General features: G+C 32.8%; 2 protein-coding genes and 3 non-coding genes across 6 annotated transcripts; 1 reads left to right on the top strand and 4 right to left on the bottom strand.

The window, feature by feature from the left end:
• Nucleotides 1-26,418: 26,418 nt before the first annotated feature.
• On the bottom strand, nt 26,419-28,088 carry LOC130444264 (THAP domain-containing protein 3-like). The gene is made up of 3 exons (XM_056779335.1): nt 27,786-28,088; nt 27,234-27,505; nt 26,419-27,098 (listed from the first exon to the last, which is right to left on the bottom strand). Exons 2-3 carry the CDS (start codon nt 27,475-27,477, stop codon nt 26,566-26,568), a joined length of 777 nt encoding a protein of 258 aa, XP_056635313.1. The 5' UTR covers nt 27,478-27,505; nt 27,786-28,088; the 3' UTR covers nt 26,419-26,565.
• A 25,179-nt stretch (nt 28,089-53,267) lies between these two features.
• On the bottom strand, nt 53,268-53,339 carry Trnap-ugg (transfer RNA proline (anticodon UGG)). Its single transcript has one exon. It is a non-coding gene; the product is annotated as a tRNA-Pro (tRNA).
• Nucleotides 53,340-53,466: 127 nt separating this feature from the next.
• Trnap-ugg (transfer RNA proline (anticodon UGG)) lies at nt 53,467-53,538 on the top strand. Its single transcript has one exon. It is a non-coding gene; the product is annotated as a tRNA-Pro (tRNA).
• Nucleotides 53,539-53,915: 377 nt separating this feature from the next.
• LOC130446480 (polycomb group protein Psc-like) lies at nt 53,916-133,926 on the bottom strand. Of its 2 annotated transcripts, XM_056782779.1 has the most exons (7): nt 133,314-133,926; nt 113,111-113,256; nt 111,950-112,040; nt 100,043-100,240; nt 58,945-59,119; nt 58,804-58,884; nt 53,916-58,734 (listed from the first exon to the last, which is right to left on the bottom strand). In XM_056782779.1, the coding sequence occupies exons 2-7, from the start codon at nt 113,238-113,240 to the stop codon at nt 56,545-56,547; spliced, it is 2,865 nt and encodes a 954-aa protein (XP_056638757.1). In that variant the 5' UTR covers nt 113,241-113,256; nt 133,314-133,926; the 3' UTR covers nt 53,916-56,544. The 2 variants fall into 2 exon arrangements, with proteins under 2 accessions (XP_056638757.1, XP_056638747.1); XM_056782769.1 differs by having other exon boundaries at nt 53,916-58,884; nt 133,314-133,923.
• Nucleotides 116,850-116,921, bottom strand: Trnap-ugg (transfer RNA proline (anticodon UGG)). Its single transcript has one exon. It is a non-coding gene; the product is annotated as a tRNA-Pro (tRNA).
• Nucleotides 133,927-144,179: the final 10,253 nt, after the last annotated feature.

Genomic DNA, 144,179 nt, shown 5'->3' with positions numbered 1-144,179 from the left:
GCATTGAACATATTTTTTAAGGTTACAAAGTGATAATTGAAAGGTACAAAGATAAACTTAAGGCTTTAGAGCATTAGATGAAGAAATATTCAGTTAGAACTCTGCACATTTGCTACAAAACCATATTTACCGCTTACCTAATGTAAGCACTGAAATATGGAAGAAAAAACAAACAAAACCACGTTTCCGGGAGGAAATTTCGCACTTCTTCAAATAGAAATTCTTCAAGAAGTAATATTGCATTGGAATAAGGTCTAAAATCCAACAAATAACATCACAAACTATACAGAAATTTATAGCAAAAGCGTTTGTTTACCCCACGGCGGCCATTTTCATATAAGCACCAGCATTAAACGTATTTTTTAAGGTTACAAAGTGATAATTGAAAGGTACAAAGACAAACTTAAGGCTTTAGAGCATTAGATGAAAAAATATTCAGTTAGAATTCCGCACATTTGCTACAAAACTATATTTACCGCTTACCTAATGTAAGCACTGAAATATGGAAGAAAAAACAAACAAAACCACGTTTCCGGGAGGAAATTTCGCACTTCTTCAAATAGAAATTCTTCAAGAAGCAATATCGCAATGAAATAAGGTCTAAAATGCAACAAATAACATCACAAACTATACAGAAATTTATAGCAAAAGCGTTTGTTTACCCCACGGCGGCCATTTTCATATAAGCACCAGCATTAAACGTATTTTTTAAGGTTGTAAAGTGATAATTGAAAGGTACAAAGATAAACTTAAGGCTTTAGAGCATTAGATGAAAAAATATTCAGTTAGAACTCTGCACATTTGCTACAAAACCATATTTACCGCTTACCTAATGTAAGCACTGAAATATGGAAGAAAAAACAAACAAAACCACGTTTCCGGGAGGAAATTTCGCACTTCTTCAAATAGAAATTCTTCAAGAAGTAATATTGCATTGGAATAAGGTCTAAAATCCAACAAATAACATCACAAACTATACAGAAATTTATAGCAAAAGCGTTTGTTTACCCCACGGCGGCCATTTTCATAAAAGCACCAGCATTAAACATATTTTTTAAGGTTACAAAGTGATAATTGAAAGGTACAAAGACAAACTTAAGACTTTAGAGCATTAGATGAAAAAATATTCAGTTAGAACTCTGCACATTTGCTACAAAACTATATTTACTGCTTACCTAATGGAAGCACCGAAATATGGAAGAAAAAACAAACAAAACCACGTTTCCGGGAGGAAATTTCGCACTTCTTCAAATAGAAATTCTTCAAGAAGTAATATTGCATTGGAATAAGGTCTAAAATCCAACAAATAACATCACAAACTATACAGAAATTTATAGCAAAAGCGTTTGTTTACCCCACGGCGGCCATTTTCATAAAAGCACCAGCATTAAACATATTTTTTAAGGTTACAAAGTGATAATTGAAAGGTACAAAGACAAACTTAAGACTTTAGAGCATTAGATGAAGAAATATTCAGTTAGAACTCTGCACATTTGCTACAAAACCATATTTACCGCTTACCTAATGTAAGCACTGAAATATGGAAGAAAAAACAAACAAAACCACGTTTCCGGGAGGAAATTTCGCACTTCTTCAAATAGAAATTCTTCAAGAAGTAATATTGCATTGGAATAAGGTCTAAAATCCAACAAATAACATCACAAACTATACAGAAATTTATAGCAAAAGCGTTTGTTTACCCCACGGCGGCCATTTTCATATAAGCACCAGCATTAAACGTATTTTTTAAGGTTACAAAGTGATAATTGAAAGGTACAAAGACAAACTTAAGGCTTTAGAGCATTAGATGAAAAAATATTCAGTTAGAATTCCGCACATTTGCTACAAAACTATATTTACCGCTTACCTAATGTAAGCACTGAAATATGGAAGAAAAAACAAACAAAACCACGTTTCCGGGAGGAAATTTCGCACTTCTTCAAATAGAAATTCTTCAAGAAGCAATATCGCAATGAAATAAGGTCTAAAATGCAACAAATAACATCACAAACTATACAGAAATTTATAGCAAAAGCGTTTGTTTACCCCACGGCGGCCATTTTCATAAAAGCACCAGCATTAAACATATTTTTTAAGGTTACAAAGTGATAATTGAAAGGTACAAAGACAAACTTAAGACTTTAGAGCATTAGATGAAAAAATATTCAGTTAGAACTCTGCACATTTGCTACAAAACTATATTTACTGCTTACCTAATGGAAGCACCGAAATATGGAAGAAAAAACAAACAAAACCACGTTTCCGGGAGGAAATTTCGCACTTCTTCAAATAGAAATTCTTCAAGAAGTAATATTGCATTGGAATAAGGTCTAAAATCCAACAAATAACATCACAAACTATACAGAAATTTATAGCAAAAGCGTTTGTTTACCCCACGGCGGCCATTTTCATATAAGCACCAGCATTAAACGTATTTTTTAAGGTTACAAAGTGATAATTGAAAGGTACAAAGACAAACTTAAGGCTTTAGAGCATTAGATGAAAAAATATTCAGTTAGAATTCCGCACATTTGCTACAAAACTATATTTACCGCTTACCTAATGTAAGCACTGAAATATGGAAGAAAAAACAAACAAAACCACGTTTCCGGGAGGAAATTTCGCACTTCTTCAAATAGAAATTCTTCAAGAAGCAATATCGCAATGAAATAAGGTCTAAAATGCAACAAATAACATCACAAACTATACAGAAATTTATAGCAAAAGCGTTTGTTTACCCCACGGCGGCCATTTTCATATAAGCACCAGCATTAAACGTATTTTTTAAGGTTGTAAAGTGATAATTGAAAGGTACAAAGATAAACTTAAGGCTTTAGAGCATTAGATGAAAAAATATTCAGTTAGAACTCTGCACATTTGCTACAAAACCATATTTACCGCTTACCTAATGTAAGCACTGAAATATGGAAGAAAAAACAAACAAAACCACGTTTCCGGGAGGAAATTTCGCACTTCTTCAAATAGAAATTCTTCAAGAAGTAATATTGCATTGGAATAAGGTCTAAAATCCAACAAATAACATCACAAACTATACAGAAATTTATAGCAAAAGCGTTTGTTTACCCCACGGCGGCCATTTTCATAAAAGCACCAGCATTAAACATATTTTTTAAGGTTACAAAGTGATAATTGAAAGGTACAAAGACAAACTTAAGACTTTAGAGCATTAGATGAAAAAATATTCAGTTAGAACTCTGCACATTTGCTACAAAACTATATTTACTGCTTACCTAATGGAAGCACCGAAATATGGAAGAAAAAACAAACAAAACCACGTTTCCGGGAGGAAATTTCGCACTTCTTCAAATAGAAATTCTTCAAGAAGTAATATTGCATTGGAATAAGGTCTAAAATCCAACAAATAACATCACAAACTATACAGAAATTTATAGCAAAAGCGTTTGTTTACCCCACGGCGGCCATTTTCATAAAAGCACCAGCATTAAACATATTTTTTAAGGTTACAAAGTGATAATTGAAAGGTACAAAGACAAACTTAAGACTTTAGAGCATTAGATGAAGAAATATTCAGTTAGAACTCTGCACATTTGCTACAAAACCATATTTACCGCTTACCTAATGTAAGCACTGAAATATGGAAGAAAAAACAAACAAAACCACGTTTCCGGGAGGAAATTTCGCACTTCTTCAAATAGAAATTCTTCAAGAAGTAATATTGCATTGGAATAAGGTCTAAAATCCAACAAATAACATCACAAACTATACAGAAATTTATAGCAAAAGCGTTTGTTTACCCCACGGCGGCCATTTTCATATAAGCACCAGCATTAAACGTATTTTTTAAGGTTGTAAAGTGATAATTGAAAGGTACAAAGATAAACTTAAGGCTTTAGAGCATTAGATGAAAAAATATTCAGTTAGAACTCTGCACATTTGCTACAAAACCATATTTACCGCTTACCTAATGTAAGCACTGAAATATGGAAGAAAAAACAAACAAAACCACGTTTCCGGGAGGAAATTTCGCACTTCTTCAAATAGAAATTCTTCAAGAAGTAATATTGCATTGGAATAAGGTCTAAAATCCAACAAATAACATCACAAACTATACAGAAATTTATAGCAAAAGCGTTTGTTTACCCCACGGCGGCCATTTTCATAAAAGCACCAGCATTAAACATATTTTTTAAGGTTACAAAGTGATAATTGAAAGGTACAAAGACAAACTTAAGACTTTAGAGCATTAGATGAAAAAATATTCAGTTAGAACTCTGCACATTTGCTACAAAACTATATTTACTGCTTACCTAATGGAAGCACCGAAATATGGAAGAAAAAACAAACAAAACCACGTTTCCGGGAGGAAATTTCGCACTTCTTCAAATAGAAATTCTTCAAGAAGTAATATTGCATTGGAATAAGGTCTAAAATCCAACAAATAACATCACAAACTATACAGAAATTTATAGCAAAAGCGTTTGTTTACCCCACGGCGGCCATTTTCATAAAAGCACCAGCATTAAACATATTTTTTAAGGTTACAAAGTGATAATTGAAAGGTACAAAGACAAACTTAAGACTTTAGAGCATTAGATGAAGAAATATTCAGTTAGAACTCTGCACATTTGCTACAAAACCATATTTACCGCTTACCTAATGTAAGCACTGAAATATGGAAGAAAAAACAAACAAAACCACGTTTCCGGGAGGAAATTTCGCACTTCTTCAAATAGAAATTCTTCAAGAAGTAATATTGCATTGGAATAAGGTCTAAAATCCAACAAATAACATCACAAACTATACAGAAATTTATAGCAAAAGCGTTTGTTTACCCCACGGCGGCCATTTTCATATAAGCACCAGCATTAAACGTATTTTTTAAGGTTACAAAGTGATAATTGAAAGGTACAAAGACAAACTTAAGGCTTTAGAGCATTAGATGAAAAAATATTCAGTTAGAATTCCGCACATTTGCTACAAAACTATATTTACCGCTTACCTAATGTAAGCACTGAAATATGGAAGAAAAAACAAACAAAACCACGTTTCCGGGAGGAAATTTCGCACTTCTTCAAATAGAAATTCTTCAAGAAGCAATATCGCAATGAAATAAGGTCTAAAATGCAACAAATAACATCACAAACTATACAGAAATTTATAGCAAAAGCGTTTGTTTACCCCACGGCGGCCATTTTCATATAAGCACCAGCATTAAACGTATTTTTTAAGGTTGTAAAGTGATAATTGAAAGGTACAAAGATAAACTTAAGGCTTTAGAGCATTAGATGAAAAAATATTCAGTTAGAACTCTGCACATTTGCTACAAAACCATATTTACCGCTTACCTAATGTAAGCACTGAAATATGGAAGAAAAAACAAACAAAACCACGTTTCCGGGAGGAAATTTCGCACTTCTTCAAATAGAAATTCTTCAAGAAGTAATATTGCATTGGAATAAGGTCTAAAATCCAACAAATAACATCACAAACTATACAGAAATTTATAGCAAAAGCGTTTGTTTACCCCACGGCGGCCATTTTCATAAAAGCACCAGCATTAAACATATTTTTTAAGGTTACAAAGTGATAATTGAAAGGTACAAAGACAAACTTAAGACTTTAGAGCATTAGATGAAAAAATATTCAGTTAGAACTCTGCACATTTGCTACAAAACTATATTTACTGCTTACCTAATGGAAGCACCGAAATATGGAAGAAAAAACAAACAAAACCACGTTTCCGGGAGGAAATTTCGCACTTCTTCAAATAGAAATTCTTCAAGAAGTAATATTGCATTGGAATAAGGTCTAAAATCCAACAAATAACATCACAAACTATACAGAAATTTATAGCAAAAGCGTTTGTTTACCCCACGGCGGCCATTTTCATATAAGCACAAGCTAATTTTGACAATTCATATTATACAAAATGTATAGTATTTCCGTCGCTCTAATGCCGTTCTGGCCACATGATTGGTAATCTAAAATTCGATGCACCTTTTTAGCCAACAACTTTTCTTGGATTTCTAATGGAAACACCCGCGCATCTGAATTTATAAGCATAGATCCATATAATTCGTGTGCAACAAATAACTGTTGATAAACCAGATAAACTTCTTATAAAATTTTGTCATTGAGGTTATGTTAACCACTGTATTTGGTATACTTACAAAAACAGTATTACCAAGTCTAAAAATATAAATAACTCCCCGCGTATTTAATGGATTTACTATGTAATCCGTTACTAAATTAGTTATAAAACATTCTCTTGTAAATTAGATCTGTACAGAGAGAAATGGACAATCGAGTCTTAAATCTCGGTAGCATTTAATTAATAATTGCTATCTCTGTTTTCTACTTGTAAGAACCGACTGATTTATATATGTTGTAGCCCTTTCGCTTGACCGTTCGGTTTTGTATTCTAATTGTTGAGATTTGATTTTCCTTCCCCTAGATTAAATTGTCTCGAGGCTGTTCCCTGATATACTTGGAATTAATGATTTCAGTACGATATCTGGTTTACAGAATTTAGTTTTTGCTGTTTGGTGAAAATTTACTGTCTCATTAATAATTTACAATATTTTTACGTAACTGAAAAATTGATTTAACGACTGGTATTCTAATCATTAAACAGTCTAAGCTAAATTAAAACAATCATAAGTTATTTCATTGGAAAATTTACCGAAGATAACGAAACGAAAGTCAAAAAAGTATACGGGGAAACGAAATAATAAAGTCACATCCTTTCAAAATCTATATAAAAAGAAACAAGAAATGGAAAATATACAAAATGAATATTGGGAAGATAAACAAAAACAGATGGAAAGTATCGTAGCAGCAAAACTACTTACAACAACAGAAGAGATGTACGCAGGAATTAAACAAAGAGATTCACAGGAAAAAACTGATAGAAACTCTTCCTAAAACATAGCAGGATTCAAAATGGAAAATTTCCAATTGAACTAAGGTTAAAATTGAAATTAAAATAATCATATTATACACTTTGGTATTGTGGTTAGGGAAGTTGTTAAAGAAATAACTATCTGCATCTGAATTTAGACAAGATATGAATCCAGTGGCGTTCTACTCAAATAATAAATTTTATTTTTAAAAATAATAGATGAATACAAGAAAATATGTAAAAATGAGGTTAGAATCTACAAATACGAAACGTTAAACTTCCCAAACAATACTTGACTGTTAATTTACACATACACAAGTCCGTTATTTTCAAAATCCAACTTTATAGAACTTCCTCACCACTAAACTAGTGGTCCAACTGTTGGTTTTACTGTGCCAAATTCTCTAAACCAATATGCGGTTCAGCTGCTTTGCACATGCCTCTTTGGTATCAGATCCTTTTCCTGGAAGTCCTCTAAACTCATGACGATATTCTGCTGGATCTGTAGCTTCTAATATAACCCTTTTTATAGTGTATCCTCACGCTCTAGATGATAAGAATGTATCTAATGAAGTAGATTTTGATTATTTCAATCCATCAGTAGACCCTTGAGCTTCAGTCTTTGATCCCGGATAATTCTAAAGCATTTCGATTGGTGCACCAGGTTTTATTACCTCCGACGATGTCCACGTGCTCGTACTCTACTTGAGGATTCTCCGCTATCCACATAATTTTATGAGTTATCAGAGAAATGTATATTAGATCTGGATTTAAGCTAAAATATAAACCAATTTGTGGTTCGTGGTCCAGCTGCTTTGCACATGCCTCTTTGTTATCAGATCCGTTTCCTGGAAGTCCTCTAACCTCATGACGATATTCTGCTGGATCTGTAGCTTATAATATAACTCTTTTTAGTGTATCCTCACGCTGTAGGTGCGTAAAAGGGATGGATGAATGTCTCTAATTGGCAAAAACAAGATTTAAAGCAAAACCTTCGAAGCTAACTTATTTAGAATATTCCATTTAATGATGCAGTGTGTTGGATGAAGTTAAGAGCTTTAATAACTATTTTGGTAGCTCTTTTTGATTGAATATCTATTCTACGCCTCTGTATTCTTATTACTACCGATATGTAAGGCATAAATTGATTTCGTGTAGAAAATAACGGAGATTGTAGCTAATCCCACTATCAGTCCATTCATGTAGCTAATGATCGAGTCAATACAGCATCACATCCGGTTTCCTCTCTTTATATTATTTATATTGATTATTGCGGGTTTATATCGATGGAGCTACAATTATATTTATCAAGAAGCATCAATTACTTACCAAGTTTAAATGTAGTGGATATTTGTTTCGAGAAAAAATTATAAACGATTAACATATCTTCACGTCAATGTAAAGAATAATATTTCTACATAAATCGATCTGGAAAGCGCTTACAAAGATAAAAAAACAAACGTATATGAATGTTAGAATAGAAAATAGATTTGGAAATTTTCATAAGTTCCTGAAAATGTTTCTATTAAAACGACTGTTGAAAAAAGAAAAAAATATGTAACAATGTTTTGATCCACCCTGTATTTAGTGAATATTAATCTAATTAATCTTTATTCAGAATTTTTATTACTTGTCGAATACTTTGGCAGCAACACATTTTTAATCTTGAATTTTTCTTAGATTATACAGGGTATTGAATTTTATTAATTAAAAATTGGTTTTACTTTTTAAATACCTCGTACATCACATTACAACTCTATATTATTGTAATAGGGAAGTTTAAAGAATTTTAAAACGGTTATACTTCCTCAAATTTTCAAATTAATATCGCAAAGGACAAAGGATGTACTGAATTTTATCGTACTAATCATCCACCCCGTATAGTAGCCCGGGTTATGTTTTTATATGAAAAATTTCCATCAAGATAAAGAACAAACGTATATGAATGTTAGAATAGAAGAAAGATTTTGAAATATTCATAAATTCCTGAAACGACTTTTGAAAAACTGAAAAAAACATGTATCAATATTTTGATTCACCCTGTATTTAATGAATATTAATCTAATTAATCTTTATTCAGAATTTTTATTACTTGTCGAATACTTTGGCAGCAACACATTTTTAATCTTGAATTTTTCTTAGATTATACAGGGTATTGAATTTTATTAATTAAAAATTGGTTTTAACCTTTTAAATACCTCGTAGATCGCATTACAAATCTATATTATCGTAATAGGGAAGTTTAAAGAATTTTAAAACGGTTATAATCCCTCAAATTTTCAAATTAATATCGCAAAGGACAAAGGATGTACTGAATTTTATCGTACTAATCATCCACCCCGTATAGTAGCCCGGGTTATATTTTTACATAAATCGATATGAAAAATTTCTATTAAGATAAAGAACAAACGTATATGAATGTTAGAATAGAAAAAAGATTTTGAAATATTTATAAATTCCTGAAACGACTTTTGAAAAACTAAAAAAAAAACATGTATCAATATTTTGATTCGCCCTGTATTTAATGAATATTAATCTAATTAATCTTTATTCAGAATTTTTATTACTTGTCGAATACTTTGGCAGCAACACATTTTTAATCTTGAATTTTTCTTAGATTATACAGGGTATTGAATTTTATTAATTAAAAATTGATTTTAACTTTTTGGATACCTCATAGATCGCATTACAAATCTATATTATTGTAATAGGGAAGTCTAAAGAATTTTAAAACGGTTATAATCCCTCAAATTTTCAAATTAATATCGCAAAGGACAAAGGATGTACTGAATTTTATCGTACTAATCATCCACCCCGTATAGTAGCCCGGGTTATGTTTTTATATGAAAAATTTCCATCAAGATAAAGAACAAACGTATATGAATGTTAGAATAGAAGAAAGATTTTGAAATATTCATAAATTCCTGAAACGACTTTTGAAAAACTGAAAAAAACATGTATCAATATTTTGATTCACCCTGTATTTAATGAATATTAATCTAATTAATCTTTATTCAGAATTTTTATTACTTGTCGAATACTTTGGCAGCAACACATTTTTAATCTTGAATTTTTCTTAGATTATACAGGGTATTGAATTTTATTAATTAAAAATTGGTTTTAACCTTTTAAATACCTCGTAGATCGCATTACAAATCTATATTATCGTAATAGGGAAGTTTAAAGAATTTTAAAACGGTTATAATCCCTCAAATTTTCAAATTAATATCGCAAAGGACAAAGGATGTACTGAATTTTATCGTACTAATCATCCACCCCGTATAGTAGCCCGGGTTATATTTTTACATAAATCGATATGAAAAATTTCTATTAAGATAAAGAACAAACGTATATGAATGTTAGAATAGAAAAAAGATTTTGAAATATTTATAAATTCCTGAAACGACTTTTGAAAAACTAAAAAAAAAACATGTATCAATATTTTGATTCGCCCTGTATTTAGTGAATATTAATCTAATTAATCTTTATTCAGAATTTTTATTACTTGTCGAATACTTTGGCAGCAACACATTTTTAATCTTGAATTTTTCTTAGATTATACAGGGTATTGAATTTTATTAATTAAAAATTGATTTTAACTTTTTGGATACCTCATAGATCGCATTACAAATCTATATTATTGTAATAGGGAAGTCTAAAGAATTTTAAAACGGTTATAATCCCTCAAATTTTCAAATTAATATCGCAAAGGACAAAGGATGTACTGAATTTTATCGTACTAATCATCCACCCCGTATAGTAGCCCGGGTTATATTTTTACATAAATCGATATGAAAAATTTCTATTAAGATAAAGAACAAACGTATATGAATGTTAGAATAGAAAAAAGATTTTGAAATATTTATAAATTCCTGAAACGACTTTTGAAAAACTAAAAAAAAAAATATGTATCAATATTTTGATTCGCCCTGTATTTAGTGAATATTAATCTAATTAATCTTTATTCAGAATTTTTATTACTTGTCGAATATTTTGGCAGCAACACATTTTTAATCTTGAATTTTTCTTAGATTATACAGGGTATTGAATTTTATTAATTAAAAATTGGTTTTAACTTTTTAAATACCTCGTACATCACATTACAACTCTATATTATTGTAATAGGGAAGTTTAAAGAATTTTAAAACGGTTATAATCCCTCAAATTTTCAAATTAATATCGCAAAGGACAAAGGATGTACTGAATTTTATTGTACTAATCATCCACCCCGTATAGTAGCCCGGGTTATATTTTTATATGAAAAATTTCCATCAAGATAAAGAACAAACGTATATGAATGTTAGAATAGAAGAAAGATTTTGAAATATTCATAAATTCCTGAAACGACTTTTGAAAAACTGAAAAAAACATGTATCAATATTTTGATTCACCCTGTATTTAATGAATATTAATCTAATTAATCTTTATTCAGAATTTTTATTACTTGTCGAATATTTTGGCAGCAACACATTTTTAATCTTGAATTTTTCTTAGATTATACAGGGTATTGAATTTTATTAATTAAAAATTGGTTTTAACTTTTTAAATACCTCGTAGATCGCATTACAAATCTATATTATTGTAATAGGGAAGTTTAAAGAATTTTAAAACGGTTATAATCCCTCAAATTTTCAAATTAATATCGCAAAGGACAAAGGATGTACTGAATTTTATTGTACTAATCATCCACCCCGTATAGTAGCCCAAGTTATATTTTTATATGAAAAATTTCCATCAAGATAAAGAACAAACGTATATGAATGTTAGAATAGAAGAAAGATTTTGAAATATTCATAAATTCCTGAAACGACTTTTGAAAAACTGAAAAAAACATGTATCAATATTTTGATTCACCCTGTATTTAATGAATATTAATCTAATTAATCTTTATTCAGAATTTTTATTACTTGTCGAATACTTTGGCAGCAACACATTTTTAATCTTGAATTTTTCTTAGATTATACAGGGTATTGAATTTTATTAATTAAAAATTGGTTTTAACTTTTTAAATACCTCGTAGATCGCATTACAAATCTATATTATTGTAATAGGGAAGTTTAAAGAATTTTAAAACGGTTATAATCCCTCAAATTTTCAAATTAATATCGCAAAGGACAAAGGATGTACTGAATTTTATTGTACTAATCATCCACCCCGTATAGTAGCCCGGATTATATTTCTAAAGAACCTCCAAGTGAAAAAAGTTTTTGGAATGTTTTAAGATGTTGTTATTCTTCTCTTATTAATTTTGAATTAAATCTAAACTATACAGGATGTCCCAAAAGTACTTACATACATTTTTGAAATCTATATGGAAAATTAGTTTTTTGACGTTAATTATTTTAGAAATAACGCAAACATATATTTCATTTTGTCACATATATCAACGAGAGGAGTGCCGCGAGATAACACGAATGGAATTTTCACTATTTCCAAGACGTTATCAGTCGAGGGGACATCTTATTTCAAGGGTTGCTGTGTAATGAGGTGTCATATATTTTATAGCCGGCGGTTTGGAATGAAACGTAGAAAAGTTGAAAACAAGGAATGTGTGGATGTAGTTCAGTAGGATTAGAACTCAGTTTCGAATTATTCTTATAGTTTCCCGAGGGAAATATACATTTATATAAGCGATAAAATCTTTTATTTTATATTAATTATACTTTTAAATATTGAAATTCCATTAATTTACAGTAAAATACCACTAATATGAAATATAAATTTTAAATAAATGTGTTTTTTTGGTTAAATTTCTCATTAATTATTATTTCAACAATTTCAAACAAATTTACAATTGACATTTCCTTCAGATATCGTCTCCACGAGAAAGAATATTTAGATTTTAACATAAAGCCGATAAATAAATCCATTAAAGTTCATCACTCTCCATCCCACTTTCCACAATACCCCATGAAAAGTCGGAATTCTCTCCCTAAATCTCCATATCCTTCCGGAGGACTATATCTTCCTTTCTACTGCACCATCAATTTTTCCTACAAACCCACTTAACGACGTACTGCTTTTATGATATCTGCCGAAAGAAATAAAAGAAAATAAAGCAAAACGAATAATTATCATAATGACCGTTTGGTTTTTAATACTTATCGGTATAAACCAGATATTGAAGTATTAATATTGTAGAAATAAAAATTTATTTACTAGTATCAAAAGCTTAAACTTGAATAATCAATCTAGCATATTATGCGCGCTCTTTCCATAATCTATAATAACGCTCGTCATAGTACATATGAAGAAAAGACATTACAAGGAAAAATTACAAATTTCAGTAGTTGAGGTTAATCTGGCTCCTTCCAGAGGATTAAAAGTAAAGTGAATATCTGCGTTGAGGTGTGCTTTAATTAGTGTACAAACGCGTGGAAATAGGACACTTCTTTCTGACACTGTAGCGGCCTAATCATGATAACTTTACCAGAAAATACTTTTCATCAAGTACAACTTTTATAAATTTAGTTTTCAAGTATAATTTTTCACTTAATTACGCGCATAATAATACAGTTTTAACCATTATGGTACTCATCAGCATCGTGTACTAGACCATAACGTTGATTAGATACTGTAGATTCTATTAGATATATATATATATACATGTCGAGCTAATAAAGGGTGGTTAAAAAATATCCTGAATGCAGCATCGCATTGCATGTTTCCCCCGACTTCTATCGCGAGCTGAACAAAAGGATTTCTTCCCGATAAGACCACTTGCTACTTAAAACTCATTAGAGCCGCCATAATTACAGACAAAAGCAGCAAGTCACCACCATACTTGATGTCATTAATTATCCAGATACAGTTATAATAAACCATTGTTATGAAGTCATTGTCGACGTGTCTCCAAGGATATGTATATTCTGTAGGATAATTAATATTATAGCCAGGAATATCACTGCCAGGTCCAAGAATATAAACAGGTCCTGCTATATTTCAAAAGGCTTTTCTAGACAAGGGCGCGGGCGGTTAGAACGACGAGGGAGAATGTCCTTAATGTTTTTTCGTCGAAAAAACAATGTTGTTTGCGTAATGTGGCGTTTTTACGGGGGTTGGATAAAGATAAAGAGAGGAAAATGGGTCAGACATTAATTATACCAATGTTAGAATTGCTAAAAAAAATATGTTCTTTGAAAAAAGTGTAAAAATTCATTGGAAAAGTTTTTAGATGAATAAAATAAAATCAATTTCAACAACTTCCATCTATTTTATTAATAAAGTAGAGCTCAATTAACCATTAATTCAAGTTTTTTTGAAGCTTGACAATTCTTAATATACAAAGGTTGTCGAACTTATTAATAATTTATTTTTCATCAGATCTTTTTGGTCATGTTTATACAAGGAATATCTCAGGTTTATCTTATCGGTTTACTTATTTATTTGGCTGTTTTTTTTTTTTTTATTTAAAATTAACGTGCTCGGCTACTATGGCCACTTGCACGGGAGCGGTTATAATACATTAAATATGAAATGGTTCATTGATACAAGTATACAATATGAATACACAGTAACACAATTGTTCTATAGTTGGTGGTACATCTTTGAGAAACTGAAGTAGAGAGGTAATTTGTTCCGAGTTGTTAAGGACTTCATTGTAGTTCTGGCTAAGCCGAAACTGTTGTCTTTCGACGGTATATTTGCGACACTCGGTCAAAATATGCTTCATGGTTAGGTACGAGTTGCAGCTGGAGCAAAATGGTCTGGCAGTAGTAGTCATAAGATATCCATGAGTAAGTCTTGAATGGCCAATTCTTACTCTTCTAATCGCAGTTAAGTCTTGCCTTGAGAGACCAGCGAAGATAATAGGTTGGTTACCAATTGAACGCTGTATTTGACGTAGGGATGTGTTAATAGTGTCCCAATGCTGCTGCCATGTAACTCTGGATTTTCTTTTGAACTGTGATTTTAAATCCTTTCCAATAATTACATTGTCGGTGACGGTATATGTAGCTGCAATTTTTGCCTGTTTGTCTGCTAGTTCGTTGCCTTCGATGCCAATGTGGGAAGGTATCCAAATTAAAGTAACTGCTATTCCTTGGGATGAGATAAGCTGGTAGGAGTCATGTATTGATTGGACAATAGGATGTTCGGTAAATATATTTTGGATGGATAAAATAGAGGCAAGTGAGTCTGTACATATGGCGACGAGCTTATAAGGTGGAGAGATTGAATTGATGGCCTGTAGAATGCTGAATAGTTCACCTGTGTGAACGTTACAGGTTGATGGGATAAGGGAAGATTTTATTGCAATTTGTGACGTTGTAACAGAGCAGCCTACTCCTGTTTCATTTTTGGATGCATCTGTGTATAACACTAAATCAAAGTGGTTATTCATTATTATGTCATTAAAATCATTTATAATTAATTGTTTGGGTGTTGCATGCTTATTGTATCTCATAAGGGATGTGTTGAATTTAGGAATGTTGATAGTCCATGGGGGAGTAGAGGGGATAGGAAGGGGGCTAGTTTGTTTGAGGTTGACGCCGTCAAGCAGCTGGGATAAAATTAAAGGGATAGGTTTTAATAATGGCAAGGCTGAGGAGTTGTGTAACGTGTTAGAATTTGATGTGAAAAGCGAGTAGACAGGATTGAGGGGGTTAGCCGATACGGAGGCTGCGTAAGAAAGCAGAATTTGCTGCCGTCTGATCCAAAGAGGGGGCTCATTAGCTTCGCAGTAAATGCTTTCTGCAGGACTAGATCGAAAAGCACCTAAACAGAGGCGTAAAGCTGTATTATGCACCGAGTTCAGGAGATCGAGATCAGATTTTGTGGCCGAGATATATATGTGACAGCCATAATCTAATTTCGAGCGAATGATGGCCCTATAAATTTTGATAAGGGAGTTTTCGTCTGCTCCCCAGTGGTAATGCGAAAGGATTTTAATAAGGTTTAATCTTTTGCCGCATTCGCCTTTGATTTCTCGAATATGTTGTTTCCAGGTGAGCCGAGAGTCGAATGTTAGACCAAGTATTTTACAGTGATCAACAACAGGAAGGCGGTCATTGTTAATGAGGATAGTAGGAGATAATGTAGATGGTCGTCTACTAAATTTAATAATTCTGGATTTTGTTTGTGAAAAAGTTAATCCTAAGCGAGTTATATTTTTACTTAGGGTGTTTACTGCTGACTGAATTAGATTAGTTGTAGTAGGAGTAGACGTGCCAGGACAGTAAATAAACAAGTCGTCTGCATATAAAGCATACTTGATGGGAGGCAGGAGATCAGAGCAAATATCGTTTATTGCTAGATTGAATAAAGTGGGGCTTATAACCGATCCTTGGGGAACACCATCAGTCTGGGCACAGGTTGACGAGAAAATTCCATTAGCAAAGACTTTGAATGTCCTTGAAGTTAAGAAATTCCGAATAAAATGAAATATATGTCCGGAGATATTTAGTGAAGTTAGTTTATTTAGAATTGACTGTCTACTGACAGAATCAAAAGCACCGTCGATATCAAATATAGCTGCAATGACCTCTTGTTTTTTATTAAGGGCAACAGAAATATGGGATTGGAGAAGAACCAGATTGTCTTGGGTCGATCTATGTTTTCGGAATCCCGACTGTTCTTTTGAGAATAAATTATGTTTATCGAGGAACCATAGAAGCCGCTTATTAACCATCTTTTCTAATAATTTGCACATGGTACAAGTAAGTGATATGGGCCGGAAAGAGTTCGGGGAGGTAACATTTTGCTCAGGCTTTTTAATAGGAATTATCGTAGAAGTACGCCATTGGCTAGGGAATTGATTGGTGATCCATATAAAATTGTAAATTTCTAGAAGCTTGCGTAAACCTGTATTGGAGAGTTTTTTAAGAAATATGTACGGGATGTCATCGGGACCGGAGGCAGTATTTTTGCAGCTACTGAGGGCTGAGGTAAGCTCTAAGAAGGAGAATGCGCAGTTAAGAGAGGTGATATCTTGCGTTATAGTCGTAGAGCATGGGTAGGTAGTTTTGTCTATAGAGGGTGGTGTGATGTTAACTTTACATTTAAATTTTGATTCAAAGGTTTTGGCCAGAATGTTGCTGATTTCTTCATTTTCACTCACTATTTTATTGTTATATAAGAGAGTCGGATTTTTTAAATTGGAATTGTTACCTTGAATTTGTCTTATTTTAATCCAAAGTTGGGTGGGACTTGTATTAACATTTATGGAAGACACATAGTTTCTCCAGGAACATTTTTTACTTTGCTTTATAATATATCTAGCCTTGGCTCTGGTTCTCTTCAGATTGATAAGGTTCTCTTGTGTTTTATGACTACGATAAAAATTAAGTGCTATTTTTTGTTGTTTTATAGCACTTTCACATCTGGAGTTCCACCAAGGGACAGTTTTTTGTTTAGGACAGATATTATTTTTACCAATGTGCTGATGAGCAGCTGAAAGTATAGCATCTGTAATCCTCAGTATGTTATTGTTTATATCATCTGTGAGAGATAATTCCGATAGGTTGGACTTCGTTTGAGACGTATAACTAGTCCAGTCGGCAGAGTTTAAGCGCCAATACCTTCTGGATAAAGTATCACTTTGGTTAGGGATACTGGAGGATATGATAATAGGATAATGATTGCTATCATATAGATCATTAGCGGTATGCCAATTTAGTGAAGGGGCAAGTTTGGGGTCACTAAAGCTAAGATCAATACATGAGAAGGTGCCAGATGAGAAATTCAAGTGTGTATTTGATCCAGTATTTAGCAAGCATGAGCCAGTACAATTGATCACGTTTTCGATGGTTTTTCCCTTTCCCATGGTAATATTGGATCCCCACATTGTATTATGGGCGTTAAAGTCACCTACAATAATGTATGGTTGGGGGAGTTGAGAGATTAGGTTGAAAAGTTCTATTTCTTTTAAAGGGTAATTAGGAGGAATATATAAGTTGCAAATAGTAAGATTATTTGGGCACCAGGTGGAAACTGCAATAGCCTCAAGATCTGTAGCGATTTGGAGAGGGGAGGAAAATAGTTCACTAGAAATGAAAATAGAGGTGCCACCGCTAGCTCTCGCGCAGTTGGTGCGAACATAATGATATCCTTCATAGTTTTTTAATTTAGGGAGTTTATCTATTTTAGAGTTGGTTTCTTGTAAACACAAGATTTCAGGGCGCATATCTGATATTAATTGTTGGATTCTTTCCAGGCGAGGAAAAAACCCATCACAATTCCATTGAATAATTTTGAATGGGGACTTAGGGAGTTAATAGTTTAGGGTGTACATCATCTGTTTGATTATCCGAAGAAACGCTTTTGTTATCAGATAGATCCTCAGGATTAAGTTGTCTCTTAAGTTTTTTCTGGAGTCGAGTGAGACGGTTTTTCAGAGATCGCTCTTTTGTTTCGGCATAAAGAAGTGATAAATCATTTAACAGTCCTTGGATATTAGGAGTAAATTCTAAAGCATCGTTGAGAGGATCAGAACTACCGTACGAGTTTTCTAAAAATGCCGTTAACTGGATTTCAGAGAGCGTGAGATTGGACGGATTGTTCTTATAAAGGTTCTGAATAGAGATTTGAGAATTGAGAGTGAGTTTAGGATTTTCGGTGACTAGCGTTTTAGGTTTTTTCTTACAAGGCTTAGTTGTGTTGTGTGATGTTTTATATGATGGGGGGGGGGGCATTTGGTTGTCTGTTGGTAATGGAGATTCTGTGGGGGATAGCTGGCTGGGGGTGTCAACATTACTGTCAGAGGATATAGCTCTTTTTTGGCCATGAGATGAGTGAGGAAGTGTAGGGTTAGATGGTGATTCAGCATTAGTTTGATCAGATATTGATAAGTTATTCGAGAGAGGTTCAGAAGATAACAGGGGGGAAGAAGAGGTACCGCTGAGTGAAGTAGAAGCTGGTAATTGTGGTAGTGAAGGAGAGTGGCAGGATATGTCATTTTGAGGTTCAGATGGTGTGGGATTGGTGCAAGAGTCAGCAGTATGTCCACTCTGTTTACAGAGAAAACACACCAATTTATCAGTAGAGACAAATGAAACAGGAGAAGCTATTTGCAGTCCGATGTCCTTGAGAGCATTTTCGATAACAGAGTGTGGGATAGTAGGGGATACATTCGATATTAAAATGCGTTTAGCTGGTGAAATTAGTCTTCGAATAGGAATTATTGTAGAGTTGATGCAAATGTTCTGGTGACTTTTGAGAAGATCATCTAAAATTGCTATTGAGGAGAGATATATGCAAATACGGTTGTTAGAAATTCTTGATGCGAATGTAATGTTTTTTGGGGAAACGATATCTCCTATAGATTTTATGTATTCGAATAAAACGGTGTTGGGGATAGAATGCATAATAATTGCTTGCTCGCGTTTAGGAAAAGTAAGGGGAGGAGGCTTTGTTAACGTTGCATCAACATATGATTTTGGACCATGAGATGAGTTTAGATAAGATAAAGATGATTGGGTTATTTTATTCAATGTAGTCATTTTTGCTAGTAGCTCTGGATACCAAAGCTACAAGTTTCAGGTTCAGAAAGGAATAGGCGTCCGAGAAGGACCCTGTGGAATAAATAGTAGGAAAATAACAGTTACCTTTTGCACTCCTACGATACTGGTGGATTTCTTGTTTTATTTGCAGTCAATAGTTTCACAAAATAAAATAAATAAACGGTCGCAAATTGAATTTTAATGATCACATGTTGATATTTGGTTTTTAATGGATTTCAGTAGAATAAAAACGTTAATATGAAATTAGCACGAAGGTAACAATATTTATCCAGATACAACAATATGCGTGTGCACTCGTCGGCTACCCGAATGAGAATGATTTGGCTGTTTAATTGGATATCAAACTAGGTTTAGGTATAGGAAACTACATGAATTTGCTTTATTTTTCAAAAAATAGAAAAAACCGGGTGTATCTATTTAAAAAAATAAAAGAAATTTGATATTTATGAAGTTAAAGTTTGAACACTTTTTATACGCACCCTGTATAAAATGAAAAAATTTTCAACGTAGATTCAAATACGTCTGACCTTTTTAAAAGTAACCGAATAGGAACCATTTTCATATCTTTAGGGGTATCTTCATAAAAAAATAATTTATAAGGGTTTGCAACAGTCAAAATTTTTACAAAAAAAATTAATAACTGAAAGATTATGCATTTTTCAGGAAAAGTTTTTAGACAAAAGTATACTAAAATTTTATGTACATTTAAAAAATTTATAATATACAGTGTGTTCTATTTAAAATAACAAAGTTGCAATCGATTTCCGATAGAACCGGAAGTCAAATATCTTTGAAAATATTTTAGTTAATAAGATCGTATCCGAAAATCCAAACGTAGACATTTTCATGATTCTACTACAAGTATTTTGCCATATATAGATAGTTTTAACTCATCGTGGGACACCCTGTATATCGCTTCTACTAGTGTTTATTGGTCCATCATTTCACACCCGAAACATAAGAAAAATCAAAACTTTGAACTGAAAAGGGATAATGAGCTCCAAAGAAGGCAACGATCATTCCATCTGTAGGCAAGGTCATGGTGTCGGTTTTTTGGGATAATTTCTATTGACTTATTGCAACGTTTGAGCAAAGAAATCATGCAAAAACGACCGCATTTTGGCCAAGGATAAAGTGTTGTTTCATCAAACAATGGACCAGATCACACATCTGTTATTTAAATAGCCAAAATCAATGAAATAAAGTTCATTCACCCCATTTGCCAGATTTAGTCCCCTGGGATAGTTTTCTGTTCCTAGACTTCAAAAAATGGCTCAGTCTTCAATAATAGTACATTGAAAACAGTTCAGGTGATATTTAGACCACAATGAGAGGCCTCAAAGCCTCATAGCTTTCCTATTTTTCTCAAAAATGTCAATCTGTCATTTGCAAATGCGACTCTAACCATTCTGATATAAACCGCGTTGACATCACTTTCTAAAACAATCTTCAACGGAATATATGTCATTGTTGCTTTTGAACAAATCTTTTTGGTCGCTACGAAACATAAAGCTGCGACTTGAATTTTTCTGTATCAGGTAGATATCAAACCATAAACGGAATTTTTGAAAATTCAACTCTATCTAGTCTTTTATTACTTTTAATTCTCCACCTTTATCTCTATCAAACCACTTAACATCATCATCATCATCAAGCCTTTCAATCCTTTGGATTATGGCTAGCGCTTTTAGCGCTTTAAAATCCTTTGTTTGAGATGGATTACTCCTCGTTTTCTAATTTTGTTTTCTTTATAGTTTATCGTTTGTTTTGGCTGCTTTTGTTATTATTTTCCATTCCTTTCGGTTCCGTAATTTTGCCCTCTACATCGAGTGTTCTTATGTTTTCTTCTATTTCGTTTCTTCTTCTTTTCCTTGACCACAATGGGGTCCATTGCGTTATCGTTTTGATCATTTCATTTGATTTTCTTCTCATTATATGCCCAGCTCAGTTACTATATTTTCTTTCCTCAATTCTTTCTCTATTTCTTCGTTTTTTTTTATTCTCCTTTTTTTCTTCTGTGTTTTGTTGTAGTTCTCATTATTTTCTTCGATTTTTTCAAGTTCTTCTTCTTTTCTTTTGTTAATTACTGTTGTTTCCATCTCGTACGTGATTGCCGGTCTTATTAGGGTTTTGTACATTTTTAATTCGTTTTGTTTGGTTATGTTGTTTTTTTATAGGTTTTTATTCCCTCCATAGATTTAATACCTGCAAGGATATTTTCTAGAATCTGATTATTGACGACGTATATACGGTCCTGCGTAACATTTCCTGGCTCCGGGCTAGATCCGACCGATCGTCTCATTTTTCACTCGTTCCTCAACAAAAAACATCAGTACGCCTCCCCGGTTTTTTTCTGGCGGAGTGCCGTCATTTTTTCCTCCTTTCTCCTTCCTCTTTCTCCAATATTTTTGCTTCCTAGTCGTCCGATGTGCCGGTGCCGACGTTCAGCAACATTAACGCCATATAAAATAATATAATCTAATATGATTAACTATCGGGAAATACTGGATATTAGTCTAAGACATTCCAAATGAAAAATTAGATTTTTACTCAATATTATTGATGATGGAATAGTTAAACGAAAAACAAGGGTTCAGATTAATTTTTTATTACGTGTTTTGACTCTTCTACTATTTATTAATTACTAAAAAAAAAATCATAGCTTTGATGTAACGTACAAATGAACCCTGACAATCTCCTTTAGAATTTTAATGCAAACCAAAAAGGACACGTAACAAGGACCGAAAACAGGACGTGTACAAACCGTAGCTTGACCGCAGGGTATTAAGGAACATTCCCATATGTAAATACAGAAACATAAGAGGGTTTCAAAACTAACCAGATTACAGTGACATTGGTTTAATCGCTGCTGTTATATAAAAGCGAACTCGTAGAGTTGGTATTAACGTATCTGTCTGTCAAATTTAATCTCGTGTACAAACGGCAATTTGGAAAAATGATCTCGTATATTCATTATGAAAATATCCTAGTTGTAAATCGTAGTTAAGTAATTACATCACATATGATTAACATACCAGTTTCTAATGATACATCCTAAAACACATGAAAATATTACATCCATCTTGGATCGCTTATCAAAGAGAACAAGACGATTATATAAAAAGAAGAAGATAATATGATATGAGGAAGCAGAAGGAGATTTTATGGAGGGTACAGAGGGTAGAGGTAAGGAGAACCTTTTCTGTGCTACAGAAAGTGTCCAGCAAATTATTTACGTACTATGTGAATAGTTTTGATTGTATATACCAATATTTAATGAACGATTCTGGTCATTAAAATTTTTTAACACTTTACTTTATTTGAGAGAGGGCATTCAAATAAGACGGACGGAAGACTGAACTGAACGATCATATGATATCTTGTGCGACAGGTGCGCCATTCTGGTGAAATTTTCAATTATAATTTACCGTCTACAAGCGGACAGTTTTTAAGTTAAACTCCCATATGAGATGGTATTCCTTACCTCTACCGTCCATAATGGAGGGATGAGTTCTTCAGATCTAGATTTTCCGTACTTAAAACTAAACTACTTCCAACAGAGACGTAACTAACCAAATTACGAGAAACAATTAACATTCTCAGACAACGCCTACTTTATTTGTTAAATTTTTTAAATTTTGTATCCCCGCACCCTTAAATACTAATATTCTAAATGATTATTTTATGAATTAAATTAGAATATTGAAATATGGCGGATTTAATATTTCGAAACGTCTGAAACAAACGGGGAGTAACAAATCAAAATTTGAAATATAACATCGATTAGTTTATCATATTAAACATTAGGGCCGGCCAAGATAAGAAATGGCCATGAGATAACTAACCCCTTACCCTTACGTTGACCGATGGACGCCGTGGACAAAAGGGTGAATTTTCTCCACTTACATATATGAATATCTGATAAATTGCTACTCTTAACGCACAGTTAACTCAGTTAGGACAAGATTAAGGTTTCGAAAGTGCACACACGATTTATTATCCCTTTTTTATTTAATGTTAGTCGTAAAAAATTCCATTATTGAATATGTAACATAGGCTAAACTAGATGTATTTTGAAAATGGGTTATAATAGCTTCGATATCACATCAAACTTTGAAAACTTCTTTAGATATCGAAAAAATGTTGTTTAAAATTTTTTCTTTATTACATACGCCTGTGCGTGCAAGAATATGTGTGTGCATGGTAGCTAATGACGTGGTCATTCATCCGCTGAGTAACATGATTGTGGAACTGGAATAGAGATGGTAACTAATTTTTAGTTCGTAATATTAAAAATATGAATAATAATAGTTTTTTAAAACAAACAGACATAATTGGAATTTCGTTATTTTATTTTAGTTGATAATTTGATTCAATTTCCTGCTTATAACTATATTAACTTTCAATTTCCAAAAATGACAAATGACAGCTTCCTCTAGCGTGTTTGTTTTTCATTAAATTATTTCGAAATTTTCACCGACATATTAAATGAAATGAGCAGCTTCAAAAGAAGCTTATTGGCGTTTTTTTTTTAAACAAAAAGTGTTGTTAGAGTACAGTAGACGTACAAATTCTGGTTTTTGCCTCATTTCGCTTGAAGAAATGCTTAAAATTACCAAAAAACAATGTTAATAACGTCAATAATCAGTTTTACCCACAGATACTGTTTTTAAAAAGGTTTCTGCATGTATGGGAGTTTAAAAAGCAAACAAAAATATTTTTAATAAAAAAAAATGAAAACTTGATACAGTAAAAGATTTTTTAATAGAAAAACTTTAAAAAAGTCATCATTACAATTTCATTTTATTTATTATTTTCCAAGTTTTATTTTCAGTGTAGTTTTCTTTTCTTTTCTCAAAGTTTCACCCTGATTAGTTTTTCACAATAAGGCAATTACATCTTCTTTAAAACTTGAAGATTTAATGGAAGAATTCAATAGAATTTGTTGGGAAATGCTTTTCTCGCCACAATCAAGTGTCTTTGATCCCACTTTTGGACAATTATTGTCTTTTTCCCTTCGAGACCGTTAGGACACTCTCACAGTGTTGCCAAAGTTATATGAAAAACAAAGTTCGCGACATTGCGTCTGGGGAAAGTTCTGAAATTTTACGGTATACGCAGAATTTTTGGTATAAAACAGAAACAAACCGTTTTCTACTAGCAAATGATCAACCCCACGTAACCTCTAAAACTCCAGCTCTGCAGAGGAGCAGCTCCTATATCAAGGCCAACTCCAACAAACCTCTTTCCTATAAAAAAATTTCCATTACACATTATTTATAAGACACCCTGTAAAATTTTAACTGTGCTTACACAAAAACACTGAATGTTATTAAAATTTAGTATTGTATGTAAATAAATTTGTGATTTGAAAAATGTATTTTTTGGAACGGAAATTATTTGAATCCCATCTCTATTATGGCGAACGCGGACAGAACACCGCCAGCATCATTGGACCTTCGTTGTAACCAGGCTAATCTGCTCTTCACTCATGAGGACCGGCAAAAACTCCTATTAGAAGCGGCCTTAATTAACGCAAAAAATTGAAACGTCGGCGAATGGCCCGGCTACTGAAGGGAAAATGTGTTAACGAACATTGTGTAATATAGCAAATAAGAAAACCATAGAAGTAGATTTATTTTTGTCTTTAATAATTACAAAAAAATCATAACATATAAAGATCGTTCGCGAAATTATTCTAACCTAACCTAACTTTTGTCATCACTACATCGAATTTAAATTCCCCTAGAAATTCCTCGTACACAGAATGAGGAATGGGAACATTCACAGGTAGCTAATTTACTTGGCGTGCGGTTAAAGGAGTTGCAAACGATCTGGCTCATTTTCTTTGAACCCCTCGAGTCGCCGCATTCCTCACCCTTATAAATCACTTACTTTTCCAACGACGTCAACAAAGATTAATATTTCTTCTACCATACGCGAGAGTCTTTATAAGCTTATTGTCAACTGTCTTATTATTTTCATCTTAAAATTTTACAAAGAACATGATGGGGAGAAGACGGGAGCGACTATGCTACCATAACTACAAATCTACGAATTAAATTAAGTTTGGTCAAAAATGGCGTCACTTTCACTACATTTTCGTTTTAAGAATTAGGGTCACATCAATCAACATCGTATATTTTAAAAATACCGACCCCAGCGTAAATTCACAAAAATTTCGTGGATAAACTAGTAGGAACAATTAAAAACAATGAAATTTACTCTAAACTATAAAAAAACAAAATCTTGCAATAAAAGTTTTTGGATTGTGTCGTCACGTGATAACAAACCATTATTCTAGTTGCTCATCATGCCAATTTAGTTCTAGAAGTTATTTTTTTAACCTAACCTAACCTAACCTAACTTAACCAATTCCAAAACTTTCCAATATAAACGTTATTTTTATTAATACTGAAGTTATTATAACAAAATATGAGTCGACTAAAGGCGAAACAAAGTTAACAACCCCCGTAGAACTCAAAGTTCATCGTGAAATAAAAGATTCAATCAGATTATTTTAAGATTTTAATTTCAAGTCCTACCAAATTATATTCTTATTACTTTCAATTATGTTTTGAAACACAATAAGAATCAATAGATTTTCGTGATAAAATATGTTTTATACACCTTCTGTAGGATGTTGTCGTCTATACAATGGAACACGAAGTAATACTTTCCCCTGAACGTAGCATAGCCTCGACTTCACGACTTCTATAGAAAGCAAGTGTTTGAACGCTCTAACCTAACTTCACATCACTGAATCTCTCATAGTCTTAGACCAAGAATAGTTCACCAATAGGATTGCTCAATAAACTGAATGTGTCTGCCATGTGCGTGCGAAAAATCGCCATACGTGACGTCACCTGCAGACCTCGACCGGTCTTAACTCTTTGTTGAGCTAGACTATTTGATGAGTTTAAAGGCCAATTTTAACAAAAATACAGTTATTTTTTTAAGTTTTATTCATTATTATGAATTAATATTAATTTAAAATCCAATTTCCAATTATTCAGTTAATTTTAAGTTCCATTTATAATAGGTATACAATGAAGAAAAGAAATTAAAGAAAATGAATTATTTTTTAAAATGATCTGTATTTTATAATTAGTAAAACAGAAGCCATTAACAAACTTTAAACTAAAAATTAAAAAGTAAAAACAAATGAAATGATTTAAACTGATTTATGAAAAATATTTCTAATAATAATCTAAATTATTAAATTTAAGAAAAATAATAAAATATCAGATATATATAAAATAAAGAGATAGGTAGAAATCTGTCAATGAGTAATTTTGAACATTTTTTTTCCAGTTTTTCTGCCGTCATCTTCATCCCCCCATTAAGTTTTTTGATATTTGTGCTTTTTATATTACTTCTGGATTTTAAAAGAGCATACTGTCTTTCTAACTTTTCATATTTCTCTACAGACTCATTGTACAAAGCCTTATAATCATAGTTTTCTGGGACAAAGTTGGGGGTTGATGAAGTGGAAGGCTCTGGTACATGCTCTTCAAACTGAATACTTCCAAAAGATTTAGGATTATGGTCTTCGGTATCATCAGAAAAAGTATTAATAGGAGCTGTTAACGTGGCTACTTTTAAAAGTTTGTTCACTTCCTCCTTTGCATTTCGTTTGGCCAGTCTTTCTTCTCTGGAACTGATGCTTGAACTACTAGCTTCACTTGTTGATTTTTTTGAATACAATCCCAAAGTAGGAACAGCGGTTTTTTTCAATATTTTTCGTAGTGGTAAACCTAAAATACATATACATATTATATATATTTATGAACAAATTGAGTTACTAAATTTCATTACCAAAATCATTTTGGGACAGTATAGACTTTGAAAGCTATAAACTATTACACTAAACAATTAAATAATTCACCAACCTAATAATTCATTCTGTAAGTCTCTTTCATAATCCTTTTCTGTGAAATGAACTGAGCAGATGTAGCTAGTATCAGGGTTAAATTTATCTTCCCGTTTGCATCGTAATATCCATTCTTTTCTCATAGTTTGGGAAACAAGATCTTTAGCTTTGGGAAACCGATGAAATATAAAATATTCATGTTCTTGCTGCCTTGTTTTATAGGTATTACCACAACCATACACAGCACAACGTGTACCAGGCATTTTGATTTTTGGACATATACTACATGCACTAAAATCAAACAAACAAAGTATCATTTAGCAAAAAAAAGTAAAATAAAAATCTAGATTAGTTGCTGGACAAATGCAAACCAACCGACCAAAAACGCTGTTATGATTCGCCCATTTTTTTAATTTTTTATTGTGGTGTATAAAGAATAGAAATTTAAATAAGCCAATTAAATTGTCATTTCTGCTCAGCTGGTTTTCTTTCAGCCAGTAACTGACTTGGATTTTAATTTTTATTTTGCTATTTAAATCCAGCTTTAATATAACAAAACATTTTTACCTACCCTTGAAAGTCTCACAAGATTATTTTGCCTTAAACAATAATATTGTCTTTGTTCACTATTCTCCACATATATAATACACACAAATAATAGTTTTTAAAACGTAGAACTAAGTAAAAAACGAATTTCCAACTCTTCAATCACTTGTACGACCTTTTCGAATTAACAAAAACACAAGCAATACCGCACAGCGTAAATGGTAAACAAGCCGTCGAGGTCTGCAGGTGACGTAAGCATCACTTGACCTTGGCTCAAGAATTGGCGTATGTACGTCTTATGGGATTGATCAATCCTATTGGTGAACTATTCATGGTCTTAGACCTCACAATTTGTTATAGACATTTGATTTCTAATCAACATAAACTAATATTGCATAGACTGTTTACAGTATCACTACACCAACACTTACAATCACACTGTTTGACGTGAGCTTCGATAACTAAGTTATCGAAATGCGTGTTCGACAGTGTGATTATGAGTGTAGGTGTAGTGTAAACAGTGTGTTCCAGAAACTACTGAAATTTCCAAAAAATCAACGAATATACTTCGTATTTTATCAAATTAATTTCTATTTCGTACTTTTTTTCCTTATTTCGGTTTAGTAGACACGGCTATAGAAGAAAGAGAGCTAATTAATCCCATTAGATCGAGTAATTTATGTGACCACATTGCAGGGAAAAGAAAACGCTTCCAAGTTATCAGTTAATTAATTTCAAGTAGTTGCTTGTAATTTAATGTTTTGTCTAATTGAACGAAAGTGTACAGAGATGTTGCTATTTATTATATTTATTTACTTTATGACATTTTCGCTTTTAAACATCTTACGAAATGATATTGCAAGTACCAATTTTATTCAATTTGTTAAGTGAAATTTGAGGTTAGGATTTTTGATAACTATATCTACACTTTACTTTGACATGTATTTCAATAAGAAATTATATTTTTGGCGCGATTCAGACACTAAATAACGTTGAAGATGCCGCTGTAGAAATTAAAACAAAATTAATTGACAGCTATTAAATATTGTGGTCGTGTGTATCAGTTTTAATGCAATTATGTTTACTCGTAAATCAAAGTTATTATATTGAACTAATAATACAAATGTTAGAATGTAAATTCGATAATAGTTTTCATAATAATGATTTATATGTAATAAATCTTCCGATCTGATGTAATTGTCTCATATATTATACAGGTTTTATCAACTCTACAAGCTAAAAATGACGAAATCACAATTAAAAAAATTCTAAACAGGCAATATTGGTTTTCATTGAATTCCTTTTTTAAAAGTTGTTGAATTTTTTAATACCGGCAAAAATACTTCTACTTACTAAATAAAAAAAATTGTCTAAGCTGCACGTTCGATAAAAAACTACAAGGTTCAAATCAAAATGAAACGTTGTAGTTGTGAATGAAGATATTGACTTAACTATAGGTTAAATCTTTCTCTAACAGTATATAATAGACGAAATCAACAATGACGTAATCAATTAAAATTACGTTATTGACAATAACGTCGCTTATCAATTATCTCGATCGCGGATTGAAATTTTGAGTGTGATATTTCTAATGCAGTCAGGATGATCCGCAATTTTTTTTTTTTCGAAACAAATCCACTACAACTTTGCAAATATCAGTCAAGAAAATGACTTATTCAATTATCCCCGAAATTACTCGTAATTTCCCATTGATTATGAACTGTTTTTCGAACGTATAATAACGCTCCACAACCATCGACATTAACATCCACGTTGTACGGAATAAAAACATCACGATCACAGATATATATCTATATACGAAAAACCATAGAATTAATCGAGAATTGATAACCTTCAAATAGTCAATTATCATAAGATTGACGGAAAAAGAAGAAATAATACAGTATTTGTATCTGTGATAATCTTTAGCAAAGCTTGGATTGGATACAATTGAATTAAAAACGTTATATATAATACGTAACGTCTATGATTGGTGAATTTCCTTTTCCTTTGGACCCGCAAAGTTATACTTCGATGAAAATATGAGTCACTCTCCAAATTTTTGGTATCTTACTAAAGTTATTTTCAAGAATTCAAACAACTCAATGTTCGCCGTAACATTTACTTTGAAAGAATAACGAAATACGAAATTTGAAAAATAAATTCAAATTAATGCAAATAACTAGACTGATAAAAAGCCGCTCGCGAAGTGCTAATGACATAATAATAATGGTTGTTCACAATTAATATCTCATAATGCTAAACGGGCCTAGCGGGAAGCTCGACATTTAATGGCCTATCATTTGCATTAATCAACATACCAATTTTCATAAAAGTAGTCAACCCCCGTTAATTAAAATTTTGATTTAACTTACTCAAAGGAAATATGATTGATCTATAAATTATAAAGTAGCTACGAGGGTTCGACGACAGCGTGTTTCGCTGGTTTTCCGAAGTCTATAAGATCGTGATAGTCGACGAATCATGGATCCAAGCATATGAACCGGACAAAAATCGATCGTGTGGATCTTTCGAGCGAATCAAATCCCACAAAAGCTACTTTTGAATAGTACACCAGCAGTTATTTATCAGGGAAACCAATCGCACAAAACTAATCATTCCCCACCATGACAAGACTTTCAGTTGATGGGTTATCTACCGTACTTTCCTGGTTTGGTATCCTAGAGGATCCTGAAGAAGCGATATATGCGTTCAAATCACATATTTTGGAGGTATCTCAATCGACAATTGGTTTTGAAAAACAATCAATCCATATCAAATTATAAATATTTATATTTATTTATTAATATTGTTATTGTCAAATTGTTCTATTTTAATTACACCATAACAGATCTAACGGTACACCCGATAGAATCCTTCGTCACCCTTGATTACTCCTAAAGGCAAAACTTATTTAATTGAATTATTTTTTCCCGAGAATTTTTTCAAACCACTTTAGCGAGTGATTCGATCCTGATACGCCCAAATGACTCCCGCTGATTAAATCTATAATCTATGCCACCCCCGATGCGGATACGAGTTTGCCGGAATTAAATTCAACCGGAAATTACCGATCGAGAAATAATTGAGAAACAATTTGGATAGTAAGAGACAGAATAACGATTTTAAAAGAAAAAGCCAAAAAGTTAATTATATAATTTGTTGGTTGGTTTATCTTCTTGGCATACTCAAAATTGATCCTATAGTATAAATGACAGTTGATCTAGATCTTCAACTGGATGCTGTAAAGCTTTCAATTACTAGATTATTTGTTCCATAACGGTTTGAGATCAAGATTGAGTACTGGTTAATCGTACTACGTATGGACGTGATTTAGTACCACTCGTGAAAGACCAGTAGGACAGTTTGTTGGATATATGTGAATGTTTATTAATTTTTAAGCTTATTAACTTTTCTTCTAAGTGTTTTATCATCACGTAACTTTACAAATTCGTATCATTTCATTAGAGAATATGACGTTATATAGAGTGCATTCAGCAAGCTTTTTGGCATCATTCTTTGGGCTTATATGCAAAAATTGTCATACTAAATGCTGAATTTGGTGTAAGTTCAATACCACATTCATATTTGCATTAATAACTCCATTATCTGGGCGGATTTCGAACACTCGTTGCAACGGTTTCTGGTAAATGTTTCATCTTTAGATTGTTTAAATAGATCCGTGTTTCATAGCAAATAAACTCGGTTAAAACGTCAAAGTATGATTAATTGTTAAATAAAGTTTGTTAATCATCGTCCCCAGAATATCGTTGATCGGGATATATTTTCGACGTTAGTGACACGTCCGTCCATTCTACGACATACTGTATTTTAGTTTTCCATTCTGTATCCAGGTTTTGTCTATTGATGCCGAGCATTGCACTGAAGATCGTGGTCAAGCCCTACCAGCATATTATTTAAACTTGTAGAATATTCATGAATACATTGCATCAGCACTTTCGTCAAGTGTAAGATTTTTAACCTTTTATTTAATTACATCACTGTCAATAATAAACTGTCATTATTTAACCTTAATTTCACTTGTCAATGAATTTGTGGACACATCATTCGTCCAAAATGTTGTTGAGTATACTATTTCGAAGCTATTTATTATCGCATTCAAGTAAGTTTTTCCATTTTATGTTTTCTATCACAAAATGTACATTTCTTACCTTGATTCGAGGAGCAGCCTTCCAAGAAATGTCACGTAAGCTAGACATCTGTTTCTTAAGACACTGAATAGTAGAAGAAAGAAGACTAAGTCTTAAGAAAAAAGAAGAAGAAAAGTAACCTATTGATTTGATAAATCGTATCAAGAATCCCGTTTTTCTGATATCAAATCTTTGTTAACGTTAACAGGAAATGATAGAATAGTAGGAATAATTTATAATTCAGTTGTATGTATCATGAAAAATATATTTTAATTTTCCCTAATTCTTAGATTTCTATTTATAACCGCATGTCAAATATACGATTTCAATCTCAAAGTTTATCGCTTTCTACGTCTTTCCCCTAAAGTTTTTCTGTATTTCGACGTAAACTACCAAAATTTTTTGTTTTAAAATCTTTATTAAGCATTTTTGAATTAATCGATGATTTTAATCGGCTGGTGTCGATCATTATTTTCGTATTTATTTGGTCTTGAATACAGATAGGAAATTCTTGGTTATTTACTACTTATTCCACTAGAATTCGTCTTGATCTGATCCTAATTCCGAATCATGCGAAACAAATACGTTCCATTGATGCGATTCCTAATTAAAACACTTTACAAAACTCAATTATCCACTTGATAAATCGCGTTACGTGGGCGGAGAAATATCGGGGACGTAAACAACCAAAAAGTTATTTTATAATAAAGTAAAATCGAGGAATTATATAAGACAAATAAAACTAAAGTTATATTTGTGCAGATTCATCACCAATATCGTAATGACACTCCCATTATTCCCTCGGGTATTTTTCTTACAAGTTCCATTCATTACTAGTGCTAATTCATCAAAGAAGATTGCCACGTTAATTTCAGTTGGATCATTAGGTAAGCCCCGTTGTCATCGGTTCGGGAGTTCCCGACTCACTTTGGGGAAGATTGCTTCAAGGGTGGTCCCCGATCCTAGATCTTAGTTCCGGAAATTAGAGACAACATTAGTAAGAAAATCTATTAAGGAAAACTTTTACTCATATTAGATTTATTTATATACATAATTTGTTTAAGAATAAATGATTTTTAGATACTAATATCGAAATTTGAAGATTATAGTTTATTTTTATATGGGGTATAAAAACCTACTAACTAATCCAACATTTAGTACCATCATTTTAAATATCGTTACACAGAATAATCTAAATATTTAATGAAATTTTGATTAATATACATAAGAAAAATCCTCAAAAATGCCAAGTTTATTTAATAGATGTAAAGAAATAGTATTTCTTTAGTTTTAATACGGTTTACTTTATTTACCTGTAGGTTATGATGTCTATGATAGATCTGTCATGGATGTCACAAATGTCACTGTCACAAGTGTCAATTTTGATTGATTACAATAAGATAATAGAGGTTAATTAATGTAGGTCAAGAAATATCGCTTATTCAAGAAAGAGTTGAAGTAATAAACATTAAATGTCGTTTTGTAAGATGATTTTCAAATTAATTGAAATAAACACATGTGTTGTTGCTCTAAAAACATTATATTACATAATTAAATCTCACCTAAATAACAAAAAAACGACATTTAATGTTTATTTCTTCAATTCTTCCTTAAATAAGCGAGATTTCTTGACCTACATTAATTAACCTCTATTATCTTATTCTGTCAATCAAAATTGACACTTGTGACGGTGACATTTATGACATCCATGACAGATCTATCATAGACATCATAACCTACAGGTAAATAAAGTAAACCGTATTAAAACTAAAGAAATACTATTTCTTCACATAGATATACACATAAAACAAAAACAGAATATATAGTAAATTTTTATCTAAAATACCAAACACCAAATCGTCAATTATTATCTTAATGGTGATGCTAATATAAGACAAACATCTCAATATTAAGGAAATAGATTGAAAGATCACAAAACAACATTTATTATATAGATGAAAATGTTTCAAACCTTTCCAGGATATCGATGTTCTAATTTAACATTAATTGAATCAATCTAATAGTTAAGTCGTAATAATATAAATAAGGTCTTTCTATCAATCCTTCACTTCATTTAAATTTAAAAAAAAAATGGGGATACAGTAGAAAAAAATGAATGACGTATTCTCCATAGATCATTTTTTGTTTTAATTCGGTTCTGAACATGTTTGAATACAATTTCACATCGGAATTATATTTTTTTTTTCAAATTTTTGTTAGATTAGTCATTCATATATATTAGTTGGGGAGAAAGTAATTTCGATTTTGTATTTCAAAACTGAATACTTTTTATTAACCAAGAATAGTTTTTAATCAATTATAAATCTTTCATTTCGTTCAATGACCTTTTGAGATCAATTTCAGCTTCATGATTACGCGCTCATAAAATTTCTAGTCTTTATCAGCAAAAAACTGAACCAAGTGCGATTGAAGGTCATCGTTAATTATGAAAGTTTGGCCATTCAAAGAATTATGCAAAATTCGAAATAATTGGTAATCAGATGATGCCAGATCAAGGTTATATGGGAGATGTGGCATCACTTCCCAGCCAAGCTCCAATAGTTTCCCACGAGTTGTTGAAGATGTGTGAGGCTTTGCATTATTAATAAACCTTTCCGATTCGACAATTCTGGTCGTTTTTCATTGATTGCTTCATCCAGTTTCATTAATTGTTGATAGTAAACATCAGAATTGATCGTTTGGTTACTTGGAAGTAGCTTAAAAACCACAGCCAAGCTCCAATAGTTTCCCACGAGTTGTTAAAGATGTGTGAGGATTTGCATTATCACTAAACCTTTCCGATTCGACAATTCTGGTCGTTTTTCATTGATTCCTTCATTCAGTTTCATTAATTGTTAATAGTAAACATCAGAATTGATCGTTTGGTTACTTGGAAGTAGCTTAAAAACCACAGCCAAGCTCCAATAGTTTCCCACGAGTTGTTAAAGATGTGTGAGGCTTTGCATTATCACTAAACCTTTCCGATTCGACAATTCTGGTCGTTTTTCATTGATTCCTTCATCCAGTTTCATTAATTGTTGATAGTAAACATCAGAATTGATCGTTTGGTTACTTGGAAGTAGCTTAAAAACCACAGCCAAGCTCCAATAGTTTCCCACGAGTTGTTAAAGATGTGTGAGGATTTGCATTATCACTAAACCTTTCCGATTCGACAATTCTGGTCGTTTTTCATTGATTCCTTCATTCAGTTTCATTAATTGTTAATAGTAAACATCAGAATTGATCGTTTGGTTACTTGGAAGTAGCTTAAAAACCACAGCCAAGCTCCAATAGTTTCCCACGAGTTGTTAAAGATGTGTGAGGCTTTGCATTATCACTAAACCTTTCCGATTCGACAATTCTGGTCGTTTTTCATTGATTCCTTCATCCAGTTTCATTAATTGTTGATAGTAAACATCAGAATTGATCGTTTGGTTACTTGGAAGTAGCTTAAAAACCACAGCCAAGCTCCAATAGTTTCCCACGAGTTGTTAAAGATGTGTGAGGATTTGCATTATCACTAAACCTTTCCGATTTGACAATTCTGGTCGTTTTTCATTGATTCCTTCATCCAGTTTCATTAATTGTTGATAGTAAACATCAGAATTGATCGTTTGGTTACTTGGAAGTAGCTTAAAAACCACAGTCAAGGTGCAATAGTTTCCCACGAGTTGTTAAAGATGTGTGAGGCTTTGCATTATCACTAAACCTTTCCGATTCGACAATTCTGGTCGTTTTTAATTGATTCCTTCATCCAGTTTCATTAATTGTTGATAGTAAACATCAGAATTGATCGTTTGGTTACTTGGAAGTAGCTTAAAAACCACAGCCAAGCTCCAATAGTTTCCCACGAGTTGTTAAAGATGTGTGAGGCTTTGCATTATCACTAAACCTTTCCGATTTGACAATTCTGGTCGTTTTTCATTGATTGCTTCATCCAGTTTCATTAATTGTTGATAGTAAACATCAGAATTGATCGTTTGGTTACTTGGAAGTAGCTTAAAAACCACAGTCAAGGTGCAATAGTTTCCCACGAGTTGTTAAAGATGTGTGAGGCTCTGCATTATCACTAAACCTTTCCGATTCGACAATTCTGGTCGTTTTTCATTGATTCCTTCATCCAGTTTCATTAATTGTTGATAGTAAACATCAGAATTGATCGTTTGGTTACTTGGAAGTAGCTTAAAAACCACAGTCAAGGTGCAATAGTTTCCCACGAGTTGTTAAAGATGTGTGAGGCTTTGCATTATCACTAAACCTTTCCGATTCGACAATTCTGGTCGTTTTTCATTGATTCCTTCATCCAGTTTCATTAATTGTTGATAGTAAACATCAGAATTGATCGTTTGGCTACTTGGAAGTAGCTTAAAAACCACAGTCAAGGTGCAATAGTTTCCCACGAGTTGTTAAAGATGTGTGAGGCTTTGCATTATCACTAAACCTTTCTGATTCGACAATTCTGGTCGTTTTTAATTGATTCCTTCATCCAGTTTCATTAATTGTTGATAGTAAACATCAGAATTGATCGTTTGGTTACTTGGAAGTAGCTTAAAAACCACAGCCAAGCTCCAATAGTTTCCCACGAGTTGTTAAAGATGTGTGAGGCTTTGCATTATCACTAAACCTTTCCGATTCGACAATTCTGGTCGTTTTTCATTGATTCCTTCATCCAGTTTCATTAATTGTTGATAGTAAACATCAGAATTGATCGTTTGGTTACTTGGAAGTAGCTTAAAAACCACAGCCAAGCTCCAATAGTTTCCCACGAGTTGTTAAAGATGTGTGAGGATTTGCATTATCACTAAACCTTTCCGATTTGACAATTCTGGTCGTTTTTCATTGATTCCTTCATCCAGTTTCATTAATTGTTGATAGTAAACATCAGAATTGATCGTTTGGTTACTTGGAAGTAGCTTAAAAACCACAGCCAAGCTCCAATAGTTTCCCACGAGTTGTTAAAGATGTGTGAGGATTTGCATTATCACTAAACCTTTTCGATTCGACAATTCTGGTCGTTTTTCATTGATTCCTTCATCCAGTTTCATTAATTGTTGATAGTAAACATCAGAATTGATCGTTTGGTTACTTGGAAGTAGCTTAAAAACCAGAGCCAAGCTCCAATAGTTTCCCACGAGTTGTTAAAGATGTGTGAGGATTTGCATTATCACTAAACCTTTTCGATTCGACAATTCTGGTCGTTTTTCATTGATTGCTTCATCCAGTTTCATTAATTGTTGATAGTAAACATCAGAATTGATCGTTTGGTTACTTGGAAGTAGCTTAAAAACCACAGTCAAGGTGCAATAGTTTCCCACGAGTTGTTAAAGATGTGTGAGGCTCTGCATTATCACTAAACCTTTCCGATTCGACAATTCTGGTCGTTTTTCATTGATTCCTTCATCCAGTTTCATTAATTGTTGATAGTAAACATCAGAATTGATCGTTTGGTTACTTGGAAGTAGCTTAAAAACCACAGTCAAGGTGCAATAGTTTCCCACGAGTTGTTAAAGATGTGTGAGGCTTTGCATTATCACTAAACCTTTCCGATTCGACAATTCTGGTCGTTTTTCATTGATTCCTTCATCCAGTTTCATTAATTGTTGATAGTAAACATCAGAATTGATCGTTTGGCTACTTGGAAGTAGCTTAAAAACCACAGTCAAGGTGCAATAGTTTCCCACGAGTTGTTAAAGATGTGTGAGGCTTTGCATTATCACTAAACCTTTCTGATTCGACAATTCTGGTCGTTTTTAATTGATTCCTTCATCCAGTTTCATTAATTGTTGATAGTAAACATCAGAATTGATCGTTTGGCTACTTGGAAGTAGCTTAAAAACCACAGTCAAGGTGCAATAGTTTCCCACGAGTTGTTAAAGATGTGTGAGGCTTTGCATTATCACTAAACCTTTCCGATTCGACAATTCTGGTCGTTTTTAATTGATTCCTTCATCCAGTTTCATTAATTGTTGATAGTAAACATCAGAATTGATCGTTTGGTTACTTGGAAGTAGCTTAAAAACCACAGCCAAGCTCCAATAGTTTCCCACGAGTTGTTAAAGATGTGTGAGGCTTTGCATTATCACTAAACCTTTCCGATTTGACAATTCTGGTCGTTTTTCATTGATTGCTTCATCCAGTTTCATTAATTGTTGATAGTAAACATCAGAATTGATCGTTTGGTTACTTGGAAGTAGCTTAAAAACCACAGTCAAGGTGCAATAGTTTCCCACGAGTTGTTAAAGATGTGTGAGGCTCTGCATTATCACTAAACCTTTCCGATTCGACAATTCTGGTCGTTTTTCATTGATTCCTTCATCCAGTTTCATTAATTGTTGATAGTAAACATCAGAATTGATCGTTTGGTTACTTGGAAGTAGCTTAAAAACCACAGTCAAGGTGCAATAGTTTCCCACGAGTTGTTAAAGATGTGTGAGGCTTTGCATTATCACTAAACCTTTCCGGTTCGACAATTCTGGTCGTTTTTCATTGATTCCTTCATCCAGTTTCATTAATTGTTGATAGTAAACATCAGAATTGATCGTTTGGCTACTTGGAAGTAGCTTAAAAACCACAGTCAAGGTGCAATAGTTTCCCACGAGTTGTTAAAGATGTGTGAGGCTTTGCATTATCACTAAACCTTTCTGATTCGACAATTCTGGTCGTTTTTAATTGATTCCTTCATCCAGTTTCATTAATTGTTGATAGTAAACATCAGAATTGATCGTTTGGCTACTTGGAAGTAGCTTAAAAACCACAGTCAAGCTCCAATAGTTTCCCACGAGTTGTTAAAGATGTGTGAGGCTTTGCATTATCACTAAACCTTTCCGATTCGACAATTCTGGTCGTTTTTAATTGATTCCTTCATCCAGTTTCATTAATTGTTGATAGTAAACATCAGAATTGATCGTTTGGTTACTTGGAAGTAGCTTAAAAACCAGAGCCAAGCTCCAATAGTTTCCCACGAGTTGTTAAAGATGTGTGAGGCTTTGCATTATCACTAAACCTTTCCGATTCGACAATTCTGGTCGTTTTTAATTGATTCCTTCATCCAGTTTCATTAATTGTTGATAGTAAACATCAGAATTGATCGTTTGGTTACTTGGAAGTAGCTTAAAAACCACAGTCAAGGTGCAATAGTTTCCCACGAGTTGTTAAAGATGTGTGAGGCTCTGCATTATCACTAAACCTTTCCGATTCGACAATTCTGGTCGTTTTTCATTGATTCCTTCATCCAGTTTCATTAATTGTTGATAGTAAACATCAGAATTGATCGTTTGGCTACTTGGAAGTAGCTTAAAAACCACAGTCAAGGTGCAATAGTTTCCCACGAGTTGTTAAAGATGTGTGAGGCTTTGCATTATCACTAAACCTTTCTGATTCGACAATTCTGGTCGTTTTTAATTGATTCCTTCATCCAGTTTCATTAATTGTTGATAGTAAACATCAGAATTGATCGTTTGGTTACTTGGAAGTAGCTTAAAAACCACAGCCAAGCTCCAATAGTTTCCCACGAGTTGTTAAAGATGTGTGAGGCTTTGCATTATCACTAAACCTTTCCGGTTCGACAATTCTGGTCGTTTTTCATTGATTCCTTCATCCAGTTTCATTAATTGTTGATAGTAAACATCAGAATTGATCGTTTGGTTACTTGGAAGTAGCTTAAAAACCAGAGCCAAGCTCCAATAGTTTCCCACGAGTTGTTAAAGATGTGTGAGGCTTTGCATTATCACTAAACCTTTCCGATTCGACAATTCTGGTCGTTTTTCATTGATTCCTTCATCCAGTTTCATTAATTGTTGATAGTAAACATCAGAATTGATCGTTTGGCTACTTGGAAGTAGCTTAAAAACCACAGTCAAGGTGCAATAGTTTCCCACGAGTTGTTAAAGATGTGTGAGGCTTTGCATTATCACTAAACCTTTCTGATTCGACAATTCTGGTCGTTTTTAATTGATTCCTTCATCCAGTTTCATTAATTGTTGATAGTAAACATCAGAATTGATCGTTTGGCTACTTGGAAGTAGCTTAAAAACCACAGTCAAGGTGCAATAGTTTCCCACGAGTTGTTAAAGATGTGTGAGGCTTTGCATTATCACTAAACCTTTCCGATTCGACAATTCTGGTCGTTTTTAATTGATTCCTTCATCCAGTTTCATTAATTGTTGATAGTAAACATCAGAATTGATCGTTTGGTTACTTGGAAGTAGCTTAAAAACCACAGCCAAGCTCCAATAGTTTCCCACGAGTTGTTAAAGATGTGTGAGGCTTTGCATTATCACTAAACCTTTCCGGTTCGACAATTCTGGTCGTTTTTCATTGATTGCTTCATCCAGTTTCATTAATTGTTGATAGTAAACATCAGAATTGATCGTTTGGTTACTTGGAAGTAGCTTAAAAACCACAGTCAAGGTGCAATAGTTTCCCACGAGTTGTTAAAGATGTGTGAGGCTCTGCATTATCACTAAACCTTTCCGATTCGACAATTCTGGTCGTTTTTCATTGATTCCTTCATCCAGTTTCATTAATTGTTGATAGTAAACATCAGAATTGATCGTTTGGTTACTTGGAAGTAGCTTAAAAACCACAGTCAAGGTGCAATAGTTTCCCACGAGTTGTTAAAGATGTGTGAGGCTTTGCATTATCACTAAACCTTTCCGGTTCGACAATTCTGGTCGTTTTTCATTGATTCCTTCATCCAGTTTCATTAATTGTTGATAGTAAACATCAGAATTGATCGTTTGGTTACTTGGAAGTAGCTTAAAAACCAGAGCCAAGCTCCAATAGTTTCCCACGAGTTGTTAAAGATGTGTGAGGATTTGCATTATCACTAAACCTTTTCGATTCGACAATTCTGGTCGTTTTTCATTGATTGCTTCATCCAGTTTCATTAATTGTTGATAGTAAACATCAGAATTGATCGTTTGGTTACTTGGAAGTAGCTTAAAAACCACAGTCAAGGTGCAATAGTTTCCCACGAGTTGTTAAAGATGTGTGAGGCTCTGCATTATCACTAAACCTTTCCGATTCGACAATTCTGGTCGTTTTTCATTGATTCCTTCATCCAGTTTCATTAATTGTTGATAGTAAACATCAGAATTGATCGTTTGGTTACTTGGAAGTAGCTTAAAAACCACAGTCAAGGTGCAATAGTTTCCCACGAGTTGTTAAAGATGTGTGAGGCTTTGCATTATCACTAAACCTTTCCGATTCGACAATTCTGGTCGTTTTTCATTGATTCCTTCATCCAGTTTCATTAATTGTTGATAGTAAACATCAGAATTGATCGTTTGGTTACTTGGAAGTAGCTTAAAAACCAGAGCCAAGCTCCAATAGTTTCCCACGAGTTGTTAAAGATGTGTGAGGATTTGCATTATCACTAAACCTTTCCGATTCGACAATTCTGGTCGTTTTTAATTGATTCCTTCATCCAGTTTCATCAATTGTTGATAGTAAACATCAGAATTGATCGTTTGGCTACTTGGAAGTAGCTTAAAAACCACAGTCAAGGTGCAATAGTTTCCCACGAGTTGTTAAAGATGTGTGAGGCTTTGCATTATCACTAAACCTTTCTGATTCGACAATTCTGGTCGTTTTTAATTGATTCCTTCATCCAGTTTCATTAATTGTTGATAGTAAACATCAGAATTGATCGTTTGGTTACTTGGAAGTAGCTTAAAAACCACAGCCAAGCTCCAATAGTTTCCCACGAGTTGTTAAAGATGTGTGAGGCTTTGCATTATCACTAAACCTTTCCGGTTCGACAATTCTGGTCGTTTTTCATTGATTGCTTCATCCAGTTTCATTAATTGTTGATAGTAAACATCAGAATTGATCGTTTGGTTTCTTGGAAGCAGCTCAAAAACCACAACATCTTTGTAATCCCACCAAACTAATAGTACGAACTTTTTTTGTTGTATTTCAGCTTTCCATGTGGTTTTTGCTGGTTAATCGTGTTTGCTCCATGATTGTTTTCGAACTATGTTACTTTGTGATTTGTGATCTAAATATCAAGCTTCTTAACTAGCCCAAGACGTTTAAAATTAACCCACAACTAATAGTATAGGTCTCTATCAGTAAAAAGCGAAAGTTTTTGCGGCTAACCATATATATATCGAAATATATAATACTCAGTGACATTTTCTAATTTAAAATTGGAAATTCCTTAGTATCTACATATATCGAAAGCCAAAAACAGGAAGTCGACTACTCGTATCGTCCTTTTGGTCCTTTGTAGTAAGCTTAATGTCATACCCGATAATGTATCGGCATAACACACGCGGGGCCCTTCTTATATGTTATCCTGCGACAACGACCGACTACGGAAACCAAATCCTGGCATAGATACAAGGATTCAGAGTGAAATTTTTATTTAATATAAGGTTACGTAAAAACATGATTTATCGATATTATTGATATGAATAAGCGAGAAACAACAAATTGATAGGCTTAATCAACGTTCACTGTTCATGTACCAGAGCTGAAACGGTGTACTCTAGTGTAGCACAGGAACTGATTAATAATTGCTGAATAATCCAGCTCTTTCGTTGGTGTAGTGTAGTGTAGACGTAGACAAAGACATGGACGGAACCACCTGACACAAAACAACTTTCTATTTCCATTTATATATGTGATTGCCTTGCAATTGAACAAGTATTAAGCTGGGATAAAGTTGGGACAGAGGCTGATGATTCAACGTGAGTCGGTTGATGAGGTGAAGTGAGGCTCCAATAAACTGCGTAGATTTGTGTTCATGCCACAAATTCTCAAGTGGCTTCGGCCTGCATGAGTAAACAGTTCTGCTTCATCTTGGGTGCTCAACTTGTTATTAAATTCTTCCAGTTATCGATTCCCTTTTACCAAAATGAAAATATTTTATTTATAAATAAAACTGCCTACTTTTTATTTTATATTTTTAAATTTCTCTTGTACGAATGAATTTTTTAATTAGTTGCATTTTAATTCGGCGGTACCTTTCGATTTTAACTGAAAAAAAATAACCTAGGATCAAGTAGCCTAGGCAGTGCCAGTGGCGGCATCATAGTCGCATAAATCATTCGCCAGATGGAATATTTTAGAATTTCTAATGCGCCGTACTGTCAACTAAGATATATCGATAAAATATGCACTTCAAATCGGGAGTTGTTGGGACTTGAAAATGCACAAATAATCATCGGAAAGCTAGGCGCGTTTTGTTGAGTTCTGTCGCCATTGACGTACGTTAAGGTTAAGGTTAGGACTAACAGTGGGATATTATACATCGATGGTATCGGTATCGATAATCGATTTTTTAGGTATCGATATCGAGAATCGTAAAATGTTGATACCGCGACACATCTCTAGTATTAATAATAAATAACTTTTGGCTGTCAAAAAGATTTGTTCGCGTTTGATACCCCGTTAATTTGACAAACAAAAACTCGTGTCGTTTGGGGAAAAGAAACATGGAACGTAGATTTGAATGGTGCGCCAACAATTGACAGAAATGTTTGAAAAAATCGTAGAAAACGACAATATGAAATCAGTTCAAACAAAAACATTTTTGAACAGTCAAAACATCGAAATTTTTTCATCCACTTTTCCCAATATCCTCGCGATAAATTCGAGTATGTTCCATCCATGTTTCGATACTTATTATAAATATACATAAGGGTCCCTTCGAGATTCAGATAATTACAAATTGAAAATAGTTTAATGTATTGTTTTAAATTATTTTGCGTGGGAATAGCGAAGCGGCCAAATGAGGGCTGTTTGTATTAATGATATTTAAAAAAAAAATTGATGGTATGTATAAGTCAATCGGCGCCGTATATTTTGATAAAAAAAACACGAAATGAGAGATTTATTTTCATATAAATCAGTTTTAATTTCATTTTCTCTCGTTCACTTCAATGCTATACGATATACAGTTAGATATAGAATATGGTTCTTTTTAATGAAAAAAAATTCATTCAGGGACGTTATTTCAAGTCCATAGAGTGCTACCAAGGTCTCATAAAGAGGCCTTGATACAGGATTTCAAATTTTACGTTTTTTTTGTTAAAAAAAGTGTAATATTATGAACGCTGCTTTTTCAAAATTCAGCAGATATTACGAGATTTTTTATAAACCGTAGATGGTAAATAGCGGTTGTTACTACTTCTTTGTCTTCCCGGAACCGATTAAGCGTCTTCTAAATGACATTTCGGCATTCATTTAGTCGATTTCAAGAAATAATTTCAAATAAAACTTTCAGGTCTCAATAAATTTTTGACTATTGAAAATGTTATTACAAATACTCTTGTAAAACAAAAATCGGTTTAGAAACGTAAATAAAGAGCCCGTCGTATCAATTACAGAGCTGTACTTAATATAACAAGCGAATATAATTTCAGTAAAATTAAATACGAACATGAATTTTCATCTTTGACAAAAACTGTTATCAAAAAAATCACTATCAATTCCACAACGGTTTAGATCTTGTCTGTATTTTTAATTTTAATATTTTTTCTATAATCATGTATAATACCCCATTTAGTAATTCCAAGGGATTAATTTTTTGTATATTGTTGTTGTTTATCTATACTTTCAAATGTTTCACTGATTTTCAAAATTAAATATTGTAATGCGAACCTGGACAAATTGTTTACTATTCATTTCGTTGATCGTCTCTTATGTCTATTAAAAAAAATGATTTTTTTTTCATGAAATCATCGTTTTTTTTTCATTCATAATATTCGTATCTTAACAAACTAATAAGGTGATGGACCGTAACGCATCATTGTTGTTTCGAAAGAATATCGTTGTTTTTTTTTGTTGTTTCTTCTTTTTCGGTTCAGGTATAGGTGGTTCACCGCATCGAACGCATTGTGAACGAGCCACACACTTCCCGCCAGTAATGAGGTACGTGCGTTCAAATGAACAAAAACAATGGTTCCGCTTCACTTGTCGATAATATACCATCTCATCATCATCTTCCTAAACTTGTTTCGTCTATCGATATCGACACGTGAAAGCGTGAAGTTGATAGAATAACGATTATTTGAATATTTGAGTCAATCAAAAAAAATATTGCATTCGATTTGTTATATTTAAAGAATATAGTCCGGACAAATTGGACCAAAAAATAAAAGTGAAGTTACATCAATTCGCAATAAGTTGAAAATCGGTGAAATCGTTCAAAATATGATTATAAATAAAATCAGAAAGTTACTCATCCCTTCCTTTTTTGCAAAAAAATTTATTCGAGGTCAAAGGTCGAAAAAATGAGTTTTTTGCAGTTTTCAGCAAAACGGTCAGTTTTATCATAAAAATACCTCAGACAAAAATTGTAGATCATAAAATTATCTATAAAAAACGTATCGACACTTTTTTTTCTACGAGCCACCGTTTCTGAGATATAACGATTCAAATAGTTGTAAAAGTTGTAATATATGTCAAAATATTTTTCTATCGATCATTATAACTTACACTTCAAATATAAAATATACATAAGTTATAACTTTAAGAATATCAGGTAAAAAGGAACCCAGTCTGCATTTTACAGGGGGGTAAAATGATTGAAAAACAAAATTTAGTTCAATGTGCTGTTTTTGAAAACAGTTATTCAACTCGACAAGAAATTACCACTAACGGCATTCGCTTTCTTCTTTCTATGTACGGAGCTCCTAAAAAAACGACCCGCTTAGATAAATATAGAAGATATGGAAGTTTCGTTAAACATAAGTACCAAAAGTAAAAAAGCAAGTTCAATTAGCTTGTCTTCCTCCAACCTCAGTTGCTGCTCATCAACATCTTTTTCGGGTATACAATTACCAACTAGACCAGGGATGGGGAATCTACGGCCCGCGGGCCATCTCCGACCCGCAAAGCGTTGAAATCCGGCTCGCGACCAGCAAACAAAAATTAAGTACAATTACATTCTCACGAATTGGCAGTAAAAGCAGTACACATCGGGCATAAAACCCGTAAGTCCAACTGTCGTCGAATGCACTACTCATTTGAACCAACTATTTTTGAACACCAGCAAATTGGAATTTTGTAAGTCCTTATCTAGGACACAATACCCAAATTAGTTTCCCTCGCCCAGAAAATAATGGCTATGTTTAGTACAAGCTATTTGTGCGAACAAACGTTTTCAATAATGAAAAACGAAAAAATGAAATAATGAAAAAACACCAGCGCCCCTCAATCTTCTAGTTTATAGCTAATTAATGTTAAAAAATTAATTGAATGTTATTAAAAGTACATACCATAACCACCGACGAAACCGTCAACGCCTAAAAAGTTTCGTTAGTTATTTGTCAAAATTTCGGAGGTAAATTATGAGAAATGTAAAGTTTCAATAAAATCGATAACAAAAAACTTATTTAATAGATATACGCAAAAAAGAAAATCAGAATATATCGTAGATTTTCCCCAAAATAATCATTATTCTGTTACTTATATAAGACAGACATCCCAATATCGGGAAAATGGATTGAAAGATCACAATAAAAACATTTGTTGTATACGTAAAAAGTTTCAATTCCTTCTAGCATATCGATGGTCTAATTGAACCACGTGATGTACCATATAAATTTTGGTAAAATACTGGTTTATGTCAACCATTGGGAAAGGGACAACGGCGGTTAAAACGGGACCAGTGACTTGTACCGATGACTTCCACGAGAAAATGAATGTCGACGTCTTTAAATATCTATATATATACGTAGTAATATTCCTGGGATTCAATATTTTAATATTATGTCTTGATTGATTACCACGTAAGATCAAAGAACTTGATGTAACTTTCGCATCCAGCATTTAGTCCAGACCTTGCACCGTCAGATTACTATTTATTCAAATCCATGGTGATACATATAATACGATGGGGTATATTTAGAATATTAAGATTTTCTTTTCGTATGATAATTTAATGGATAAACATTTGACATTATATATGAGACACTCTTTATAATACGGTAAAAAAATTGTGACATGTGCTTATCGTCTCAATAAAGAACTTCATTAGTTTCTTCACATTTATGAAAATCCATCTTGTTGCGTATCTGAAACCGCGCTACGAGAACAAATTATTTTTTTTTCTCAGTTCATTCTTTTGTTATAAACCGTATGAAAAAAAAAACTACCACACTTTTTTTTTCCACAATGACCGGCAATTATTTTCTATATGAAAATAACTCTCGAGAAAATGAAAAAGAATAACTAACCAAAAAACCGCAATTGGTAATGGATTCAGATATTTTTACAAAGCTCATCTTAGAACAAAACAACAGGAACGGACTAGCGTCAAATGTATGTAAAACGTGATGAAATAAAATGAAGAATTTAAATATATAAAACGAGTAGCACTAAATGAAAATTCCGACGCGAAAGGCTGCAAATTCATACTTCATCCCTTATAGTGTAATTCGTGCGTATACTAGGGAGTAAATGTTAAATTTCCGTCCCTGTAACTAGAGACCAAGGTATGAAAATAAAGATTACTAGATAATCCACAAAAAAAATAACTTTCATCTTATACATATTATAAATAACGATCCCTTACGAAATAGTACAGCGTTTAGTTCCCAGTGGTGTTCCCAAAGTGGTCTAAGTGCACCCCCAGGGGTCCACGGGAAACTCTCCAAGAGAAGCATCTTGAATTTCGATAGGTAAATCCGGTTTTATTGACGAGTTAGTAATATTGTTTAAATGTATCAACTAAAACTAGGAATAAGTATTTTGAAAGTGGTTTACGAGTAAAAAAATTTAGAATCTTCTATTATATAGAATAATAATTTAAAAAAAAACTATTCATTCAATTAAATTTGGTTAATAATTTTTTTAATTCAAGTCGTTACGGCTCTGTACCATCGAGACTAATTTTAAAATGAATTTGACTAAGTTTTCGATGAATTTCAAGCTTATTTAATACACGAGGATGACACGGTTTTTATTATACTTGATCCTATCTTTTACGTATTAATTTTAAATAACCTCAAATTTTTTTTTCGTCGCGATATCAAAACCGCAATAAAAATCTCCGTATCACTTTTGATTTTAAACTATCCGTGAGCACCATCTTCACATATTTTCAATTTTAATAATTATAACTTATTTCTTTGAAACGCAGATGGCGCAGCTAAATCGTTTTCGAAAGAAATATAAACAAATCTATATGTATCAAAATTGACACTCAATATCAAATATACAATTTTTAAAAAATATAAATATTACTTTGTTTTAACTTTTTTTTATTATTTTTCGATTATAAGATATAATTATATACTACTACAGACATCTATTGCTGATTGACGAAACTATACGACTAAATAACATTTAAAATTATGAATACCGACTTTACCGATATAGTAGTTTGCGTTTAAATGTAGTAGATGTCGCTACTGTCATAATTAAGTAGGAAATTGTTAGTTAAACTGATGTTTTGATACTAGATGGCACGCTATATTCTTGAAGCGTGGCCTACTAAATAAGCGAATGAATATAAAATCATATTTCGACGTTGTCATGTTTAGAAAAATGTATATATGCTAAGACAATTGACTTTTTTTTTTAACTCGCTGATATAAAATATTTTACGTATTATATAATGTATGAATATTGATTTATTCGTTATAATTGGTTGTTCTAAATAAATATTTTAAATTTTATTATTGACCTTTTTACAAATGTTTATTGTACATTTTCGATTTAAATAATATAGAAAAGAATTTGTGAATAGTCTCCATTTTTATTGAATGTGAGGAAACGAAAAAAAAAATTCGAAAAACTGTTGTTTCATGTAATCAACGATTCGTTTTATTTATTTTTTATATAAATATGAAAGATTTGTTAATAATATAAATATTAAGAATTAATAACAAGTTAAAACTCATAAAAAGCCTTTTTTATTCGTGCTTCAACAAAGTTCAGTATTTTGTAGATTTAAATCCGGCAACGCTGTGTTATAAAGTTTTTATTGTGGACGTGAAATCAATACTTTCATTTTAACGTTATGTAACCGAATTAGCGCCAAGAAACTGGAACCGGTCGGTCTTTTTTTTAAGATTTAATCAAGTAGCTTAGATTTGTTATTTTTTTTTCAATTCAGAACGAGTAAATGATTCGTAAAAATGTTTTAGAAATATCAGGTATTTAAATTTTGTATAAAAGAGCTCGAAAAAGTTGAAAGAAAAGAAAATATGAATAAAAAATATATTTAGAATCATAGTTTTGAAAATATTGCAGAAATTGTGGATATTTGTCTCTTCGTGATAAATAATGCGACTTAACAGTAATTGCATGGTCATGAATGTGAAAATATGGCATTTGCACTTTTCTAACGAATCTTTTTTCCTTATTACGTTCGAAAAAGTATCTTTGATTACTATAATAGTCAGAAAAAGACTTTTCCCATAAACTCACACAAAATACGTTGTAATTCATTCTATCATTTACGTATTATAATATAGTCTCAATTAAATTCATTAGAATAATGAATTTTCAACCATTAACAACCATCTATACCTTCCCACTTTTATTTATTGATCTAAATCCCATAAACTAACCCTTTTCCTATTATGGATACTTCTGTACGTTCTCCCTCCTACAATATAAAAAAAAATTAACGACAACCATCAACCATCGTATTATTGTACCCCATTTTAATGACCCCCATGGAAAACGCCATAAAAATCCGGCCAGATGTTCCCATTTATAACCTCACCTCTTCTATCAAATACTCTAGAACAAATTTCGCATCTGCGACTGGTGGAAACGATAACAAATCGGAGTGTGAGGGACGGCGCGGCTCCGCCTTCTGCGTCTGTCCTCTTTGCACTCATTGGTTTATTTCATCGATCTTTTTCGGGTGGGGTATTACCTTTGTTGGTTAAATCCCAGATTAATTTCCATGTCGTTTAAATAGGAAAATTGTTGTTATTTTTGGATTTTGACAAAAGATTTAAGAAGCTGTCAAAAAGGACGGTTTATTTTGTTTTAGTGCTTAGCTCTAAATATTACGGTTCAAACGATATAACAATTTTTATATTTCTTTGCTTGGACAGTCGTTGTATCATATTTTCTACATTTCAGAAAGTTTTTTGAAAAATCTGTTTTCATAATAAAAGAAACTCGATGTAGTTAAATATGTAAGAGTTGTACAAAACAGAAATTAAGAAATATCCATACAGAATAGATTAAAATTTTTATAAATTTGTTTTGTTATCAAAAACTATTAATTTTTAATAATTAAATCGACAAAAGGTTATGGGTTATACATATTATAACCGTTATTTCGTCTCTATCGTTACATTTCAATTCCCATGGAAATATTATATTTCTAAGGCAAGTAACAATCAAAAAAATCATAAATTTCAGTAGTTACACAAAATGGATGATAATTTGTTCGATTTGTTCAATGTTCAATGACAGTTTGAACGTTGTACGCACTGATATACTTAATTAACATACTATTTATTTATTTTATTATAGATAAACCAATTATGTAATCTCTAATAAAATCAAATCCCTTTTATTGTAACAAATCGCACGCCGCTGTAAGCGTATATCTAAACAGTAAACCGATACCCCAAAGTAGAATAAAGAAAGACAACTACAATGCGATTTAATACTTGAAGTTTTTATGAAGCATCAAAAGTGGAACGAAGAGAAAGCGACAACGGCAACCTTATAAACGGAGAGAGAGATAAACGGTCTAAAAATAAACGGCAACGTCGCCGGTTTACGATAACAGCAATGTTTGCTGTTCGTCGAATGTTCGCGTAAACTCGTACAACCTCGTCTAGTTTATATAATTACTTTTGAATCATAGACAAGCCGGCTGATAAAGTGTTCAGGACCGGCTTTAAAAAATTTTCATTAAATAATATATCAATTATTTTGATAAATATATAAGGGAACGCAAATGTGGAAAAAATGACTAAGTAGATGTTTTAATGCATATATTTGTACAAGAAATTAATTGTTCGGTACGTAGATGAGGAAAAATCATTTAAGTTTGAATGTATGTCAGTGAATTTCATTCTATATCGTTATAACCTAACTACATAGTCAGTATTTTTGAAAATAATGATGATTTGAGAAGACGCATAATAGATATTTCTGTTTTTATCTTCTTTAGTTTCAAACATTTTTGCTAATGTTTTCACTTCCTTTTGTGAAAGTTTTCATTCGGAATTTTCATTTTTTTTAGATTGTCACATCCAAGATATATTTTTCTGCATATTCTGTAAATTGGATTTTCTTCATATGTCAAAATTTCTACACCTCAATTGACGAGTACAATTGATGGAATTGCACTGGAATGACCACTGTATAATTACGAAGTAAACCAGATTGGACTGGTTTTGGCACAGATAAAAGGAGTATTAAAATATAAGTGTACATCCGAAAATACTTTAATTATTTATTATATATTATTAGTGCTTCAACATTTTATTACGCTTTTATCCATATAAATAAACTATAGATGATTTTGTAACTCATTTTCTCCAAATTTAGTTCGTAATATTTATTGGTGTGGAAATTTAAACGGATACGTCTCTGGATATGTGCATATGTTTCAACTAGTAGTACAAGTCACAAATCTCAATCTAATTTCACATTCAACATAAATATTCAAGGGTTTAAAGTTCGACGGTCACCGAAACCAGCCAGCCGTCTACGACCTTTCTGATTAAACACTTGAGTACATGTTTTATCTCTTTTTACATGTCTTCTTTATTGGTATTAAAAAAAGATAAGTATACAATTTTTATCAATTTAGGAAGCACAAAAAATGTAAATAGCTGAATCGTTGAAGATTATTGAGGATTTTCCTTAAAAATCACGTATTTATATGTACAAGGAAAGTCGTTTTTCAACGTAATTTAAGCTCCATAGATTATTCCCGCCGATGTTCAATAAGTTCGTAAAAATAACCATCAACTGCAGATATCACCTCTTCTTTTCCAGAAAATCTTTGACTACGAAGCCATTTTGTCAAGTCTGGGAACAGAAAATAATCCGAAAATAATTTTATTTGTCCCATTATGAGCAAGCGTGGTTTTTCTTGTCAGATACAAGGATGTTTGCGATCTAACCACACTTTTGGTGCGATCAGTAATGCTCGGGAGCATAGAGCAATTATCTTGTATGAATTTTGGTCGTCCACCACCGTTTTCGCTTTTTATTTAATTTCTTTCGAATTTGTAATAAAAATAGGTCAACCTGAAAGCAAGAACTGCCACAAGCTCGTCGTCCGCCATGTTTGCATTATGGACGTTCGCCAAGTATGTGGATGGGTGTTTATGTACTTCTGGGACCTTCCTCGTATAAAAAAGAAATTTGTTGAGTTCTGTTATTTTGAAATTAAACAAATAAATTATGTTGAATTAAAATACTGTAATTTTTACCAGAATTGATATATTTTAATGAATGAAAAGACGAGGTAACGTCTAATTTTTCGTAAATATTCTCGTCGGCGTACGATTCATTCCACAGGGTGTTCTGTGTAGAAGCTCAGTTTTTATTCTTTTTATTATTCACTGTACATAACAAAAAAAGATGTAACTGATGACGGAATCTGAATAAAATGTTTCCGAAGATTAAAGCAACAATTTACGAAAGAAATATTAAGAGAACTCAATTATTTATCTTAGAAATACTATATTATTATTATTTTAAATAATTCAAATCGTATATGTAAGAATGAACCTTGTTCAATAGCTTATTAGGTGATTTGTAGAAAAGTTCGTGAAAGAAATCTTGTACTCAACCGTTCAATTTAAAAACTTTCCTAATAACGAGACATTTCCAAGATTTATTCACCGTTTTATTAAAATTTGAATTATAAGTTTCCGTCATCCATTTCAGTATTTGAAAATTTGTTTTTTCGTATTAAATTCAGTCTAATAGAACGATTAGGGTGATTTGACATTTTTAAGCAAATATTTGGTAGACATTTTAGGGGAAGAAGAAGGCGTTGAGACAAATACCTAATCCGATCCTGTTGGGGTTATGTATAAATATAAGGTTAGGTTCTTTTTACTATTTACTATCAAATATTATAATAAGTTGTATTTGAATCTTACTTACATTAAAATGATCCAGGCAATGAAAACAATTACATCTCGCAGAATAACCGAGAGATTAACTGTCGTATTTATTTAGTACCATATGTTTGGTGTTTTATGACGTCATGCAATACGGCGGCCTTACTAAATGTTTAAACTACTTACAAAACTTTAAAATTTTCAATAATTTTTTTCTCTATAAATATTGATCATGGAATTAGAAAAATATATATTAAAAATTGTACATAAAGTATCTAAAATTATTTTTTTTCAAACCTTGAAAGTACCTACTCCATACTGTATTTGTTATTAACAAAAAATGGGCTCAACCGGGATTTGAACCCGGGACCTCTCGCACCCAAAGCGAGAATCATACCCCTAGACCATTGAGCCGGAATAATTATTATATTTTTTATGTAAGTTTTAAATACTTTCATTTTTTATATAAAAGTGGGTTATTTATATTAAAAACTAGTTTTTTGGATTGTAGTCAAGTATTATGAGAATTTGTAAATATCGCGGCTCAATGGTCTAGGGGTATGATTCTCGCTTTGGGTGCGAGAGGTCCCGGGTTCAAATCCCGGTTGAGCCCATTTTTTATCTTATTTTATTAATTTTAATAATATTAATTTGATTTTTAAATATAATTTTCATTTTTTTAATAATTGTAAATTTCGTGGTTGAAATTTCTTTTTAATATAAAAATTCCACGACACTGTTTACTAATAACCAGTTGAGTACCTCTGGTGTCAGTAAACAAATACCTACTCTATTGAAGTGGCGTCTGCTTGTTGTCTCTTTTTAATCGGATTGTAGTGAATGTATGCGAGAGAGATGAGAAGTGTACTAAAGTTTAGTTTCGTTACTTCTTAGAAATAGCACATAATTGAGAGCGAGGTAAATTTTATCTTTTCAGATGTGTTAAATTCCTTAAAAATACGGGGAAAGGTGAAAAAAAAAACGATAAATAAACTATGAGTTTTTTTAATGAAAATTGTAAAATGATATTTTACATTTTTCTTAGAACTAACTAATTTACATTATTATAATACACCTTGGTTGCATTCAAATTAAATACATTTAACAATACTTTAAATACAGAAACGTTAACAAATTTTTCTTTAAATAAAAACAAAATATAATGTACAACAAATAATTTTGATTTTGAAACTGAAAGAGAATTTGAAAAATATTTATTATCCTTGGTAATTATGTTATATTGATTAGAAAAAAAATATACGGGGAATGATTAAAAAGTCAGTATGAACGATGTATTTAAAAGTGAATTGATTTATCATTTTTTAAAATTAACTCAATTTTACCGAAATGTTTTTTAAAATCAAAGTTTTTGATTAAATTTTTGTTTTACATAAAGAAATTATTTTTAGATAATCGAAAATTGTAGCTTCTTTTTTCAATTATTCACCAAATTATGAAGAAAAAAAATAATTTACTACATTTTTTGAGGTTATAAATACTAAATGTCAAATGTCCACGTTAAATACAAATAGAGGTGGCCGCATTCTTAAACGTCAAGCTGTCAAAACTGACGTTTTATAAAATCTAATTCATCTAGCAAGCAAAAAATAGTCAACTACATGGAAAGTAATTTTAGAAACACAAAATGACCGATTGGAAATTTAAAAATCTGTATTTTAACAAGAAAATTTTCGGGGATATATAATTTTTTTAATTTTTTATTGCGATAACTGAAAAACTTATATATGGAAAATACTGGGAGCGATTGGGAAAAAGAAAAAAAAATACAAGAAACCAGCTAGGAACTAAAAATGAATAACAAGAATGACGAAAAAGTAGACGTTAGAAAAAAGGTAGAAAAAAGAAGATAGATTCATCAAATGTAATAAATAGAAACAATTATTTATTGCAAAGGAGCAGAAAAACAAAAGGAAAATGAAAATGGGGAGAATTGACAACAAGATCGAAAGACATATTAACAGAAAGAAAAACATCTTTAAAATGTTGAATATATGATAGAAAGAACATAATTCCAATCATAATAATAAGAAAATTGAATGTTTGATGGTCGAAATGTGAAGATGAAGATGAGGTTTTAAACTGAATTCGTGAAAAAAATTTACGTGAATAGGCCAAATAGTGGAAGAAGTACGATAATGAAGGAGTCGCGGATAGAAAAGGTTGCTACGAAGAACGGAAAGCGGTTCAACAGATGGAAGAAGCATTTGCTAAAAAACAAAAACAAATCGATGAATAAATACGAGATTGAAAAAAAAAATATTCGAGACTGAAAAACGTGAGAAATTTTCAAACATTTCTCAAAATTTGACGAGATAAGAAACGATTTTGACTAATTTGGAAAAAAAAAAACGAGAAGAAACATAGGAAATGCAAAAAAGAGAAAATGGGAACTTAAAAACGTGAACAAATCTCGTAGCAAATAAGACAAAGCGAAAATTGCAAAAATCATCATAATAAAAATTCGAATGGATTTATAAGAAAAGTTGAAGGAAATAGAACAAAAACAAACAAATTAATGAATACGAAATTGGAGTACAAGATTAGAGAATTGAAAACGAGAGAAATTTTATTTTAATTTATTTTAAAGATTACTCAGAATTAGACGAGATACGAAACGATTTTGACAAATTTTGAGAAAAAAACGAGGAAAACCATAGAAAAGTCAAAAAAGAGAAATAAACATGAACAAATCTCGTAAAAACCGAAAGAACGAAACGGAAATTGTAAAAAACAAGTGAATTATTAGAAAAAAATCATCATAATAAAAATCGGTCTGATTTTATGAGGAAAATTAAAGAAAATAGAAAAAAAAAACAAACAAATTAATGATTACGAGATTTATGTAAACGATTCGAGAATGAAAAACTCGAGAAATTTTTAGACTTTAATGAGAATGAGCAACGATTTTGACTAATTTTGAGAAAAAAACGAGGAGAAAGAAAGAAAAAGTAAAAAAAGGGAAAATGAGAACTTAAGAACGTGAACAAATCTCGTAGAAAAGAAGACGAAGGAAATTTGCAAAAAGAAAAACAAATAAATTGTTAAAAAAATTAACATTTTAAAAATTCGAATGGATTTATAAGAAAAGTATCAAGAAAATGGAACAAAAACAAATAAATTAATGAATACGAGATTGATGTAAAAGATTCGAGACTGGAAAACGAGAAATATTTTCAAACATTACTCAGAATTCGACGAGATAGGAAACGATTTTGATTAATTTTGAGAAAAAAAAAACGTAGAAAAAACATAGAAAAAGCAAAAAAGAGGAATAAACAAGAACAAATCTCGTAAAAATCGAAAAGATGAAGCAAAAATTGCAAAAAAAGAAAAAAGAAGAAAAGTTAAGTTAAAGAAAATGGAACAAAAACCATCAAATTAAAAGTAAAAGATTCGAGACTGGAAAACGGGAGAAATTTCTAGACTTTTATGAGAATTGTATGAGAAACGATTTTGTCTAATTTTGAAAAAAGAAAACGCGGATACAAGACATTTAGTTAAATTTTCTAAACATGGAATGGAAACACAAAAAAAAAATAATAATAAATTAAAATAAACGAACGAGACTAACGAACGAACGAACTAGAACGGAACCGCTTCAATTTTCCTTAGTCAACAAATGATTCTGCGAAGTTTTCTGCAAATTTTGCAAATACTTTTCGTACTGCATCAACGAACCCTGATTCATATTCAACCAATTCTGTCTATTTTGTATTTCGAAATGTTTCAAAAACATCGCGTGCTGTATAGCCGCCAATTGATTACCGGGATGATTCAAACCGTAATTCAAATTAGCCGTCAATTGCGCCAAATTCTGGATACTGTATCTCTCCAATATCTGATTAGGACTGAGAGGAGTCGTCTGCGAAGTACTACTACTACTACTACTCGACGACGGTTTCGGCGGCGAGACGCTCGAAGTCGCTAAATGCCCCGACGGGGGTTTATTCGACTTTGGGGAGTAAGTGTTGACTTTCAATTGTTCCATCATCGGGGCGTACATGTGTTTTATCATCGGCGACGATTTCGGCGACGGCGACGACGACGACGCTTCGTCTTTTTTGGTAACAGCGCCGCCTTTACTCGGACCAACGGATATCGTGTAATTCAATCCTAGAGCGTTCGAATGTAAATTGTTCAAAGTAGTTTGACATTTCCGTTTATCCACCGCGTCCGATGTCGAATTTTTACTATTCGATAATCTCGGTATCGGTATTTTTGGTGTAGTCGTCGTCGACAACGTCGTCGTCATCGTCGTCGTCGTCGTCGAATCTATTTGATTCTTCTCCATTTCCATTTTCGTTTTTTTATACAACTTCGTCGTTATCTCCATCAAATTCCTCTTGTTATTATTATTATTATTATTATTATTATTATTATTATTAGAAGTGCTTGTAACTTCGTTGTTAGATTCTTTTTCCGGCGACGAAATATCCGGTTTTTTAATGGATTCTTCGAATATTTTTTGAAATGATTGCGGCGATCTGGGATTCAATTTATTTTCTTTCGGTACGTTGAGGAGTTTGTTGGTTAATTCAGGTACTGGTGACGGTTGTATATTGAATTTAGTCGGTTTCGTAGGAATGGAAAATTCTTGTTTCGGTCCGATTATTTGGGAAACCGTCGTCGATATCGGAATTTTTTCGGTTAAACTTTTCGCTATTTCCGCCAAATCTTCGTCGACTTTTTGTTCGCTATCCGCGTTTATGCGGAAATTCGTATCTCCTTTAATCGGTTTAGTTTCGTCGGGTAATTTTAATATTTCGATGTAATTCTTCACCGGCGGTATCATCGGGGTGGGTTTATTAGTTTCCGTACCGTTTTTTATTGTTATAGATAGAGAAGATGGTATTTTGCAATTTTCTATTAAAGATTGTAAACCGGGCGTTGATAATTTCGGTTTGTTTTGTAATATTATTCTCGTTACCGGTTTCTTTTCCGTTTTTGATTTTTTTATAGGAGATTCTCGTTTAGGGGGACTCGAAGTTTTTCTTTTTGTCGTTTCTTCTTTATTTTTTAATTTCGGACTAGTTTTTGCGGTTAATTCGAACGTTTTCAAAAATTTTATTTTTTCTTCGTTTTCCGTACTATCGTTTTCTGTTTCGAGTTTTTTATTATTATCGTTGCTTTTAACTGTTTGTTTTATTATATTAAAACCGAGAGATTGTCCGTCTTTATTGGAAAGTTTTTGAATTTTCGTGATTATTTCCATGTTATTACTTCTATTCAGCGTTATATTCGTATAAACGGAATTCTTTTGATTTTGTACGTTATTTTTTAAATGTCCCGATACTTCCGGTTTCACTACACTATTTTTTATTTCGTTTGTATTGGTAACACTTATATCATCTTTTATCGCTTTATCCTTTTCGGGATCCTTCTTTATTTTCAAAACGAAACGTTTCGTACTTTCTTCTGTATTCTCTTGATAATTATCACTGTTTATTTTAGTTTCTTCTTTCACTTTAACATTTTCTTTGTTACTATTTAATTGTTGCTCGCCGATTTTGTCGCTATTAATTTCACAATCACTTGTTTCCGCTTTAATTTTTGTGTTTATTTTATCACAACCGTTGCTTTGCACTTTGTTGTCTTGTTGTTTGATCGCTTTCGAATTTTTCTTGTTCAAAACGTGTTCCTTTCTTCTAGAAGCCGCTCCATTGTTTCTGGAAGATCTCAAAGGTAATTGTACCAACGTTTCGTTGGTATTTTTGGAATCGAAATAATCGAATCGTTCGGAGACTTTATTCAAATCGGTTATGCGGAAAAAGAATTTCATCGGTTCGTTCTGTAACAAATTAAAGTTTCTAAATATATTATACGAAAAAAAAAAAATAAAAATTAATAATTCCCTTACCCTTTTCCACGAATAGATATAAGCGATATCTATCAAAGTATAATGGTCGGGAAGAGGTACTCTTTTATATAAAATATCAATCTGAAACAAAAATACGAAACGTGAGTAAAAAAAAAAGAGAAAACACCGTTTAAAACTTACGTAAAACAAACTGGTATCTACATTATATTTATTTCTAACAAATTTCTTCAATACGTCTACTCGACACATCCCTGGACACTGCAAATACCGTTTCATGTGAGTTTGGTTGTCTTCTATAGATATTTCGTCGTTTTTTATGCCAGGTAGTTTTATAGCTCCTGGTGAAGAATCCGAACTGCAACAACGAAAAACTATTTCATACAACAACTTCATACTAAATCAATGTTTATTTTCCTAATCCTTTTCATTCAAATTGATTAATTTCATATTTTTTTCGCACATATTACATAGTCATCAAGATACGGGTGACGTACCTACTGAGCTCCGATACGAATTTGAAGTTTTAATGTTGGCAATGACAACCTGTCACTGTCAAACAAAAAAAAAACAAAATTTTGACAGAAATAGGTATTTTGTGAATAGTACAAGCGACAAACAAATATCGAAAACTATAAACATAACCTCAAAATTTTAACTGTTATTACGTATTTTTTCGTACGCGTATGATCAATTATTGCAAATTTCAAACTAGAAATATACGAGGGTTGCTACTGAAGTTATATAGACAAATAAAAACAAATATTTATAATTGGATATAGTTTTTTCGTTTTTAAAAATATTCTCCATGAAGATTAATCACTTTTGCACGATTTTCATCGCATCAACTGCTTCTTCAGGTATAGAAAAACGTCGAACTCACAATTTATTTATTTTTGTGCCAAATGACTCAAGAATTCGATGTTTCGACTATTCAAAAAGGTTTTTGTTTGTACCGATATGTAAGAACTCGAATTATTGTTGTGCATCGTTACAACGACCGATTTTGGACGACCTTCACGAAATTTATTCTGTAGCAAAGCGCGACCACGATTGAATTCCGAAAATCAGCAAAATACGGTGGCTGGTGATGATTCTTCATCACCAAAAGTCGATACGAGTTGATCGGCACGCGACAATGTTCGTGATTTATCAAAAATAAACTACTCAAATAGCCCTCGTATGAGTACGTTGACCATTAAAAATGTCAAATTTGACATTTCTACATCAGTGTTGCCATATCTCAAAATTTAAGTAGCAACCTCTGTAAGAAATTCAATTAAATGAAAAAAATATTTGAACTACAACCATTTTTATTATTGTGAACCACAAGATGGGTGATTTTTTAACTTTACTCAGCATTTCAAAATTAGCAAGCGTCATAATTTCATTTATTATGGGCATAATCGAAATTTTTGAAACAAATTATTTGTGGCCTCTTTTGCTACTTTACGTAATTCTAGACGTGTGCAAATTAATTCTGCACCCATTTTCTTGTATTTTTTGAGTAAACTTTAAATTATTTTTCATTTGACGTGTGCGCTAGTCGCTTGCGACAAAATATTGGTAGATTTTATACTCATAGAAGTTTTCTCGCATCTTTAAAACAATGGGCAATTATTCCATACCCAATGGGAGTGAGCACGAGATAGTTGTGAGGTTTCGACATCACACCATTTAAGACAACGACTTTGAATCCTTAAACGGTTCCAGTAACGGCGTAATACGTAGAAGAAAAGAAAAATTATAGTACGCCGACAATTACACAGACTTTAACGCTGTGCACAAGTTAATTGATTAATTACGTGTAAGTGTAAAAAAAATGCAACCAGCAAATGTATAAATTACGAAATCCCATCTTTCTTTTTGGAAATTAAATATTAAAAATTTAAAAATCGAAGAAAAATGATAGATTAACGATGGGATGTTCCTTGATACTAGGTTTAATAGATATCTAAGATTGTCCAACATTTTTTTTTCGCGTTAATGAACTTCTTGATACTTAAATACATTATTTAAGCTAGTCTACATTCTTAAAAGTAAATTAGCAACGAAAAAAAAATGATTCTCATCATGAAATAAAACTTAAAAGTTAAATATGAGCTAGTGACCTATTGATTTACATCATTTTACAATTAAGTTTTAAACATTTGACGTTTGTGGCGAGCACTCCCATTAAAGAACATTCGATTGCTTCAACATTTAACTTAGTACGTCAAATTTCTGTATAAATAAATCTAAACACACTTTAACGAAATTTTTCTTTCATGTTGTCAACCGAAAGTCGAAACGGCGTCTTACAAACCATAAATAATAGTAACCATTATTTGTTTACCTTAAACTCAAAACTTGCAATTACTGTGAATTATTTCTTCGTCGTTTATGATTTTAATTTAGTCCCATTTGTGATTTACACTTTTTCGACCAAAAAATAGATGAAACTCGTGCTTCAGTGATCAATGCCGCCCGGGCAGCTCAGAACAAATCTAGGGATGTGTTTTTGACTAGTTATACAGCAGAAAAAGAGTATTGAGTGAAACTGAACTTTTTGGAAGGGTGGAAAAGCGTCTTTTAAGGCGTCAAAATAAAATTAAGTCAGCAAGCAATATCTTAGTTCCACTTTACGTCTTTGGAATGAGAATGGAACCAAATAGACGACGATTTTTTGTCTAAATTGTACAACGAAATAATAAAATTAAAAGAAGATAGTACATCTTGTTTTTTGTTTGAACAATATCCGCAAAAACACATCGTTATTAATACTTGTCATGCTTACACTTGTCTTCTCAACTAGTAACAATTGGACTCGCTTAAAAACGTATATATCTCTTTCCAACCCCTTGGATACGGACGAAAATCCATTAGAGTGAAACGAATTAACGTATAGAAAGAGAACGAATGAGTTGGTTGTGCAGATGCTTTCGGTTAACATAATGAGAGCCGGAAACCAAGGGCGTGCTATTGACATGTGGGCCACCAGTTATTATTATATTTCGATGTCTCTCCTTCATAGAAACACCAACGCTAGTTTCGGGGCTTCTCACTCGTGACAAGCAGTACCGTATTCGAAGATTCAATAAAAATACAAAAATTTTTTTATATTGTATTGTTTTATGTCATATTTAAATCTAGAATCGTTTAAATGCCTTTTTTGGAAACGCTTTTACTGAGTTGATGATTTCGGGAGTTATCAACGTCAAAGGACGTCCCACATAGGGTCATCTCCCATTAGTTTTCATCCCTAGCTAAACAATTTTCAATCGATGAATATGATTGACACAAATCACCGTAAACAGCCTTCATTCAGTGTTAGTTTTAAGTGAAAAATTTAATTTGAGACATTTTTTAAAACAACTTGATCGAGTGGTCGTTCGAGCTAGCGAAACTCAAATTTAATAAACGCCTCATCGTTGGTGGTGACGTCAAATGACACGTCTTGTATTATTAAGGTCCAAACAAAATATTGGTTGAGTTTGAAACAAAAATCCAGTTTAATTTTGTATTTTCGAAGCGTTTTTAGATTATAATTATTTTGACATCGTGTAATCAATATTTTACATTGGCTGAGGTCAAAGGAATAAAATTATTTAAATGAAAATTTCATTCTTGTTTTTTCACGTCTCTGAACTTTATCGGGTTTCCTTCTAATAGAGTTTCAGGTACATGATACCTGTAGACAGATTTTTTCAAGTTTTTCCATGACTTTTATCGATATTATAACCTATAAAGTAACTAAATAATGGACGTGGCGATTGACGTCATTCGAAGCCCGTGAAAAATAACGGCGTTCAAAACAAGCCAAATCTAATCGACACTTTTCGATATTATTCTAAAAATTTTTTGACAGAATGTATATTTTTTTTTTAATTATAGCTATCTAATGAATGAATTACGTATCTGAAGCCTCTTATGATTACGTTCAATAGAGACAACGAAGATAAATGTGTTGAATATGTAATGGTAGATATGGCAGCAGCGCTCGAGTTAATTATTTGTAATTGTAGAATTCGAACGGTATCCGTGGCGACATTCCGAAACAAACCTCGCTTTAGGCGAAGTTAAAAAACAAAAGAAATTCCCTTGTAACTAATCCAAGCAAAAAGAAGAAACAAAACACACACACAGCAGATTGTTTTCCGCTACCATTTTTTTTTTTTTTCGAAGAGAGATTTTGCCTTTTGACAAGTTGAAAAGGGCGACTTATTGATTGGGAAGGGAATATCGGTTCGAGAATAAATAAAACATTGTCGTGAATCCTACGACGTTCGAAAATAGTAGATTTCAAAGTGGAAAATTGTGAGATTTATAGCGAGATTTACGATTGCTTAAAGATTTTGATCGGGCGTGTAAACCGAAGCTCGACTGATTGACAATATTTACAATTTATAGAATATTTGTTAAATTGAAAATTTGTTTGTTATTAAATTAAAAATTGAAGGTATTAGAATGCGTTAAAAAAATTATAACATCACTCAATAAGTCGTGTGATTGACACACAGATGGCGCTGTCATTGTCAAATCCATATGACGTTTATGAAGTACCAACTTTGAAAACACTATGTTCAAATTTAATAACATTTCGGTTAGTCACAAAAAAGTGACAGCCATTTAAGTGAAGTTACTTTTGTTATTTTCATAATTTTCTGTGTTAATTTATCATTTCTTTTTGATTAAAAAAATACTGTGCAAGCTCAGCAATGGCTTCAGAAGTGTTATCTGAAGTCTGCCCCATCGAAGGGAACCATTTGTTATTTATTTGCTGAATTTAAACATGGTCGTACAGGCACCGATGGTAGTGGACGTTTTGGTCGTCCAATTTGACATTTGACTAAGAGAAAGCTTTTTTCACCAAGACAATGCAATTGTCTAACCAAGTACGTAACCTAACCTAACCAAGACAATGCAAATGCTTTCTCATCCACCGTGTAGTCCAGATCTGGCCCCTCGGTGACTACTGATTTCAAAAAAAAAAAATGCTAGCCGATAAGAAATTCAGCTGAAATGAAAAACAAACGACGAATTTGGAACCTATTATGAGGCAAAAGACAAATTCTTCTACAAGTACGGTATCGAGAAGTTAGAGAAGCGTTGGAAAGATTGTTTTGCTCTTGAAGGAGATTACGTTGATAATGGCAAAAAATGTTAGTTAGTCCTTTGAGTGTATGAAGACATATTCCTGTTAATTGCCTTTTATCTGAATGAAATTTCACATAAATACGTACATAAGGAAGAACCACAACTTTATTTTCAAGTTAGTAAATTTCAACCCCCAGGGGGTTAAAGATCAACAACATTAACACCCCGATATTTTACTGGCTTTTCAGTATAAATGAAACGATAAAAACGTTGTCCATATATCAGTTTCTAACGAGAAGATAGCTGGATAGATCGCAATAAGATGAGTAGTTGTCGGTAATAGAGATGGCGAAAGCTGCATTGAGTTTTTTAAAAATAATAAACTGAAACTAGGGAGAGGATTAGAAACAAAACTACTGACGATTGGATCTAAATATTTCATTAAGAATCTTAGAGAAAAGTATCCCTATTAAAGTATTGAATGCTTTGGAATAATCAAATTTTTGACGATGTTGAGTTGAAGTTAGAGGAAATGGCATTAGCCCGATCAAGGGATCTTTTTATGATCAGTAAACCCTTGGCCCAAACCATCATGAAAGAGACCACACCAAAAGCGAATTAAAAATCTCTTTGTTCAAACTGAATTACCATTATTTGAAGCCTGCGAAGAAAGTCTTGGTGTAAAACATATAATTAATTATAAAGAATATAATAGGTTTTTTAAAAAAACAAACAAGAGGAATAAAAATATTGAGAATTAGTCACATTATAAACCCATTCTTTCTAGATAATGTAGAAAGTAGTAAGTTATCAGTTAATGACAAAAGGAAAGATGGTTTAAAGGTATTGATGTCCAAAAAAGCTTTCAAAATGTAAGCCGAAACTTTTTGTTAAACGCTTCTCGCCCATTTTTGTACAAATACCTGTCCATCTATGGAACCAGTCCATAGATTCTAAAATATCCCAATTTGTACCTTCATCTCGTAACTTTTATCTTTATATTATAAATTTTGGTTTTCTTTTGGTTTATTCTCGGTTCTCGTAAAGTTTAATCATCACTTTCGTTCTTTGTTTATAGTATTTTTCGTCTTTAAATCGTAGCAGAAAACAGAGGTGATAAACCCCTTTAAACAATATTTTGACTTGAAATTGACGAATATTTAAATGATCTCAGCTTAGTTCGGTTAATGGGAGGTTTGAATCATTAATATCTAGCGACCTTAAGATCCGTCCAACGCTAGCTGTTAATTGGACGAAGGCTGGAACCTTACCTAAGCTCACCTAAAGAAAAACGTTGCAAAAAAGTGATGAAAAACATACAACACATATAAATTCTTTTAAAATAAAGTGGATGATACTGGAAACTTTGGTTTTTCATACAAAACACGTAGTTTTCTCAAGCAAGAGGATAAGGAGTGTCCGTTGGTTCCAGCTTCGTTCCAATCGCACCAGTTTCCAGCGATGGAACACCATTCGAATGCTAGGATGAATATATTTCTTGGGGTTGTATCGAATGTTTTTAATCTTGATAATAAAAAAAAAGGAATTCGTGAATAACGAATTGATCCCGCCCACCTCTATATGTTTCCCGATCGTACATATACACAATATAACGATTTGATATATTATAATGCGCAGCCGTAGGGGGTATTCGAACGAAAGAGACGGTCGAGACGAAGAAGTAACATGCAATTCAAGAGACCGCCAGCTTTCCGGTAAAGCGTTGACGCGTGATATAAATCAAAGGTGCTTTGGATGATAGAGGAAAGGTATATATAGAGAAGAGAGACCCGTAATTTAAAAATAAAACCCACTTATTTTATCTGATTTTTTACATATACCTACCTACCACCACTATTCGTTAATGGAGTAGATCGGTAGAAAGTTCTTTTTGATTTAAAATTCAACGATCCAAAATCAATCTTTTTATTACGAAGAAAATTGATACCGTTAGATTGAATCGTCCAGGAACGTTTCACAGTCTTTTTTCTGCAAATGGTATTCCAAAAACAAGTTTGTTTGATATACAATTATTAGCAAAAAAAGCGAAGAAATCAAACGATCCAAGTACCTCTTCCAAAATATTCATTTTCATCTCATTATCACATTTTGCTTTGCAATTTTGTAGAGTGTAGTCTTTTCTAGCCATTCATCAAAAACAAACTCTAGTAGGACGTTTACCAAATCTGCAAATCGACTTACATACTATAATTTGAACTTTAATATCAACATTCATTATTTTCTATTTATCTATACTTTTGAATGATTCACTGATTCTGAGAATTAAATATTATAATGCGAACCTGGATGCTCAAACAATAGATTTTTAACAACCGAAAATTTCGAAATCGTAACGAAACAATCCAGATTTTTGCTTTCACTGTTTTTGTGATTGAATCTAGATAAAAACTTTTTAAAGCTTTGATTTTATAAATGTTCTAAGGAGGATCAAAGTATGAAATACGTAGAGCCTTGAATGTTGTAGCGAAGGATTATAATTAACAATGTTTCATCAGGTTCGATAATGTCAATTGTCACTTGTCATTAATTTTTCACAGAATAAATCAAATCATGACTATCCAACCATAAAACACAGAGCTGTCTTATTTTGATCTGTCATCTTGTGTTTATGCGTGTTTGGTGTTTATTACATGGTGGATTTCTACAGCATGTCCTAATTTCCATGAAGTGGAGAAGGCTTGATTGTCTTTTATCGGAACCCTCGTTACGACAATACCTTTTTTTAATGAGTCCAAAAAGTTCAGTTTTTGACAAAATTGGACATCAAAATGTCACCAAGACATTTTAAAACGATCTGTTTCAACAGGTTTTCTGTTACATTTATTTTTGATTCTACTATAAAATTATTATAAAATAATGACATTGTTTGATTATAGTAGTATAAATTAAAAAAAATTCTGTCCAACCTCAACCCTTTCGCGGATCCAAAACTATGCTTTTATTAAGAGTCAGACCTATATATTCCCTTTCCTGTTCTTCCGCCAGACGAAGGGGTGGTAACGGGCGTGAGTAGCAGTGTGGGGGTGTTTTTCCCCGTGTTTAATGGAAAAGAGTCGTCGCAAGGGTGGGAAAATCACTGTTGTTTTAGTGGCGATTAAATTCCATTCTGTTTTTGCCTTCGGCAGGCTCAATACTTGTTTTAAAACCACTTTCGTTTTTGTTTCATCATCGTTGAAATATTAATTAGAACAATTTGAATAAATAGAGACCAATTGGTTCACTTCAAACATTTATTGAAAGCGCAAAAAAATATAATACGCAGAATTAGGGGATGAAAACATCAACGACGTGAATAAGTCATTTTTCTTTGAACCGTTTGGTCAATTCTAGCAATTTTTTCCTGAAATGTAGTTCAATTCCTTGGGAGTATTATTGTTTAGGTTCCGCCTTCCACAACATAGTTTTTTTTGTTATATACAGGGGTGAAAAAAAGACGAATTGATCTTCGTAACTCAAAATTTCTTGACTAATCTTTGAGTCTATAATCTATGACGTCTAAGTGTAATCAGTAATTTAGAGAAAAAAAAATTCATCGTCGAAATCTCAACTAAACTACGCCAATTGTTATCAAAATATTTTAAATTTAGAACTGCTGATTTTACGCATTCTTGAAGCGCACTTATTAGAAATTTAATCTGTTCTGAAAACATTTCTGGAATGTTCTTTATCATCACTCGGGTAAATGTCTTGATAAAATTAAGAATAATGGCAGCGGTTGTCGTCGTATTAACATGATCAGTTCATACCGGGAAATATAAAAATCGACCTCAACATTTCACGTAAGTAAATTTCAATTTTGTCAGAAATATTAAGGGTAAATTAAACTTGACCGAGCATTTCCCTGAGTACAATGATCCGGTTTGCTACTTTGCGGTAATCATTTATAAACATTCGAATTTTTCTACTTATTTTTTGTTTTTAATAGATTCGAAAGCTCCGTTGATCTACAGCAAGATAAAGGTATGTGTGTACCAGCTTATAGTCATCAATTTTTGTCCTTTCGTGATTATTTCAATACCAGGTTTATTGGCACTTTATTTTGAAACAAAACATGAGAATTAATCATTAAATTCTAGTTTAAACAAAGAACGGGTCACAGTTAAAAAAAACATTTTTCCAAAAACAAAGAACAAAACCGATCATTCAAGTTGTTTTATGATGTGGTGAACAAATTTGCGATGATTTGGGAGGAACGGAAAAAGAGATTAAAAGTATGTAATGGCGATAAATTTGAATTAATTGTTGCAGGAGAGTCGTAAACCTTTTTTTTTTTTTCGATAAGTCGTCCCTTTTCTATGAAAATCAGTTTAAAATAATTGACGTTTCGATATATATCAAAATATGAGTTGAAATTCATAATTTGCACTATAAAAATCTGTTTAAATGATTTTTCATCGGTTATTACATTTTAGAAATATGTAAGAACTATTAAATATAACACTGTGTATATATGTCAGACATCGCAGTATCAAGAAAATAGATGAAAAGGTCATCAATACGATAAAAAAATCAAATTAACCGAAAAAACATATGAAAAAAGGATCAAGGACAAAAACGAAGATCTACATTTTGTAAAACAGATTTTTATTTTGATATTTATGTTGTAGGTGGTGATCCACTGATTAATGTGAATATGCGAATTGTTAATTTCAATTTATATGTTGATAAAGACCGAAATAAGGGCGAAACTTCAATGTTGACCTATTTTCTTAATCTAATTTTCTATTAAAAGTGATTTTCGTAACCAAATTAAGGCAGATCTACTCAAGTTTCAAGGTATCTAACATTTTTGTGAATATGTCAAATCTGACATTACCATCATGAAGTATGACATTCTTCGTGGTGAACGTGTTGTTTACATGATACTTGAAACATTCAACTTTTGACGTGGATTAAACCAACAACCGATTAACTTTTGCTGTCGCACTGGGCGTGAGATTGAGGCCCACTTGGGCATTGGCTGTCATAAAGATTTGCTTGCATCGGTGCAAAGAAATGCCTGAAAAAAATTCAGTCGCGGTGCTCCAAAACAACCCAAAAATATATGTCAATTGACTGTATGGGATCCACCACCACCACCACCACCACCGTGGTGAATCAGTATTTGTGTGCCAAAAGGGAAACTAATCGCATCGGTACAAAGAAAAACGTTTTTAAACAGTTAAAACCACCCCCAGATTATCAGTAACATTTAAACTGAAGTTCGTCGGTGTCCGTGGTTTAAATTAACGTTCTAAGTTCGAATTTCAATTTTTCTCTAAAGCAGTTATAGTATCAAACTGAGATGAACCATTCAGTCGTCTCATTCCTATAATTTTCAAATTGTTTTTGTATCCCTAAATGATTTTTCTATAAATTATTTTAATTTTTTCGTGAAATATCGTTTTAATGAGGATCGTTAGTATCTGTGCTGGCATCTGCACCGAGTCAATTGAGTGAGAACTAATTACACCGTATATATATTCAAATTTCGGTAAGGGACGCCAACGATATTACTGTAATATCCCTCCGGACCGAATTTAAATTCATCCCCCATACTACCGCCGAGCAGATTTTGTCGGCGGTCTCTTTTATGTTTGTTTAAATTCTCTGCAGTCTAATCATAAATTTTGATAAACATAAGTTTTGATTTGTGAAAATTTTATCGAAAAACCAAATTTTTAATTCAACTTTCGTATACATGGAAACAAAAAAAATTGATTTATGCAAAAAAGCAAATGACGGTTCCCCTACACATCCTGAACAAAGGGTAAATAATTTTGGTGGAAAATGGTTTGGGAGAAAGAGAAAATTATCAAAATATATGATTTAAGTGAAAAAATCGTATTTTTCCTATGTTTTTTGGCCATAACTATATTAAACTAAACTAAATACCCATAAGGATTTACAACTTGCGAATATGAACCCATATCGTAGAGCATTCGGGGTATCTCGCTTAGGGGAAAACTTTCCAACTTTCCGTATGAGTTTCTGCTTAAAATACAAACGCTACGAGGAGGACTTCTATAGATTGCAAGCGCAAAATTATAGAGATAAGTCATCGAATGTGGATTTCCAAACCGAGAATTTTCATTTCCAAGAACCGGAGAGGGAAACTTTTGAATAAAATTATATTTGGTTGTAAAAATATAATAAAACCTTAACAATACAATGTTTTGGTCATTGTTTTTGACTCAAATTCATAGATACGTGGATCAGATTTGACATATTCACATCGATGTTGTCATATCTCGAAACTTAAGTAGCAACCCCCGTATATCTTTAATAATAAGTATAAACATATCGAAAATAAACGGAAACGATTCTTTCGAATAAAAAATCGTCCGTAATCGATTCAAAATTTGATTTTTACGTTTACTGACCTTTGTATAAACCGATGACAGATTCAAGGCTAGATATAAATATTTTAACAGAGGTTAATAACTTTTCTAAACTATTACGTTGTTTTCATTTGTTAAAATCCATTTATAATACGTTTGACTTTTTATTACATGGTATCATTTCTGTTTATATAACATTTGTGCAATGGTATTATCTAATCTTCCTAGCACGACAGACAATATAGTAAGGATATTCGTTGTAACGTCGCGGTTGGGGATATCTGTCATCTTCTAAGTGTATCTCTATATCTAAAATAAGTTGGAAAGGTACGGCGCGCCGTACGTACGTCGCAACTTAACTACCACTAACCGCAATGTTGACTGCACAGCTGTTACGAATTACATGGGTTCGCAATCGCCGACGTTGACAAGATTTTCTCCGAATTTCCCCGAAACAAGGAAAAAATATTCGGTAGATTATTATTTATGATTAAAACGGAAATGAATGACCGAAAACGATTACAACAAACTGAAAATCAGTCAAAACGTTCAAAATATAATTTTTAAACTCTTATATATCTCAGAAACGGTGGCTCGTAAGAAAAAATTGTTAAAATACATTTTAATAGATAATTTTATGATCTACAATTTTGATCTGGGGTATTTTTATGATAAAACTTACCCTTTAGCTGAAAATCGCGAAAAACTCATTAGTTGATTTTCGATTTCGAGTAAAATTTTTTTCATACATGGGAATGGTGGGGAATTCAAAAATTTTATATAAAATTATATTTTGAACAATCACTGATTGGACTAATATACATTTGAAAAGTATTTGTGTCCGAATCCAAAGAAAAAACAGACAAATATACAGTGAAACGACAAAAACTAATAATAATAAAAAATATTTGACGATTTGCAATTAGTCAACGTCATAAGGCTTATTTAGCAATTAAATCAAATGATATTTCTAATCTCCCAAGGCTTTATCATTTATTTACTACATTAATTCTGCTTCCGTTAGTTGTTTTATTTGAATACGTGATAAGATAAAGTTGCTTTTATACCAAGAATGCCAACACAAATAAACTTTCTTAATAATAAATGATAAATCGTTATTGGGAAACAATTTTTTTAAACGAGTCTTATTGATAATATAACAATACGTACGGAGAGGTTAACAAAAAAACTCTAAACTTTAAACTCAATTTAAATATATAGGGTGTCTTATAAATAATGTCGGTTTCCAATAACAACCCATTGTAAACTATGCTTTTAAAACAACGTTCAGCAAGACCCAAATTAACAGTAATTTGCTGCTATAGAAATTTTGGATATTTCTGAAGTTTTGTACGAAATTAATCGACAGTTATCTATAGTTTAGGGCAGGGATCGGCTCGCTTAAAGCTCGCGAGCCACATGAAGTTCTTTTGATGTGAAATGGCGGCAATTTCATACGAAAATATTGATTTGGGCACCGATTTTATCCCTCAGCGACTTGCACTTGATATTTTTTACCTTCTGCCCCGTGAATCACGTCAAGGATTTCTTCATAACTGCATCTGTAGAGCTGCTTCGTGATTCCAAACATAAACAAGAGAAGATCAAAGATTTACCATTATACCCTAGATCAGTATAAGATAGAATTTCTAAAATCTCTCGATGAATCGTACGATAAGTTAGATATATGTCTACCCAAGGTCTAAAGGAAGAACTACCGCAACGAAAGATATAGCGATTGGTGTGTAAAAATCCCTTGAAGACAATGGGATCAATTCAAATAAATAACAACTTATAGGGCCAGGAAAAAATCAATGGGCAACAAGGATTCTTCAGAGGAAAATAAACCACGAATTTCTGAGGTTTCACTTTGTGCCCATACTTCTTCGACCCAAATAGTTGAGGTTATGAGTTAATAGCATCAAAACAATTGTAAGTTTTAAGAATTTCACTTTATGGTAGATATCACACGGAAATTAAATGAAATGAATATGAAATTGCAAGGAAGGGGAAACGAAGCTTATGTTTTGGAAGATGAATTGGTGTGTTTTAATGAAAAATTAATTCTTTTTGCTTTTGCAAAATTAAAGATGAATTTTCTAATAGATTTAAGCAAATCCAAACCACTCTAGCATCCTTGGTAAATCATCTCAACACAAAAAGTAACGAAATCTACATTTGGACTGGATCTTTAGACATACATTTGATCAATTTAAAAAATGAAACTTTGTAAATGGAAAATTTAGCTTGTCGAAAAGCAAGTTAGAAGAATTGGAGGTCCAGAAATTTGTATACGTAGAGCAAAATAAGTGGACAGCTCTGAAATAAACGTCGAGAAGCCAATTTACAAATGAATATTAAGAGTTATGTTACAACTTGAAATAATTTATCCAAAGTTTCTAAAACCATGCAAAGCCAACGAACGCTCCCGTTGGATTTGTTTGCCCAATTTTTTCTTATTGAAGTACAAGTTAGGCTTGTGGGTAAAGTACTTTGAAATTGCTTATCGACCCCTGGTTTAGGGGATCTCGGTGACCATTTCATACAATACCAGCTCAAACATCACAAGTTCTGAGCATTGGATATGGTTTTCCCTCATCCAACAACATTTTGTCGAATCAACATCAACTTTTATAATTAATGTAAATTCATTATAGTTGATCCAAACTGCAGGATCTTCTCGAGTGATTTGGATCGAAAATCGTATGCATTTCCACTAAATCACACCGAATCATTGAAGGAAATGGATATTTTCTACGTTTTTTACTTCCTTTTGTTTCTCAATTCTCAAATATTTCTTAAACTTAAAATAGATTCGTATTTCGATTAGAAAAGCTCGCATTAATTGATTGAAATAAAAGCAATATAATTTCCACGTGGTTTGATATTGAACCGTTCAATTCATTTCCTTTTAACTGCGTTAAAAAAAATATATTTAGGCCGAAAATCGAATAATTCGTCCACGGATGTATTTGAATCAAACTCGAAATATATCACATGTTGTGTATTAAAAAAAAAAATAACAGATAAATAATATAATATAGTCGGTGTTTCGGATCTGATGTGTCTGTCGATTCGGAATTGATTACAACCAAATTACATAATAAATAAGCAGGTAGCGACTGCGTCCAACCGTGTTACGTCCATGAACAGTCTGCGGCCGTGAAGGACACGCCCTTTGCTCTTAATAATTCGTATATCAGAGTCGAACTAATCAATTCACACATACGACACAAAGAAAAACGAAAAATATCGACTACATAAAATATTTTCCATATACGGTAATTAGATAACGTAACATCGTTTAATCACCTACGAGGGAACTAAGTTTGTGCCACCCTGAAATTGGGGGTTTATCAAATATAAGCATCAATGCTCCGGGCATAAAACCCCTCATGATACAGGATCGTCTTTACAGTATATTGCCATTGCCAGAGTGTTTAGCTGGTTTTCCAAATTTCATCGTGGTTGCACTTCGATACAGAATGAATTTCGTGAAGGTCGTCGAAAATCAGCTGAAGATTGTCACGTGACATACCGTGAGATTTTGCGTCAACATTTAGTTGTCTAAAATATTTGCTCGTTCAAATAAAGCTCGTGTAGATTGTGCAGATTATTTTGAAAAACAATAAATCGATATAAAATTTGTTTTATATATGTACCTCAAAAACTTAAGTAACAACACTCGTATAAATAAAAATATCTAGATTAAGTGAAACAAAAAGATATAGAAAAATATCCGAATAAAACAGAAAAAACCTTATCTATCACTGTTTATAGTTTAAGTTTAAAGTTTTCTTTTACAATCTGGAAAAGTATTTAACGTGTATATTTACTTTTAGGGCTGATTACGTACCTGATACAAAAGGAAACTAATTATAACTTTAATTAAAACCCACATTTATTTGTTTAAAACATTAGAAATAATTTTTTATTCGAATTTAACAGCAGTAGTAATTTGAAATGATGTCATAAATAGTTGGATACCTGGACAATTAATTTTTTGCATCGGTTTTACGGCGACCAGATGCTGCGGGAAAAAAATTAAAATCGCCGTTTAATTTGCATAATATCATGATTATGACACCAACGGTTTCATAAAATTTGATAAACGTAAGTTGATATGAAAATTTCAATAGATGTATTTTGACGGTAAAAAGTCCGCAAATACGGAAAAGCATTTTATGTTTTTCGTTTTGTTCTTTCGATATTAGTAGCATTTGGTCAGGTTTTCCGTTGATACCAAAGGTCGAAAGAACAGAATAAGTTATACAAATCGAAATCAAAGAAAGATAAATATATGTTGTAAATTGAATTTATTCCATATTATAGACTCGGTGGGACAAAATTTGTTATTCAGAAGCCCGCACCACCTAATGAAAATAACCCACATAATACTAGGAAAGATAATTGAATAAATAAATGAGCGAGCTAGTACCTAATATTTATAAATCCTTCAATTATTATAATAAATTAAAACGTTGTAAAAAAATATGTTTAAGGCCAAATGATAAATCAAAGAATTTAATAAAAAAAAAGAAATGATGTTGTTGTGGATTTACTTGTAGAATTATTAACAAAAACCGTTTCAGTCTGTTTGGAAATATTTAGATACGATATTTTGAGTACGAAGTTGTTCCAGAAGTACCTGGCCTGACCTAGAGATGGCGGTAGTTGCTTGAAAAATATGCGTCAAGTTTGAAGACGCCATGTTGTTTAGTATTTGTTTGGCAGCCATTAATAATGAACAGTTTTCAGTGGATTGTGATAAACCCACTCCAAAGAGTGCAAAATTGGGTGTCTCACGAAAATCGTGGATTACAAAATTGGGCTTCGAATTGCTCTGTGGACAAAAATTTGCGCCGATAAACAAACTGAAATATAATTTGAGGCCAAAGTCTTATTCAATTCTCGATAAAATCGATTAGAGTTTTAACTGTCGATATCTCGATTGACATGAACGACGAGATTTTTGTTTTCATTTCAAAATGGACGGTACAAATGGTAAACGTTGAAATTGATATGATCACGTTCATTTACATTCGTCATTATGTCGCAAACGAAATCGTTGACATGAACCTATTCAAAACGGGAGACCGGTTGACTTGTTTTATTAGGTTCGAAACGTTTCGAATATCTTTTTGTTTTAATATACAAATTTATTCCTATTGATAAGATCGGGTTTCAACTTTCTACATAAAAGATGAAGTTTGCATTTGAATAAGATTAAGGTACAATCGGTGAAAAGACTTTTTAGAATTGGGTACATTCTTCAATAACAGACGAAATTTTCCAAAATTTGAAGGTATGATCAAGTACCCACGAAAAAATTGAAGGAAAAACTAAGGTGGATAGAATAAGAAATGAAATTATAACAAATTAGCAAAGAAATAACGAAAAAGAAAATCTTGGTTTTGACATTTAACAAAAATGAAACAAAATAGATTAACAAAACGATTGTGGAAAGCAAGAGATATAAGAAGGAGGTAGACCAAGAAAAACATGGAACAGCAAATGGGAAAATAGAAAAATAAAGCAACAGACAATAAAAATGATACTAAACACAGGATACGAGAAGATAGAGGAAATAGGTAAATGGATAATTTTTGAAATTTCTGATGACTTAGAGAGGGCAAAAGGAAAAAGGATTTTTTTTTACATTTCCACAAGTTTAAATTATGATGAAACAAAGAAATATCTACAAGAGGTAATCTGGAAAAATAATTCGCAGCGTATATGGGGTCGTCAATAACTTTTTTAATGTCGATTATCTAAAAACTTTAAATAGACCTAAAGAAAATGAAACGATGGGGTTGAATTTTTGGTCGAAATTTTTTCTAAATAATGAATTGTAGCGTGCGCTATATCTTTTTGGAACCACACCAGTTTCAGCTGAATGGGGTAAGAAAATAATTTGACATTAACATATGGACCAACGACTTCACCAGCCCATGAAGCGTTTCATTGGAGAACCAAATATTGAATGGAAATTTTATTCAATTTCTATTTGTGTCACAGTTTATTGGTCGAATTGATGGTAGATGCGATGATAGTTTGGATTTACTTTTATTACTTCTTCAGAAAGAGGATTTTTCAAACGAGGAGTTCGAGAAAGATATCAGTTGTACGAGAAAAAAACAATAGTATAGGCGGAAAATACAGGAACATTCAAGGTATTTAAATTTTCCGGAAAACCATACATTTGCTCAGGAAACTAACATGATTTTTGGATTTTTCTGAGAAAAATACGTCATAACCCATGGATTTTTCCATATTTTCGCTCTAAAGGCGTATTTTCAACTGTAATGTCAAAAAACCCGGAAAATTTCAAATACATTTGACATGCTCGTATAAATAATTCCATATTTTCGAAACCAATCGAGACATCGTTTTATTTTTGACATGAATCAATTAACAAAACGTGTGTCTAAGTGAGATTTTATATTGGATTCAATCAGTTTCATATTCGTGTCAAATATACAGGGTTGAAATAATTTTTTTTTTGAAAAACTACACTATATAAATTCATAGTACCTACAGTTGTGGATTGGCAACATTGCAAATCAAATAAATCGGAAAAGCAACGTTGATACTAAGATAAAAAATACAACAGCCCTTTCGTGATCATACAAAGAAAGTTATACAATATAAAGTTATATGAACCAAAAGCTCAAATTTCAAAGGGGAGAAAAGATTTTTTTTCCAGATTCTACAAAATTCTTGTTTCTTGTGTATTCGAAAAGTTCGAAAAAGATATTAGCTGCCCAGAAAAAGCTTATTATATGCGGAAAATTAATAAAAGTTGGATTTTTCGAAAAAATATCAACTCAATCTGAAAACAAAGATAATTTTTGGATTTTTTAGAAAAGTATACATAATGTTTCACGATTTTTCGTATATTTTCGCTATTTTCAACTATTTTGTCAAAACATCTAGATATATAAACAAAAATTTGAAATGCTCGTATAAATAATTCCATATTTCCGAAACCAATCGAGACATCGTTTTATTTTTGACAAGAATCAATTAACAAAACGTGTGTCTAAGTGAGATTTTATATTGGATTCAATCAGTTTCATATTTGTTTGAAGTATTGGGGGTTAAAGTTGAAAAGTATACGTAATATTTCATGATTTTTCGAATATTTAAACAAAAATTTGACATGCTTGTTTGAAAAATTCTATATCTCCAAAAACCGATCGAGATATCGATTTGTTTTCGACACGAATTATTTAACGAAACATTTATTTTTTATATCGGATATCTTTATATCCGTGAGAAATATACAGGGTAAAACTTGAAGTAAATTTTGTACAAAGGGTAATCAGAAAATTTTGTATTCGCTACCAAGTTGGTTTTACACGTTTTTATAATTAATAATAAAAGCCGTAGCCTCTTATAATCACATAAACATACAGTCATACGCTAGGGTAAATGACGAAGGGGAAAGAGAAGGGTAGCACACGCGCGGGCGGGCGGGTCTCTGAAACGACCCTCGATGCATTATTTATGGTATTATCGATTTTCGAACAACCTACTCTCCATCTCCTTCACTCCATTTTATCCGTCTCTCTTTTTTACTAAACGTTCTAGCCGAAGCTGGGAAGAGACACTCGAAAAATAATAAAGATAACCACAAATCGTACAGTTTCAACTATTTGTTTCGCATTTTTTTTTTTTTTTTAATAAACGGAACGCCTAAATTAAATTCATTCGTGTTTCATCATTAACCAATCTCGTGTATATGATTAACTAATTCCTAAATTCCTGACCTTTGCATTTCAACAACAAAACTCAACATTAACATTTTTTTTTTGTAATCGGTCGCGCGATCATATATCACTGTCAATGAATTATGAATGAGTTTAAAATTCTCTATCCTTCGCCAATTCACCGTAATAGAAAGAGACAAATACATAAAATATAAATAAACAACTTTATACCTACTGAATGCGACGTTGCCAAGTAAAACTTAAACAACAGTACAAGGTTTTATTTTACATCTACGTTAACCCATATGTTGGAATTTAATATTTCATGAGGGTTGGTGATTATTTAAACCCTAACCTTGCAATCCGTCAATTAAATATACAAGGTGTCTCATTTATTTTTTAAACGACATAAGTCCCAGGGAAAATATAAAAAATCGCATCAGGAGGGCAACTTAGATTTATTCTTGATGTTCTCGTAATAATATTATTATTGCCGCTAGATGGCGTGGTGAGGTGTTCGTCCATCTAGCGCACACTATCTGTGTCGAATCCGAAAGATCGTTCGACTAGCGCCCAAGAAAATTTGATCTGTAGAAGTGAATCCTAGAGTTGGACAAACATACAAACTTTTGAATAATTATTATCGTTAAGACAAAACGAAAAAACAATCAGGAGTATCTAGGATTTTCCAAAATGAGCAAATGTTCAATATTATATAAAATATTGAACAAAAATTGATTTTTTTTAAGCATTTTTGGTGGTATATGGTTCAAAATAATTAGAAAATTGCGTATTTCGAGTTAACCACAAAAAAGCCTTTTAATTTAAGAACGGTTAAGTTAGGTTAGGAGATTGTTGTAATAAACATTTCAGACTAAATACAGGGATTGAAGATACCGTCTTTATATCTGCAAATATGCGCGAATTCGAAGGCGTTATCTGAATAGAAAGTTAATCAATACTAACAATGATAACAAATCATTAAATAAACCGTGTAACAAATCTAACAATTAACAACTCAAGCTACCATTATACTAGGATGCTAGCATTCCACTTTGAGTCGAATTTGTGTCGGGATGCTAGCTACTATTTTATTTTAATTTTTTGCCAGTCGTCAATATGGCCACAACGAATGAAGAGATGTTGATGCTGATGTTACTAATTAAGAAAAGAAGGCGTCGTGTAAAAAGTAAGTTTAGTATGGACCCCTTTTTAGCTGTCCGTCGTGTTAAAAGCCTGCATTTTACATTGTTTGATGAACTGTGCAATAGTGAAACAAGATTTTTTAATTACTATAGAATGTCACTTCCTTCTTTCAAAGAGCTTCTAGGCTACATCCAAAGATACAAGATACAAGATTCCTCAGACCAATTTCACCCGAAGAGAAACTAGTCATAACTCTGATCAAACTGCTCTATGTCAAATAGAGCGCCTGCTCGAATGCTAGCAGCCTAGTATAATGCGCCGTATTTGAACCATTGCCCCACAACCGGATTTGTGCATCCCGGGATGCAAAAAGCGACCGGCTGCTCGCATTTCAGCATCCCAGCCGGCATGCCCAAAATCGAGCCTTCGGGTGGCTGTTTTAGCATCCGATGCTGACATCCCTAGTCTAATCGCTCCCATTTGATTTAATGCTCCGCTAACCTGCCAGATACCAGCATCCCGGATGCTAGCTGTGTAATTATTGGACCTTAGGTGTTCAAAATGTGTACCATCATTTTGTATACACGAAATTAGTTACCGTAGTTTGAATTTCCGCCATTTAAATACTTCGTATTACCTGTCTTATGCTTTCTATGTTATCATTTCTTGTGATTTTGGAGTGAACGAGATCTTTGATTCGGCCCCACAAATAAAAATCCAAACACGTTTCATCCATCTATTAGAGTATGTTTGATATAAAAAATTTGGAACTTGCAATTTGAACAAAAAATGCGACTATAAATTGTGCAAATAACTTGTTCGATGTAAGACAGTACAAATCGATATTTGAATGTCCAAGTATTTAGAAGGACGAATAAGAAATCAGGTAGCGATTGTTTAATGAAATTAAAACTAAAATTTTGAAAGTTCGGACGAGTTACTGCGTGAAAAGTCACAATGAATCACGAGTCACCCGATTAAGCTCATATATTTTCATCTTCACCGCTTTCCACTATTCTAAACGTGGACTTCACGTTATAGTCGAATGATTTGTAGTAGAACTTGTTGTTGCCGGATATACCGGACTGTTCCGGTCGGAAACCAATCGAGTATATAAGAGCGGTGTTCTTTTTCTTTCACGCCCAAATTTAAATGAGATTGTTTTTTCACTTACAAGGAGAAATCGGTGTGTTTCCGTGGCACGAGATTGATTAATGAAGTAAACAACAAAATTTGGTTTCTTTCTCCTTGTTATTATCTCTTAAGTATAAGCTACTCAATCTAGGCACAAAAACCTTTGGAAAATCCAATTATTTAGTTCCAAGGGTTAAAAGAAGATTGGAATAGATGAAAATTGATCGTTAGGAGCACTTGTGCTTTCCAATCACAAGTACAAATCGAGGCAATCCGCAAAACGACTATTGCTTCGTGGAAAAACACCCGTTTAAAGTCATTTTCCAGCAAACACTCAAAAATGATTGTTTCTAAATGTCCCAACTGAAAAATTATTGTTTCTAAATAACCTCATTGACATTATCGAAGAACGAGGAATCAAGATACTTGTTTATATATATGCACCTGGATTACCAGAGCACAATTTAAGACTTGATTTAAGTTGATTTCGTAGTCACTATGCATCGAAACGCAAGCCAACCAACATTATGCAACAGAACGCGTTTGATGATAAGTTTCTGGTCTAAATCTAGAAAATTTTTGGTCAATTATTTATGAAAACATATCAGCTGAATCCAGGCTATTCTCATAATTGAGCAATAAGAAAATGCGGTTAAGTTGATGAATTTTTTAACGGTTATATCTATTTCAATGTTATAACACGAAACGTGTTTTCAAAATGATCGCATGTTATATGGTCGTTCGACTAAATTAATGGGCCAAACGAAATTTTTGGGAAAATTGAAATTCATCGAATTCAATTAGAAGTGTTTTGAATTGGTAAATGTGATGAAAAAATGCCTTTAAAAGCTTCAGAAATATAACATTCATATAAATAATAATATAGTCCATTCATTTTCTGATTTTAGTTTCTCGAAAGTCTTCAGTCCAAGCTTTAGTTTTGAGGTCCGTTTTCATGGCTGGTATAGACACTTTTCCCTTAAGTTCACTTCATAAATGCTCGATAGGATTCAAGTCCGGGCTACACGCTGGCCAATCCGTAGCGGTAATTTCGATATCTTGTAAATAATACCACACCGAACCTGCAGTACATGGACGGGCATTGTCCTGGATTAAAATGGAGTTTTCGCGCACGAAAACGGCGTAGGTAGATTGAAATGTCTTCTATGTATCGGTTCGCCGTAAATTCCCCCGCTAAACCACCAGTTTCATTACAAACCAACACCTCATAAATCCACTTCCAAATTCGTTCTCTTCTATTGATATGGATCCCCATTTTCCGTCAGTCCAATTAACGTATTCTCTGGAGGGTTGATTTGGGGTCATTTGCTGACCTTTTTTGTTCAAGATTAGCTGCCCTAAGTCTTCTTCTAAGTGGCAAACCACACCCCGCGTTTCTCTCTGTTCTTGAACACCAATGCGATGTATTTGATCTTTTGGATGTACAATTTTCTCTCCCGGAACCGCGTCTTGAATTAAAGTTACCAATCTTTTGGAAACTTGAGTAAATTTTGGAAACAACAGAATGACTCATTTTCAACGCACTGGCTGCTACTTCTGGCTAATTATGGTCTTATCGTAATAAAGTGACCGTTTGAGCAGCTTTATAACTTGTCGTGTCCATTTTCAGGTAGAATTCTTGGTTGTTTTTAACAGAGTGGACTTTTGATGGCTAACTGATAATTGTGGATCAGATAGATAACCTTTTATAAGGATCAATTACCCCCAATTAGCACCATAATATTGAAGTTAATATTAAATTAATATGGATGATAAAGGTAGAAACATAAAGAAATTCTTACAACAAAGAATTTGGATCCTTTCTTCAGGATAAGCGTTTATTAACAAATTCGATTCGAGGATAAATTCATAACGCCCTAGGGTATAAAAGGATAGCGATAAATTAGATGATATACACCCGTTTATAATAATTAATTGTTTGACGGTATCTGTAATCTACAAACAATTAGAAATTCTGAAAGTAAAGCGATTCATGTAACGATAAAGTGATAAAGCAAAAAGCCATGTATCTTTCCGGAGTGTCTAAAGAACGTGTAAATTGGGACGTTATAAATTCCGTTGACAGCTAAGAAATGGTGAAAAATCGACTATAGTACAGGAAATATCGCAGGTGCGAGAGATGGGGCACGTGTAATTCATAGAAAGAAGTTCATGGAAGATTATTAGGTTTTTGGTCGAAACGTTGGTGGTCTGATTTGGTGATTGGTCAGTATTTTAGAAATTTGAACTAAGAAAAGACAATTTTTGACCGAAATGAAACTAGGAACAGCAATTTTTTGACAAAATTGAAATCAGTGAAGAAATTCTTCGGTAGAATTGATCTTGGGAGTCATTTGTGACAAATCTAAACATGGAATGATGCTTTTTGACAAATTTGAATGAATTTTTTTACGAAATTCAACTCACAGAAGTAAGGATTATTTAGAAAAACGAGTTTCGATAGATTCAAACTTGGGAAACCTATTTTTTGACAGGAGCTAAATCATAGAAATCGTTTTTTGGATAGAATTAACAAGAAAAAGTAAGTTTCGACAAAATTAAACCAAAAATGGCCCCTTTTCTTGACCAATTAAATTGAAAGATAAAATTTTTGTGCAAATTTAATTTGGAAAAGCCATTTTCTATCGCATCAAATAAATTACAGCTTATTTGACCAAACTAGAACTTGGAATGGTCTTTTTTGACAAAATTAAAATTGGAATTGAACGAAATGATCATTAAACAAAATTTAACCAAAAGAAAAACATTCAATGATTGAATTTAACTTGCAAAAAGAGTTTTTGTTACCCAGCTAAGCCCAGAAAAACCAAATTAAAATGATAGAAGACTCCACATTAAGATTTCCAACCAACTAAAGCAATAAAAACCATAAAGTTAAACTGGAAAAACCGTCTTCCCACCAGATTAAACAAAGGAAACCCATGTTATGGATCAAATTATACTGAAAGACGACATTTTTGTCTAAATTAAATTTGGAAAAGCATTTTTCCACCTAACCAAGACAAAAATAGGTCATTTTTTGATACGATTAAGCCGCGAAAAAGTTTTTCCATCTAAATAAACCTAGGCAAGCCATTCTAGGGACCAAATTGAAATGAAAAAAGACTTTTTTGGACAAAATAAATTTGGGAAATTTATTTTTTCCCCTAATTTAACCAAAAGAGGCATTTCATGATAAAAGTAAACTCGAAAAAACGTTTTCCTACCAAATTAAACAAGGAAAATCCATATTATGGGTCAAATTATTCCGAGAAACGACTTTTTTATCCAGAGGAAATTTGGAAAAGCATTTTTCCACCTAACTAAAGCCGAAACAGCCATTTCATTATACGATTAAACCTCTTAAAACGTTTTTTAACCTAAATAAACTTCCAAAAGGCATTCTAGGGACCAAATTGAAATGAAAAAAGACTTTTTTGGACCAAATAAATTTGGGAAATTTATTTTTTCCCCTAATTTAACCAAAAGAGGCATTTCATGATAAAAGTAAACTCGAAAAAACGTTTTCCTACCAAATTAAACAAGGAAAATCCATATTATGGGTCAAATTATTCCGAGAAACGACTTTTTTATCCAGAGGAAATTTGGAAAAGCATTTTTCCACCTAACTAAAGCCGAAACAGCCATTTCATTATACGATTAAACCTCTTAAAACGTTTTTTAACCTAAATAAACTTCCAAAAGGCATTCTAGGGACCAAATTGAAATGAAAAAAGACTTTTTTGGACAAAATAAATTTGGGAAATTTATTTTTTCCCCTAATTTAACCAAAAGAGGCATTTCATGATAAAAGTAAACTCGAAAAAACGTTTTCCTACCAAATTAAACAAGGAAAATCCATATTATGGGTCAAATTATTCCGAGAAACGACTTTTTTATCCAGAGGAAATTTGGAAAAGCATTTTTCCACCTAACTAAAGCCGAAACAGCCATTTCATTATACGATTAAACCTCTTAAAACGTTTTTTAACCTAAATAAACTTCCAAAAGGCATTCTAGGGACCAAATTGAAATGAAAAAAGACTTTTTTGGACCAAATAAATTTGGGAAATTTATTTTTTCCCCTAATTTAACCAAAAGAGGCATTTCATGATAAAAGTAAACTCGAAAAAACGTTTTCCTACCAAATTAAACAAGGAAAATCCATATTATGGGTCAAATTATTCCGAGAAACGACTTTTTTATCCAGAGGAAATTTGGAAAAGCATTTTTCCACCTAACTAAAGCCGAAACAGCCATTTCATTATACGATTAAACCTCTTAAAACGTTTTTTAACCTAAATAAACTTCCAAAAGGCATTCTAGGGACCAAATTGAAATGAAAAAAGACTTTTTTGGACCAAATAAATTTGGGAAATTTATTTTTTCCCCTAATTTAACCAAAAGAGGCATTTCATGATAAAAGTAAACTCGAAAAAACGTTTTCCTACCAAATTAAACAAGGAAAATCCATGTTATGGGTCAAATTATTCCGAGAGATGACTTTTTTGTCCAGAGGAAATTTGGAAAAGCATTTTTCCACCTAACTAAAGCCGAAACAGCCATTTCATTATACGATTAAACCTCTTAAAACGTTTTTTAACCTAAATAAACTTCCAAAAGGCATTCTAGGGACCAAATTGAAATGAAAAAAGACTTTTTTGGACAAAATAAATTTGGGAAATTTATTTTTTCCCCTAATTTAACCAAAAGAGGCATTTCATGATAAAAGTAAACTCGAAAAAACGTTTTCCTACCAAATTAAACAAGGAAAATCCATATTATGGGTCAAATTATTCCGAGAAACGACTTTTTTATCCAGAGGAAATTTGGAAAAGCATTTTTCCACCTAACTAAAGCCGAAACAGCCATTTCATTATACGATTAAACCTCTTAAAACGTTTTTTAACCTAAATAAACTTCCAAAAGGCATTCTAGGGACCAAATTGAAATGAAAAAAGACTTTTTTGGACCAAATAAATTTGGGAAATTTATTTTTTCCCCTAATTTAACCAAAAGAGGCATTTCATGATAAAAGTAAACTCGAAAAAACGTTTTCCTACCAAATTAAACAAGGAAAATCCATGTTATGGGTCAAATTATTCCGAGAGATGACTTTTTTGTCCAGAGGAAATTTGGAAAAGCATTTTTCCACCTAACTAAAGCCGAAACAGCCATTTCATTATACGATTAAACCTCTTAAAACGTTTTTTAACCTAAATAAACTTCCAAAAGGCATTCTAGGGACCAAATTGAAATGAAAAAAGACTTTTTTGGACAAAATAAATTTGGGAAATTTATTTTTTCCCCTAATTTAACCAAAAGAGGCATTTCATGATAAAAGTAAACTCGAAAAAACGTTTTCCTACCAAATTAAACAAGGAAAATCCATATTATGGGTCAAATTATTCCGAGAAACGACTTTTTTATCCAGAGGAAATTTGGAAAAGCATTTTTCCACCTAACTAAAGCCGAAACAGCCATTTCATTATACGATTAAACCTCTTAAAACGTTTTTTAACCTAAATAAACTTCCAAAAGGCATTCTAGGGACCAAATTGAAATGAAAAAAGACTTTTTTGGACCAAATAAATTTGGGAAATTTATTTTTTCCCCTAATTTAACCAAAAGAGGCATTTCATGATAAAAGTAAACTCGAAAAAACGTTTTCCTACCAAATTAAACAAGGAAAATCCATATTATGGGTCAAATTATTCCGAGAAACGACTTTTTTATCCAGAGGAAATTTGGAAAAGCATTTTTCCACCTAACTAAAGCCGAAACAGCCATTTCATTATACGATTAAACCTCTTAAAACGTTTTTTAACCTAAATAAACTTCCAAAAGGCATTCTAGGGACCAAATTGAAATGAAAAAAGACTTTTTTGGACCAAATAAATTTGGGAAATTTATTTTTTCCCCTAATTTAACCAAAAGAGGCATTTCATGATAAAAGTAAACTCGAAAAAACGTTTTCCTACCAAATTAAACAAGGAAAATCCATGTTATGGGTCAAATTATTCCGAGAGATGACTTTTTTGTCCAGAGGAAATTTGGAAAAGCATTTTTCCACCTAACTAAAGCCGAAACAGCCATTTCATTATACGATTAAACCTCTTAAAACGTTTTTTAACCTAAATAAACTTCCAAAAGGCATTCTAGGGACCAAATTGAAATGAAAAAAGACTTTTTTGGACCAAATAAATTTGGGAAATTTATTTTTTCCCCTAATTTAACCAAAAGAGGCATTTCATGATAAAAGTAAACTCGAAAAAACGTTTTCCTACCAAATTAAACAAGGAAAATCCATATTATGGGTCAAATTATTCCGAGAAACGACTTTTTTATCCAGAGGAAATTTGGAAAAGCATTTTTCCACCTAACTAAAGCCGAAACAGCCATTTCATTATACGATTAAACCTCTTAAAACGTTTTTTAACCTAAATAAACTTCCAAAAGGCATTCTTGGGACCAAATTGAAATGAAAAAAGACTTTTTTGGACCAAATAAATTTGGGAAATTTATTTTTTCCCCTAATTTAACCAAAAGAGGCATTTCATGATAAAAGTAAACTCGAAAAAACGTTTTCCTACCAAATTAAACAAGGAAAATCCATATTATGGGTCAAATTATTCCGAGAAACGACTTTTTTATCCAGAGGAAATTTGGAAAAGCATTTTTCCACCTAACTAAAGCCGAAACAGCCATTTCATTATACGATTAAACCTCTTAAAACGTTTTTTAACCTAAATAAACTTCCAAAAGGCATTCTTGGGACCAAATTGAAATGAAAAAAGACTTTTTTGGACCAAATAAATTTGGGAAATTTATTTTTTCCCCTAATTTAACCAAAAGAGGCATTTCATGATAAAAGTAAACTCGAAAAAACGTTTTCCTACCAAATTAAACAAGGAAAATCCATGTTATGGGTCAAATTATTCCGAGAGATGACTTTTTTGTCCAGAGGAAATTTGGAAAAGCATTTTTCCACCTAACTAAAGCCGAAACAGCCATTTCATTATACGATTAAACCTCTTAAAACGTTTTTTAACCTAAATAAACTTCCAAAAGGCATTCTAGGGACCAAATTGAAATGAAAAAAGACTTTTTTGGACAAAATAAATTTGGGAAATTTATTTTTTCCCCTAATTTAACCAAAAGAGGCATTTCATGATAAAAGTAAACTCGAAAAAACGTTTTCCTACCAAATTAAACAAGGAAAATCCATATTATGGGTCAAATTATTCCGAGAAACGACTTTTTTGTCCAGAGGAAATTTGGAAAAGCATTTTTCCACCTAACTAAAGCCGAAACAGCCATTTCATTATACGATTAAACCTCTTAAAACGTTTTTTAACCTAAATAAACTTCCAAAAGGCATTCTAGGGACCAAATTGAAATGAAAAAAGACTTTTTTGAACCAAATAAATTTGGGAAATTTATTTTTTCCCCTAATTTAACCAAAAGAGACATTTCATGATAAAAGTAAACTCGAAAAAACGTTTTCCTACCAAATTAAACAAGGAAAATCCATGTTATGGGTCAAATTATTCCGAGAGATGACTTTTTTGTCCAGAGGAAATTTGGAAAAGCATTTTTCCACCTAACTAAAGCCGAAACAGCCATTTCATTATACGATTAAACCTCTTAAAACGTTTTTTAACCTAAATAAACTTCCAAAAGGCATTCTAGGGACCAAATTGAAATGAAAAAAGACTTTTTTGGACAAAATAAATTTGGGAAATTTATTTTTTCCCCTAATTTAACCAAAAGAGGCATTTCATGATAAAAGTAAACTCGAAAAAACGTTTTCCTACCAAATTAAACAAGGAAAATCCATATTATGGGTCAAATTATTCCGAGAAACGACTTTTTTATCCAGAGGAAATTTGGAAAAGCATTTTTCCACCTAACTAAAGCCGAAACAGCCATTTCATTATACGATTAAACCTCTTAAAACGTTTTTTAACCTAAATAAACTTCCAAAAGGCATTCTAGGGACCAAATTGAAATGAAAAAAGACTTTTTTGGACCAAATAAATTTGGGAAATTTATTTTTTCCCCTAATTTAACCAAAAGAGGCATTTCATGATAAAAGTAAACTCGAAAAAACGTTTTCCTACCAAATTAAACAAGGAAAATCCATGTTATGGGTCAAATTATTCCGAGAGATGACTTTTTTGTCCAGAGGAAATTTGGAAAAGCATTTTTCCACCTAACTAAAGCCGAAACAGCCATTTCATTATACGATTAAACCTCTTAAAACGTTTTTTAACCTAAATAAACTTCCAAAAGGCATTCTAGGGACCAAATTGAAATGAAAAAAGACTTTTTTGGACAAAATAAATTTGGGAAATTTATTTTTTCCCCTAATTTAACCAAAAGAGGCATTTCATGATAAAAGTAAACTCGAAAAAACGTTTTCCTACCAAATTAAACAAGGAAAATCCATGTTATGGGTCAAATTATTCCGAGAGATGACTTTTTTGTCCAGAGGAAATTTGGAAAAGCATTTTTCCACCTAACTAAAGCCGAAACAGCCATTTCATTATACGATTAAACCTCTTAAAACGTTTTTTAACCTAAATAAACTTCCAAAAGGCATTCTAGGGACCAAATTGAAATGAAAAAAGACTTTTTTGAACCAAATAAATTTGGGAAATTTATTTTTTCCCCTAATTTAACCAAAAGAGACATTTCATGATAAAAGTAAACTCGAAAAAACGTTTTCCTACCAAATTAAACAAGGAAAATCCATATTATGGGTCAAATTATTCCGAGAAACGACTTTTTTGTCCAGAGGAAATTTTGAAAAGCATTTTTCCACCTAACTAAAGCCGAAACAGCCATTTCATTATACGATTAAACCTCTTAAAACGTTTTTTAACCTAAATAAACTTCCAAAAGGCATTCTAGGGACCAAATTGAAATGAAAAAAGACTTTTTTGGACCAAATAAATTTGGGAAATTTATTTTTTCCCCTAATTTAACCAAAAGAGACATTTCATGATAAAAGTAAACTCGAAAAAACGTTTTCCTACCAAATTAAACAAGGAAAATCCATATTATGGGTCAAATTATTCCGAGAAACGACTTTTTTGTCCAGAGGAAATTTTGAAAAGCATTTTTCCACCTAACTAAAGCCGAAACAGCCATTTCATTATACGATTAAACCTCTTAAAACGTTTTTTAACCTAAATAAACTTCCAAAAGGCATTCTAGGGACCAAATTGAAATGAAAAAAGACTTTTTTGGACCAAATAAATTTGGGAAATTTATTTTTTCCCCTAATTTAACCAAAAGAGACATTTCATGATAAAAGTAAACTCGAAAAAACGTTTTCCTACCAAATTAAACAAGGAAAATCCATATTATGGGTCAAATTATTCCGAGAAACGACTTTTTTGTCCAGAGGAAATTTTGAAAAGCATTTTTCCACCTAACTAAAGCCGAAACAGCCATTTCATTATACGATTAAACCTCTTAAAACGTTTTTTAACCTAAATAAACTTCCAAAAGGCATTCTAGGGACCAAATTGAAATGAAAAAAGACTTTTTTGGACCAAATAAATTTGGGAAATTTATTTTTTCCCCTAATTTAACCAAAAGAGACATTTCATGATAAAAGTAAACTCGAAAAAACGTTTTCCTACCAAATTAAACAAGGAAAATCCATATTATGGGTCAAATTATTCCGAGAAACGACTTTTTTGTCCAGAGGAAATTTGGAAAAGCATTTTTCCACCTAACTAAAGCCGAAACAGCCATTTCATTATACGATTAAACCTCTTAAAACGTTTTTTAACCTAAATAAACTTCCAAAAGGCATTCTAGGGACCAAATTGAAATGAAAAAAGACTTTTTTGGACAAAATAAATTTGGGAAATTTATTTTTTCCCCTAATTTAACCAAAAGAGGCATTTCATGATAAAAGTAAACTCGAAAAAACGTTTTCCTACCAAATTAAACAAGGAAAATCCATATTATGGGTCAAATTATTCCGAGAAACGACTTTTTTGTCCAGAGGAAATTTGGAAAAGCATTTTTCCACCTAACTAAAGCCGAAACAGTCATTTCATGATACGATTAAGCCGCGAAAAAGTTTTTCCATCTAAACAAACCTAGAACAACCATTGTAAGGACCAAATTGAAATGGACTTTTTCTACCGAACCAAAGCAAAAAAACTTACTACTTTCTACTTATGATAATATTAAACAAAACCAAAATTTCTCCACCTAGAACATTCATTTTTCGTGCCAAATTAAAATAGAGACGAGATGAAAGATGACTTTTTGGTAAAGTCAAGTTTCGAAAAACTATTTTTTTTTACAAAACTAAACCAACAAAGCATTATTAAGCCATTTTTTTCGTGTATCCATGACAAATTTACATAAATTCATGTGGGAGAAGGTAGCAAGTAAATAAAAAATTCAGTAGTTTGAGTGGTCGAATAAAAATTCATCCAACAACCCCATCAAGAGAGAACGAAACTTATTGAATTTCATTACTAAATTATCCAAGTGATTGAACATTATATATAATATATTTTTTTTACAAATGGCCGGAACGGAAATCGAATTTTACCGTACTAAAAAACAAATTTATTTGCGAAAGGGAGCCAGCGCGGTGCATAGGGTTATATACATATCTGTATGTACCTTATTAGAATACATTTTAGTGTTACAAAACGGTCTCCCCTATTTCGAAAGATGCCTTTTCATTTACATATATACATACGTATCAGGTGCATACTTTTCATACTCACTACGGGGGATTTGTCACATTTCCTTGTGTCGTACAAAGTAGGCGTATTAATATATTTTTTATTTTCGACTCCAAATATGAATTTACATGTTTTTACGTTGAAATTTCGTCACAATTCGAAAACTCGAATTTCCGAGAAAATGATAAGTAACAACTTCAAGTTCAGCAACAATAAATTAAATTAAGACAAACCTAATTAGAAAGTGAATGGGAGAAAGGGGAGAGAAAGAAACTTGGTTCAATAATTCCAATTTCGCGATAGTTGAATCGCTCGAAAGTGGATTACGTAAAGATTTACACGAATCTCGAGGTATTTAGAAGTTTATTCCAAATGGAAACCAAATTATACGGTGAACACGTGTGATAATTATTAACAGGAAACTGTTCCATTAATGATAATTATTTTAGAAGATTTCGTAGAAAACGGGGACAAAATTATTGAAAGTTGGGTAAAAAGTTGTTTCTTCTATCAATTCCAAACGTTTAAAATATTTCACTTGGTCATCCCCATAACACTCATGAGAATCCAAACGTAATTGGTCATATTTGACCCTTCGTCGGAAGAACATTTTCCAAAAACAGTTAGACCCTCTTTTTCGGGTCCAGTAGCCTACAAAACCCGAGCGCGGCAAGCTACTAGCTTTTGGAGGATATTGGTAAATAGATAAATTAAAGTATGTGCCATCAGCGTTCGGTACACTTAAAACAAAATTCAATAAAGACTTCACTAAATCAAATTTTTACTGGTGATCCCCTTGACACCCATGAGAATTCATATTTGGTAGAATATTTTCCGGTCTAGTAGCCGAAAAAACCCGAATGCGGATAGCTGCTTGGAGGATATCAATTAAAAACTTAACAAAACCACCCCTTTTACATAGTCGATCGTTTAACAAGATTCACTTGGAAGTTTCTTTTTGATTGGAGGAATTTGGGAGTGATATACTTTAACTGAATGTTTTTTTTTTATGAAAGCGACTATAACTATCCTAAGTTATATCGAAAAGTGATTGTTCAATCGTCTGTTACCCCATTACACGATGAACGAGGGAGATAACACAGAGGTAATACTTTTTTCCATTTGAATTATTTCCTCTTATACTAGAGTGACTAACTTCCGCGAAGATATAAGTCGCTGTTAAATATTTTACCCCTTAATTGGGTTTTAACCTTTGCGAACAAAAAATAGCCGGACAATCCACATTCGTGTACAATATTCTTGGAAAACTAAGCAATTTGGTTCGGAGGATTTTTCGAATAATTTTTGTACATTATTCCTTAAAGTTAATCAAAAGTATTTCTTCGTAGTCCCAAAATATTTTGTTGCTTTCCGATGGATAGTTTCTTCATTAAATTTGATCTATTTTCTTGGTCCAAGCTCCAAATATCGTTATCAACATTCTATTGCGTTGAGAATTGAAGGTATTCCTTTCACCGGATTTCCATCCAGCGGGCAGGACACAACAAAACATGAACTGTACATTTGAGCAGAAATTTCGAAAGATTTTTTTTTCAACAACAGTCACAATCGGAGATCATGTTCTGTTCAAGTTTTATTCGGCGTAGAGACACCGAACATGGAGTTGTGAAAATGTGAAGCTCTGGAAATTTGAGCAACCAAAATGAGGAGGATTTATAGTTGCCACGAGTTACAATTTCGTGATAACTGATGGTTTTTACAGAGAAGAAATGCGGATATAATGACAGAATTTTTTGAAAAACAGCCGTTGTATTGATCAGAATTTCGGATGGAACTCAACGCTACCAGTAATGGATAAGAAAATTCCTCGTCTGGAACAAACTGTAACATGTTCTCAAGTTAAGAAACCATAGATACGTGAGCCCGTAAGAACGCAGTTACGAGGGAGGTTCAACATGTTGTTTCGATTGGATGATGCGATTTACGAAATCAATCGGAAAGCTTTTGAACTCTACCAACACCACCTGGTTGGCTTGCTCAACGTTATAGGAACATCTAGTCTTTTTCCCGGTTTTTTTCGTTTTCCAGGTCGTCCTTTTTCTTAATTCTGTATTCGTAGTCTGCGTATTTCGCATAAAGAATTCCTAATAGCCCTCAATTGGATTAGAGGTTTCTTCCGTTGGTCAATGATTGTAAGTGTGTTTTGATATAATAAAATAAATTATCTACATGAGACATTTCGACTTGTTTCCTCCACGGATTAAATAAGATTACCACTAAATCAAAGCAACGAAATAAAAAAAAAATGATTCTAATTTCAAGGCTGATAAACGTGGACTTTTTGAAACTCTATTCGCGGACTAACACGTTTAGAAAACAGAAATTTCGATTTGGGATGTGTTGTTTTCAGACGTCAGTTACTAATTCAATGTTTTCTGGAGCAGTCACCAGCACAGGATCTCCCGTACGTGGGTCATCTTTTAATGAATTATTTTTAATTGTGGAAAATGATGGATAAAAGTCACCGTAAACAACCTTCATTTTTTAAAACAAGTTTACCGAGTGGTTCTCAAGCTCTATTTTGTGTAAAGCTCGGATGAAGCTCTATATGAGGCCAAGAACTTATGGACCGCACTACGTTTATATATAGAAATATATTTATTGCCACCGAAGAAAAACAGCTGCGATATTTCAATGTCATCAGTGTTTATCAACTGGATGCTTTTTGTAAATTATACTCGGCAGATTGTTGACATCGAACGTACATAGAAACCTTTCAGAAATTCTACGAAACCCAAGAAAGGGTAGATAACACACGTTCCATGTTCTTTAGAAACGAAAATAAGATACGGAAATAGAGATGAGAGAGTTATTTTTTAAAAATCGGTATTAAATTTTGCATAATAATATTCACATATACGTAAATATGAAACATCCCTCTCATTTTCATCCCTACCTCTCTGGCGTCCCGTACAAACCCTCTCGGGTATACAAATATGGCAATTAATAATGAAAACATGACTGTTAATGCGGATGGTGGAAAAACAGCTGTGGATCCGTTTTTCGTTTGAAATTGGCGACGTTTCGATCGTTCGTTGGCGTTAATCAAAACGTTTAGTCAACTATGTTATCAACATTCGCGTCAGGTTAAATCGGTTGGATTTATGGAAGGGACAATCATTTTAATTTGATTCAAACATGCCACAACGAAAAATATCAAACGGTAATTTGTTATATGTGAATGGTAATCACCTAAATAATGACCAAACCTGGGATATGGGACAGGATGATCCATCGAAAAGAGAAAATTTACCTCAATTCTAAGTGGGGTAAGCAGCAGACACAACTGGAATATGAGTGTTCGGATCTAAGACACACCAAGCATTTTTAAAGCAGAAACCTACAAGTTATTGAGTCGGGAAAAGAATCTTCTGGGAAACTAGAACCAGAGAAGATCTGCTGGATCAAGTAACAACAATCTACGAAAACTAATAGTTGTCTTATCGGGGCAACGTCGCCTCAATAGACATCTAAAGACGCGTGCAGATTTTGTTGTACAGAGGATGAAACCTCTAACCACTTTTCTCGAAGTGTTAGATACTATGGAAGTCCAGGGTTTAGGAAATAGAAGAAGAAGATCTCTTGTAACTACAGCCGTCACATAATAGATTCTTTGGGTCGCAGTGTATACGATACATACCATACAAACAGTTTATACGAATAAAGTCTGTTCGATTTGGCTATAAAATGTGGTACCTGGATAAAAATGGTTTTAGAGCTACTCGAAAAATTGAGATATTTGCCGTATAAATTCTATTTTGACAATCTTTTACCTTTAGTCTCTGAAGACGATAACTTGGTTATCGAAACGCGCGTCAGACAGTGTAATTGTGAGTGTTGGTGCAGTGGTGATGTAAACAGTGTGTTCAGTATAATATTTAACGAGTGCCAATCTATCAGATTATTTCAAACTAACGGATATACGGGAACGGGTACCATATACAAGAATCGGTTGCTCAGAAACTGTTTAATGTCAAGAAAAATGAAGTACGAAGTACCAACTGTCGATGGCAACGATGGTTGAATTGAACAAATTACATTTCGAATTGTTTCCTTGTCCACCGTATAGTCTAGGTCTGGCACCCAGTGATTTTACTTTTTTGCAAAAATACGCTTTGATGAAATAAGAAAGTTTTTTTTTTTTTCATTTTGTTTTAAAGAGACATTATAATAAACTTTCTCGAGATTTCAGCATAAATTCCACTGACAATTAACCAGGTGGCCAGATTTATTCAAGCATTACAGGTGACTTCCTTTGGGTATGTTCGCCGGCTAGTGTCTTAATCGCCAAAGGCAGAAATAATTGCAATTATTGATATCTGAATAAGTTAATCGAACAATTTATCTAATTCAACATCTGGTTTAAACATCAACATCGTTTTTTGTTAATAGAAAACGTATACTTTTTGCGGCACGATGTAAATTCAAATTTTTTATATGAAAATATACGAGGGTTTGTTTACACCTACGATTTTCAAACAAAAACTAATCGTCGAAATTGAAATTTCAGAGGAAATATCAACAAAAGTATAGAATGTTTAGATTGGGGTCGAAAAACTTTTTATACAACCCTCGTAAACGAAAACTGTTACGTTTATAATGATAATTATACCGACTGTTGCTATCTTTGGATTGAAAGTGATAAAAAATGCCAATTAATAAATCTTAATAAAAATAAATGACGTTTCAACCCTCACCCTTTGAAGGAACCAGGCGTCTATAAAGATAAATTTAGACCAATCTCGAACATTTTATATTATCATATACAATGTATAATAAAATTACGAAAAACGACAATTGAAACATTTTATAGATATAATAATTAATACGAGGGTGGTTCAATCATAAACATGTCACCGCACTCGATGTTAGATTTTTACGAAAATGGCAACCGGAAAATTCCTGAGAGATGGTTGAGAATGTGACGAAACTATTCCAATTTCAATTAATCTAGGTACTATCTGGCAAAAATTCGTTGTATATCAAATTTATACTGGTCTATATCTAAATTCGAAACACCGACGTCAACCCATAAAGCATCGTAATCAGATGACGCCGTTGACGTGCTGCACGCGTGGGAGAAGCTGATAGACGCGACCATATGACGTTTCGGGCAGTGAGACGTAAGAGCAGAAGCCACCCGAACATCTCCTACCCGACAACGAACCTACCGAAGGCGATCACAACAGGTTGCCGCCGAACGGCACGTACTACTGACAGCGTTGCCGTATCTTTCGAAAAAGATACCAATTCTAATGGAATTTTTACAAGTCGAACAAAAATTTTCGATGGCGTCAATATTTTTTATCTTCTTCATTACTACGACTACAAACAAATCAGTATATATCCACTTTACGTGGAATTTAGAAAACCAAAACTGAAATTTATAATTTTTCGAGTGTATGGCCGCTAAATTAATAAGAATTCGTAGCTCGTAAAAATGTTGAAATTCATTGAAAAACAGTATATTTTGTAAGTGATTGAGTGTTTGGAAAAGAGAAATGGATAAGACAAGAGACGTTTTAAAGATATCATTTCGTCAAACTTGTTATATTTACGAGTCACTAATAATTTCTTAGTTTTCAATCTGGCAACAATGTTTAGAATTATAGCCGTCGGCTGAACGTTTGTACATAAGGCGATACGTACATGGGCGTCCTTTCTATAGTTGGACCCCCTCTGAGGAGATTTATTTCTGCTTTGGGAGCAGCTTTAATTGTCCCATTTACTTTTGACGGTGGAATTTCGTAACTTTATGCCCCTGTTGGTGTACATTGGTGTAAAAACGTCAGGTTTAAGAGGTCTCCAAGGTATGGTACACATTTAATTCAAATTTACATTAAATATATTACAAAATTTTATTTTTTATCACGTTTTCGTGGTTAATAATGTTCACTTTTGACTTGGTTTTGTCAAATTATTTTCTGGAGTCCTCTTATCACCTTAGTAAGTAACTAGCGACACCTACCAAGCGGTAGATTAAACGACTAGAATTTATTTTCTCCTAGATACGAAAATTTAAACATCGTCACGATAAAATAAATCTTCATATGTATCAAATTTTGAATTGAATTTGAATCATTGTTCAAGGACTCCTCACAAGCCACATATTCACGTGAATCATCATTTATTCTACTGTTTGTCCTTTTTACAATTTCCATTCACATATTATTGTTTGGTAGCTTTGGTACATTCAAAATTTGGTACGTAATCAAAAAAAAGTTGAAAGGAATTGATCCCCCATCGAAACTAAAGTATCATCTACTTCGTTATTGACGCCTTCCGAAGCATCTAGCCAAAGAAAATTAGCGAAAGCAAAGAAAAAAAAAACTCAAACAATAAAAGGTAGCATTTTCGTCTTTATTTATTTGCTTTGTTGTGGTATTACCTTTCGCTGTTTATTTCTTTACTTTATTATAAAATAGAAATGGATTAAAACATTTTTAGAAATATCGCTACACGTAGATCGATTCTGTTCATGGTATTTCACTATCTTCAGATACTCAGATACCATATGGACTAGTACCCGATTTTCTGATCGATTTGGAGACTTTGGCACAGCCATTTCGGTACTATATAGCATGAGAACTCTTGGATGAAAACAAGTTTGGTTAATTGATAGTATGTTTGAGTCAAACATAAATATGTCTGGGTTTTTGGTTAATTAGCCCAACCGAGATGTAAATATTGATTCTTCACACACGTACCAAAAACTGTTGGGGGTTATTAGAGCTTTGTCGTGGTATGATTCCGATGTAACAAACGTAGATTAATCAGTTAAATGAAATAATCTAGATGAAGTTATTCAAAGAAATACACATGCCTCAAAATAGTCTTCAGCTTCAGCAATTGCTTCATCATTCGAGCTGATTTTCTTACCGGCGAACATTTTTTTTGGAATCAAAGAATAGCCAGTAGTTACTGGAGGCTAGATCTGGATTATACGGTGGATGAGGAAGCAATTCGAATTGTAAATCGTGCAATTTAATCATCGTTGCCATCGACTTGTGAATTGGTGGTACTTTCGTCGACATATAAGGCCGTTCTTCCTTGATATTTGCATTAAAACTATCCAACAACACTATGAAGATCTTCGAAGAACAATATTCCATTCGTATCCTAAAATACTGAAGCCATAACCTTCCCAGCTGACTGTTTTGCCTCCGGACGTGGTTCACCCGCCGCAGTCCACTCAGATGATGATCGTTTTGATTCCGGACTGAAGTGTTGGATCCATGTTTCATCTATTGTTAAATGTCGACTCAAAAAATCTGATTTATTACGTGTAAACATGGCCAAAAACTGTTCTGAATCATCGACACGTCGTTGTTTCCGATCGAATTTGAGTAAACGCGGTACCCACTTTGAAAAAAACTTTCTCGTAATCAAATGTTCATGCTTAATTGTAAAGATAATGCCTTCTGATATATTCAGGGCCTTTGCTGGCTCACGCAATTTCAATTTACGACTAGATATAACCAATTTGTGGATATTTTTGATATTTTCTGGATAAACCACATCAAGTTGAAGACCAGAACGTTTACCATCATCGGTGTTTGTTTGACAGCGTTTAAATTCAACAAACCAATAACAAATGGTTCTTTCAGATGAAGCAAAGTCCCGATAACACTCTTGAAATCATTGCTGGGCTTGTACAGTATTCTGACTAATCGAAATGTTACGAAATTTTAATCATAGTTGATACTGCACAAACGTCATAAGAATTTGACAATGGCAGCGCCATCTGTGCGTCGATCACACGATTTATTGAGCGATATTATATATGAGATCAGAAATAATTGATTAGAAACAACAATAAATATTCTCGTATAAAAATTTCCGTATCAATTTTTAATGATAACAGATGTTTTGATTGGTATAAATACCTATTGAAACCAATTTTGCATCCGCTCGTGTATATAAACAATTACGATTATCGTAAAGTATTTGATTATGTAATTATGTCGAACTTTGATCGTATTTCATGATTTACCGCAAGCGGCAATTCATTCCGTACTTAAAAGATGATACTTTATCTCTCGACAACGATATTTACGCGATGCCATACCGTTTACGAAGGTGTAGGTGTTACATAATCCGCTGGATACTATTTAGAAATGCTCTCAACTACCTACCGTACCTACTAAATCATCAAACGCCCATAAATAAATAAATTTATTACGTTCAAATTTGCAATAAAACAGAAATGGAGATATTTAAATTGTAAATTTTGAATCGAAAACTAGAATTATTATTGAATATTGGGCATTGAACAACCTTTCATAGTTCATAGTTATATTATGGATCGTTGAGTACATAGGCCCTCAGATAGATCCATCGTTCCTCATTTGACATTACCGTGTCCTTTGAGGGCGCTTTGGAATGAACCCTTTGATGTCATTAGCCAAACTATACGGCTCGTGTGAGTTCTAGACAGTCACAGATGACGTTATCTGCTGTTTTATCTTCTTTCATGTACCAGCGGCACTCCGGATCGTTCTTAACGCCCATGGTGTCTTAGGTGACAGTGTCCGATAACTAATCGGAGCAGTTGTTTGGTGTTCATTCATCTATATGTATTTTCGCTTATCTGATGCCAAGGTGTCTTTATTCATCTCTACCGAGCACGTCTTGTACGTAGATTGTTGGGAGACGCGAGAACAAAACTTTTAACTACGCCAAAGATGAGTTATGAATCCGTCGCTCATAATCTGGCGAGTTAATCCGCCTCGTCGTTGCCCCAAACGAACCGGATCTTGCAGTCATCAGATTTTGTAAGATTTCCTGTGGGATCGATTGAATATCGCGAGTCCGCATTCCATCACAGCGACTACCCCGGCTTGGAAGACGATAGGGTGTTTCCCAAGCGAAAAAGATTTGGGGCAAAATCCTGCTTCGCCCCAAGCTATCCCTCCTGGAGCCGTCTGTGTACCATTATTCAGTATAGCGGACTTGGAGTCACGGATCCACTGCCCACTCTCGGTGATCTATGCCTCCCATCCCTTATTGTTAACGTTTAAACAACCCTTAACCAAAAGTATAAATTGAACTACATTAGTAGTCGTTTTTAAGGCTGTCACACACATAACGAAAAAAATCGAATTAATACATGAAACGTATTACTCACCTCACGTACTCCATGGATAAACTTATGCAATCTTGTGGGTTGAAAATGGTCCTTTCCGTATCTTCACCACGTTCTTCTGGGGAAACTCTTGCTGCTATTTGCGGGTATTGCTGATAATATTGTTTTCGGCGCGTCATCTCCTTCAAAAACAGTTCTGGTACTAATTTGTACACGATGTCCTGAAGAGTTTTGTCCAATCTGTTGAAAGACATAAGGACTTTTTACTATAATTACATGAGACGTGCGTTAAATGTTGTAAATAACGGGGACAAACTTTTGGGGGAGGAATACAATCTTATTTAAAGATATATCAATAACATTTGTTAAAATATTAACTCATTCTTTTATCTAGATGTATAAGATAAAAATCCTGTCGGACGTATCAAGACGCCAATGGTTGATCCGCCACGTGGGATTCACGCCGCCACGCTACAACGATTCCCTCAATTGTCTATATCTATCTCGTTCTCGATCGTTTAAATCGACGGGCCACCCTCGGTTCGACGACTATCTCTTTCTAAGCTTCCGGCGGAATGCCGTCACGTTGATAACGGGCCTGCGCCATAACGACACATCAATAACGACGGCTATTTCATGAACCGAGTACTTTGTTTTGATAACATAGACTCGATCACGAGTCTCGAGAAGTTTTTTACGAGGTATTTCCAAAGGGCGAAGCCCGTTTTCATTTTTAAAAAATTATTCTATGAACTTTGAAGGGATATTTCCACTTATAACGAAAACTTTGATTTTGACACCAGATTTATTATTAGAATGAAAGAATCAGCAATTTCAGCAATAATTTCGGTCCTGAACAGTGCGATTTAAAAATGATACCACCCCAATCGCGTATGTTTTTCAACCACGAATGTTGTCTACAACGAGGTCCACGTTTTCCTTTAATTTTTCCTTCTATTATTAATTTCAGCATATCATACTTGTTATATGTGGCCCAAATAAGCGGTCTTTGTTCTTTTTATTGTTGTAAGTAACTCCATGTCATTTCCCATACGTTTAACCCCTCTCAGTTAGATATATTTTGAGTCTATGGTATTCTTAGTAGATCCACATTTCAAAAACCTCGAGTCTGTTCATGGTATCCACTTTTAATGTCCATGTTTCTGCTCCATACAAGAGAACATAAATTTTCTTCATAATCCTCGTACTTTTCACCAGGTCTCCAATCGCATTTCCTCCATACCTTTGACCTGCGACTTAAACCCAAAAATCTCAAACTTTGACTCATCACTACATAAAACTCTTTCCCATTTTTCATGCATTCGATTTTCGTGTTTCAAAGATTTCCTTTTCTCTGTAGAAGTACTCAAAGGCAGATTCCTAACTTCATTGCTATATAATAAAAATCCGTATTCTCTAAAGAGTCGATCTGTCAATTGATTTAGATTTTATTGAAGCGTTGAGGCATTCGCTCAACAAAAATATTAGGAAATGCGTTCTTAAAATATCGTGGATGTGATGCGAAAATGCTTTTCACATGGTTCGATTATGAAACATCACTTAAGAATGATGAATAGCAAGATGGAAATTGCTTTTATCCACAATCGACCACAAATGAAAGATTAGTTGAATTGTTCAATGCATAAATTCATTATCAAAAAGAGTTTTTGTGGATATAGAGGGCACAAAAACGGATCCCATTCCAGTGACTATCATTTGATTGTAAACGAATATTATGAAAAAACAAATCCTCTATAAATTTTGTTTTCGAACGATTAAAAATGAAGTGACCTTGAAAAAATCAACTCCAAATTGTTCAAATCTTATTGATTCACCCTCGTAGAACAGCTACGCATTATTTGTATAGTGTGTTTTAGAATTTCAATGCCTCTGAGAATGAAAACATTTTGCTGAATTAAAAAAAAAACGTTGAACTTTAAAAATGGCAATGACCTTACAATATTTGATTACTTAAACATTGACTAAGAGTATGAATTTCTAGAAAAAATATTAACAGCGGTAATTGAACGATTTTAACGGCAAATAAAGAAAAATCTCGTCCACGGATGTCTAATGAATTAAATTACAAGTTTTGAAATTGTCTTATACTACCAATGAAAAATTTTTGCCCTTTCCATAATCTACTTTGGTTAGGTTAGTTTGGTGTTTATGATTGTAGTTTAGTCCCTGTGAGACGCAAAATATGATAAGTAAAAATCAAAAATATTAATATTAACCCTATACTCACACTGAATGGAAAACGATTAGACTAGATGCAAAAATACAAGTATTTTGGTTCAATCATAAACGCTCAAATGGATCCAGACAAAGAAATCAAGATCGTAATTGAAAACTAAACCTCCACGCCACAATAGGATTCATGGGATGTTATGCGTGGTTAGTACTGCTGGAAACTTGGACCTTGAAGGCTCAAATGATCAAAAAACTTGAGGTATTCGAGATGTGGCTCTATGGACGCATCCTGTAGATACCCTGGACTGATAGAGTCACCAAGGACGAAGTACTAAGACGCATTGGTCGCAAAAAAAGCTGTTGACAATTATTAAACAGAAATCTAAACCTCCACGTCAGAATAGGATTCATGGGATGTTATGTGTGGTTAGTACTGCTGGAAACTTGGACCTTGAAGGCTCAAATTATCAAAAAACTTGAGGTATTTGAGATGTGGCTCTATGGACGCATCCTGTAGATACCCTGGACTGATAGAGTCACCAAGGACGAAGTACTAAGAAGCATTGGTCGCAAAAAAAGCTGTTGACAATTATTAAACAGAAATCTAAACCTCCACGCCACAATAGGATTCATGGGATGTTCTGCGTGGTTAGTACTGCTGGAAACTTGGACCTTGAAGGCTCAAATGATCAAAAAACTTGAGGTATTCGAGATGTGGCTCTATGGACGCATCCTGTAGATACCCTGGACTGATAGAGTCACCAAGGACGAAGTACTAAGACGCATTGGTCGCAAAAAAAGCTATTGACAATTATTAAACAGAAATCTAAACCTCCACGTCAGAATAGGATTCATGGGATGTTATGCGTGGTTAGTACTGCTGGAAACTTGGACCTTGAAGGCTCAAATGATCAAAAAACTTGAGGTATTCGAGATGTGGCTCTATGGACGCATCCTGTAGATACCCTGGACTGATAGAGTCACCAAGGACGAAGTACTAAGAAGCATTGGTCGCAAAAAAAGCTGTTGACAATTATTAAACAGAAATCTAAACCTCCACGCCACAATAGGATTCATGGGATGTTATGTGTGGTTAGTACTGCTGGAAACTTGGACCTTGAAGGCTCAAATGATCAAAAAACTTGAGGTATTCGAGATGTGGCTCTATGGACGCATCCTGTAGATACCCTGGACTGATAGAGTCACCAAGGACGAAGTACTAAGACGCATTGGTCGCAAAAAAAGCTATTGACAATTATTAAACAGAAATCTAAACCTCCACGTCACAATAGGATTCATGGGATGTTATGTGTGGTTAGTACTGCTGGAAACTTGGACCTTGAAGGCTCAAATGATCAAAAAACTTGAGGTATTCGAGATGTGGCTCTATGGACGCATCCTGTAGATACCCTGGACTGATAGAGTCACCAAGGACGAAGTACTAAGGCGCATTGGTCGCAAAAAAAGCTATTGACAATTATTAAACAGAAATCTAAACCTCCACGTCACAATAGGATTCATGGGATGTTATGTGTGGTTAGTACTGCTGGAAACTTGGACTTTGAAGGCTCAAATGATCAAAAAACTTGAGGTATTCGAGATGTGGCTCTATGGACGCATCCCGGACTGATGGAATCACCAAGGACAAAGTACTAAGACGCATTGGTCGCAAAAAAAGCTGTTGACAATTATTAAACAGAAATCTAAACCTCCACGCCACAATAGGATTCATGGGATGTTATGCGTGGTTAGTACTGCTGGAAACTTGGACCTTGAAGGCTCAAATGATCAAAAAACTTGAGGTATTCGAGATGTGGCTCTATGGACGCATCCTGTAGATACCCTGGACTGATAGAGTCACCAAGGACGAAGTACTAAGAAGCATTGGTCGCAAAAAAAGCTGTTGACAATTATTAAACAGAAATCTAAACCTCCACGCCACAATAGGATTCATGGGATGTTATGCGTGGTTAGTACTGCTGGAAACTTGGACCTTGAAGGCTCAAATGATCAAAAAACTTGAGGTATTCGAGATGTGGCTCTATGGACGCATCCTGTAGATACCCTGGACTGATAGAGTCACCAAGGACGAAGTACTAAGACGCATTGGTCGCAAAAAAAGCTATTGACAATTATTAAACAGAAATCTAAACCTCCACGTCAGAATAGGATTCATGGGATGTTATGTGTGGTTAGTACTGCTGGAAACTTGGACCTTGAAGGCTCAAATGATCAAAAAACTTGAGGTATTCGAGATGTGGCTCTATGGACGCATCCCGGACTGATGGAATCACCAAGGACAAAGTACTAAGACGCATTGGTCGCAAAAGAAAGCTGTTGACATCAACGACATCAATGTATGCTGCAAGAGACATAGATTTCGTAGCCAAAAAACCATTTATTGATTCAGTTAAACTAAAAGGTGAATATCTGGACGTAAATCACAATAATCTGTTAGTGGTCTTTCATTTTTGAGAAAAAAGCACGAAGAATCATTTGGATTGAAAAATTTAAGTAGATGGACAGTTCAAAGGTAATTATTCTATCCAGGAAACGTTAGAGACTATAGGTTGGTTGCAAAAACTGGAATTAACCAGATTGGAGTAAAGTTTTGATCTATATTTTGTAAAGGAAAGAAACCAATGCAATATTGTTGAAAGAACATCGAGAAGCATCATTTATGGTGGTCCTTATTGACTTTGTTATTGTGGATGAAGGATCCATGATGGAACTAAGTAACATGACAACCAATTCAGATGAACATTTGGAAGATATCAGTCCGATTACGTCCCACCACGATCTTGAATGAATAATCAGAAGAATTTCACTTATTAAGTGATTGATTTTATCTATAAAATAGGCGTGAATTAAATTTTTTTACCTCAGTTGTCTGTTGGGGCGCTTAGAAGTTTCGTGTCTGTAAAATATTCCGGGTTGGTTTGTTCATGTGATTAACGCTAGACCCGGGTAACTTTTAACGTGTTCTTAAAATTGGCATGAATAATTCAAAAGGTACGTTAAAGTTCTGACTGTTAATTTTTTTTTTTGGTTCGCGGTGCCAATACCCGGATTATATATTAAGTTTAATAATATAAAAAAAAAACAAAACTCAGCTAAAAATCTTATTAATTATACAGTGAAAGGATTGATTATCATCTATTTTAATGTGCATGTCTGTTTAGAAGATAATTGATAGGAGATTGACGGTAGGTATGTATTTATACAGATTTTTTGATGTTTCGATTACAAACCTCTCGGGAATTGCTGAAAGACATCATTTTGAATAATTTTAAACGTTGTTACCTGAGTACGAACATTGGGTTTCTCGTTCTTGTATCATGAAAATCATATTAAACGATGTTATGAAATTTTTATACACAAGAAAGTTTTAAAACCAAATTTCTAATGCAAAAATTAGAATCTTAAAATCTTTTTTTCGGTACAAATGATATGTCTTGAGCCTCTAACTAATCTGTAGTTATTCTGACGTAGTGAATCGGTCAAAATATAATGATTTCCAACCCTTTTCTACTCCTACTACCCAAAAACTCTTCAATACACAGGGAGATTATCTTCTTTCGAGACTACGAATGGTATGTCTTCAGCTTTAACTAATCTCTGGTTATTCTGTCGAATGATGATGAATAAATCGTCATTGGGATAATTTTCTTCGTCATTTTTGTTAAATCCATCATTGACTTCAATTTTTGAATGTGGTATCCATGATAACAATTCTTAGGCCCGGCGCAAGTTGAGACGCAGTCAACACGTGCGTGCAGGGCTGCACAGTTTTTGTAACTCTTGTTGTCTAATGGGTCCGCGCGAATTGAGAGGCAGAGCAGGGCAGGACGTGGCCAATGTGGCACTCGTGAGTGTCACACAGAAACTGCGTTACACTCGCACAGTTGCCAACTATACGAAAATTAAATTGATACAACGATTGCACACGAACTTAATTTAAAGAATGGTAAGTATCTCCGAATTTCATTTAAATATAGTTTATAACTAATACAGTTGACTAACTCATTTGTTTTCACAATGTTATAAGAAGAAACTGGACTCGACGAGGCCTATAAAGTCCTTAGTAATTTGACTAACAGCATTCTTAGAAAATAGTAATTGGTAACGAAAACTGCGCCACACAGTTTTCTCGAGATGCCTTCCCTTGCGCTGTGCTGCCCTGCACTTGTTCAATTGCAATTCTGCGCAACTAATTTTTATTGTATTTTCTTTCTTTTCCGATGTTTAGCTTCCTTTCTCTTCAGTTTTCGACTGATAGACGTGCGGAATACCCGAAATCGGCGAACCAACCTTGGAGTTCCCAATTTGTCTTTTGCACATTCCACCAATCTAATCGACTGTCAGTTTTTGACAACTTTGTCGCATATTTGACTTGTACGACATAACTAAGTTAAAATTTGATAAAAATTGAAATGACATATGAAAATTGAAAGGAATTCTGTGGTAAAATTGAACAATAAAACAATTTTGTAAATTATTTATTGTTTTAATTGAAATCTTTATTTGCTTTTACGTTAATATCAAGTAGTGTTCTTTCTAATTGGTAAACGTCAGTTATTATCTCATTAAAAACACTGAAACATGTAAAATATTTCAACACGCAATTATTTAGTATTCACTCTCATATAAATCTGACTTTTACATAATTATTTTTAAAGAAATGAGCAACGTTGTCATATCGTAAACGGTACTTGATAATGAAAGTTTATAACCCCCACACGGGGAAAATTCGATGTGGACCATATCTGGTGTTATCCCGATGGAAAAGTCCTTTCTTTTTCTTCAAATGCGGTCGATTTTTCGCAATTCCTCCCTTAATCTCATCAAGCTCCTGCTATCTATGTCTTTGAAGATGGCCGTTGAACGTAATCCCAAAAAACGGTTACCGTGGTTCTCCCAGTCGACGAAACCATCTTTCAAAGCATGTTCGCCCTTTGTAAATCACTGTATTAACTGTTTTTCCATTCCAGAAGTGTAGTTGTGGATCCTGTTTTCATTTATATACGACTGAATTTGCCTAACCTCGCAAATTTTTGGTCCAAAGTAGCACCCAACGCGTAGTTAGCTTCTACAGTCTATGCCTATGGGCGTTGGTCTCTGGAAACGGCGCAACTTCCTTCCTGATCACTTCGCTATCTTGAGACGCCTCTCCCGGGTGCGTTTAAGTATGGAACAATGAGTAGGTAGAAGGTTTTGGGTTTTCCAAAAGTCAGGTATATTCGGAAGGATCTAATTGTATGCTATTTGGACATTGAAAAGATTACATAGAATTTCCTGGGTCATGTATCGGTCAGTCAGGTGTAGATGGATGATCGTTTTATTGAGGGAATTTGTTGGGAGAAATGTCCACCTGTATTAAGTATTTTTAAATGCCAAATGGTCGCCACGTGTCTATAGCCTCTTCTATTTTCCTAACTTTAATCCGAAAGTCGTCCAGTGAACTTTTCCGATGATATCGCTGGTTTTTGACCGCCCGGAACGATTGTCGTCAGTCAAGCTGCTGATAAGTCACGTTTGAATTCAGCTACCCAAAATTATACGGTCGTAAATGATGATGCAGAGTCTCTATATAGTGTTTAACTCTTCTTTCATGATCCATGCACATTTTCGTATGTTGTACTTGTCTAATGATAGAATATCTGATGCAGTTTTCTTTTTCGCCTCTCAATATCATTACACATAAACAAAACAGTCATATTTTCATGAAAAAGAAACTTCAAATCCAGACAAATCAACAACGAAAACATATAAAAATATCTAACAATTAAAATGTTAAAGAAAAATGTGATTTAGAAACTGCTGTTGCTAAAAGTATGTTTTTAATCAATTCCTTTAGACAATTGAAAATTTGTAGTTGTGGCAACGTCGGATATTCGTCGTAACCAACGAATAGAAAACGTGGGAACTTTTACGTATTGACGAGAGAAAGAGACGAGCGAGTAATCGAAGGAGATATACTTGAAATTCATCCAATTTCTCGACGAAAAACTTCACCGGCAACTTCTGAATTTTATGAAAACTTATTTGATTCGCTGTTTTTTCTAGGCTCGATATTGGGTTTTAAATTTATTTTAAAAACTAAATTACGTATGTGAAATAAATTAATGACCGTATTGAGGAAAAACAAACAAAAATTTTCATAACAAAAACATTAAATATGATCGGCGACGTGATTTGGGTTGAAGTTGAAACAGAAAAACTTGGGATACAAATCCCAATAAATCGCCGCGGAATTGATTTAAATTCAGAAAGAAAATACGTGAAACAACTGAAGACGCTGACAAAGCAAAAGCAGTTTTCCAGTTTCCTTAAAAAAGGGAAAATATGAAAATTTTTTTAAACTTTGAACTTGGCAGGTCTTCATATAGATTGGGCTTTCAATATGACGAGGATGATGAGAAGACAATTTGGAACATTTTTGCGATTCTTCTGCATAAAAAGGATTTTCAATGTTTGATTTAAAATGCTCAATCTGTTTCTTGAATTATACAAGAAGGAAGCTTTGATGTTAGTTTTCTATAGTTCTAATCCATAAATTGAGATCTTGATAAAACCATTATCTTCCCTCGCCAAAATTTTGCCATGGATCTGACGGAGCAAGGTCTAAATGCTTGATGTGGTACAAGTTCTTCAATGTGATTCCCCGGAACTTTCACAGTACGTAGTTTAGGAGACAGTTAGAAACGTTTCCATAGAAAACATGGAAAAAATTCCATCAAATGTTTTGCACGGATAAAACGTGGGTCCACCTCTTCACACCCGAAGCAAAAGAAAAGGGAAAACCAAATCCAAAAAAGACAAAGACCGTTCCATCTGCAGGCAAAGTTATGGCGTCGGTTTTATGGGATGCGCGTGAGATAATTTCCACTGACTATCTTGGAAAAAGAAAAACTATGAACGGTAAGTATTATTGCAACGTTTGAACGAATAATTTAAGCAGAAATGACCGTTGATGTTTGTTAGAGCACCGTACTAGCAAAGAGTTTGCTTGAAATTTTGGATTTCTAATCAAATTGCAGCTACGGAATCGTTGGAAAATCATGCAGAAATGTTTAAAGACGCATTTGAATGACACAAAGCATCCAGTGAAGTCGTCGAAATCTTGCCTTATCAAAAAAGTTGTTAAAACGGTTCTCGGTCGTTAACAGAAAGATAGTAGAGTTGTCTCAATATATTTTGATTAATTTTTTGGATATTAAGCGTGTTAATGCTAGACTCGTACCAAGAAATGTGAAAAATGTCGAGTATACGTTTAAAAAAAAGCTACTTTGATCAGAAGCGACAAGAGGTGGATATAACCAATGCAATAAGTTCGTTTCAGAGGCTCAAACGGTCAATAAGGAGTTCGACTCGAATGTTTTGAATCAATTTGTAAACAATTGACAGATTTTTCAACCCGATAATGCGTCGTCACTTTCCAGCATGATTTTTCGGTCGAAAACGAAACGTTTGAATCCCTGAATGACTCAAAAATTTACTTGACATGCTTATGTTGATCTCGGAAGGGGCTTAATTTGAAAGTGATCTATTCATAAAGTGACGAGGAATCACTAAAAAGATTCACGAAACGAATGAAACATCGATTCGATTTACCATCACCTAGTGAAATGTAGAGAATTAATTTCGCCTCATCATTGATTCACACTCGCAAATACGCTACCGATATGAACACACATTAATTAATGACTCTAGTTAATTACAATAATTGACCTTACTAATTGATTGATAGGAAATTATCACAGACATACGTGGTTGTTGGCTTGTTTTGTTATCACGAGTGAATTTACGTTTATTCAAACCTTGATATCAAAGGGGAGCCGGAAAATTCCGTTTTAATTGGTTAATTAGCCGTAGAAAGTGAAACCGAACGTCGTATTGGGGGTTTTATATACAAAATAATCGTTAACACGTAAAAAAAATATATTCAAAATCAATGTAAAAGCCTAAAAAAAAAAGAAAGTTGTCATATATATTATCGAATATTGTTTGAACTCTTATTCGGAAACTCTCAGTTCGTATGGTATTTAAAAATTAATTTTGGATGTATTTAAAACACTTTGTAGATTTTACGAGACCAGAGGAGTTGAAGTTGGCAACACTGCATTTTTAGATACCCCTTCGAGGTTAAGAAACAGGAAAATTTCGTTGAGAGTCAGATCTGGTCAAACGGAAATGAGAGATTATTGAATTTTAGCGATGGAAAAGCATTTTTTTTTTCTTTCAAATGCGATCATTTTAGAGCAATTTCTTCCTTTAGACACTATATCAAGCGATAATGCCTAATACTCTCCATTTGGTGAACTTTTTCGTACTTTGTGGCCGCGCTGAACGTTCATCTTCACGATGCACGAACACAAACCTATAGAAGTCACAGAAAACAGAAAAATTGTTGCAAAAAAATGAAATTGGCAACGTTAATGATATTCCTAACGATTTACCGGAAGATATATAACAGAAAATATTTCTCCTAAACGCAATAGATGTTGAAATCTTCATGTTATGATCTAAAACTTATCAGACAACCCTTGTATACATTAAAAATGGATAATTTAAATAAGAATCTCGAAGTAATATAGAGGAACCGGCAACGTGGCGACAATAACAAGGTGGATAGTGAAAGAAATAGGAATAAAGATGTATGAATTAATAATACGAGGGTGGTTCAAATATAAACCGGGATCTTGCTATGAAAAAAAATTATTACAGTGCCGAAATTTCTAACAATTTTCTTCACATCTCCGGAAGCTTTTGAAAACCTTCTTTAAATAAATCTCTCTGTTTGGCACCCAAGTATTGCTTCCGAATCGCAGTCTTCCAAACGCCTCTTTCAAAGGATCAAATAAATAATACTCGCATAGGGACAAATCGGGATTATAAGGAGGGTGTTCCAGTGTTTTTTAACGTTACGCTTTGATCTGTAGACAGTTCCACCTTGTTATTTAGGAGAATTACTATAATACTACGTGTTGACGCTACTTGAAATTCAGAAAATCGTTCAAGAATTATTTGGCTACGCTGATGCCTAATTCTACAGAGCCATATCGTGTATAGAACTGCGTGGGTTTCCAAAAAAAAAATGGCCTCGGCCTTTTCGGAAAGCGAGACAACATAATACACAATAGTTTTCGATAAATTTCCGCATAATCTTTAACCAAAAACCGAATAATGATGCGTTGCCAACAGATAATGGTACATTCAGATTTATATTTGAATCACCCTCGTAAATTAAACTGAATTTGGAAAGAAAAGGAGAACAAAGCTCAGTTCGATTGGCTTAATGAGCACTGTGAGTTTTTTAAATAAAAATAATTTACTATTATTTTAGAATTTATAAAAATGTATGTACGACATTTGTCTACTCAATGGGGTTTCAAATATTTCTTTCTTCACTTTGACTTTATATATACTATAAAACATCCGCATAAATCATTTGAAATTCATCAAATTTTCCATTGCAATTGATTTCTTTGGAAAAATCTCGTTGTTGTTAGTCATAAATCAATCAACGGTATCATATACGTAAAAGAACAGATGATTTTCCACGCAGATGATGGATTTATTACTATTTTTAGATTTTTCTAGTCTAACGAAAGCTGGAAGTACTCGGTGATATCAATTTATCGCTTTAATTTCGAAATAAATTAGATTAAAAGGTAGAAAAAGGAAACGACTATAAGAAAAAAACAAAAAACATTAAAAAAATTCGTCTAATTATTAAATAAAACTGGTACTCACTTCAAATTGGGTTTGGCTTTGTTGATGATCACCTCACAAATAGGGCAGTAGCTGTTGTCCTGCAGGAATTTGATAATGCAACTCCTGCAAACTGGAACGGAACAAAAAAATCGCAGGATAAATTCCCTTTGTTACGATAACAATGTTCAACTAATCAAATTTCATCGTAAAATGATCTTATTCTCAACGTATGGAACAAAAATTTCGAAACAAACAAATAATTTTAACAATTCATTCATTCAGAATTTTTTTCGTAATATATAGTTGACGAGAAGTATTATATATTAAAGGGAAATATTCCAACCCTTATCCTACACTTTTCTACTCGATATACCCCAAAACTCTTCAATAGAGTGAGCCTGGGATACATTTGGTGGATCAACTTCTTTAGGTACAAATGGTATATGGTGAACCTCCGGTTTTTCTCTAATTATTCCGTCATAGTCACCAATGGCTAGATTCGACAAAAATATAATGATTTCCAGCCCTTATACTCAATATTGCCCAAATTAGAGCGATCCTGGAGAACATTTGGGGGATGATCTTCTTTCGGTACAAATTGTATAGCGTTTACCTCTAATCAACTTTGGTTATTCTGACGTAGTAACAAGACTAGATCATTTCGTCATTGAATTGACGTTTATACAACGCCTCACCTCACACGTGCCCTACATAAAGACGTGAAATGTCAATATTAAAAAGACAACATTCGTCACAACAAGAAGAAGATGTTCATCTTCCTAATTATAGTCCATGTGGATTCGATTGACGTGAAATGGAATCCTGCATCTTTTTCGTAACTTGTAGAATGGTGAATCATCTATTAGAGCCATCTTATTCTTCTTCTCAATCCAAGGTGTCTTCAGGATGCGTCTCAATCTCAAATGCCTCAAGTTTTTTTATCAATTGAGCTTTCCAGGTCTGTACCGACAGTACTGACCACAGAGCCAGCCAGCCAGACAGTATATTTCGTATCAAAATGACGATAAAATGAAAGGTAAGTAAGAATATAATTTGCGTCTAATCTACTTAATATACAGAACGTCTTCCAATTACCTAGCCAACTAAATTGATGGCTCTTTGAACAATTGAAAGAATGCAATGATTATAAACGGATCGCCGTAGAGAAAATTATATTTAAATTGAATTAAAACCACTTACACGAATGTAAACATTCGGATATCGTCGTCGCGTCTATTAAATATCCCTTACAGAGATAACACGTCAGATACGGGTTTATCTCTGTCAGTTTTATCTTCTCTGGTCGTTGTTTTATTTGCTGCTGCTCCATGTCGTTCTGATAATACCTGGAAACAATACACACACAGTTTTTATAAAAATATATGAAAAAATTCATCTCTAAAAAGCAACTACTAACATTTATTTGGTAAACTAGTCTTCATACTACAGGGTAAGACACAAATTAATGTACTTCATTAATATAAGTTATATTTAAAAGATGATTTTGCATTATGAAGCAGCTGTTGGATCAATATGTTTATGATATTAAGATGAATAAAAGATTAGTGCGTTCTGGGGAACTAGAGGTGCAAAATTAACAATTATTTGATTAAATTTAGTCTCCCAATTGAAGATTGCGTATGTTCGAGACGAAATTGTATGAAAGGTTGTTGTTAAATCTTTTGAAACATTGAAATTATGTTACAAATACATCTAAGTACCAATTGCATTCAGCATATCTCTTTTTACGATAGCCAAATATTCGGCAGTTTTAGAGCATGTGGTTGATACGATTTCGGCTAAATCGATGGATAAGATCGCGTTAACACATTTTCAAAAATGTCTTTTTCCACGAAGTTTGGGGATGGAACTTTCGGTTTTAACTTAACCAATCCGTCGTTAGAATATGTATAAGCAATTCTATAACTTTGAAAACATCGAAGAATTAGAAATTTGCCAAAATTTGTGAAATGAAAAGAGTTTATTGAGTGATACATTGAAAAATAAATGAATTCGCGGATCTGTTCCAACATATTTACGTAGAACGATATTTCAAATGCCTACAGAGAGTCGAAATTCAGTTAAAAAGTATCATGATTGCAAAAGAGTTCTCGGTGTTGTGTCTCATCATCGTTTTTTTGGAAAAAACCGCGTGGAAATTGAAAATTTACTGGTAATCTGACAGCATTACCAACGTCCCACTTGCTCAAAACGAATTTTTATGTTTTTTTTGTGTTTCTTCAATAGAATATGCGAAAATAAATTTATCTCTTTCTTAAATTCTTTAAATAATATAGCGGAATTAATTTTTACAAGTTTTCTGTGTTTTTTTTGGAAATAAACGTCTCGTTCAAGGTTACGTTGGTTAATTAAAATTAACAATTTCAATTGTAGTCAAGCGATATTAAAAATCATTGTTTGAAAAGTCGGGTATGCAAATACGTCGTTGTCGCATTAGAACAATGGCAAGTTTTAAAATTCTCCCGACGATCATGTGTCGTCCATGTCCGTCTGCATTCCTACCGCGTTTCGTGCTTATGCACTCGATTCTCTCTGACGTAATTTAAATTTTACTCGTGCTCTTTACATACAGTGATCAGTTTTATATATACACTACCGGCCTAAAGTCGAAAACTTATCACATAATTCATTCATTAAAAAAAACAACAAAAGAAATAAACATAACAAAAAAAAACAAAAAACTACAGAACAAACAAAAATAACAAATAAAAAACAACAAAAGAAACGAAAACAACAAATAAAAAACAAAACGAAACCAAAATATCATAAAAACAAATAAAAAACAACAAAATGAACTAAAATAACAAAAAAAAAAACAGATGAAAAACAACAAAAGAAACAAAAAGAACAAGATAAAACAGCAAAAGAAACCAAAATAATGAAAAAGTAAATGAAACAAAAATTAAAAAATAACTTCAAAAGGAACAAGAATAACAAATAAAATCTAAAGAAGAAACAAAAGTAATAAAAAAAAAACAAAGAAAAAATAACAAATGAAACAAAAATAACAAATAGAAAACGGCAAAAGAAACAAAAATATCAAAAAAACAAATAAAAAACAACAAAAGAATCGAAAATCCCAAAAATCAGGTGAAAAACAAAAGAAACAAATAAAAACCAACAAAAGAAACCAAAACAAATGAAAAACAAGAAAAAAAAACAAAAAAAAAATAAAAAAAAACAAAAATAACAAATTAAAAACAATAAAAGAAACGAAAATAACAAATAAAAAACAAGATAAGAAACAAAAATAACAAAAAAACAATAGAAGGAACGAAAATAACAGAAAAACAAATAAAAAAACAAAAATAACAAATGAAAAACAAAAGAAACCAAAATAACAAAAAAAAAACAATAGAAGGAACGAAAATAACAAATAAAAAACACCAAAATGAACAAAAATTACAAAAAAAATAGATGAAAAACAACAAAATGATCAAAAATACAGATAAAAAACAACAAAAGAAAATCCCAAAAATCAGGTAAAAAACAAAAGAAACAAATAAAAACCAACAAAACAAATGAAAAACAAGAGAAGAAACAAAAAAAATAAAAATAACAAATAAAAAACAAAATGAAACCAAAATATCATACAAACGAATAAAAAACAACAAAATGAACTAAAATAACAAAAAAAAACAGATGAAAAACAACGAAAGAACCGAAAAGAACAAGATAAAACAGCAAAAGGAACCAAAATATCAAAACAACAAGAGAAACGAAAATCCCAAAAATTAGGTAAAAAACAAAAGAAACGAAAAAAAACAGATAAAAAACAACAAAATGATCAAAAATACAGATAAAAAACAACAAAAGAAACGAAAATAACAAAAAAAAACAACAAAAGAAACAAACGTAAAAAATGAAAAACAGCCAAAGAAACCAAAATAAGGAAGAAATCAAAAAAACAAAGAAAAAACATCAAAAGGAAGCTATCTAGAAAAAATCGAATGAATTTCGAGAAATTAATTCGAAGGCATTGAGGTCGAAACGTATTAAAAATGTGATTATCAATATGAGGAGCGCATATAGGATTCATCTATCACAATTTTCGGAAAATGTAAGAGAAAAATTGTGGAAATTAAAAAATAAAAGATCATTTATCACCGTCAAACGTACATCCACATCGACGACGACGCGAGGTGTTTGGTTCTAAAACAAAACATGTATATATATAATAGGAAAATGATGTATCCGCGAACAGTCGAGGTGTGAAAAAGCATATTCTTATAATCTCGGTCATGAACATCAATCAATTTACGAAAAACATTTTTCATTTGGGCGGTTATTGATTTGTATCTTTCTTTTCTATAAGTGAAAGTTCATCTAGGTCTAATACATGTGCTTTTGGTTTTTTCCCACAACTCCCTTTTTTTTTTCAGCAGTTATAAGCGCATCTAAATTAATATTTTTTTTTAAGATATTATTTGTAAAAAGGTTCATACTAAAAGGGCTCGAGAAGGTACTAAAGGGTTCACCCCATTAAATAAAACATTTTTTCTACTACCATGCGTAAAGTACATAATTTAAACACACTTTCGAGTGCGTAAAACATTACTTTACGCACTAATAAGTAAATCAACATACTTTAAAGTATTAGTACATAAAACGTATTATTAAGGTCTCCGTTGTATAGTGGTAGTGCGGGAAGTCCCAGGTTCAAGTCGCGCCGATGACATGTTTTATTTTTCTACTTATGATTTGTTAATTTGTTCTAATCTTGATTAAAATGTTCAAAATAATTATTATTTTCGCTGGTAGAAAAAATATTGTATGCAATTCGTGTGTAAATGTCTTTTTTCGATTCATGTGATTGTTGCACTCGTAGAAAAAGTAGTACTTTATGCACTTTTGATATAAATAACTACTTAGTATGTTTATTTATTTTATACATACTTTGAAAAATTGAAAAAAAAATGGGCTCAACCGGGATTTGAACCCGGGACCTCTCGCACCCAAAGCGAGAATCATACCCCTAGACCATTGAGCCGCGATATTTACAGATTGTTATAAACAATGAAAAAGAAGAAAGGGAAATATTAATTTCTAAATTAAAAAGAGAATTTCGTCAAAATTTAGCTATTAATGTAGAAAATTAATGAAAAATTACATATACGAAAAATATAAAATGTTTGTGACAGACGAAAAAACGTTTGGTTTTAACCTAAAAATGTATCTGTTTTTCTGTATCTTTGGACGTCGATTTCTATATATAAAAAAAGAGATATGAATATACCATAGCGTTTAAGTAAGATAGAGATAAAGGTCGTAATTCCTTTTTCACACAACACTAAAACGTCATAATTCACCCGTTCCCCTACGCGCCTTTTCGGGCGGCAGAATCTTCATTAGAGCAAATGTACTTGCTGAAAGTACACTAGGTGGTCGTGCCTATGCAAACAATCTGTTAAATTGTGGGGAATTCTCAGAGGGTAGGAAAATTACGTAATTTGTATGCTACGTTTTGTAATTTTATCACTTGTATTCGAAATAATAGAATTTTTATAATGATAATTTTATTTTAGAAAATACAAATTTGTTCTTAACAACCAAATATCGTCTATTACCTTTTTTATATAACTAATGGATCTCGAGGGCGTAAAGGTTTTGGGGGTACAAATACAGGACAAAAGAAAAAATACACGTCATGATTTATATCATTACAGCTAGAGGGAGGTTTTTAAATAAAAATAGAGTATAAGGATCCGTTTTAAGTTTTTTGCAGACCACGGTGAATCGAGATGGTGCTTTATTACAAAAAATCGAAGCGCCTTGATCGGTACACCGTTTTTGGTTCAATTCACGTCGAAAATCATAGAAACTAGATCAAGACACATCATTCTTGAAGCAATGAGGACACCATAAAGGCTGAATACCTTCAACGAATTGCTGGCAACTAGGCAAACGGAAATTTGTACCCAGAGGGCTTGGAAGAACAAAACATCAACAGAAATTAGTGAAGGGGTAACTCGTAATGCTAAATAATTTAACCCAACTGGGTACCAGATGATTAGCTTCCGGAGGAAACCCAAAAATACGAAAGTTTTTTCTCGTTCGAGACTTCCATTCCAAGACAAGTTAAAATATAGAACATGGAATTATCAAACATTGCAAAATCAATATTATTTTCTATTTCCAAAAATTGGCACACGGTAAATATGATTATTCCGATATTTTTTTTAATTGTTGGACGTCACTGATTGTACTTCCAAGTCGGACGTCTCTTGGGTTATACAAAGATTGAATGAAACCAACTGACAACCCGCAATGAGTCATCCGAAATCTAATGGAAACTCCTATATAAGAGATGAACGTATAAAGGGCTGATCGTTGTTTAGTTAGGGCTGAATTGTGAGTAGGGTTACCGATTTAAGCATGTTGTAATTAGTACGATCACTTGCGCGTATTTCGTGAACCAACTTTATGAAAAGATATTCTCTATTTTCCGGAATCTCTAAGCTATATTCAAAAGCTAATTTTAGCGTTGTTGTGAGATCGTGAAGCTCCAAAAATCAATTTCGAGTTTGTGGCTAATAATAATAAAACAAATCGTTATATCAACAAATTTTGATTTATCGTTTTCAAATTTTTAGAGACGGATAGATACGAGATTTTTTTTAATTTTTCCCCATGTTGCACTGATAATTTTATGGGTATTTCTACATATTTTCAGACTAAAATTGAAGCAAAACACATGTTTTCAGTAAAAAGGTGCTGGGTCATAAATAACCTTAAAAACGACGATACAAATAACAAAGGGCACATAGTCGCCACAAACTCAATTCCAGAGTGGATTCGCAAGATTTTAAGAATAAAAGAAAGAGACAGAACCTTTTGAATACATATTTAGACCAAAATGTAAAAAGAAACCAACGAACCTCCCTCTCTCAATATTCCGATTCAACTAATAATCTTGAAGATGTTTTTCAAGTCCCTTTGGCCTCATTAACCTAAGTTTGTGTTGATTCGGTGGATTCATATACCCGTCCTCTTTTCTCTCTAATTTTTATATAACACGGTTCAGAAATGTTGAGCATTATCAATACATAATAAAATTAGTTGTAAGATTTCCGTTAGTATATAAATTATCCTCAAAATAATTACTTCACGTCCTTCGATAAATTATTTAATATTTTTTTGGATTGTTGTCGAAATTCTATTTTCATCAACTGGTTCCCTAGGCCGGCCATATCCAACTACTATGAGGTTTTAACAATTCGGCGATTTCGCGCGATATCTTTGACATGTTTTCAGTAGCAGGCGGTGTATTTACAGTATTTCTTTTAAATATAATAGAGTATATTTATTTATTTCTTTTTGTGCTAGAACTAGTGTAAATGCAGTTAGTTTTAAATAAATAGTCGAACGAATTAGTGAAATAAAATATTCAATTATATATTTTTAAGTAAATTATTGTGAGTTAAGTGTATTGTATAGTGTGTAAATTAATTAAAAAGTAAGAGACAATGTTTAGAATTGGATTTAATAACATTTAATCACCAAAAGTATTAATTTCATGGCAAAAAAAGTTTTATTTCGTAATAAGTAAAATCTCTAGCTGGCAGTTAACGTGTTAATTCAACTTTTTGTTTAAAATATTAATAATTATATCAATATTATGAATTTAATTATTCAGTTTATTCATTTCGAATTTTTCCCAACATGCGGGTATCACCTGCGGTTCGTACTTCCCAATCAACCCTTGACGATGAATAGGGGTAGCAAATGATTTATATACCTGCGATTAAAGATTACTATCGGTGGCATATACTGAACTACCATTCTATTTATTATATTTAATACGAGGGTTGCTACTTAAGTTTTGAGTTAGACAAATATTATTAATTCGATATGGTTTGTTTTTCGAAATATTCTCCAATTTTGCATGCGTTTGAAACAACTGTCGAAGTATTTTTTTTCCTATACGGTTGAGGTACCTCCAAAAACATCTGATTTGGACGCTTTTTTGATCTACAAGAAATCATTGGGTTCCAAACAAGGATTGTAAAGTGGATGATTCATCAATTCGATGTTTTGACTACTCATAACCACCGTTTTTTTTGCCACCGATGTTTGAGAGCTCGCATTTTCGTGGTGGAAAATTATTCGTCTTGATTACCTCAATCTCATGGTATGTAACATGACGATCTTGCAATATCAGTTCGTCGATGTTTGGCACAACGTCCAATTTTGGACAAAATTCATCTTCTAGCGAAATGTGACCAAGACTAAATTTCGAAAACTAGCGAAGCTCGGTGGTTACAGATGGTGCTAAATAACGAAAAGTAGAAGTGAGTCGATCGACATAATACCACGTCGAAAATCATAGAAAATCATCGCACGAAACTGTCCATTTTTTGACCAAGTTTTCTTTACCAAATTATTTGTATTTTAGTTCTTTTTTGGATGAAATTTCATTTAAAAGAGACAGTGATTTATAAAAAAAAAAAACACGTAAAAAATATCTAAGAAATGAGAGTCCAAATGGATTATCTTCTAATAAACCTGTTATTCGTTTAACCAGTTTGTCATGTATTAAGTCAACAAACAATCATGTTGAAATTAATGAATATATAAAAATGAGTTTAATACGATTCCGCATAATAATTATCGTCGATGTTGTTCTCCATGCATATTTATAAAATGCAAATTTTATACGCTCCTTAAACTGCATTAGGGTTCGTTGCAGCATACCTAATTATATTTAGAGAAATTACAAATCTGCTTTTAAAATTCGACGCGTGTAAAATAGATTCGGCCTTCGATTTTTTTTTTTTGGGAAATATTCAAATGCTTTTATCTAGTCTCATAAAATTTTTGTATCAATTATTAAATTGGTATCTGTTAGTTTACCAACAAAAATTGATTCGAGTGCATCTTTTTCTTCTGGAACCGCGTGTTTGATGAAAGTAAACAGTCTCTTGGTATTGTGTCCACAAATTGGCCATTTTTTTCAAGACTGGGAACAGAAAACTTTCCGAGGAGGTTAAATCTGGCGAATAGGGCGCATGAGGTAGCTATTCGAACTTGATTGCATTAATTTTGATCATTGCATTCGCTCAAATCGCTCAAAATTATCCCGCGCGTATCCCAAAAAACTGACGCCTGAAGTTGGAACTGTCTTTGCCTTCTTTGGAGCCGACTCTCTCTTTTCTTTATTCGTCGGAGGACGACGGAGGACAGTTTTTCAATAGTTTTAAGTAAAAACTATGCGAAGTTGATTGGTCTCAAAGATTTGTAATGTCCTTCTTGGTATGTAGGTTATTTTGGCCCTTCTGCAAGGCTCTGGTATGTACCCTAATCCCTAGATTACTTCTATTGAAAGGCCAAGAAGATTCCGTCGATTCCTGGTACTTTATATTGAAACCACTTTATGACATTCGTGCTAAGTTGGATTCCATACGATCGTTATTATGATTTGGTATACAATCACCTAGTTCGTGAGAAATAATTATATTGACATGATATTTTTCTGTAAATCACGTTTACACTAGATTAGACATCTGTCTTAGATAAATAACGATGTATTTCACGTCTTCTTTTGCTTTGAATGTTATTTTGTTTCGGGCGTGATGTGAAATATTACCATTCATGTCCACGAAGCTGTTTATTTTTCCATCGTGAGCGAACGCGGCATCCATCTTGCCCACAGCTTTGTCATGTCCAAATTTTCAGTCAATAAGCACTTTTTGAAATACCTACTATGTCTGGTAGCATGCGCACTTTCAGTCGACGGTCATCAAGTACTTCTTTGTGGATTTTCTTCAATGAGCAGTCTCACCCGAAGGGAATCTAGCTCAACTTTCATATTGGTTGAGCTAGACCTTCCAAATAAAAGTATTGTTTATAAAATCTGTGAAAACGTTCACTATTGATGGCTGCCAAAGAAATACTAAACGACGTGGCGTCTACAAACTTGATATATTCCAAGCAACTAACGCCATCTCTATGTCAGACCAGGTTCTTCTGGGACCATCCTCGTATTCTGATGGTAATACTTTGTTAGTGACTTGCGATGGTAGGAGTCGATTTTTTTCATCACGGGTGTATTTATAAACCGAATATCTGCAGAAGGCATTATGGATTTTCTACTCTTTCTCACTTGTATGTTGGTAACTGACTTTTTGGCTTCGATTTTGCCAGCAATCAGATTAAATTTATACTTTACACACTTGTCAAAGACTGACGATAATCATTCGAGTGATTTTAATTATAGATATCTCTTTATTCGATTTTTTTTTCGTTGCCTTAAATTCTTCTTAACAATTTTGTATGCTTCCTCTTAAGAGTAGTTCCAAAGTTTTACAAGATGCAAACTCGGTCAAGATTCTTCCTAAAACCTTCCTTATAACCTAAAAACATTTTAAATCATTCATGAAAATAAACCTAGAATGAAGAACCAGTATTTCATATTTACCTTTTTTATTAAATCGTAAACGTGGTGAAACCAACCACTGTACGGAAAATCCAACATTTTCAGGGTAAATTCACTTTAATACACTTTAAATTGTCTTGCGTTTCTTGAACGTCAATCAGAAAAACGTGTAGATGAAAAGGCAAAAGTTTCAACGCCAGAATAACCTAATAATTTCATAAACTAAGCTCCAGATGAGGAATATCTGGCGACAAAGGTAGTAATTTTGGAAAAGACATTGCTATGTATTCAAAAATTGACACGGGCGTCATTTAGAGCAATCCAAGTTTTGATAATACCAAGGGAAAGTTGTGTTTTCACCATCATTGAATTGTCTGAATCGTCTTTTGCAAAGTTTTATGGGAAAAATTGTTTATCTAGACCACAAATAATTTTTGGAAAACTGAAATACGTTGGGGATTTCGTCGAGGAACATCTACAACATCGTAAATTGATGATTGACACGTTCGTCATTTAGAGCAATCCAATTTTTGATAATATCAAGGAAAAGTTGTGTTTTGACCATGGATAAGCTGTCAAGTTTTACGAATCGACTATTGGAAAGTTCTATGGGAAAAATTGTTTATCTAGATCATAAATAATTTTTGGAAAACTGAAAATATGTTAAAGATTTTGCTGAGGAACATCTACAACTTCATAAGTTGACAAAAAAACAGTCAAATTTTGATGGTGTACTTCAGATTTTAACAGATAATCATGAATTGCGCCGAAATGGTAAAAAAAAATCGGAAAAAAATGTAGAAGGATCTTAGAGGAATGTCAATTAAATTGGACTCTTGTGAATGAGTGAGACATATCAGAGTCTAATAGTCCTTTTGTTTCGAAAGGATGTTTATCGATAAAAATCTAGTTCAGCTACCATTTGTTGTAATGAATTTTTTCACAGAGGAATGCAGCTAATAGTTTTTACGTGAAGAATAATGGATGGTATTGATGGAAAGTGATTTAATCGAACATTAAAGTTTAGAATTTGAAGTATTCCTAAAGAAAAAAACTATCGTTTACAGAAGAAAACTCTATAGATTCTATCGAACTTATTAAATGAAATTTCTTGACTTGACTAGAGCCTTATTTCGACCCTGTGTTTTCCGCATTCGATTCCTAGTTTCAGCTCCAAATGCAAGTTAAAATATTAAAATAAAGAAAATTTCAAATTTATTAATCAACTTTATATATTTTGAATGCAAAATGACGAGTAAATTATGTAGCATACGCGGCAGAATCCTCATTGTTCTGAAACTTCTGGTATAGAAAGCGAAATGATTTATATGGTTATTTACCCACACGCCGCGGTAGCTCAAAGCAACTATCAATCAGTTATACATCAGGTTGAAAAATGCTTGAGGCCACCAACACTTTCAGTGTTTACTACCTATCTATAGGCATATGTGAGCGAAATAAAAATTTGGGTACAAAATAACATCATCGTAACTTTTCATGTATATTACGAGAGTCGATGGAATAGCCGACTCCAGTTCTGTTTGCTTTCAAACCCTCTTTTAATTTCATTTTTTGTGGTGCTTCGTTCGTTTAGCAAAAATTAACGAAAACGTCTTGAAGAATTGAAGGAAAAAACTTTACGAGTAGATTACTGTTAGACATCGAAGGCGCTTTTTTGATCATTCTCCTCGTGAGGCTGTCAAAATAATATAGTTGATAGGATAACCTCCAAATGGAAAGGACAATTACTAAGTAGGGCAAAACACCACCACTATTATTGCTAACAGGAGATTTCCATAAGGGTTAGTCGCATCCGATTTATATGGAGCTCTGAAGCAGACGAAATCGGTATACAGACGACATAGTCATCTACACAAGAGGAAGCTTTAGTTCAAAGAAGACTAAATTACACAAGAAGATGGTGGGACTAAATATCCAGTTGGATAAGACCTCAATCTTAAGCCCAACATACAAAGGAGATAACCACCAAATCCACAAAAGGTCAAATGGTGCACAGAAACTTCGCAGGAAGAAATCGCAGTTGTAACCTATTAAACTGAGATCAATCTTGGGGCAGTGGTAATTCTCCTCGTGAGAGGGAGCTCTGAAGCAGACGATATCTTATACCGACGACATAGTCATCTACACAAGAGGAAGCTTTAGTTCAAAGAGGACTAAATTACACAAGAAGATGGTGGGACTAAATATCCAGTTGGATAAGACCTCAATCTTAAGCCCAGGAAGCTAGACGGATGAGTGGGAAATATCTGAGACTCACACTAGATAGTAAAAACTTATCTGGAACGAACATACAAAGGAGATAACCACCAAATCCACAAAAGGTCAGATGGTGCACAGAAACTTCGCAGGAAGAAATCGCAGTTGTAACCTATTAAACTGAGATCAATCTTGGGGCAGTGGTAATTCTCCTCGTGAGAGGGAGCTCTGAAGCAGACGATATCTTATACCGACGACATAGTCATCTACACAAGAGGAAGCTTTAGTTCAAAGAGGACTAAATTACACAAGAAGATGGTGGGACTAAATATCCAGTTGGATAAGACCTCAATCTTAAGCCCAGGAAGCTAGACGGATGAGTGGGAAATATCTGAGACTCACACTAGATAGTAAAAACTTATCTGGAACGAACATACAAAGGAGATAACCACCAAATCCACAAAAGGTCAGATGGTGCACAGAAACTTCGCAGGAAGAAATCGCAGTTGTAACCTATTAAACTGAGATCAATCTTGGGGCAGTGGTAATTCTCCTCGTGAGAGGGAGCTCTGAAGCAGACGATATCTTATACCGACGACATAGTCATCTACACAAGAGGAAGCTTTAGTTCAAAGAGGACTAAATTACACAAGAAGATGGTGGGACTAAATATCCAGTTGGATAAGACCTCAATCTTAAGCCCAGGAAGCTAGACGGATGAGTGGGAAATATCTGAGACTCACACTAGATAGTAAAAACTTATCTGGAACGAACATACAAAGGAGATAACCACCAAATCCACAAAAGGTCAGATGGTGCACAGAAACTTCGCAGGAAGAAATCGCAGTTGTAACCTATTAAACTGAGATCAATCTTGGGGCAGTGGTAATTCTCCTCGTGAGAGGGAGCTCTGAAGCAGACGATATCTTATACCGACGACATAGTCATCTACACAAGAGGAAGCTTTAGTTCAAAGAGGACTAAATTACACAAGAAGATGGTGGGACTAAATATCCAGTTGGATAAGACCTCAATCTTAAGCCCAGGAAGCTAGACGGATGAGTGGGAAATATCTGAGACTCACACTAGATAGTAAAAACTTATCTGGAACGAACATACAAAGGAGATAACCACCAAATCCACAAAAGGTCAGATGGTGCACAGAAACTTCGCAGGAAGAAATCGCAGTTGTAACCTATTAAACTGAGATCAATCTTGGGGCAGTGGTAATTCTCCTCGTGAGAGGGAGCTCTGAAGCAGACGATATCTTATACCGACGACATAGTCATCTACACAAGAGGAAGCTTTAGTTCAAAGAGGACTAAATTACACAAGAAGATGGTGGGACTAAATATCCAGTTGGATAAGACCTCAATCTTAAGCCCAGGAAGCTAGACGGATGAGTGGGAAATATCTGAGACTCACACTAGATAGTAAAAACTTATCTGGAACGAACATACAAAGGAGATAACCACCAAATCCACAAAAGGTCAGATGGTGCACAGAAACTTCGCAGGAAGAAATCGCAGTTGTAACCTATTAAACTGAGATCAATCTTGGGGCAGTGGTAATTCTCCTCGTGAGAGGGAGCTCTGAAGCAGACGATATCTTATACCGACGACATAGTCATCTACACAAGAGGAAGCTTTAGTTCAAAGAGGACTAAATTACACAAGAAGATGGTGGGACTAAATATCCAGTTGGATAAGACCTCAATCTTAAGCCCAACATACAAAGGAGATAACCACCAAATCCACAAAAGGTCAGATGGTGCACAGAAACTTCGCAGGAAGAAATCGCAGTTGTAACCTATTAAACTGAGATCAATCTTGGGGCAGTGGTAATTCTCCTCGTGAGAGGGAGCTCTGAAGCAGACGATATCTTATACCGACGACATAGTCATCTACACAAGAGGAAGCTTTAGTTCAAAGAGGACTAAATTACACAAGAAGATGGTGGAACTAAATATCCAGTTGGATAAGACCTCAATCTTAAGCCCAGGAAGCTAGACGGATGAGTGGGAAATATCTGAGACTCACACTAGATAGTAAAAACTTATCTGGAACGAACATACAAAGGAGATAACCACCAAATCCACAAAAGGTCAGATGGTGCACAGAAACTTCGCAGGAAGAAATCGCAGTTGTAACCTATTAAACTGAGATCAATCTTGGGGCAGTGGTAATTCTCCTCGTGAGAGGGAGCTCTGAAGCAGACGATATCTTATACCGACGACATAGTCATCTACACAAGAGGAAGCTTTAGTTCAAAGAGGACTAAATTACACAAGAAGATGGTGGGACTAAATATCCAGTTGGATAAGACCTCAATCTTAAGCCCAACATACAAAGGAGATAACCACCAAATCCACAAAAGGTCAGATGGTGCACAGAAACTTCGCAGGAAGAAATCACAGTTGTAACTGAGATCAATCTTGGGGCAGTGGTTTGAGGTACTATTCTGAACACCGCGAGGAAGAATCTCTCGACCTGGTTTGAAATCGGGGTCAGGAGAACAGCGGCACTAGAAGTAATTCTAGATCTGCCGCCATTCCATATGGTACTCGAAAACGTTGGCGGAGAAAACGTCATTCAGAATGTTCAAAGACGAAATTTAGAAGTATATATCTAAGGATAAAAAGTTTTATCTCAATATTAAGCTGTACAAGCAAAACACCATACGAGAATTGAACAGAAATGACATCGAAGGGTAGCGGAATGCAATTGAAAATTGTATCTAGTTCAATCTAGTTAGAAACAGGAACGTGAATCATCATCATTCTATCCGATAATTAAGATCTGAGCTTCGTATTCACATGACCTGACTCCTTTCGATTGCTTTACAATGTTTTCTTTTCAATATGAAATTGGAAACGTTCAAAAATTTCTTATATATTATTTTTTTCAGTATATCTTCGTGCGTCTTTGTCTTTCACTTAGTAAACGACATTTAGGGGGCAGGCGGCGTCGAAGACTCGTAGTCACACTAAGACAAGGACGGAAATAGAGAACGAAAGACGGACTAAACAACGGACCACTTTTAAGGGTTCTCTTTCGCCGGCTCTACACATTTACACATACACCGGGCGTTATGGGTATAATTACATTCCGTTTTATTTATATTCCTCTCATAGGGGCGAGGAAACAGTTGTGGAGAGGCAATAACTTGAAAAATATTAATTCGATATTTTATTATTTGTAAATAATCAACAAATTAATGTAATTCTCGTAAATGAGTCACACCATACAAAGAACAGCTTCCCCCGATACACAATATCCGTTTTTATAAGATAAAGAGGTCGTACGTGTCAAAGTGAGAAGACAATATTATCGGGAAGGGTCCTTAACAATGGTTAAAAATAGGACTACCTCATGTTAGAGAAAAAGACGGCTAGTGCGAATAAACTTTCGTGAAAGTGCGGAAATTAATGAAAACCCGTTTTCGTAAACGGAATGGTCGTTTCGAGTACCGGGATTCGTAATTTGAAATTGATATATTTGAAGGTCTTTAGATCGAGATAAGTCCTTTCCGAATGGGACCCGGATTCGGACAACCGAATCCATCTTATCCCTCTTGTCAATTTTAATGAGGAATAAAATTATCTTGACTCGTTCTTGTTTTAAAGTTCGTTTTATAGTAAAGGCGCTTTGTAGTAATATTTGAACACCAGAAACTTATGTTTACATGAAATATTTATTTTCTTGGTCTTATTTCATTGCTAAATTCAATCACTGAACGTCATTCAGTAGTTTTCTTGGAACACTAAGAGATTTAAAAACGATTGACACTTCAGTGTTGCCAGACTTTAAATCTTAGTGTTGCCAAATTTAAATTCGTGTTTTGTAAAAAGAAATGTATATATAAAGACATAATTTAATGATTTCTGCATGAAACTAGACCTACAAAATATATAATAAAATATACAGGGTATAATTAAAAAGATATATAAGTTTCAAATGTCGTTGGTGTTGTATTTTCAATTTGATTCTAAAGTTTTTAACGAAAATTTAATGATACACTGTTGTTAGATGATAGTTTCAGGATGGATATGTAAGAAAGGGGTGATTACCTATTTTTAATTAACCTACCTGCAATTTCTTGTACAATTCGTTCGAAAATTAATGATAACGTAATTTTTATAATCCAGGTGATAAACCCCAATATAAAATCATAAATCAGCGACGGAGAATTCTTTAAATAATATGTTTAGGAACAGAAATATAGATTTAGAAAGTCGTAGGACAGTCGATTGGATCACTACGACATCGCTGGACTCGCAGTTACCTTTTCCATCACACCCATATTTTAGATGATGCTTAAATGATGTCGTCTTTAGCAACCAGATGGGAACTTAGAGCACCACGCACTTGATGTCCAATTTTTTTCTATTAGTAACTGATCTGATGAAATATGATAGTTCTCAAGAAAACAAAATCCATTGTTTGTCAATTGACGCGTATTTTCTAACAAACCCTAGACTGGTTGCTCGGTGGGGTTGATTTAGAGCCAATAGCTTCTCAAATTTAGTCTTATTTTGACTGTCCAGCTACTCACAGCTACTTTTCATGTTTATCTGGTCTCTTGTTGGATTTGGACACAATAAGAATGCGATTTCGATCATATCTTTAGAATGGGTACGTTTTTCATCTGGAGCCGGGTGTTCGTTGAAACTTACCAGTCTCTTGGTAACTTGAGTAAACTTTGGAAACAATAGAACTACTTATGTTCAACGCACTAGCTACTTCTGGATGATTCTGGTCTTGTATAAAAGGGTGAACGGTTGAACAGCTTTATCATTCGTTGCGCCCATTTTCTGGTAGAATTCTTGGTTGTTGTGTGTCGATTCATAATCATAACTAAAGCTTTGATTTTTTACTAAGAAAAATAAAATTTCGTGTCGATTTTTTTGCTCATAACTGTACAAAAACGACACAAGATTTTACTTTTACGAGATTTTAACTTAGTAATATGATTACTGAAGTAACACGAAATAAATTGTAAGAAACATAAACAATTTTGATGAATTTTCTAGTAGAAAAATATCTATACGTGGAAATAATTAGTTTTAAATGCATTGTACGAATCGATGTTTATGTTTTCTTAAATATTGTCAAGGACTTCGTAGTATTTCTGATTAATTGAGAACAATCCCCTGTACTATACCAAATTATACAAAAATAAATTCTTGGAATGATTCGAACTCGCTAATGGATTGGAAAAAAACGCGTCTACAAAAGTATGTTAAAGTATCTTTTACTAGGTAATAATTATAGATTGGATCTAACTTTTTACTTCTCCTAGTCGAGTTCTAACCCCCGGGGAGGTATTCGAACAAATGAAAGAATAGTGATTGCCAAGTGAAGATACCTTCTGAGTATTAGGTCGTCGAGTGTTCGAAAGGAATTTCCCAAGGTAAAGGGGCATCAAATATCAAACATCGTTTATAAAAAATTGTTAGATTCGTCAATAATGTAGAAAAAAATAAATTTTATATAATGTTAACGCTTTCAATTCATTAGAGAATTGCAAGGTGGAGATACAGACCTTTTCAATTCCTATTATTAGTAGCCGTGACTCAGCGAAATCGACCAAATCACAAAAAGAAACCTCAAGTGGCTTCTGAAGTGTTCTCGGGACACACAAAGAAATAGGTTGATCCGCATGCAGACGAACTGAAATATCTAGTTTGATAAAGACCACCGAAGTTTTCTTATACTCGTAGAAACATTAGATTTTGTATTATAAATATATTTTGTTGAAAAAATTAACAATATCGAGACGGAAACAGGATTTGATTAACGATTTTCAATAAGTCAAATTTGAGTTCTCTGAAAAATTTATTATTGAAATTAACGGACCATAAAATTTGGGTTATTAAGGGTGGTTTTAATTCTGTTAGTCGATTGTATTAGACTAATACACCTGTCATTACAATTTAATTACTATTTTCTAACACCTGCTAGATCAAAACGATTAATTGAAAATAATAATAATAATAAAAAATTTGTTATATCTAGTACGTAAAAAAATTCATCATAGTTTCACATCAAGCTTTGTTTCTAGTTGAAAAATGAACTCAATTTGAGGGGTTGAAAACTTCTAGTCACAATTTGGTGATATACAGAATAAGACATGACCTTAATGTCTCAGAAAATTTTCCAAAAAAGTTGTGTCCACGAATTGGCCATTTTTTTCACGACTGGGAACAGAAAACAATCCGAGGGGGCTAAATATGACGAATAGGGTGCATTAGGTAGCAATTCAAACTAATTTTGGTCATTGGAATAGCAGATTTTTCCGTTCAAATGTTGCAAAAAGTTCGCCGATGATAATTTTTCCTTTTTCTAGATAATCCATGAGAATTATCCCGCGCCATGACCTTGCCCACAAATAGTCTTTGTCTTCTTTGGAGCCGATTCAGTTATGGTTACGAAGTTGATTCAAAAGAGACAAAAAAATATGAGAAAAATATTTGACTAACTTCCTACAATGGATCCAATGAAATTTGAAAATAGATCTTAAGAAATTGTAAACACATGTACAAATAATCAAAAGAAAGTGAAATTTTGACCCAACACACATATATACATAATTTTTAATACCAACAACTCATGGGAACGAACTATTTTATTAGAAACTTGAAATTTGAGAAAATATTCTCCAAAGTACTGCTCCTAATTACCCAATGTCGAATTGACTAGAAGCATTCGTTTACTGGTATAAATCCAGCAACTCTCATAAGTCTGACAACGCTGTCGAAAAAATATTAAAAGCACATTCGTGCTTTAAACAGTTGTATTTGTGTCACGTGATCGTCGAGTAAACGCGTTTTCAAATTGTCTAATCGATACTAGTTGAGTAACAGAGATTCTTAAAAACGGGCTCTGTTGTCGACGCGCCGTGAACGATTGGTAGTTAGTTCAGTTTAAATCACGGGGATGATTTCAATCGCCATTTATAAAGGCTCTTTTTTGCATAAGTATACAGACATATGTGTCAATGATAATGAATATAGCAAAATACAAGGTGAACTGTATTCTGTGGGTCAATAATTAATACTAATAAGATTTCGCGATAGTAATCTAAAAATTAACACCAACGAACTATAAAATGATATCTTTTTGTCGATATTCCATAGATAAAGTCTATAATGAATGTTTTTCGTCAAAACCGTGGGCCATTTGTGCGTCATCACGTGGTAATTACTTAGAGAAAAGGCAGTGTTCGAAATTTCCCTCACCAGGTGATTCAAATAATAGTTTGGAACAGATGCAATAAAATTAAGGTTTAATCTATTGAAAATTGTACAATATTCATATTATTTATAAGGTATGGACAAAAGAAGAAATTCTAGTATGAAAAATCTTATAAAAAAAATTTAACAACAAACAAGGCCAGTGTGTAGGATTTCAAACTTTTCGAAACGTTTTTGAATAAATATACATAGTCTTAAAACTCCAAAAGTCTGTTTACACACCCCTAAAGCAAACAACCGTTGTTCCCTCATACAAAGACGTACGAAAATTCGTTTTAAATAGGGGTAAATACTAATTTTTCATTTAATTTTCATAATAACTAATTATAAAACACAATTTGATCCTAAAAAATAGTTTATACAATCTATTTAATCCATAAAATAACTTCTATTGGAATTTTTGGAAAGAAATTTCTTTTCAGTATATTTTAGATCCGCATGGTGATAGTACAGCCTATCCCAAAACACAGAAGTTAGCGTTCTAGGTTAAGATTACATAAAAAGAGAAGACGTACAAGACGTTTCATCAATTGTCTCTACTATTAATAAATTATACCCTATTTAAGCTGTTATTGTTCTGCATATTAAACAGGGTTTTAAAACTCGACTTCAGATAAACCGTTTATTAAATTCAGTGAAGTACAAAAGCATGTGGTAGCTACGTCAGGGTAATTTATCACATTTTATCGTATTTTTCACTATCATCCATTCTTTGGATACTGTCAGAAACATTGTATGCATCTGAAATTGGTTCAAACATCCAATAAATTGATTTAATCGAAAATAATACTGTGAAGAATCAGTTTACACACATTTGGATACGACAGAAAGATTTTTTGAGTTTTTTTTCAAGTTGAGTTATTAATCAATGTATTTCTTTCGTAGATTTCGTTGTATTATCAACAGGGATACCTCAAATCACCTTTATATTATAAAAACAAAAAACATTATTAGAAAATTGTGTATGAACATAGAACGAGTTAAATTTCCATGCAGAATTCGTTAAATAAATCATGAAGTTATAGAAAAAAGTGGTTATACCAAAATGATTGATTATCACAGAAATATTTGATATAATGGGGTGAATATCGAAAAAAATGACAGTATTACTTGGCTGTTAACAATAACTTCACTTATATCCAATATAATCATCATAACATGCCTCTGTAGAACTAAAAAAATACTTATTATCGAAGTTGAAATGTTAATTTGTAAAACCAACAATTAACATGCGTATAATGTCACAACACTGTATCTAGGTACTAAAGGGAACTAATATATCTATAACCTATAACTAGAAATACCTATACCAATTAAGAACGGGTCGTTTTAGTGAATAAAAATATGGTTTATTCTAATAGATACGTGATTTCTACTGTGCAAATGTTAAATTCAATTAAAAATTTAGTTTTTATCAGTTTTTGACATATCGTTTCATGTAGTGCACTTGATACAAACGGTAGATGTAATTATATTATAAAATAATTGTAATATTAACCGTTATCAACTACTAAGAAATAACGCAAATAATGTACCTTAAACTGTATTCAAATGCTCCAAAATAAACTCATGGTAATCCAAAAAAACACTGTAATCCAAAAGAAATTCACTAAGCACTAATACGAACACATTACTTTGTTTACACTGACAATTAAACATCACAGCTCACTGACAATTTTCACGCGAATTTTTACCCACATCATATACGTAATAAAATGCATATCGAATATGTTTTCTGAATCGGAATATTGTAAACGAACCGTTTGTAAACAAACACTTAATTTAGTGGAAATAGCTTATACATTCGACATCACTACGTAAATTTCACTACGAAAAAAATTCCTTTCGACACTAAAACTCAAGCAATAAAATAAAATGCCAAGTTATAAAACTCTCCCATCGTCGAAAACGCACAACAATCGCCCTTATAGACAAACATAACCTATATTCCGCCACATTTTGCCGGTTTTAACGCACTTTTCGACAGAATTTTTTAAAATATTAAACAAATATATGTTAGAAAACGAATACTTTTACGGAAACGGTTACATTTAACCTTAATTCTCATCGTGATTTGTGAAAATAAGCGACTTTTTCGCAGAGAAACGTTAACCCAAAGCACTCTACGATCTCACTCAGTAGACTGATGCGTTTTGTTCACAGCTGTGTGAGAGAGAGAGGGAGATAGTATATAAGTTATATATTTATTTTCCCCTTATATACTCGATGTATATAAGCCGTTCTACCGCTGGCTCTCGTATTCTGCCAGCTTTTGTCGGATATAACTAACGAGAAACGTGTACTCTGCTGAAAATTTCTTATTCCTTGCCTAAACCTCAAAACCTTATTGCTTATATATTTACGGTTGTTGTGATAACTTGAAAGATACCTTAGGTAGTAGGTACGGAAAAGTCTATTATTTATAAACGGAATAAAGAAATAAAAGTCTGGTTTTACAATTTAGAAATTAGTATTGCTCTCAACCTTTATTGATTTTACGACAATTATAAGATATATAAACGTTCATTATATACAAGATGGTGAAAAAACATTTGCGGTTTTTAAAATATACAAGGTGGTTACAATAAATATACATATAATTTTAATAAAAATAAATTATTGTATGACACAATTCGTTTTCTGGATTGACATATTTTAATCTTTTGACAACGAAAATAAGTGTAAATAGCTATAAATAAAAAGAAAATAATCATGATTGTTTGTAGAGAAATAATTTGAGGTTATGAGTTCGATTCTCGTAAGTTTCACAGCAAAGTGTTATCAGTCAGCATACATTTTTTTTATTACATCATTTTTTTATAAAAATTGATGTGAACTGACAAAATTGATCACTGTAAACAAACCTAATTACAGAAATTGTATAAAGTAGTAAAAGGACAACTAGGTAGTGACTATAGGTAAAATGAGAATGTTCCTTCGGGTACTTTTATCTGTGAGTACGGTGTCTAGACGAATATTTTCAACTTTTTTGGTTTCAAAACGCATTGAAAAATTTTTAAGCTTTCGGGTTAAAGTAGTACGGTTGTAAATCGTGTATCGTTTTCTTTATTTTTGTCTGATATTAAGTATAAATCAATACTAAATCAAGGTTTTCAATACTATAGGTACGTTCTATGTTACAATATGGAGGGAAATTTTGACTTTTCAGCTACAACGACATCTGTAGCAATATTTTGAAGAAATTTTGGAACATTTTGGCTAGTCACATGTTCTAGTACGTAACTGGGAGTTGTATAATATCATCGTCTACCCTTATCTTAAAAATTATGTCATTTATCGCGCCCTTAGATATTTTTAAGATTTAAGTTATACTGAAGTTTAATAGTCCAGTGAAAGTGGAGAGGATTTTATCAAAGGAAACTGTTCAGCAATACATTGATTAAAAACAAAGGGCAAATGACATTGTTAATATGTTTGAAACTAGCACACATCTGAATTGATAAACCTCCTAAAGATTCTGGTTCATTCTATAAAAGGAAAACATTTTCCTTCTCTCTTTTTGGGAGGATGAAAAGTTGTCGAGACGTCTACAAGTGGACAAAACTGTACTAACAAGCGAGTATGGCAAAAAACTAAATGTTTCTGAATGTTTCTAAATGTTTCTAAATCTTCCTAAATGTTTCTGTATATTTCTAAATGTGTCTGAATGTTTCTGAATGTTTCTAAATGTTTCTAAATGTTCCTAAATGTTTCTAAATATGTTTCTGAATGTTTCTGAATGTTTCTAAATGTTTCTGAATGTTTCTAAATGTTTCTAAATGTTTCTGAATGTTTCTAAATGTTTCTAAATGTTTCTGAATGTTTCTGAATGTTCCTAAATGTTTCTAAATGTTTCTAAAGGTTTCTAAATGTTTCTAAATGTTTCTAAATGTTCCTAAATGTTTCTAAATATGTTTCTAAATGTTTCAAATTGTTTCTAAAGGTTTGTAAATGTTTCTAAATGTTTCTGAATGTTTCTAAATATGTTTCTAAATGTTTCAAATTGTTTCTAAATGTTTGTAAATGTTTCTAAATGTTTCTGAATGTTTCTAAATGTTTCTAAATGTTTCACATTGTTTCTAAATGTTTGTAAATGTTTGTAAATGTTTCTAAATGTTTCTAAATGTTTCTAAATGTTTCTAAATGTTTCTAAATGTTTCAAATTGTTTCTAAATGTTTCTGAATATTTTTAAATGTTTCTGAATGTTTCTAAATGTTTCTGAATGTTCCTAAATGTTTCTAAATGTTTCTAAATGTTTCTGAATGTTTCTGAATGCTTGTAAATGTTTCTGAATGTTTTTAAATGTTTCTAAATGTTTGTAAATGTTTCTAAATGTTTATGAATGTTTTTAAATGTTTCTGAATGTTTCTGAATGTTTTTAAATGTTTCTGAATGTTTCTAAATGTTTCTGAATGTTCCTAAATGTTCCTAAATGTTTCTAAATGTTTCTAAATGTTTCTAAATGTTTCTGAATGTTTCTGAATGCTTCTAAATGTTTCTAAATGTTTCTGAATGTTTTTAAATGTTTGTAAATGTTTCTAAATGTTTATGAATGTTTTTAAATGTTTCTGAATGTTTCTGAATGTTTTTAAATGTTTCTGAATGTTTCTAAATGTTTCTGAATGTTCCTAAATGTTTCTAAATGTTTCTAAATGTTTCTAAATGTTTCTAAATGTTTCTAAATGTTTCAAATTGTTTCTAAATGTTTCTGAATGTTTTTAAATGTTTCTGAATGTTTCTAAATGTTTCTGAATGTTCCTAAATGTTTCTAAATGTTTCTAAATGTTTCTAAATGTTTCTAAATGTTTCTGAATGTTTCTGAATGCTTCTAAATGTTTCTAAATGTTTCTAAATGTTTCTGAATGTTTTTAAATGTTTCTAAATGTTTGTAAATGTTTCTAAATGTTTATGAATGTTTTTAAATGTTTCTGAATGTTTCTGAATGTTTTTAAATGTTTCTGAATGTTTCTGAATGTTTCTAAATGTTCCTAAATGTTTCTGAATGTTTCTAAATGTTTCTGAATGTTTTTAAATGTTTCTAAATGTTTGTAAATGTTTCTAAATATTTATGAATGTTTTTAAATGTTTCTGAATGTTTCTAAATGTTTTTAAATGTTTCTTTCTTTCATTAAATTTGTCATTTAAGTTTGTCTTCTCCCAAGACAAATTTTTTATTATCAAACTTTGTTTCTTTTGAAGTTCAAGCCTATTTATTCCAGTATGTTATATTCAATCTTTGAACAACCACTCAAATTTCAGTATAATTGATTCTATGTGTTGGATTCAGTAATTTGTTGTCATACAATTAACCAATGATATATACTACTGAATAAATTCAATCGAAACGACATTTCACAATTGTCAATATGACTTGTCAAACTTTCTTCTTCTTTTTCCTACTTGACGTCAAAGGTGCTATTCTGTGGCGTTAGTAATTCATGAATTCATACTCGAAGTATGTTCAGAATACACTACAAAAACCAATATATCATAATAATCTGCATGGGGGATGACGAAACTGCAGACCACGTTATCTGTGAGTGCCCTGCACACACACGTATCTGAGCAACACCAAACCAGACCAAAACTGACACCAAATCTATCTTTTACCCAGTTTTGTACAGTACAGTATAGAAATTAGATTCAAGCTAGGTCTTACAAACACAAATATGAAGATTAAAAACAGAAAAAAATATTAATTTTCAATAATTAGGAGATGGCGAACATAGCATATACAAACAATGACGGAAACGACAGTTGATATGTGGATCATAGACAATATAACACACACGACAGTTGACAGATGGCAGACATGATCATAGATATTAGAGAATAGTTAAAAAATGGCGGATATGACGAATGATGTCACTTTAGTTGGTATTGACATTCAATATGACATATCCATCACTTCTTATAACGTACTTCGTTTTCAGAATTGATATTGCTGATCTACTTTGGTGATATGACTATTATAGACTATTTTTGTTAAAGAGAGAGTAATAAAATGATGAAGTATAAAGAATATATTTCTTATAACTAAAAACATTATGTCATACTTATTATATAGGTATAAGGGTTTAAGTTTTGAGCAGCCTTTTATCTCTTCTTATTTGACCGTATGATTATCCCTTTACTCAGTTACAGGTTTTCCATTATTCACATCGTTATTTTAAGAAAATTATTTTTTCTTGAAAATTTGTTTAATCGGGTTTAGATCGCACAACCGGGATGGAACTGAATATTTTTTGAATTCAGCCAATTCCGTTAATCTTTTTTTCAACCTCTTGGTTTGGAAGGTACAGTTTTTAGAAAGAAATCATTAAAATTCATATTCTCATGCTAGCCACCGGATCGAGTAGATTCAAAAGTCAATAAGCCCCCTCAAACAAAGCCCTTTGAACTGTTGGCGTGTACTATTATCAGTCTGGGTCTCTTTCTTGATGGTGGATTTAAACCAGTAGATAAGTTATTTCATCTGGCTAAAATTTAATTGATGTAGGTACGTTCCTCATTGATAAAATATATTTTGTTTTTGGTTCTCATTTATTTCATATTCATTAGGTAATTCCCTCCTCTCACTACAATATTTTCCAGAGAAAATTTGTCAACCATCACTCAATAAGTCGTGTGATTGACACACAGATGGCGCTTCCATTGACAAATCCATATGACGTTTACGAAGTACCAACTTTCAAAAGACTATGTGTCAAATTTTATGACATTTCGATTGGTTAGAAAAAAGTGACAGTCATTTAGGTGAAGCTACTTTGGTTTGGTTTGCTGAATTTAAACGTGATCGTATAGACGTACAGAAAACATCAAAAAAGTCCACTTTTTTATTGCACCATTTATTTTTCAACTTTTTCTCCACGTTGTGTAGTTTTTAATTCGTTTTTTGTTTGAAATTCCCTTTATTGCAAAAATAAGCAATTTCCTGTAACCATTGTCTAAAAAAAAAGTGTCTAATTTTCCCATTGTACCGTTCAATAACTACACTCACACGCGTTAGTGCATTCATTGGTTCGAGTCTACACTGTAAACACTTAACCTCAATTCATTCATCCGTAATATTCTCACGAAGCCGACGATCGCGCCACCGAAAAATTTAACAGTGTATTCGACTAGATTAATTCATTGGCCCAAGTCCACATCGCAGCAAGCTGCTATATAACATAAAAGCATCGGCTCAGCCTTGGGGCAACAAACTGACAAAGACAAACGGCTATTTCTATACGCAGACAACAAAGACGGGAAACCGTACTTCGTGAATAATTTTCTGTGTAGATGTTACAAAGGCTGAAGAGAGACAGGAAGGGAGTTCCTGGAATTGGAAACGTATTTTGATGGATCGAATAAGGACGGACGTATATGTTTACGAATGACGGAGACGGAGAAGAAATTTTTTAGTGAATTGAGTGGAATTTTTAATGACGTCAATACGGAGATGTTAATCGGGTAGATCAGGGTTCAAAGAGGATAGTAAAATTGATGTTTTTTAGTTAAAAAATTTAGTACTAAATTATATTTAATGTTATATCGAGAACATTTGAAAATACATGTCGAAATAACCGTCGAATTCGTTTTCCCGTCTCAAAACGTCTGATCATCAGGTACAACGATTTCCTTTCAAAAACACGATCTTAACATCAAAGAAGAAAAAAAAGGACAGTTGGGATAGAGTTAAACACGTGTGAGGGGTTTATAACACGTGACTAGTATACAAAACACTATATAAATAGCATGCAAACTTTGAATTATCAATTTCAATGGTAGAAATTGGATTTGGATGATGTGTTTGCACATTTTCGTAATCATAGACGAAATATGTATGATATGTAACTAAACAGCAATTAAAGCAGCAGGTTTTTTTCCGCAAAAACAAAATGTATAATAAATAAATAACAAAATGTCGAATTCTTCTTTAATGACATCGACGGATGACATTTTCTTCTCTGCAAGTGAATTTTTGAGGTTAAGAAACAGGAAAAATTCGCTGACGGCCAGATCTGGTGAATATATAGTTCCTCTTTCATTTTCGTAGTCGTGTTGTGTTTCAATAACAAATATCCTCTAGTACAAGTAAGCCTTGAACCTTTTTTTTATCAATAACAGTAAGCAGAATGTATGTAGTAAGCTTTTAATCGCGTGTTTAAAAGCTCTTTGAAGAATATATCGAAAAATGAATTCGTGGGATTGATAGAAGTTGCAGCGACGATTCTTTTGAATGAAGAACATTTAATTGATAATCGTTATCTGAGGCAGGGTAGAAGAGTCGTCAGAAATGTGCTAAAATGTTTACATGGAGCAGAAATGAGCAAAATGTTGAAAAAAAACCCACGGAACTTAAGTTTGGATTTACTCTATCAGAATAGAATTGTTAACGATCGGAAAAAATTTCAAAAGGAACTAGAGTTAGACATAAAGCTACAGATTGATTTGAACGAGTCTGGTGACGCTGATTTTTGATACGAAGTTAGTCTTTATCCATTAGTTCCTAATATTACTTTCAAAATATTATTAATACCTTTTGTTCTGTTTGTTGATCTCAATTATTTATTCACATTCGACTCCATGGTGGTAAAAAGGCTTCTGGAAACATATATTCTGCTAAAACCTCTTTATTCAAATGCCTATTCAACATTCCAGAGTTTAATTCTATGAGGCATCTTTGGAAAGGGCTCAAGAAAGGTTTCCATGTCGTCGGATTCCTTCGAATCAACTTGTAATTGCCGTCGTTGAAATACGCAGAAATATCCCTCAAAATATATTGCATAGTAGTATTTTGAGCCAAGGGCCGTTAAAAACATGATAGGTCCGAAATGCATCTTCAAAATATATTTGGACTGTTTTATTCATGTTAATTTGACAAAAAAAAACATGTTTTAAGATCTCATATGTTAAATTAAGATGATTTTTGACCTATTTCTCAACTTTTATTATCATTTTTCTGTTTATTTTAAATTTTATAATCCAAACATTTAGGTTTAATAACATGGTGGATTTATTTTAAACGTTTCGACAAAAATTAAACCTCGTAAAACAATATTTTTAATCAAAATGTCATTAAGGACGAGTCCTCGTATTGTTGAATTATTTCGATTTCTAATTCTGCCATTTCATTAATTATCATTTATTTTCATGTCATGTTAAGTAATGAACGAATTATTCAAAACATTTTAGTCACAATCAGTGCATGAATCAGACTTTTCAAAAAATATTTTCCTCCACAATCGACTTCTTAGTCATAATTTGATGTGTTTGTCACGATTTGAATTTCCAACTTTTATTAATAATTCCAACGCAACATATTTATATTGGTCAAACATCTAACGTATTCGAAATTGGATTTAATGAGCATGTACGTGTTAAATGATCATCTCGCTCGGATAATTGTATCCTTTTATATATTTTCTCGCCACCTCTGATCATTTTTCGCTATTCGCTCGGGGGTTATTTGATGCTTTCGGCCCCTTCGCGTTGGGGTGTGTGCGTAATTAGATGAAATTCCTATCAGGGGAGACCGTAGTGATTAAATGCCATTTTTACATGGGATTATTTCCAAGGCGATGTATGATGGGCATGTAACCGTAACTCGTCTACTGATTTATCATTCTGAAGGAAGCCGAACGACGATAATAAGGGAAAAATCCGATAAAAAAGATAGAAGAAGACAATAAAGGAAACGACGTTTGTAGAAGATACTCCACGATAAGAGATATTTAGAATTAGAAAGAAGATGTCAAAAAGTATTTGACAACATCCGAAGAAATCACTGGTCAAGTTTGCAACAAAGAAAACACATCATCAAATTTCTATGTAAAACAAAGAGACCAAACAATAATCGGGGATTTTAGAAAGATCGTGATGATGATAGATGATGTCAGGCGCGGATCTAGGTCCGACTTTTGGTAGGGAAACTTTTAGGAAATGGAGAATAGAGTAGGTCTCAATAAAAACACCATAATTATCAAATAAATTTTACATATCTAGGCTACAAAAGGGGAATATTATACAAAGGAAATGTCATAAAGTAACTTGAATTATCGGTTATGTTTTGCTCCAAGTAAATACACAAGAAAGATAAAAACGAATATTTTTATATACAATTTGAGAATTTAGAACGTTTCCGAGCAGGTAGATTCTTAAAATGACTATTTAAATTGGGTCTCTTTATAAAATAGTCAAAGCAAAATAGGTAAACAGAAAAGTAAATAAACTAAATTGGTAAAGAAATGCCATTAGAAAATCTCCTGCCAAGTAATATAAGAGGCATGGACGATGAGTTTTTGATTTCGAAAAACGATTAATAACATTTATGAGATCAACTATGATGAATGTGCAAAAGTGTAAATCCAACCAGTCTTTTCTGCACCATCGTTGCTCTGGTCCACGACTTTAGCCGCCGCAACGAAGAAAACTGTCTCTATGCTCTGGCTACACAAAACTTGAAGAAGGGTGTGAATCGTCGGGTTAAAAGTTAAGTTAAAAGCATCAATTTCTGGATTTGCTGGAATGCTAGAAGGGATTGTGTGATAAAAAAAAACGTATTCAACTAATCAAATCGAAATTGCCAAATTTTTGGAACAGAGCACACGGGGATTTGGGGGTGGGAACGTTCCCACAGTCCCCCCCTTGTGGATCCGCGTACTTACTTAAAGAAATGTTTAAAAATGATAAAAATAGGATGCAGAAATTTGGAAATAGCTGGAATTCTCATACAGTTTTCGAATTCGATTATTTTGCTGCTTGATTCAAAATAAACGACTGGATTGTATAAACAATGAAAGCAATTTCAAAATAATGTTATAGTTGACATGTTAAAAGAAATACTAGAAAAATTCCGTGGAGACTAAACTTGACGTTGTTTTGTTTTGAAATTTGAATTTTTGTTCTATACAATTTATGGACTTGTTCTGTACAAAAACGTTTTTTTTTGTAGAGGATTTTACGATGGATCCAATATAGGCCCAGACTTGCGTCAAGTATTTACAATTCGGGCCCTTGTTTGAAAGCCTTTATTGACTCAAACTTGGTTGGACTCTGGGACGATAAGAATGTCCCTCGCTTGGTTTGCTAATCTGGTCCAGGCCTGGTTGCCTACATAAACCCAAGACTGATCTGCACATAATTTATTTTTATTGTTTTATATGCATACATAATTATTATTCTTAATATTAAGATATCTATTATGGATAAGATATTAGTACAAAACTTTATATAGTTATTCAGAGTTCTGCCAAGTCTGGATTACTATAGGATGCCCGAGGTCGGGTAGCCCTAAGTTCGGCCCGTCTTGGGTGACTATAGGATGCCCGAGGTCGGGTAATCCAAAGTTCAGCCCGTCTTGGGTGATTATAGGATGCCCGAGGTCGGGTAACCCTAAGTTCAGCCCGTCTTGGGTGACTATAGGATGCCCGAGGTTGGGTAACCCAAAGTTCAGCCCGTCTTGTGTGACTATAGGATTAATATTTTTTTAAATTTCTTTAATTTCTTATTCCTTAGACCTTTTAGTATGTGTATTTTTCTAAATGTTCTTGATTCTAGGTCTCTTTTGATTCAAAATTGTTTTTTTAAATAATTTTCAAAAGATAAAATTTGACGTTTCGACTTTTCTTTAATAAAATATGATATTGACATTGACAATTTGCGTAATTATATTGACGAATAGATAAATTTCAAAATAAGATTAAAATCAAACTAGAACATTGTTCTAATAAGAATAATTAATTTTTCCTTAGTCCTTACGTCTCGAATATTAAATTATTTGTAGCTTTATTAGAATTTACAAAACAACAACAAAAATTATTCATTTATCATTTATAGCTTCTTCATTATTAAGAATGTGAACCATTTCTAAAAATTATCTATTTCGTTTAAAGAATTTTTCAATCTCTATAATTGAATTTACGTATTTTTTTTTTGATATTTCATAATTAGTTAATGGAGTTCTATTTTTTATCGTCTTGATGACTGCCTAATCTATTTTCTAAATACTGAGATGTCTGCCCTATGTAGACAGCGTCGTAATTAGTACTTGGCACTTGATACGCAAAATTATTTGGTATTTTCAATTTTAATTTAGTGAATTATTTAGATAATGTAATATGACTTATACTAACATCATATTTATTGAAATAATTCGATAATTTTCTATATTTTCAATGTGAATTGTTGAGCAATTCTTTTCAATCAATCAATATAATCTACTTGGTCCACTACAGAGGGTTTATTAGAAGCTTACTTTCTAAAAAACCTTAAAATCCGGTGACTGTAACCCTTTCCCAAACAGATACACCCTTATCTTCTAATTTTATCAATTTCAAGTTAAATAATTGTCCACCACATGTTGTTTTCTGAATTATTAAAGTTTTTCTTTACTTATATCGAAGTACATCGGTTG

The sequence above is a fragment of the Diorhabda sublineata genome, chromosome 1 (assembly GCF_026230105.1).
Source record: "Diorhabda sublineata isolate icDioSubl1.1 chromosome 1, icDioSubl1.1, whole genome shotgun sequence".
Taxonomy (NCBI): domain Eukaryota; kingdom Metazoa; phylum Arthropoda; class Insecta; order Coleoptera; family Chrysomelidae; genus Diorhabda; species Diorhabda sublineata.
This window is presented reverse-complemented; position numbering and strand designations above follow the sequence as displayed.

Bases quoted from the DNA above. Each gene is read 5' to 3' on its own strand.
- LOC130444264 (XM_056779335.1), bottom strand. From the start codon at position 27,477: ATGCCTGGTACACGTTGTGCTGTGTATGGTTGTGGTAATACCTATAAA. The intron at 27,099-27,233 runs GTTGGTGAATTA...TATGTATTTTAG, and splicing joins CTTACAGAATGAATTATTAG to GTTTACCACTACGAAAAATA.
- LOC130446480 (XM_056782769.1), bottom strand. From the start codon at position 113,240: ATGGAGCAGCAGCAAATAAAACAACGACCAGAGAAGATAAAACTGACA. The intron at 100,241-111,949 runs GTGAGTACCAGT...GTCTTTCAACAG, and splicing joins AAAGCCAAACCCAATTTGAA to ATTGGACAAAACTCTTCAGG. The intron at 58,885-58,944 runs GTAAGTTTTAAA...TTTTTGTTTCAG, and splicing joins TAGATACCAGTTTGTTTTAC to ATTGATATTTTATATAAAAG.